Consider the following 143,478-nt stretch of genomic DNA (forward strand, 5'->3'; position numbering starts at 1 on the left):
AGGAACACCCATGGAGCCATAAGTAGGGGAGACAAACCAATATATTCTCGCTGGCGGCTGGGCTGGAGACACAGGAAGCAGGATCTACCTAGTCCGCCTAACAGCAGTCCGCGCTGGCCAGCCACCATCTTCTTGCTAGCCCCCATTCCCTCTGCTGGCGTAGCCACAGCCGTTATATTAGTGGCCAATGGCTTACGGGTTACAGCTGACGGCCAACTAGCCACAGCTGCTGGCCATCTGACCACAGTTGATGGCCATTTACTACCTGAGCCAGCACCTTTCTATGTGAGGCCGAGAGCCTGGAACCTGTTTTTTGGGGCTTTGTCCCCACAACCTGAGTTCCCGACCGGATCGTACTCTGCACCTTTCTAGCTTTTCTGGACCAGGGCAAGAGGAATCATTCACTCCCTCACCTGACACGTGCACATCCACCGCTCCCTTTCCATCACATCGCCCTGTCTCCTTTCCTGTAGAGAGCGCACACCATGCAGACTGTTTGCCTGTTGATTGCCTTCCCCACTGGTTGGAGCCCTGCCCTCTCACTGCCGAACCTCAGTCTAATGTAGGGCTGTATTCGCAGCACTTAGGACACTGGCACAGCGTCCAGTAAATCTTTCTTTGAATGGAAAGCCATCTAATGGTACAGCCGCCCCTGCGTGTTGGGCCACACTCTCCTGTTCCCATTCTTTGGATTGAAGCCCATCTCACCCCACAAGCCAATCTCTTTTCATTGCTGGCCTCTTGTGGCCGGGCTCTCTGTTAGGTGATGGCATTCAGCAGTGCAAAAGAATGGCCTTCTGCCTTTAGGGAGTGGCAGTATAACGCCAGGGATCCCTGTCACCATGCCAGGCCATACTTTATATACCACACAGTCACCAATTAACTCCACAGAGCAGCCGACCATGAGGTCTGGCTGCCTGAGAACAAAAACGGTGCCTCCTGCCACTGTGCTTCATGAAAGTTCAAGCCATTCTGGGTGTCTGTCCTAGATAAATCCTGTAATATTTTAGCTAAAGGCTTAAAGCCTGGGGTCACCTACCTGCCAAACAAGAAAGACTAGACAAACATCTGCGGTATATTCTTGAGGAAACTTTTCCTGATGTCCAGATGTGGCAATTTCAGGAAAAAAACTTCTTTTTTTTTTTTTTTTTTACGATTTTATTGGGGAAGGGGAACAGGACTTTATTGGGGAACAGTGTGTACTCCCAGGATTTTTTCCAAGTCAAGTTGTTGTCCTTTCAATCTTAGTTGTTGTCCTTTCAATCTTAATTGTAGGGGGCACTGCCCACCATCCCCTGCAGGAGTGGAGGAGTGGAACCAGCAACCTTGTGGTTGAGAGCCCACTGGCCCAGGTGGGAATTGAACCGGCAGCCTTCAGAGTTAGGAGCTCCTCCAAAACCTGAGCCACTGGGCTGGCTCCCTTCACAACATTTTTTGATGAACCATCTGCCTCATGCCATTACCAGGCATGAATTTGGGAAAAACCTAGTTGTATGTATGAGATGGTGGATGAAATAAAGTGATATTTAACATTTTGATTACATTCTGTTTACACACTGTATATAGTGAACAAACTGTGTAGATTTCTGCCTGTGTCCTCAGGTGCCACCATTTAAGGCCTCCACTTTAAAATGCTAATTCCCAAAGCTGCTTCAGTGAATGCTATGTTGTATAGATTCTAAATTCTGTGATATTGCTCCAAAGAGTGTTGATGTTTTGGTTTCAGCAGGTAATGAATTCTGTTACCCCCAAGTTGCAGATTTTCATGCCCGTGATCAGTAGTGACTCCTATTTTAATTCAGTTTTTTAAATCTTAGTTACAAGCTGCTTCTACTGTGCATAGCCCATGCACATTTCCAGAGTCGCCCAGAGACTTGGGTGAATTTACATGTGAAATCGGGAGTTCATCTTCTGAGACTCTTTTTTCTGAGTCTCCACCCCCCCCCCCCCCCCGCCCACTTTCTAGCAGCCTGGGTTCCTGTAAGGCTCATTACCTGGTCTCCAGAAACATGGTGGGTTTTACTATTAGAGTTTTAACTGTCAAATGCCTCAGGCTGCTTGCTCCAACTTTTGACTTCCCTCCCCAAACTGCCTGCTCATGTTCAGTCTCCAGAGCTCTCAGGTTGCTATTTTCTGTATTTTGTCCAAAGTGTATAATTGTCATTTGTGGGATGATCTGTTAGGCGCTTTCTCCTCCACAATAGAAGTTGATGCCGCCCCCGCCCCCATCTCAAATACTTAGGCTTTCATATCATTAACTAGAGTTCAATGTTTAAAGTTCTGTGGGGTTTTTTTTTGTAAAATTTACTTATAATGAAAAACGTGTGCTATTTCCTTTTCAATGCAATTTTTGGGACATAATGATATATATGTATGCTTTATTCTTTAAAGCAATACTTCTTTTAAAATTTGCCTATTTACAATGTGAAATCTCTTTTCTTTCTCTCAAAGCTTTCCCTTCCCGTCGGGTTAGGCTTTAAGCTCTCTAATGGCAGCCTATGATCAAGGTGTTTACACTACGCCAAGAGGCTTTATCTGCTGATGGATCAGTTAGAACAGTTCTACTTGGAAGTGGTTTCCGTGTCACACCTGACAGCAGTCAGTTCTCAGAATCTCCTTTTCCCTTCAAAGTGTTACTGAATCCGTTTCAGTGCTGCCCCTGTGAACACTTTGGGTCACTTTGACAGTTATGTTGATGGTGCGTCATTGAACAACATCTGTTTTGCCTCCACTTTGAAGATGCCTACCCTCGCCAGCCAAGCAGATGCCTCACATGGAGAAGCTCCTACTGAGTCAGAGGTCGAGGGGAATTCTTTCTGCAGTTGTTTCCTGTGTCTCTCACCCTGCCGGCTAAGTGACTACACCTAACCTTTTCAGGAACACTCAAATATCACCGTAATGTTTTCCCTTCCCTCACTACTGGCTCACTAATGCCCATCTTTGAGCTGGCTCTTCATCCTCCCTGAGTCCCAAGGAAAGTCTGCTTGTCTTGGGTCAGTTTCTGCTTAGAGACTTGTTCTTCAGTTAGGATCACTGATACATGTTTTCTTTCCTCTAAGTTGCAACTATAGCTGAGTGAAACAAATTGTAACGGAATAAAAGAAAGGATAATTGAATACTGTCTAGAAAGTAGCTGAACCTTTAGTTAGCAACTAGGAGACAGCTACTGATGGAGGGAAGTTCAAACCAACATTGGAATCCAGGTACAAACGGTTTTCCCCCTCTTCCTTTTCTCCACAGCAGAGTGATAGCAATAGGAAATTCTCCAGTGTTAGCCTCCAGCAGCCCTCTCCACAGCATTCTTTGCTGCTCAGAAGGAGTGATCCATGTACTCAAACCTAGAGTGCCCCACTAAGTCAGGCTCCTTCTGGAAGCAGTTGGCTTCAGTCACAGATGGAATATGCAGTAGAAATTAATGAGGGGCGTTGAGGAATGGAGATTTGAGGACTTGCTTTGAAGCTATTCACTATTTTGGGGGAAGATGTTGATGGAGATTATGGGCTTTCTAAGGCCCTCCCACCCCAGGGGTTGTCACCACTTGGGCTCTGGGAATTGGCCTGTTGCCCATATGAAACTATGAGTTAGTGGGCCTGGGAGAGGGGGTACGCAGGCAGTTGTCTGCACCACTGAAGGGACCTATCCAATCCTAAACACAGCTGTCAAAGAGGTGGGAACCCTGTGGAGCCAATGTGGGAGGGCTAGGAAGCTGGGACACCTTGCTGGAAGATTTCCAGAGGAGACCCATCTTCAGAAGTCTAAGGAGGATGGGGCATGGGCCAGCTGCTCACTGGGAAGCCAGTTTCAGGAAGCTACTCCCATCCATTATGCTGCCTGACCACCAAAGTGCTGCTTACCCAGAGACCAGACAGTGAGTTCTGGCAAAGGCCACAGTGTTACATTTAGACAGACCTGGGTTCTCATCCTGACTCCGGCTCTGGCCGGCTGCTTGATCCCAGGCAAGTTATTCCACTCCTTGAGATTTGGTTTCTTTGTTTATAAAATGGGGTAAAAATACTCATCAGGTATACAGTATAGTATATTGTATTTACATTTTTCCTGATAGTCATAATTTTTGAATTTATAAAAATTTATTAAAATTGGACTTAATTTTAAAAACAATATAGATAATACAAAAATTTAAAAAGCTCCAAAAAATATGCATTGAAAAGTCATCCCCCACTCTTGTTCTCCTTCCTGAGTAACCTAACCTGCTGCCTTTTGCCTTATGGGGTAAAAGCTACTATTAGTGTGAAGAGCTACTATTGATCAGGGGTTTATTTTGAGTCAGGATGGTTTCTTATAACATCACTACATTCACCCCCATTTGGTAGACAGTGTAACCCCTGTTCTGCCGGCCGGAAGCAGGCTCAGAGAGGTAGAACATTTTGCCTGGCAATACACAACCTGTAAAGGAGAGAAGCCAGAATTAAAAAACCCAAGTGATGACATGTTTGTGAATCTCCTAGAACAATTGATATTAACCCCTCCCACGCATAGACCTGATGCCTTTCCATCAGAGCTGGGCAAACCAGCTCCCCAGGAGAGAGCGAGGGAGGGTGTTTTTATACAACACTGTAGTACAACTAACAGTGGCAGGTGCCAGACTAACTCTGCTAAGTTCTTTACATGGACCCTCATGTAAGCCTCCTAACCATCCTCTGAGGTAGGTGCTACTGTTCCCATCTTATAGAAGATAAAATTGAAGCTCAGAGAGTTTAAAGAATTTGGTCAACTTCTTAGAACAGAAGTAGCAGAGATAAGATGCAGATCCAGGCAGGCCAGCAGGAGAGCCTAAGCTCTTTGATACTCGCCTCTGTCCCCTGGGGAAGTGGCTAAGAGAACGTGAAGGGTTGGAAACTGGGCAAGCAAGAGGGAGCTGATGTGATAGACCCAGAGAACGTGCTGGGACTGGGGAGGGAGGTGTCCACGTGGAAGGGGCAGGTGGTAAGACCCGGAAGGATAAGACATGAGAGCCACGAGCAAGGTTCTGGGGCTAGGACTCCAGAAATGAAAGAGATGACGTGTATCTCCTGAGCATTTGAGGACAAATAGAAACCACACTGACCAACAGAACTAGGTCAGTAGTTAATGACATCACAGCTACCAGACTCGCTGTTCCAGTTACCCACTGCTGCACAAAACCAACCCAGATGTAGTGGTTTAAAACACCAATCGTCTACTTTGCCTACGAATCTGCAGTTTGGGCAGGGCCTGGTGGGCTCAGCTTGTTTCTGTTCAATGTGGCATCAGCAGGGGAGGCTGGGAGGTTGGGGACTGGAATCGTCTGAAAGTCTGCTCACTCACATGTCTGGTGGTTGAAGCTGGTCGTCAACCGAACACTAGATGCTGGATCTTTCCGCAGCTGCTTGGCTTCTCTAGGACAGCGACTGGGTGGCATCGTTAATCATTAGGGATGCAAATTAAAACCACAATGAGGTACCACCACACTCCTAGTAGAATGTCTAAAATAAAAAAGACTGACCACATCCAGTGTTGTCGAGGATACTCATACAACCACTTTGGACAATGGCTTGGCAGTTTCTTAGGAAGTTAAACACACATTTACCATATGACTCAGCCATGCAACTCCCAGATACTTACCCAAGAGAAATGAAAGGACATGTCCGTTACAAAGACACGTGAATATTCATAGCAGCTTTATTTGAACTAGCCCCAAATGGAAAACAACCCAAATGTCCATCAACAGGTAAATGGTTTAGTCAATTATGGTAAAGCTATACAATGAAATACAATTCAGCAACAAAAGTGAATGAACTATTGCTACAACATGCAACAACATGAATGGCTCTCAAAATTATTATGCTGAGTGACGGAAGCCAAACAAACATGTATGTGCAGTATTATTCAATTTATGTATGTCTAGACAATGCAAACTAACCTACAGTGGCAGAAAGCACACCAGTGGTTGTCTAGAGATGCTAAGAATGGGGCTGAGGGAAGAATGACCAAGGAGCATGGGGACACTTTTGGGGTTGATGGATATGTTTAATCTCTTGAGAGCGGTGATGGTTTCACAGGCGTATACATGTCAAAATTTACCAAATTGTACACTTTCTTTTATCTTTTTTAAAATTTATTTATTGGGGTGACAATTGTTAATGAAATTACATAATTTCAGGTGTACAATTCTGTATTACATCATCTATAAATCCCACTGTGTGTTCACCACCCAGTCAGTTCTCCTTCCATCACCATATATTTGATCCCCCTTACCCTCATCTCCCTCCCCCCAAATTGTACACTTTCAATATGTGCAGTTTACTGTGCATTAATTATATTTCAATTTTAAAAATCACAATTACTAGGGTGGAAAAGAAAGGACATGTAGGATGGGACGTGTTGTGGCACCATCTTGGAAAATACAACCTATCTCATTCACCAAGTGTTTCCAACATGCCGGGCACTGTGTGTGCAGCTGCTTTTACAGGACTGCCACTGAGTCATCCAACAACCCCACCTGAGGGGGTGATGAGGAGGTGGCCAATTATTTATTATTATTACTATTATTGTTATTATTATTATTGATTGTTATCATTGAGCCATGAGGTTTTGGTCCTTGGGAGGGAAGAGTGTCTCGGCTCTGGTGACCAGGACCTCGGGGCTTTTCCACCTGAGCTGTAAGAGAAACTGCTACCCACTTCTTAGAATCCATAAGGAAACAGAGGTGCCCTTTAGGGAGCAGCACGGAGAGGCAGTGAGATGGAGACCTCCTCTTTGGTAGGTGGTCTCCTCTTCTGCTGCTCTATTAGTTCCTTCGGACAGGGAGACGCCTGCCATCATCCTTTGGTAATTGAATCCTTTCCTCTGGGAATCACCATGTTGCAACTTGAAGTTCTCAAAGATTAGCTGACATTGCCCTCCTTTTACCCTCCCTCTTAGCTTCTAGAGGGGCACAAGGGACCCAGGCCTGGGCAGTTTCCTGCTCACAGTGAGTGCGCCAGCGATTGGTTTGGGCAAACACATTATCCAGGTTAGGTCAACCAGCATCAGCCTTGGACCTGTGCTCTAGGGAACAGGAAGGACACTTTCCTTTTCCCCTGGGGTGGCTAACCTGGCAGACTCGAGTCTTGGGTACCTGATGGACATCTATCCACCACATGTAGACAGCATGCTTGAGGATCAAACTGAAACAGGGAGGCAGAGTAGAAAGAAGGAAAGAAATGTGTTTCTGACATCACAGTTAAAGTCCAAGGGTCCAGCCATGCCTGAAGATGGGACCTCCCCAGGACTTCTGTTTTATAGGCCAATAAACCTCCTCCTTTGCTTAAATCAATTGCAGTTGGGTTTCTGTTCCTTGCAAATGAAGTCATGCTCTGCGCTTCACCCCAGCACCAAGATGTCCCATGCCCTCCCCTCCAGAGCCCAGACGAGGGGCTTTGTGAGAGACCCGGATATTGGGTTGGCCCACAATTGTACTACACCTGTGTCTGCCCTCCCCATGCCTAGGGAGGAAGCACACACCAAGCCCCTGGTTCTGGGGCCACAAGGAGGGCTTAGTTTGAGAAGTGCCGCACCCTCTATCCCAGGGTTGATATGGAGATGGTAACCCAACCAAGGCTTCTGAGAGGAGCCCTGATGTCCGGGCCTGGCTGGGCTCTGCGGCTCTGGCTGCTGCTCTCCCTCAGGTGAGGTCCTCTCTTCTCCTTCCCCCAGGTCCTGAGCCTCTTCTCTCCCCTTTTTAATAGGGGTGGGGGCTGCCCAACAGATATATGTGGTTAGGAGCCCATGAAGGAGGGGCCTCTTAGGCTGGGGAGAGTATTGGAGGCCAGGGGCCAGAGCACCTGATGCACAGTCCTGTGGACCCTTCACCCCCACCCTGTGAAGAACACAGGCCTGAGTGATGGGAGGGCACCAAGAAGGGGAGAGGTCGCTGGGGAAAGCATCATCCGCCAGGCGCTTGGGCTAGACCTGGAATGATGGGGGAGTGAGGTAAGGGTGCGGAGTGGGAGGGTTGGGAAGGGCAGCTGAGGGATGGGAGGAAGGACACTGGGCAGAGAGGTAGTACTTTGGCAAGTGGGGTCACCCGTACAATGTTGTCCAACTAAGCTTAACCTAAGTAGTAGAAATAGGCAACACTGATTAAGCAGTTGCTGTATGCCAGACTTGATTTCTTTGAATCCTTATGACAATTCTGTGAGGTAAGTTTTATGACCTCCACTTGACAGGTGAAACTGGGGCTTCCACGATGTGTCCAGTCACACAGCTAGGGCCAGCAGGGTCGCCCTGCAAGGAGGAGGATGGGCGGGAGGACTCCTGCGCCAGAGGAAAGTGCAAGACTGGGAGATGGACAAACTGCTCTGCAGGCGGGTGAAGCCCCTCTGATGGGGAATGGGGTGGGGTCTTGCTCCTTGCTCCAAGTATGGAAATGAGACCCGAGAGACACTGAGGAATCTGCAGCATAGAGCTGCTAGGTGCACTTGTACCGGAGACAGGAGAGGGGTGAGGGAGACACATGCCCAGGACAAAGACCGAAGGGGCTAGAGAAGCTGATGGGACAAGAGGGGGGGGGAGAAGCCCAAGGTGGTGAGGACAGACGTGGCTTTGAGACGGATGTGGGCAGGGGTTAAGTGCTGCAGAGAGGTCAGGAGATGGAGATGAGGAGACACCATTAGCACCGGGGCTTGGTGTTCACGTGTGGGGTGGGAGAGAGGGGCTTTCTCCCTTTTCCCCTTAGGTTTCTCAAAACGTAAAACTTTTTGTCTGATTGTAATATTAAAACATGAAAAAATACAATTAAACAGGAGTAGGAATATTTAAAGGTATAAGAAGTCCCATAATCTTAAACCCACACACTGCTGCTATTAATGGTTTCAAGTATTTCCTTCTGATTTTGGAATATGAACAAAAACAGATCAATCCATGTGCATGAGAATTCCAATTGCTCCACGTCTTTGACAAATATTACCTGTCTTTTTCATTTTAGCCATTCACGTGCGTGGACAGCTGATCTCACTGTATTCTTAATTTCAGTTTCCCTGATGACTAGTGAGATTGAACACCTTTCATATATTCATTGACCTTTTGGATGTCCTGTTTAGTCAAGGGCCTGTTCAAGCCTTTTGCCCATTTTCTATTGGTTTGACTTTTTCTTTTCGTAGGAGGTCTTCACATAGACTAAATATAACTCCTCTGTTCATTGTATGTGTTGTGAATTATCTTCCATTCCATGGCTCTTTTCACTGTTGTTAACGGTGTCTTTTGATAAACAGAAGCTCTGATTTTAATGTTCAATTTATAGTTTTTCTATTATAACTGTTTTGTTTTTTTAAATTTTGGTGTTGTATTTAAAATCATTGCCTATTAAGATTTCTAAGATCCTTTCCTATGATTCTAAGATTTATGCTCGTAAAGATAGTCTCCTAGGTTTTCTTCTAAAAGTTTTATTGTTTTACCTCCTAAATTTCGATATATTATCCAGCTGAAACTGATTTTTGGTTGCAGTCTGCTCAGAGTAGACGTTAAAATTCATTTCCGGTGGACATCAAGTTGACCCAGCACCATTTATTGAAAGACCTGTCCATTCCCCATAGCCTTGAGTATCCTCGTGTCATAAAACTTGACACAACTTCTGGATTCTGACTTTTGTTCCACAGTCCGTTGTCTATCCTTGTGCCAGCACCACACTGTTTACATTACATCAGTCTTTTAATGTCTTGTTTCCTGATTGTATAAATCCTCCAGGTTTGCTGTTCTTCAAGATTGCCCTGAGCATTCTCGGTCCTTTACATTTCCATAAGCTTTTTAGAATCAGCTTATTATTTTCCACAATAAAAGACCTGCTGGGTGTGAGTGGGAGCGATTTGACACTGTGTACCAGTGTGGAGAGAACTGAGAGCTTTATAATACTGAGGTTCTAAGGCATGCATATAGTATAATCCTCTATTTATTTACATTTTCTTTCATTCATTTCATGAGGTTTTATTATGTTGTGTAGATTTCAGTATGGAGGATTTGCATTCATTTTGTGAGATTGAGTTCTAGAAATTTAACATTTTTTGCTACTATCATAAATGGTATTGTTTTGTTTTCATTGTATATTTGTAGCCATTATGTAGAAATACAATTTATTTACAATAGTCACCTTATATGCAGTGATCTTGCTAAGCTCATTTATTAATCCTAATAGTTGATACATTTAAAAATTTACTATGCATACCATAAGGTTGTCTACAAATAATGAAAGTTTTATTTCTTCCTTTCCCGTGTTATGTGTTTTTAAAAACAACTTTTTTGAAGTATGTCATAAAATTCATGAATTTTAAATGTACAATCTGTTTTTAGTAAATTTACCAAGTTGGGCAACTATAACCGTAATCTAGTTTTAGAACATTTTAGCACCTGAATAAGATCCCTCATGTCTGTCTATTGTCACTGCTTCAGCTGTGTCCCACACATTTTTTGACATGCTATGTTCTTATTTTCATTCAGGTAAAAATACTAATACACTTCCTGATTTATTCTTTGACCCATGATATTTAGAAGTATGTTATTTACTTTCCAAATATCTTATTTACCTTCCACATAGTTGTGTGACTTGAATCCTTTTCAATGTATTAAGACTTTTTTTTTTAAGGCCTGGATTATTGTCTAAGTTGATAACTGTTCCAAGGGTACTTGAAAAGCAAAGCGTATTTGACAGTTGTTGGGTGTTGTCTGCAGACCATTTAGTCCAGATTGGTTGATAGTATCATTAGTCATCTTCATCCTCAGTGATTTTCTACTTGTTCTATCAAATAGTGAAAGATGGATGTTGAGATCTCTGGCTGTTACTGTGGATTAGTCTTTTGTTTCCACGAGTTCTATTATTTTTTGCTTCTTTTATTTGAAAATTCTGTTATTATATGTGCATAAATGTTTAGGATTATTACATTTTCTCGATGAACTCTTTAACGTTATGGAATAAACCTTTCTACTGTCAGTAATGTTCTTTGCCCTGGAAACTTTATCTGATTTAGATACTGACACTTCAATTTTTAAAAAAATTCACAGTAGCATGGTATATAGATTTTCATCCATTTTCTCTTAAACTATTTTTGTTTTTAAGTGGATTTCTTGTGGGTGAAATACAGTTGGGTCCTTTTTTTTTTTAATTCAATCAGACTTTTGGGCTTTTAGACCACTCACCTTTAATGTGATTATTGATATGGTTGGGTTTATGTCTTCCTTGTAGATTGACACTTTTTTTGGCTAATTTTCTTTAATTTCTTTTCTTTCTTTCCTTTTTTTTTTTTTTTTTTTTTAATTTTATTGGGTAACAGTGTGATTTTTCCAGGACCCATCAGCTCCAAGTCAAGTCATCCTTCTTCAATCTAGCTGTGGCGGGCGCAGCTCAGCTCCAAGTCCAGTCACTGTTTTCAGCCTACTTGCAAGGGGCACAGCCCACCATCCCATGTGGAAATCAAACCGGCAACCTTGTTATTAAGAGCACATGCTCCAACCAACTGAGCCACCGGCTGCCCACAGGCAACTCAGCTCAAGTCGTTACCTTCAAACTAGTTGTGGAGGGCGCAGCTCACTGACCCACGTGGGAATCGAACCGGCGACCTTGTTGTTAAGAGCATGTGCTCTAACCAACTGAGCTAAACAGCCAGCCAAGATTGACACTTTTATATTATTAGGTGTACACCTTTATCTCTAATGTTTCTTGCCTTAAAGTCTACTTGGTCTGATATTAGTTATCTACACCAGTTATACTAATGTTTTTACTTTCAATCTTTTGATGTCCTAATATTTAAGGTGTATCTTTTGTTAGCAGTATGTAGTTGTTTTTAAATCCATTCTGGCTTTCTTAGTCTTTTAATTGCAGAATCTAGTCCACTGATATTTGGTATAATTACTAATATATTTAGGTTTATATCTACTATATTATTTGTTTATGTTTCTCTTCTTGTTTTTGTTATTCTCTCCTCTAATAACTTGCTATTTATACATTTTAAATTATCCTTTAGTGGTTACTCCTACAGATTAAAATGTGCATTTCTGATTTAGTAGTCTAATAGTGTTACTTCGATCCCTTCTCCAATTGTCTAGAACTTTAGAGCACTTTAACTTCACTTGCCTCCTCCCCACTTTTGAGTTGTTTTTACAGACATTTTACCCTGTTTTCCCGAAAATAAGACCTAGCTGGACAATCAGCTGTAATGCATCTTTTGGAGTAAAAATTAATATAAGACATGGTATATTATATCATATTATATTATATTGTTAGACTTGGTTCTTATATTATAATAAAATAAGACTGTGTCTTATATTAATGTTTGCTCCAAAAGGCGAATTAGAGCTGATTGTTCAGCTAGGTCTTATTTTCAGGGAAACAGGGTAAGTCCATAAATATTTTTAAAACATTTCTATTGCTTTGTACAGACAATATTTATTTATATTTAATTACATATTTACCCTTTTTAGTACTCTTCATTCCTTCATATTTCCACATAGGATCATTTATTTCTCTTTTGTCTGAAGATTTTAAGATTCCTTTTGTGCAAGTCTGGCGGTGAAAAATTCTCTCAGCTTTTCTTTATCTGAGAACATCTTTATTTTAAAGGCTATTTTCATTAGGTGAAAAATTTCTATGTTGGCAGTTTTTTTCACACTATAACTTTAAATATGTCTTTTCACTGTCTTCTGGCTCCCATCATTTCTGATGACAAACCAACAATCAGTCTTAGTACAACAGAGTTCAATGATCAAAATCAGGAAATTGACAATAAAATATTATTTAACTTACAAGTCTTATTCAAATTTCACCAATTCTCCCATCAATATTCTTTAGAGCAAAATAAAAAAAAATTATCTGATCCAGGATCCAATCCAGGATCACACACTGCATTTCGTTTTCATGTCTCTTTAGTCTCCTTTAATCTGTAACAGTTCCATACTCTTTTTCTCTTTCATGAGAGCAAGCTGACCAGTTATTAATATTTTGTAGGATGTCCCTCAGTTTGGGTTTGTCTGATGTTTTCTCATGACTAGATTCAGGCTATGCGTTTTTGACAGGAATTCCACAAAAAGGAGGTTGTGTCCTCAATGCATTACATCAGGAGGCACGTGATGTCTATTTGTCCCATTCCATGTGTTTAAGCTGTGTCTGCCAGGTTTCTCCTTGGCAAATTCCATTTTTTCTGTGTAGTTAACAAGTAATTTGCAGGGAGGTACTTTGAGAATATGTAATTACCTTGTTCTCAAAAACACACACACACACACACACACACACACACACACACACACACACACACACAAACCAAAATCCCAAAATGTTCAGATTAGTTTTATCACCTATTGATGTTCCTTTCCTGAGGAATTATTACCATGGCTGTTGTCAAATGATTTTTGAATTCCATAATTCCTTTTACAATTATTAGTTGGAAGTCCATCAAAGGCCGTTTTGACAGAATTCCATCTACTTTTCATTTGTCTCTGTTCTTAAGGCCTTGCCCTTTAGGGCTTTCCACTGACGTCCTGGTAGTTCACTGGGGTCTCTTCTTTTGAGAGATCTTGAACTCTCATCTTTATCTTCTCAGCACTGTGATTCTGCAGAACTTCTGCCCTGCTTTACAGAGGTTTGGGCTTAGCTTTTCAGGTTCCCATTTTGTAAAATTTCAGACTTCAGTAAATGGTGTGAAACCCTAACATATTTTTGAGGTCCCTCAAACCTTCAATTTTGTCACTCTAGGCTGTGAGACTATTTAAAAAAAACAAAAACAAAAACAAAACCCCTGCTAATTTCTCTTGAACCACCTGAAGTCTTCTGCCCGGGGAAATCCTGAATCCTCAGCCTCTTGCCAGAGTTGGCAAATGAAAATGGCTGCAGACTGTCAGTTTGGCTCTTCTTCGTTCTCCCTTCTTCACCATCTTAACTCCCCTGGTTACTGGTGCTTCTACAACTCTCTTAAACCACAAAAATCATCTGTTTCACTGGTTTTACTGGTTGTTCTCACTGGGAATATTAATCAGCTACAACCTACTCTATCCTACCCAGAAGTAGAAGTTCTACACTTTTCTTTTTGAGGACTGCAAAAGATTGCATCATATGGGTGTCTCATTTTAAAATTTAACCTCTGCTCTAATTATAGTTTAGTTTCTCATTACTATAAAGACTGTAATAATAATCATCCTTGTAGGTATACCAATATACATGAATTAAATTATTTTTATAGGATAAATTTATGGAAATAGATCAGAGGGTATGATGAACAATTTTCATAGGTATTGCCAAACAGCTCTCTAGAAAGACCTCACACTAGTCTGAGCTGAGAGTAAATGCCTAATAAATGGCCACAAAGTTATTTTGACTCTGTCCTCTCTGCCTTCTCAGGGGTTTTCTAGCCCTCTATATTCCAGCCTCACTCTTCTTTGGTGAGTGGACCAGGCAACCCACACATCTGGTGTGTGGTACGGGGCAACCCTGCAAGGGCCCTTGTCTTGTCTGGGTACCAGCAGATGATGGGGGATGGCCCCACCTTTCTATTGAGTCAGCAAGAAGGGGCTCCCCCAACCTATGGTTTGGGTGTGAACACCTGCTTCCTGGCAGAGATAGTCCCAGCCCAGAATTCCGCACGCCTTACCGTGGGCAATGCCAGCCCTGATGAGGGCACTTCCTATGGCACCATGTGGTTTTCAGGCCAGTATATCTTTGAGAAAATACCTGTCTGCTCTATCAGGGTGAGTCTGAGGGTGTAGGGTGCTGGGGCCCTTGGTGTGTAGGACTGCAATGAGGCGAGTGACAGTGGGCTTGGGAAGAAAGGTGTAGATGGTGAAGCCCCTTTGGAGGAACTTCGGGTTGATGGGGGAAGGAGAAAAGGAAGGCTCAAAAGAGTGGACGCTCAAGCTTCTTGATGCGGGAACTGACCAGGAATATTTGACGATGGACACAGACACCTTAAACCCAGATTTTTATGACCTGGAAGGAAAGCCTAATCAAGAACATGAAATTGATTCCCTTCCTTTGCTCTGTAGGAAAGTGCATGTGGTAAGCTCAGAGCTCATGTTCTGCGGAATAAGCTAAAAGGCTAGCTGTGGGGCAAAGTAGATTCTGGGAGAGGCAAGGGAAGGCCACAGAGGGAGGGAAGAAGTCTCCACAGGCCCTGGGAAGGAAAAGGATGCAGCAGGACTACGAGTGGGTCTGAAAGAGGCTGCTGGCGGTGGATGACATCCTGCTTCCCTTCACTGCCCACCGCTGAGATGCAATGTCCAGCTCTCTGGCCACCCCAGCTGAGCCTGCTCATCCCAGCCTCTGGCCCTCCCTTCCGTGAATTGTGTGGCCCCAGGACACGACCCTGACCCTCTGAGGGGCTCCTGGGTCATGAGAGGCCAACACAAGGAAGAGGCGTTCACTGGGGGAGCTGGGGATCTCATGGCCAGCTGGCTGCAGCTGCCTCGGGACAGGCAGGGATGTCTGTGACCTGCCAAGGCCTGCACCAGAGCGGGACCTCGGGTGTTGGCTGCCCCTGCCCGGGCCAAGGTGAGTACAGAGGACCCAGGGGCTATGCTGCAGTCTTCCTGATGCCACCATCCGGCACTTAGACATTCAGATCACCCCCTGGCTACCCGGAAGGTCAGAATAGGCACTGCTGTGTGTGGCCAAGCACTCTGGCTCTGCCCCTGCCTCCAGGTGAGGCCTAAAAAACATGGTGGGACCAGCTACTTGTGAGGTCCTAACACCCACTTGGTCACTCTTGGCTTCTGTGCTCTCTTATGCTGAATGCCTGTTTACTTCCTTTGGGGGATACAGCAGAGGGAAGTTACTGGAAGGGCATCTGCTCTTTGTAGAGTGCAGAAGGCTGGACTCGGAGAATCGGACAGAGACGCATAACACGGGAGGTATTCCCCTTGGTACAGACCCCCAGACATTGTCCTAGGTCTTAGGACCCCCTACGTGGTGAAGACATGATTTTTCCATGTCAAACTGACCCATTCAACAAATATTTATGGAGGACTAAGTATTTGCTAGGGCAGAGATGGCTGGAACATAGTCCAAACATGAGGGCATCTAGAAGGCTAGGTCAGACACTGAACCAAGGTTTAGAGCAAAAGGACGACTGTGCTAAGGCTCAAAGGACAGGAACACACACTTTGTGGAGCTCCGAGAGGAGAGGAGCCCTCCCACTGGCACGTCTGGGAAGTGAGCAGACCCAGTCGAGAGCACCTGGGGCTAGTCCTAGTCCTGGCTGTGCCCCCAACTCTCTGTGCTCCGCGGATGAGTCTTGGTCTTGGTCTCAGACCCACCCACCTACTAACCACACGCGTCCAATCCATCTTTGCCCTTATAGAACTTAAGTCTAACTTTTCCATCTGTGAATGGGGAATAACTCAACCTCTAGAAGGATAAAGTGAGCGAGAAAAAGCTCTTAGGAAGGAGGCAGAGTGGTGGGGATAAGCCCATGAAAATGCAGTGTCAGAGGGCTGGGTGGGCCCACCTTTCACCGTGCCTGTCTCTCATGGAGCTGGGACAGACCCTCGCTGAGTCACCTACTGTTACATGGGGCTGCTGTGTGCGCCTCTGCTCTATGGCCTGGCCCTGGCTGCTCTTTGAGGGAATTGCTGCCCACCCTACCGAGCCCCTCACGCTAGAGGTTCAGGGAGCAGCCCCCAGTTCCAGGATGCAGGCAGGTGGAAGGTGCCAGGGACCTGCAGTGCAAGGGGCGGAGCCCCAGCAGCTTTCACATCCTCCGAGGAACTGCCCCTGCCCTGGCCTCTCCCTCCTGCCTCCAGCCTCCCTCCTCCGAGTCTGTACCTTTTGTTCTCTCCCAGACTTTTGAGTTTCTCCACAAATACAGGGAATTTGAGAGGACACTGCTGTGCTGTAGGTTGTTTGGGGCAAGGAGGTGGGAAGCCAGGACCAAGGCCAACAGCTCCCACAGGAGGCTTGTCCAGTCTGCAGACTGGCGGTCAGGTAAGCCGTCTCCACCCGGAGCCTGGGCTGGGGTTTTAGTTTGGTCACACAATTGCCAAAATCAGAGGGGAAAGTGTACGACCTTTTGCTGCTAGTTAGCTGTCTGTGAAAGCAAGGTCTCTCCGCCTCTCTGCACCTCACTCTTCATCCAAGTGGGAGAGTTGGATGGCCTAAGGTTCTCCCCCTTTTGGCTAAACCCCTTTTATTCTTAGTCCCTTTTGAGAACTAATGCTAAATGCCTGAGGATTGAAGTTGGCCAAGGATCTTTTACCAGAAAAATCACAAACACAAATTTGGGGTGTGGCGATTCCTTCTGAGATTGCTGATGCTTCCGCAGGGCGGCGTGTTCCCCATTGCTGCTGAGCACCCCTTGAGGGGCTGAGTGCAGCTGGGCTAGGAAGTCACTTCTCCCTCGTGGGGTCCCGGGAAGGGAAACCTGAACCTTGAACCTCACTTTCCACACTTACACCAAAGAGGCAGCTTCTCCAGGACACTCAGAAACACCTGGTGCCAGACTCTTCCCATTAAGGGCTGATAGCTGCCCAGAGCTCCCTATGTAGAGGGGGGACCCTAGAGGCCCCCAAACACTCTTTCCCCTTCCTTCCACTCTTCCCCTTCTCCCGGCCTCCACTCTATACCCAGGCCCACCACCTCGTAAGCGACAGCTGATGAAATAGATTTGAGTGTGAGAAGAAACCCTGGGTCCCAGGTTACTCTTCTTTCCTCATTGAACATCCCCTTACTCAAATCCTAGTATGAACATTACGATTTTAAGAAATCTTTGCTACCGTGCAAATTCATTAAGCTATTACTTTTTAAACACCCAGATACAAATGAGCTTTGCTGAGAGGGGAGGAGGTAGAAGAAACGGCTCAGCAAGGGTGTCACAGCCGTCACTGACCCGAGGACTCGCCAGGCAAGGACGGACTAAAAGGGGACATGGCAGAAAATAAATGCTGTCTAGCCTTGGGCCTGAATGGGAAGGCGGCCACTAGACTAGGCACCATCCATGTATCGTGTCAATAGGAAGGTTCTGGGTGTGGGGGGGGGTTTCCCCAGGAAGGAGCCTCAGAACACGGCTTAAACACATTAGTAGGATACGTAATTCTGGACACACCAGCGTGAGAGTCGGAAAACCCCCGATCTGACTTCCATTTCTCCTCTAAAAGTTCTATGATCCTCCTCTGCTTGACCTACTTAGCCAAGAATACTAAAAACCTAACCGAAAGCTGCGAGCGCCAGTGAGAAGCTCAGCCAGTGCTCCCAGCTCGACATCTACTAGCAGAGCAGGTGGGTGGAGGATCCTCCCAGTCAGCACAGAGAAGATTTAACAAGTAAAAACCTGCAAACTCTTTATTAAATTCTCCCATTTCATCTGTACAGAAAAAAAAATGCACATTATGTTCAGAATCTCAGTAACATCTCAAAATTACACAGCATGAACATGTAAAAACAAGGAACTGCCGGGACTTTATACATAGAAAGGAAAACCATTTACAAAAGAGGTTTGTTAATTTTAATTTTTTTCTTTCTTAAAAAAAGGGAAAGGCCTAAGATCTCACACAGCGTCTGCTGCGCAGTCTGTTTTCCTTCTCGGACTGACCTGGGAACACTGTGCTGGGAGAAGCTGCTCCATCCGGCGCCCTGCCATCTGACCAGGGGACCTGTTCCAACCACCCTGGCCTAGCATGTCTGGCATAGGGCCTGCTGGGCTCTGGGTCCATATGTCCATTCCCCGTTAGTGGAAGGCAAAAACAGAACATAGAGGCACTCTCTGAGGTTTCTCCACTGCACGTATGCCAACGGCCCTGCCTGTGCACTGTGGTGGAACGTGGAAAGGGGGAAGGAGGGGAAAGCACTGTCAGGATCCCGTCACCACCAGCCCGAGCAGACTGTCCCACACCGGTGCTCTCAATGTAAACACTGGGTCTCCACAGTGAGCTCACCAGATGGCTTGGGGGAACCTTTCACTCTGAAGAGTGGGTCTGGGTTTGCTAATGACTTATCTGCTGTCTGAAATCTGGGCAGGAAGGGGGATTCGGCTTTATACCCGATGGCCCTAACATGGGACTCTGGTCCTAGTGGAGAGGAAGACCAAGAGGAGTGGAGAGAGGCGGCCAGCCAAAGACAAACGAGAGAGCGAAGCAGGCCAGAACAGCAGCTCTGGGCCAGGACCTTTGGGATCCAAGACCAGCGTGGAGGAGGTGCCCGGGGTGAGGCGTGTCCCTCAAGGCCCGGGAGAAACCCAGGGCACAGGAGTGCTGCATTTTACAGAGCCACTTAGGTGCTGTCCAAATGGTGAGAAACAAAAGGGATTTTTGAGGTTTGTCACATTCACAAAAATCTGAAATACAAGTAAACATACCAAAATGCACATCATTCAAAAAGCCATATACTTCTTTTTGTTCTATGGCCAAAATTTAGGTTGAATGTGTCAGGCTGGGCTGGCTGGCTACCAAGGGTCCCTATTCTAGCTTCCTTCTCCATATCTGATTACTTAGAATAAGTTATATGTAAAGAACATTTATTTTTTGGCGGGGGCGGGAAGAAATGGGAAGCAAAGCTCTTTTCTCAGAGCAGCTTGAGGCCAGCTAAGAAAGGAGGCCCCACGAAGCAATCTAACTATCCCCGATGACTCACTATAGAGGGGATCTTTGGGCTAGAAGTAGTATCACAGCCTGGGGTGGGGAAGATGGGAGACATTTCCAGAAGTCTTCTTTTGGGAAGGCAGAGGAAGTCAGCATATATCTCCCTTTTCATTTTGTCCAATAAAATGTAAATGGACGCTACAGGCCTCTTTACCACTGGATTCTTCTATTACATGATCTCAGGAAATGGGAAGAGATGAGACCTCATTGTAATTTTCTGTTGCATCTTCTAGGAAAGCAGAATATCCCTCTCCCCACTGGCAGAACAGCTCACTGTCCCCCAGAAGAGTAAGTGCAGGATGTGAGATCGCCAAAGGCCTGCAGTGAATTCAAGCCAACGCCTGCTCACTAAATACTAGAATTCCCCTAGTTTCTAAGGAAGCACTGGCTCAGAACAAACTGAGTGGATCCACAGAACTGGCAGAGGGCCTCCAGGGAATGCAGAGGACTCACGCCTTTGCTACGGCTCCCATCTTGGTGCCTCTTGCCAGCAGGCTTCTCTAGGGACAGCAGCGATAGTAGAGGAAGGCCAGGGACACACTAGGGTAGTCTCACTCCTAGAGCCTCCATCTACAGGAGATGCTCTGGGACAGGGAGCAGTCAGTCTCATCCCTTACATTTGGCCCAGATCTCTGATTTCTTGAACGCAGTGCCTCCAGCCCAGGAGACCGATCTCCTGGGGCCTCTGGAGTGTTGTGGAGCACTCTGAAGTGGGGTCCCTGAGACACTGGGGGCAGCTAAATGTCCAGGGGCGTCACCTGGCTACTGTGATTTCCAACAAGTGCCTGAACCTTGGCCCTGGCAAAAAACTCTACCTGCTGCTTAGAGAAAAGATAAATGCCAAAGTCTGTCATCAGCTCCTCCACTTGGGTCGTGGTTTCTTCTTCTTGACTAGTTCTTAATTACTGATTTACTCATGGCTGAACCATAAGGCCTATGAGCAGAGGTGCCCCTGTTTTGTTGTACCTAATGCAGTGCAGAATAGATACAGTGGGCTGCAGGTTCAGATGGTGCTGGAACTCTTGGACGTAGGAAACTGCTCAGGACACTGCTTGGCCTTCAAGAACCAGTCATATAAAACTATTCCAAGTAGGATGGGGAAATGCTTTCTGGCAACAAGCAATTGAAGATACTGGCAGTTATCTCTTCTATTCTGACCATTTCTAAAAGTGACAAATGTTTCAAGAATCAAACTCCTTTCCAAACTTTCAGATTTGCTGCAGACAATGAATGGGATTGTTTCTTAGTTCAGAAAGAACAGAAATATCGAGACAGATTAAACTATGAAGGTTTACCTATATTAGAGGGAGAATGCAGAGATGAGAATGGTACCTCCCCCCCCCCCCCCCCCCGTCGTCAAAGGGTGAAAATTAATCCTGTCCTGTGAACCACATCTGACACCTTAGTCCTGCATTTAGAGAACATCCCTGCTTCTCAACCCCAAGCCACAGTAGTTCACACCATCCAGGTGGGAACCCCTGGAGGTGGACTGCCGGGACCAGCTCAGTTCAGTTCCCACAGCGGTGGTGGTAGGGGGTGCTGCTCGGACTCCAAGTTTCAAGTTTTATGGGACTGAAGAATCCCAGGGCAGCTGCTGAGAATCAGGAAGACCCTAAGAGCAGGTCTGAGGGGACTAACAACTTAGTGGCTCCCCTTGTGGCTTGCAGTACTCTAGGCAGCGGGGATATACAGTTGGCTTCTGGAACCCACTGCCTCCAGGAAGGGCAGCAAAGAGAAAAGAAAAAAAAAGAAAACCACAGTATTCAAATATACATCAGTCAGGTTAGACAAGGAGTACTTTGGATCAAGTGATCCACAAACTGACGCACTTTGTATTGAACACATTTCAGGAAAGAAAAACGTTACGTAGGTCCGGCGGCACGCAAGGACGGTGGCAAAGGAGGGGCACGGCAAGGAGGGGCGCCATGGTCTATGCAGACAGTTTTAGGCACGCGATTTATAATACTTTGTGGACATCTAACAGGTTAATAAAATATATATTATATAAATATAACGGCTACTGTACACACCGCCCTCTTGTGCAGCCACTGACTCTGCCCCAAACTCAAGACCAGGTGTGCCAGGTAGAACCAGGATGCCTGCACTCCTCCCTCTTTATACTCCGCGCCCGTCACCTCCACACTGGAGGCCGAGGGAGGATTGCCAGGATTGTTGCTTCCATTAAGCTCAGACTCTGGAAAGACTGATAAATCACCAAAGTACAACATTTAGCCAATGCCTCCTACAGTGGGTGTATGAAGCAAATGGACAGAAAGGGGAAAAAAAAAACCAACGGAGAAAATCCTCCATATTTTAATGTAGTAACTTTCCATGCCCTCTCCACGTAGAGGCAGAAAAGAGTTTGTCTGGGAAGGTGGCCTTGGGCCTGCAGAAAGGTCAGGTGGGACTGCCAATCACACCGAGACCATGCTAAATCTTTATAAGCCATTATCTCTGACCTGCATTGTTGCCTGAAAAATAAAGCAAAGTGAATCAATCCCTTGCTCCTCCTTCCTGCCCTGAGTCCCCTCCCTGCCAGTCACTTCCTCCTGGTAGGACTTCTGGAGCTACTACTACCCCAGCAGGGTCATTCCCAGTGCCACTGAGCCCTGCACTAGCCTGGGATCCTGCTGTCCGGGGACTCAGGGGCCAGCCTCTCGATGCACATCGGTGCACTGACCAGCGTCACACACTTTTGGTTCTCCTCCCCAACCCACCTACCCTTGGTCTAAGGAGGCTCATGCTTTATTTCACTGAGGTCAGGAGATCACAGAAATACCCATGGCCTTGGGGTCTTGACCAGCAGTGGCTCTATTAGGGCGGGAACTAGAAGGCATCACGTTTCAGCAGAAGAAAAAAGGACCCAAAGCAGGCTGGTGAAGTCCATGGCACAGCATGACCCAAAGGTGCTTTTGAGAAATGAGTAAGACATCCCAGTTATAGCATATTGGGTGGTGTGTTTCCCCTCTAATGTCCTGCCTTCGTTTTACACAGTCACACAGAAGAAATAACCCCACTGCCCAAATCAAGCCTGGAGGAGATGTGTTACTATATACATTTTTTTCTTTCTTTAAAAATTTCTTTTTTTTGGTGGTTTTTTTGTTTTTGTTTTTTTTTAAAAATTCATTTGAGTTGCAGGTCAGGTGAGTTGCTTCTGGAAGTACTGGTTGTTCCATTGGTATGAGAGAGACTTTTCTACAGGCAGGTAAACCCAAGTTTGCCAACAAAGGTGATAACCCAAGTGGCCAGCTGCGGACGCTGCACAGATGAGCGAAGGGAGGGGGACACCACGGACACGGGCGAGTCTGAGATGGGACAACGCAGTGCATACCTGCTGCTGCTCTACCACGGGTGTTGGTGCCGCCTCTGAGAAGGACGAAGTGAGTGGGTATGCTATACAGGAGGGCTGTACAAACTGGGCACTGGACAGGTGGTTCCTTTGGTGGTCAAGGTGGCTCTACCTGTCCTTGAGCTCGCGTGTCACTCGTTTGGTGATACGTCCACACATCAGGCCGATCAGGAACAATATGCAGATGCTCCCACTGATCACAGAGAGAATGTAGTTCTTTGACGGGGACGTCATCACTTGCATGGCGAGGTCAGAGAAGCCATCCGCCGGCGCCACCTGCAATGACACACAGCGGTATCACCCTCTGAGAGAGCTGGGCTGGGGGCGGTGCTGGCTCAAACTCGTCTCCCCTCAATTCCTACTTTCATTGACACCATTTCTTTTGGAGAGAGAGGGCAAGGGACAAGAAAGTCAAACACAGAGTTACAAATCTTCTTCCTGATCGCAATATGATGTATATCTACTGCACAAGATTAGAAAACACAAATCCAAAGAGGAAGAGTCTCATCAGAGCCTCTGATCACCACCACCAACCAAGGAATAGCCCTCACATTGAGGACTGGACACTGGCAAAGGGCTCAACATGTTTGCAACCATTGAGTCCTCACACCAATCCTCGCAAGTAGATTTTATTACTCCCATATTATAGATGAAGACCCAGAAGCCCAAGCGGTGGAGGTGGTTCAGTGGATTGCACACGGTCACAGGTTCTTATGTATTCTGATTTATTTTCTTCATCATGTTTGCTCCCTTTTAAAAACAACTGAAATTGTGCTGTATGCTAATTCTGTGTCTTGACTTGTTTTCACTCACCATTGTATCATAAGCATTCCCTTACATCGAAACCAAAGAGCAAACACGACGGTACATGGACTGAACAGACTTCCCATGGTGGACATTACAATGTAACCAGTCTTCATCCTCAATTTCCCTCACTGCTTTCTCAAATGCACCTCTATGGTAGCCTGCTATGGCAGAATCAGGACTGAAAGGTTCCCCAGACACACGCGAGCCTGTTCTTTTGAGTCTCACCTTAGCCTGGGTGCCTGAGAGGGGCTGGCCCAGAGATGTCTGGATTGCTGCTATGCTCATCCCCGTGTACACAGAACAGAGCAGGAGGCTTCACATTAATTTGAATTCAATGTCAACATTTGCCAACACAAAACAAGCCGTGGAGTCACCCTGAAGCAATGCTCAGTAGCTCAAAAGTAGAAAGTGGTGAGGAAAAAAGACTAATTTAGTGTCTCTGCTGCCTCTTCTAACCAAGGGCCTCAAAGCTGACTTTGTCCCCTTGGGGGAAGGGGCGAGAGGCATGCTCGCTATTTTGACAGCTATGGTCCCTGCCCATCATGTCTGTCTAGGTATGAAGACTTTTTCCATGGTCTTTCCCATTTGCCAGTTACCTTTGACCTTTAAGCATCTGGGTGACATGAGGAACTGGTCAAGAAGGAGGGGAGTCCTTGTGCTCACTCTCTTCATTTAAGGAATGTCTATCCCAGAGCAGGTAGATACAAAGAGCGTGGATCTAGAGATTTGACTTTTTCACCTTGGGCAAGTCATAATTTCTAAAGTCACGATTCCCTTTACCATAAAGTGGGGAAATAATCATTCTACTTACCTTGTAGGGTTTCAAGGTATAATGAGAATAACATAGCCTTCAAAGTAATTTGTAAACTACAAAGCAATGCGAAGTTTTAATAAGAACTGTTATCATTCTTCTCACTGAGGCTGATTTTTGTAGAAGACTTTCCCCTAGCCCAAGTCTGCCTGGGTACCATACACTTTCACTAGTGTAGTTCTGATGTCTTTCTTCATCCCATTATTCTCTATGTTCCAGGCTAGCTGAGGACCAGTCTCACGTACATATTCTTCTCCTACAGACTGTGTAAAATTAGACAAACAAGCTATATGACAGGAGTGGCTGGATCTCTTCCTTTTCTCATGGAATGATGTAGTTTCTCTTTACATGGTTGGCTTAAGTCATCCTTCCTTTAGGTGACTCACTTTATAGTGGTGGACTATGGGCAACTGAGGGCCGAAAGCAGAGGTCCTGGCAAAGCCTTGCAGACACAGACCAATGCAAAGGGACTCCATATGCATAGTAGCTCCAGGCTCACGGACGGCCAAGGAGGCTTAAAGTACACGGACAGATTTTTCAATTGCACTGACAGCCAGTCTCACAACAACGACAAGAAGACCAGTGAAGTATCTTGGAGAGATTGGGAAACTGACAGAAGAGATGGCCACTTCAGGAGATTGTCTTGGTCATTACCTTTGCTGCATAACTCCACATTTCAATCCGGTCATTGAGGCGTTTTTTGCACTCAGGTTGTAGCCTCACCCGCTTATCCTCCAGGGCCTCCATGAGGCAGGACATTTCTGTGGAAGGGAAGTGATATAAAGAATCTGAAACCGTACAGAAGAATTTCTGTAAGGTTGGGGAGAAGGGTATCTAACCACCAGAGCATTCAGATCTGTAGGCTAAACAAAATTAAACCCATTCTAGGAAACTTGGTCCAGGATCTAACACGGAGAATAATGATACTTAACTTCCAAGGTCAGCTGTCCAGAGTCTCTCTTAAAATCTCTCTTACTTTTACGGGACATGCATGACTCAGAAACAACTTTACACCTGCCCAGGTTCTACCTCACATAGAGCCTGTGTATTGAGCCCAACGTGGCCGCAGGGGAAACTGATGAAGAGGGCCATCCGTGGCTTAACTTATGATTCCCTGACAGGTCACAGCTAGACCAGTTCACACTCGCGGGATTATTCCTAAGTTTATTTTGCCACAAAGGCCTGGTTCCAGCATCAAACAGGCTCCCAGAGTAGCTGCAATTGATGCCTCAGAGAAAGGCTTTGTCCTTCCAAGACAGTTCAGACAGGATCAGAGTGAACACAGTGACTTACGACGCCCTCGGCCGGGGGTTATGGCAGCACAGTGGTGTTTAATGTCCAGGGCACAAGCTGTATGAAGAACTGGGTCCACAAAGATGTCTGCTTTGCTTTCCTTCAGCATGTTTAACACTTCCTAGGAAGGGAAGATCATCACAGAGAGAGCTTTTACAGAGGAAATGCCTCAGGTCTGTTGTCTGCAAATACTTTAGATACAAACAAAACAGTCAAGGAGGGAACGCTGAGGGTTAACAAAAGAGCCAATTCCGAGATAGGCAGCAATGTGGTGATGATGCAAAGAATACAGATCTTTAGCGTTCAATTAGTTCAATGAATACACTTGGGGAGCTTTGCTAAGCAAAGCAGGTGATTGTAAGATCAGATTTGGGTTTTTGGCATTCTGGTATGCCGTACTATTAAATACTAAATATTAGTATTGCTGTGATAGTTATTCTGTTATTTTAAAAACTGTGAAAATGTGAAAATCAGAGTAATAGGCTATATGAAAATTCCCAAACAAAGGTAAATATCTGCAAAATGTTTCACTTTACCTTCCTTATCCTCAAAAGGAAAAATGAATTGACAGAGCATAATGCTCCTGCAAGAATAATTCTTATTTGAATTTAAAAAAGTTCTGAACGGAGACATATTAACATAATAGAACTGAAACTAACTCTGCAGACCCTCCAATTATACATGCTGAAACTACAGGAAGTAAAGACAGGCTGGAAATGCTTTCTTAAATAAAAATTAGTTTTCTCTCAATAGAAAGACTGTAGTCCCTGTAAGACAATAAAAAAAAAAAACTCCCCCAAAACAAAACTCAAATATTGTTCAAAAAGTCCTCCTCAAAGTTAGATGGGACCATTTGACGGTAAAGGAAAATAACTATATTTAGCTTTTAGTGAACTCAGATCATGAGAAATTAGAAACATTTCCAGCAGATGAAAATATTTGCATGCAGTATTCACATTAACTCAACAATGACATCACTGAACACTTTTCAAAAAAAGATAAAGCTTCTTAAAAAAAGATCAAATATATTATTTAATTTTCAATTTTGCAAAATAATGTAAGGTTAGCTGTCCTATTTTGATACATTTGTTTTTATTAATGTTTCTGAAATGAATTAAATTTTTAGTTTCATTGATTTTTATGAATGCAGTAGTACACTTAATGGTAATATTGGAATTGACATTTGGCGTTGGTAGTGCATTCAGAGTGCCCTTTAAACAATGGTTTAGTCATGGAAATGAGACATTCACCAATAATTAGTACATGTGAAGAATATTTAAGTTATAGGTGATTAATGGTCAAGAACCAAACTAAAGTTTGGTAAGAGGGAACACAGAATTCTAAGAAGGAAGGTTTATATTTTATTACTAAAAATGCAGACTATAGCATTAAAAGGAAAAAGGAGAGAAAAGCAAGTGGGGGGAAAATGGAGATTGATGGTGATTACCCTTTTACACATTTCCGTTTTGATTTTGAGCAGGTTAACTTTGAGACACTCCTCTACTTGACCTGTCTGCTCCTGGGCTGCTGCTTCCTCAGCACATAGATTGGAGATCTGTTCAGGAGACACACAAAAAACAAGGCCACCCTGCTCTCACCAGGAACCTTGGTGACTGTAACAGGCCAATACGGTGATCCTCCCACACATGTGCTTGGGGCTCTTCTCAAACAGATTTCTGGTGGATTTCACTACCCTCCCTCTAGAAGGAGAAGCCAAACTCCGTTTTCTTTCATAAGGAATGACACAGAATCAGTGCACGTATCTTTAGGTTGTCAACCCTGAGACTTGAGTCAGATTATCTCAGGACTGGTCACAAAGGCTACTTACTCCTCGATTCCACAGGAGGAAGGTTTTACAGCCAAGTAAAATACTAAAAGCAAATGCTTGACATTTAAGGAGGTTCAGGGTCAACCCAGACTCACAACGTAGAAATACACACACACACACACACACACACACACAGGTTCTGAAACACAGCCCGCAACACAGGCTAAAAATTTAACCTTCTTTGAACAGCTCTGAGCAAGCTTTTTTGAAATATTTTTAGCCATGATCCCCAAAAGCTCACCCATGTTGAACAAGGTTCTCAACATAGCCTTTTCTAGCTAGGAGGTCAAATAATTTCCAAGGACAGGCACTTCTTTAGAGCTATACTGGGAGATATTCTAGCTTTCTGACAAGTCTTGGGAGGGTTCTGGGTTGACAATCAGAATATGGAGAAGGGAAGAACAAACTATATGTAGATATAGTAAGAGAACACTCTTACTCAGTAGAGAAATATGGAACCAACATTGTATAGTGACAGGACTGGTGCCAAGTCTAATTCAGTGTTATAGAGAACCAGGAATTCACACAATGGAGCGCCTAGAAGATGGGCCTTCAATTAAGCCTGGATTCAGGGCTTAGGAAAAGAGTAAAGAACTTTTCTCCAATAAAAACTCCTCTGACCAGCTCAGTTCACAAGCAGTTTCATACCCAAATCCTACCTCATCTGAGCAGTGTAGCTGGAGCTGAGGATCGAGTCGGTAATCCAGAGCAGACTCCTGGATAATAATCTGGATCTGGTCTTCGCAGTCTGAAGAGAGGCGCTATATGTGACAAAAGTAAAATATGTCAGCCTATTAGACAACTTCAACTTTTTATTTGGCCCCTGGCTTGGGGAAAAGGCTTTGGGAAAGTAGGAGCAAGTTAAGGAACTTCCAAAATAAAAATTGCCAGAAATAGTGGTGGCTCCATAAACACACCTATCTGGAGAGCCCAGGCCAGTTTACCTGGTCAGCATATCTCAGCTTGAGGCAAGAGATGACTTGACCTTCTAGCTCCGAATCATCTTTGGCCTTAGTCAGGATACCGTGACAGAATTTAGGAATGTCAGCTTTACAGGCTTTCCTCAGCACAGGGTTTAAGCGGTAATCTAGGGCAGAAAATAAGTACATGATAAAATATTCCAACTGGATTCACAAATTTTCAGAGATCCACCTTCCAAAAAGGGGTATATTAAATCAATGACCACAAATAAAACACTGACTTGTTTATTCATTAAATGTTTACTGAGCCTTCACTATGTTGTTTCTAATCAAATTTGGTGCAAGTGTAGATGTGGTGACCCTCAGAAATCCTTCTAATCTGCAGCAGCTCTGCAGGGTCTTGGGAGACCGATATTCTAAGCAGTTTTCACAAAAATCAAGCAGACATCAGCAACCTTCCACATACCAGCTGTTCATGAAAATACTGACAACAAAACAGCCAACTCACCTTGTCCATTGAGTACCAGGTCTTGCAACTCAGAGATGAAATTTCTCTGTTCTAAAACAGATTACCCATGTAGTCTGCCACATGAAAGAAGTTTTATTAAATCTCTAGAATTTTCAAGAACTCTAGCCCTGATTTTTATTGTACGTCCTTCAAAAGTAGTTTTCTATTTTTTCAGCCTCTTCTTTCCTATGACTTTCATTCCGTTCTTCTGGATACTATTCAAGGAAGGAGTAAGTCATTTTGCTTACATCCAGGCTCTCCCTTAAAAGTCCCAAGCAACAAATCACCTATAGTTCAATTAAGTAAGTACATTCCCACTTAATTCTATTTAAGCATGGAACCAGGAAAACCACGCTGAGATGTTACCTGTGTTCTGGGTAATCTGGCGCTTGGTTATCATCTGTTTGCATTTGGGATCCATCAATTCACTGTTTTTATTTTGCTTCAGGCATTGCAGCATGGTTTTGGAATCTGCTTCTGGACAGAACCTCTGCAAAGAATCAAAATTTTATTTAAAAAAGCTATCCAAATATGGCAATTACCACCATCTGTATCACTCTTATTGAGGAGCTTATGACAGCAGCAGCCTGAGGGTATCACTTGGTACAAGAGAAAGGCTAAGCACTCGGCCTCAAGTTCCCGGTTCTTTACCTATTCTCTACTGTAGTTCTGACACTTCTTTCTCTCACCTCACTGTGTCCTACTTGGCATAGCATTGATCCCCTACCTTCATGCTATGTTACATTACAGGGCATCTCATGAGCTTAAATATTATTTAAGTATGAATATAACAATGGACCAGGTGGCCATGTAGCCGTCAAGCCCTATCTACCCCATCCCAATGGGAGACTTAGAAATTCCCCACTAACCAATGTGAACAGGAAGTGTGGAAAGGACCCGCCTGGTTCATCCCTTAACTACACGGCTAGCCCCTGTACACTTGTTAGTGTCCTTGAAGTCAGAGCTCCATTTTGGACTAGTAATAAACTCCATCTCCATCTGTTGATTATAGTCTACTGATATCTTAATATGTGGATGTGGATTGCTGATTGATTGTTTAATAAAGTGATCGAAATCTTACCTCCAAAAGTTCCCTCAAATCAGAGCCTGATGTTTCCACTTTTATAGAGGATCAATTCTACCAGACCCAGCTAAAGAGACTTCTAACTTCCACAGTACTCTTTGGGACTTACTTGATAGGGTGAAAAGTAGATTTTATTTTAAAGAGAAGCTGAAATAAGGGGTCAGAACCTTAAGTTTAATGTGTTTGTATATACAGATCAACCCAGTGCCTGACACCTCGGCTATCGTCAGCCCTGCTGCAGAGAGAATGTTCACTGCAGAAGTTAATGAAGTAAAAGAACTTACAGACAAGCCTTTCGATTGTGGGGAATGGATGACCAGGACATCTGATGGTGGCTTTCTCAGTCAGCAAGCACTCAATGCCCCCACAACCAATCATTTTCTCATTGGATACCTATTTACTGGTGGCCTAGGTCAAAGTGAGGTCAGTTATCTTAGCTCAGTGGCTCTCAAACTTGAGCATGCATCAGAATCAACTGGAAGGCTTGTTAAACTCCACTCCCAGAGTTTCTGATTCAGGAGATCTGGGGTGGAGCCCGAGAATTTGTAGGTTCCTACGTATGCTGATGCTGCTGGTTTGGGACCAGACTTTGAGAACATCTTAGCCATATAAAGAGGTTGAAATGGGAAGATTACATGAATTTGTTCTGACATTTAAAGAAGTTTATGCTAGTAATTTTACTTACCCTGTGCTCAGCCCTTGGTTTTGGACTCCTTACCTTTATCATCTGTTTGCAGACTCTCATGAGCGTATAATCTAGCTCTGGGTCCATCATTTCTGTCTCCTGCAGCTTAAAAACTTTCTGGTGGCAACGGGTACTTAGCTGCTTCTTGTTTTCTTTTAGACATTCAATAATCTAGGGTGTAATAGTTATGGTCAAGTTAAGAGGTATATCTGGGATTGATAATCCATGTATTTTCACCGAAGCATTCAGATTTTAGTGCATCTCCCATTTTTCTACCCAATACCTTCCATTGCTAATTTCTAGAGAATTACATTTATAGATTTACAACTTCAGAGCTAGTAGCAAACCAAACTGAATAAGAATAATGGATGAATAGCAGGCTGTACTAAACTCTAAAGGGAAGGAACCCATCTCAGGATTCCTGGTTTCTTTTGCCGTCTAGAGCCGTTCCTTGTCAAGATTCCTTCTGGAGCACACGCGGCTCTCTGCCCTTCCCTAGAGTGATAAGCCTGATTAGACAATAGGCACAAACTAGGACAATCAGTCCAACTCACCACTTACCACATGAGAATACAGCATTAGATGCCAGGTATGAATTAGACCCAGTCCTCACCCCTGCTGAATAGAGTCTCACAGGGCAAACTTATAGAAACACATAACTACAATAAAAAAGATGAGTGGAAACAAGCATAAAGTGCCATAGGGTAGATTTTAAGATAGTGAATTAAGTGTATCCCGAAATCTCCCCTTCCCTATATCATCTGTAAATGACGAAGGAAGCAGATGGGAAGCTGTAGTAGCTAGGGCTATAGCATGGTCACAAAATGTCTATGAAATCCTCAAAGGACAACCAAGAATCACCAAATATCTGAGGGCAAAAAGGTAATCGAGCAACTAAAACATATATTTAATACCCTCAGAACAATAAAGGAGGAAATGGTAAACAAAAATTAAGAATAGGTAGTTATGAAAGGAACCAAGTACAGGTCTTAGAAATGAAAACTGAAGAAAGATATGAATTCGGAGACTAAAAGAGACAACCAGAATAAAGCAATCAAAAATCCATACCTAATTACACCAAAGTGAAATTACAGATTATTAATGATAAGGAGAAAATGCAGAGAGAGTTTCACTGCACAGACAGGAGAATCAGATTGACACAGTAAGACTTTGCGTCAGCAGCAGTAGATACAAGAAGACAATGAAGCCATTATCTCACAGGAAAGCACTGTGAGAGTGCCTGAACTAGAAGAGGTAGCTGAATCACTGGGAGAACGTTAAAAAAATAAAAAAAATAAAAAATCGCTTGCACTTCATTCCTGATGATTCTGGGTAGGGCTCTGTTCCATGTATTTAAAAAAAACTTCCTAGGTGATCCTTGTGTGACCTTTAGTTAAGAACTTCTGTGCAAGTGGAACATAGTGAGGGAATAATTAATTTTGGAGGTGCAGACTGTTGGAAAAGCTATAGAGAGGAGGAGGCATTTGAAGGATCATTAAGAGGTTATTAGGTAAGGTTTCAAGGTAACCTGAAAGAAGGAAGAGAATAAATAGGAGACAAAGAGGAATGCAGGTGCAGAACTTTGGGAAAAGTCTGGTGTAGCTTAAGAGATGATTAAGCTAGATAGGATGTGATAAAGCCTATCCCACCAGCAAAGAATTAATTATTACAATGTTACCTTAACATTACTTTTCTAATTAAAAATAACAACAAGAAGTTACCTGAGCATTGCCATATTGCACTGTGGAACAATAGTTCTTGATGTCACTCTTACAGGCCTCATGCAGATCTGGTTCCAGACGGATGTCTTCTGTCTGCATGAGAGGGAACCAGCATGGAAAAGAGAGGTTATTCTAAGCTGGAGATGTCAAATGTCCTACACACTTATTTGTTGATTGGATCTTATCTGGTAACCACAACATCTGCACAGCAAAGTGGCAGGAGAGTGGCTGCTGCAGTGAAAGGAGAACTGGGATTTAGTTTCAGTTCTGCCACTAACTAGCTACATGGCCCTGGGCTTTCTTTGCACAATGAAATGGTACCATCTAAGCCAACACCTTCACGGGACGCTGTAAGATGAAATAATATGATGTGGAAACCACTATAAAAAGTTAAAACCATTATATAAATGTCGGCTTCTACTTTTATTATTATTATTTAACTGAAAGCTAGTTTCAAAGCTAGGGACCCCAAAATCTCAATTATAATAGGACATTTAGGCCAGCTCCATAATTATCACTAAATCACTACCACTACATGTGAAAATCTGGTAAGGCAACTTTTGTGATATTAATGGTGTTTGGTTTTCATTACTAATTTTTGCTTAGACTGAGATGAAATAAGTATGATTCACAATACAAACCATACTAAAAATATTTTTAGCTGTTTTTCTTAACATGGTTTGGGCTTAACCTCCAAGAAGTTTCCCCTTGTCGGGTACACTGTGGCTGATTTCCCAATATCCATTTCACCTCAATGATCAGTCAGCTCGTCAGTGTATGGCACGCCCCTGGACACTGCTGTTGACCAGGGAGTGGGCACAGATCTCCAACTGAGACAATCAAATCGAAGGGAGGATCTTTTTTGCACGCTGAAGATTTATTTTGGGGGAGGTAGCCCAGTTATTGCAGGCAGCAATCATGAGGGAAACTGGCTTTAGGATGAAGCTGGTGCAAGGATAGCAGGGTGAAAAAGGAGAGACCCTTGATCCTTGCAGACACTGCTGATGCAATGATTGTATCGCACGGTTACAGCTACTCTTACTCTGGACTTCCACTCATGTGCGGCAAAAAATATTTTTCTCGTTCAATTGGCCCTCGCCCCTGCCCCGCATTCTAGTCCCTGCCCCGGTGGGTTCTGGGCCGGGAGGCTCTGGCGCGAGGCATTACCATCTCCAACTCCTCCACACGCAGCTGCTTGCGGCACTTCAGGGACACCCTGTGTTCCTTGGCTTCCTGCAGAGTGTCGTTGCGCACGGTGGTGCTCAGGCAGATCACCACGTCCACTCTGCCAAAGAAAGGAGCAGACTGAGACTGGCTGGAGTCACATGAGATCAGACAGCCGAGAGCAGGGCTGCGGCTGCGGCAACACCACCTCCCAGAACGCATGACCCCCTTTACCATGCTTCTGAACGTCCTTCCTGTAAGGCTCACTGTGTTTTTGGAGCTCTAAAAGCAGTACTTTGACTGTATATGTCATAAAAGTCGGGTCACAGCCCTGAATGCTGACTATATTCCTGATTGGCAGGGAGGCCAGAGAGGCGACATGCATTCAAGGACAGTTCAATACTTGTTTTGTTAAAAACGTGACCAGAGAGGAATGCTGCTCTTAACTCTGGACTGTGTCTTTGATGTAGTGTGAAACTCATTTCTGAAAAGTACAGGAACCTGAGCAAAATAGGAACTTGTTATATATGAGAAGAATGTGTTCCAGAAACATGCCTTTGCAAAGAGTGACATGGAAAGATTTGGGCAGCTATGCTATGAGAGCTCATCACTCTCCTCATTTAAGATGTTATTTTAAATGAATAAAGTTTTTGTTTCATCACTAGATTTCTAACTCATTAAAAACCTCTGCTCCTTCCCTGAAGAGATGACATAAGGAGTTATGTTGGGAGCAATTCAGCTAACCTCTTGTATTCACATTGCAACTTGCTCCTCTAAGTACACAACCTGTGTCTGCTTCATCAGTTACATAGCCTGAACCTGGAAAAATTAAAAATGCTCCTTTAGCCTATAGGCTTTTCCATATCAGAACTACCAGTACCAGTTGTGGTTTTTTAGCAGCTATAAAGATGATGTCCAGACAATCTGAGCGTTTGGTCACATAACCAATGGAGTGGCAGCAGACCCCAGGGCTAATACTACCAGACAGCAGAAGGCCGCCTGACATCTTGGCTATTCATTCAGTAGCTAAGAGAGACTTCAGAGAAACAGAATGAAATCAACTGAAAGCTACATACTTCTTCTTTATGTTGGGGCAAAGTTTCAACACATCTTCCTTGCAGGCCATTTTAAACTTGTAAGAGAACCGAAAGTCCTTCATCTGCACCTAAAAATGATGGTGAGAAAGAAGGTCAGAAGCTCTGTGGTAAGTTCTAACCAGCAGTGCTGGGTGACACTGTGTTCACATGGTGTACAGAAGCCTGTTTTCTAGGCCCTGCTTGACTTGCCTTGTCTCTCGCAGGCTTCATGACCTGTCAACCTTCCCATTCCTCCCTCTTCTTCAGGCACACCAGTTCCATGCCATTCCAATTACACACGCATGCTATTCCCTCAGCCAAGTGGCCCCTTTTCTCCCGGATCTCCCCATGGTTTGCTCCGTCACTACCTTGCATTTCTATTCAAATACCTCCTTCTGAAGTCCCTTTTCTCCTTCACCTGTCAGCCCTTCCGTGGCTTTATTTTTCTTCATAGGCCCACCTGAAACTGTATTTACTTGTAAATGTGTTTTGTGTCTTTCTTTTACTAGAACGTAGTCGACAGGGCAGGGTTTGTCTGTTCCACCACTGTCTCCTGGAGCCTGCACTCTGGAGGTCCTCAATACCATTTGTTAAAGGCTATCTGTCCTGAGAAGAGGGCAATTTTACACAGATGCCTGGATTTTGTCCTGGAACGACGTGCTTGCTTTACCAGGAATATTTCTTCAGACTGGTGGTAATTATGAAGAGCATGGTTTAACCTTCTTATTCAAATGCCAGACTTCTGTAGTATGATTTAAAAGAAAAAAAGGCTGAGAGTCCAGTGTATTGATACATATTTGGGCCATTGCAATGAACAGTAACACAAAATAGCAGATCCCACTGTTACTGTACAAGGAAAGGCTAAAATACCTTATCAAAGCAAGTGATGTTCGTGAAGCAGGCAAGGCCCGTTTACCTGTCTCTATCCCCACTGGAGGGCACACTCCCTAAGGAATGCAACCAAGAATAACATAAAGTCTTATGTTATCACTGACTTTCCAGGAGCCTAACAAAGTGTCTGGCCATAGCAGATAAAAAACACATTTCTAAAGAATGCATCAAAATAAGACATATATTTGGGGAAAAAATGACTTTTCACAGGAGGTGCTCTGGTGTTCTGAAAGAGGAAGGGATTCAATAACCACCCAAGCAGCCAAGACAGGAAGAATTTGCCAGGTGTTACTGACCAGCTGGAAATGGGTGACTCCAATGGCACACTTTTCATTCATGTCCTTCTGGTGTTTGTTCTGTATCAGACACTCCATCAGGTCCCCAGAGTCTATCTGGTTATCTGCCACATCCTGGGGAAGACAAAGCACAGTTACCCTTCATCTGTAACAACTAATGAAAAAATCTTGCACCCCAGTCCATGAAAAATGCAACCAAGAATGATTCTAGAGCCTTCGCAAACAAGGTACAAAATATTAAATTATGTCAAAATAAGACTGAGAAACTACAAGGGATAAACATTTGGGGAATAAAATATACACACAAGTCGCCCTGCATGCAGCTCCAACAAGAACATGTACATGCTGTGCTTTTACTCCTTTCCACAGGTGATGCGGGCAGATAACATTGCTTCCTGGTTGTCAGAGCCTCATGATTCTATTACTTTATTCACTTATTGAACAATTTAGATAGTTCAATAAGTGAATAAAGTAATAGAATTCACTCAACACTCAATACTGAAGTACAAGGAGAGAGTTGGAAGGGGAAGACACTATTACTGCTAACAAATGCTGGGCTGATGTATCGGAAACAACTTAGCCATGCTAGTGAGGGCTTCCCACTTCCCTCTTTTCTTATAAAGGGCATCTGAACAATTGTTGCTCACCCTATATCTGGGTACCTACAAAGGATAATCAAATAGAGTTTCCCAGGATGGTGGCACCCCTCTTGATTCTGTTTACATCTTTAACTTCTCAAAGTTGACTATCGCTTAGGAGTAACGTATGCTTCAGACAAAGATGAGTCCAACACACTTGCGGGCCAGAGTCCCAGTAAATTTGGTTCTATTTCTAGTCCTTGTTTCTCCAGACATCACTTACGTGGCAAAAGTTCTGAATTATGGGCTCACAGGCTCTCATCAGCAAGGCTTCTATTTGAATATCCTGTAGAAGATTAAATATATTAATTCTGCCTTAGAAAGAACCAAGGGTAAGAGCATTTTCCTTCTCTGAATCAGTAGCACCTGATGGGCAAATAATCTAATATGTACATTTGGAAACTACTCTAATCTTTAAGTTAGATAACCCCAGCATAGACAGAACTGCACCTCCACTATACTTTGAAAGACAAGTTTTCTAGAAGCAGATGCAGAATTAAGATCAGTGGGGAGAAAAAAACATTTAACAATACTAGAGTATAAAAGCCTTTCAAGTTTTTCCAAAAATCTCAGCAGTTCAAAATGAACATAGGGGTAACTGATCTTTAGTTTCTAAGCTCCTAATCCAGACTGCTGTCCTCTAATCAAATGATGAACCACTGCCTCTGGGGAACAGACACTAAATGCTTTTCAGCAGAGAATAACCCCTGTATAGCACTAGTTGCTGAAGTAACATTTTCCTTTAAAGATTTGCACACCCCAGAATGTCCTCACAAGCCCACAGGGACAATGAGAATGGGAGAGGAGATGACAGAAGATGAAAGATGGGAATAAACTTTTGAAAAATAGAAAGCAAAAGACAAACAAAAAAAAACACAAAAAAACGACTGGCTGAGAAATGTGATTTTATGTACTGCCAATTTTGACAATTCAAATCGTTCTAAAAGACTTATGATAAAAATAAAAAAAGAAGCAATTCCCTGTTTCCCTAATTTCTGCCCCCACAAGCCAATTTTAACATTTTTAGCTGCCTCCTCCTCAGTAATAATGTCTGCATTTCTAAAAAGTATGCCTATGCTTATGAGGTTCTTTTACTTTCATTTTTTAATGTTTTAGTGGGTTTCAGAATGGAACAGGGATAAACACATGTATTCTATCTTCCATGTTTAACTGGATATCTCAGGCTTTTACTTTATTAAACACAAAAACATTACCAAATTACCTAATTGAAAGAGCTAAAGGTAAGAGAATAGGAATGCTTAGGTTATTCTTGAATGTGATTAAAAGATTTAAAGTATAGTTGCTATCTTTTCTTAAAGGAGGAAAAAAGGGGGGAAAAGTTCTAGTCATTGTGATAATTCTAATTTATGACGAAAACCAAAGGGCTAAATGTGTAGAGTGTTTTACTGGAGAAATGAGGAAAGGTGTTCAGGAAGCATCACAACATTCTTCTTTATAAAGCAAACAGATAAAATCTGACGAGGTTTCTTGTGTTTTACAGAGAATCGGTACTTTCAAAGGGTCTAGAAACAGTAGAACCAAGAAGAAAGGAAAGGCTGCTGACAGGACTCCCCTTCTGTGAGCTGCAAACTGCTTACCTCAGATTCTAACTCGGTGAGGTTGCTGACTATATCTCTGCACTCTACAGCCAAGTCATCAAGATGATCCTGAAGGCACTCAAGCTCCTGCAAACAAAAAAGCAATCCCTTGGCATTGGTCAAATTACACAAATGATCAAGGGAAGCTCAGATAACAGTGTCTACTTCCTTTTCAGTGGTCCTCCTCCCTTTTTATTTCTTTTTAAACCAATCTCACTGAACAGAACACTAAAGCTTTATTTGATTTCCCAAACTGGGATAGTTTAAAAGATAATTGATGTAACAAGGTGGTTAAGAGGGTCAAGATGGTACAACAGCCATAGAAATCCTCCAGAAGTCCAACAAGAATCAATGTTCAGGTGTCCTCATTGTCTAAAAATGTTATCTGGCTTTTCATTCCATCAACACCTTGCCATTCCATTTTTCCCGTGTTTTGATAGTCTTTGCCGTCCATTTTAAACCTGTATTTTGATAATGATCATTGGACAACAAATTAACAGTGAAAGACATGGAATATTTTAAGACTCTTTATGGGAAAAGTATGGTGGGACCCAGGATCTTAAACACAGCATAGAGCTGACACTTCCTGCAAGCAAATCTGGATTCCAATCCTACCCCACATACACGGATCCTCTGAGGAAACCTGCAAGACAAGTGAGTACACTAGGGTTTAGGTATCTAAAAACTATCTTGTCTGGGCTTTGGAAACAGCTGGATCTACCTTGTAGCATCAGTCTATTACGATTTCTCTTAGAGATTTCGAGGTTTTTAAGTGTAACATCAGCTCACTTTCCCAAAGCACATCAACAGCTATTTCTCATCAAAGGGCTCTGTTACCAGATCATTTTAACTTGCTGACTATTCTGCAAGAATTTGTTTTGAAATAGAATGGGAAGGGAGGAAAAGGGCTGCAGAAATCGTACAACCCTAAAGGAAAATGCATAAACCTTTCGGGAGTAAGATAAATGGCTAAGGGCAAAATCCCATTCACAGAATCTTTTCTTAACTTTAGCTTCCCAGCGATGGGCTGCACTGTAGTACAGCTTCCTCAGTGCTACTTTACAGGGGGCATGAAAGGAAACTGTTTCCTAGGATTTTGTATGACCATATCCCTTGTTTCATTCAGAGAGACAGCAGAAGGCAGCACAATAGGCATTTTCTAACAATAAACTCAACAGAACTGCAGCAGGTCCAGGAAGGGAACTGCTGAAAATGGTATTTTCAGGCCCAATAGATATGTGTAGGCAGCCATATTGTTTCTTAAAAATATCCAATTCTTGCACATGTCACTTTTTAATAGTTTAATCCCAGAGGGTGCTTTGGAATAGTACAAATGGAAGCTGGAAACCTGGGTTCATGCCTTGTTCTAGTACTAATGGGCCTTTAAAGAAGCAGGTTGGTTTCCTGCCTTAAAATAGAAGCCAAGCTACTCTCCTACTTAATTTGATAGAACGTCTTCTTCTTCTCCTCCTCCTTGTCCCCTCACCCCTCCTTTAAAAAAAAAAAACAAAAACAACAAAAATAGGCACAAAATCCTAAGGAACCATTCATGGCATGCATGTAATTCTTGGAGGCTGCCCCTTCTCTACACTCTCCTATATGGAGAGGTTATAATATAATGGAACAAATGCCTGGCTAGCATTAGACCTGAGTTTTAGGTAAGGAAGTCAATACACTTCACTTCTCTGAGCCTCAGTTTTGTCAATTATGAGAAGGAAAAAATCATTCCATTCCTGCATATCCTACAGGACTGTTGTAGGGCCTGCACACTGCCCACGCACACCAGTATTTATACATATATATACACGTATATATATATGTATATATATATGTGTATATGTATACCCTGCCTTCCCTCAGAAGGGCTTAATGTGGCTTATAAAAGTGAGAAAAGAAAAAGGCAAGATAAAATGAATTAAAAATGAGTAAAAAAGAGGAAAGAAAAGGAAAACATGTTAAAGAAAGTGGGATGGAGTCAGTAGTAGTAAGTTAGTACACAAAATGCCTACCATAAGATCTTACATACTTGCTACAGGCAGGCCATGCCTTTGGCTCTAGGCTTTCCAAGAGGTAACACAAAGAGGGAAAATGATCAATTACAAAATACAGTAACCATAATATAAAAACAAACTAACTGCTTAGGAAAAGCACAATTATTCCTGATATAGAGACCAAAGAGAAAAATTTCCTGAGGATTTCTTATGGAGAAAACATCAAATAATATAACAAATCATGTCTGTGAAGTAAACAGAGATGGATTTTATGGGGTTTGTACTTTATTATTATAATCACTATCAGATAAACAGGTAGTTATGCCACCTACCTGTCCAGACTCTGTTTTTTCACTGCACCACTTCCCCAGATCAATCAGGCACTTATCCTGGAGGGCAGGATCCAGCTTAACATCCATGGCACGTTGGTGGAGGATCCTTTGGACTTCAGCTCGGCACTCCCGTGACAGCTACATGAGAAAGAACAAGCAAAATACTTTCAAGGTACCAAAGCCCAAACAAAAGCCACTAAATAATGTCAGGAAACTAACAAATAACTCTATACCTTGAGTCTCTTCCAGAATAAGAATTAAATGTTCTAGGAAGGCTTCTAAAAACCCAAGACTCTTGGAATGAGATTATACACTTGGCATATTCTAATATATTATATGAAACAACATCCTTTTCTCAGGGTATCGTGAAAAAGTGAACTGCCTTTGTTCAGATTAGGTTAGAGGGTTTTTTGTTCAGCAAAATTAATTTGCTACTACTCCATGAATGTAGAGTACAATGCTGGGTCCAATTTTAGACCCAGAATACACACAAATCAGGAGAACTGAGTTCAAATTTACCTAAACTCAGAACAAGCAAGCAACAGTAGAAGCAACAGTTACCATAAGTTAGAACCAGACTCTTCTAGAGGGTTAGAGAGAATTATCAGAGGGTGAAACAGATGAAAACTAACATTTTTGGAATGGTTATGAGAAAGCTGTCATTGACAGGTACAGTTAATCTCTCTTCCTGAAAGGACCCACACACCTGAGGTAGGGGAAAGAGAATGGAGAGTAACTGCCTAATGGGCATGGGGTTTCCTTCTGGGGACATGGAAATGTTTTGAGAAGACAGAGGTGGTGGTTGCACAACTTTGTCAATGTACTAAATGCCACTGAATTTTTCTCTTTCAGATGGTTAATTTTATGTTATATGAATTTCACCTTAATTTTTAAAAGAAGTATATTTTTAAAAAAGACAGATTCTAACTCTTTCTTCATTTATAAGACAAGGAACTTCCTACTGTAGTGACTACCAAAATGCCAAGATTTAGGAGCTCCGTGATTAATGAGAGACTCAGCATATGAAGAAAAAAGTAAAATAAGTTCCTGTACTTTCTTACATAGTAGTATAAAAACTGGGTTAAGACTGCAGTAACTGAAGTATGACATTTCTTTATATCTGGGTCTCCTCATTCTGAATACTAAACTTAAACAGACTTTTGCATTAAGCTCGGAGGGCCATTTGTTAAGACACATGTGGAATAATACCATCTCTATTTTCTGTGGCAAATGCAGGACTGAAATGCAATCGAATGCCTTAAAAAGGCCATCCTGGAGAGCAAGCAGCATGTCGGCATGGCAGCAGAAGGCAGTAAAAGTTGCCTGAGAGCCAAGTGCACACAAATATCCCAGAAAGAGGTGGCAATCAGGGCAGACAAATACCAAGAGGTTTCTGCTCCAACTAGTGTACTGTGAGCGAGGCCTCATTAACGGAGGCATGATGTGTTCTGCTGCCAAGGGCAGAAGCCTAAAAACCATTTGTATCCTGGCTAAGAGCTTCTAATGGATTTTTAAAGCTAAATAAAGTTAGGGCAACAGAATTTAATTGTCTATTTGTGAGTTAGATTTCGGTAATTTAAAGAAAAAACGGGAAATGTCCTGACTCACTTTGTTAAAAACATAAAATCAGAAGGAAAGAAGCCGGTAGAACAACTCTATGTACACTCACTGAATGAAGAAGTTTCTAGTAGTGCAGCAACCCTTCCCCACCAGATATACTAAGTTTTCCTAGGATGACAGAAATTGGAACAGTATATAGCAAATTAATGAAAAAACCAATGATGGGAAGAAGAAATGAAGTCAACAGTGACACATACCCTCCTGCCCTGTTCCTCAGTGCGGTAGGCATGTCTATATAAGCAAGAGAACACAGCTCCGGGAGGTATAAGTTCACTGGTTTCATTCCAACCGTGGGTGTGGCAAAGACGAGATGCATCTCCCTGGCACTTGCGGTATAAGACAGGGTCCAGCCTGTAAGGTTAAGAGTTAAAGGATAACCATTCTTACTACACTTTTCCTTCTAATACACGCTAAGGGTTTTTACAAGGTTCTTGCTGGTGTAACAGACTGACAATCACCTCCAGGGCAGTGGAGACAGCAGGTAAGCAAAAATGTATTCCTGAATTTGTTCTTCATGAACACACAGTAGCCAATCTGTAGAAGTTTGTTAACCTTAATATGGAAGATTTAAGTTCTACCTCAAAGATGTTTTCTTGGCTATGTAAGGCACACATTACAGTAAGAGACCCAACACTAAATGTCCTGGCGAAAATGAGAAGACAAGGGTTGTAGCAATCAGAAGCAATCACTCAATATTTTTTACTCAATACTTTCTTCAAAGTATGAATGAAATTCAACCTTATCTGATATACTAGATTCAATAAGATCAGGAAATGTCAAGATAAACAGAATCTCCCATTCACTTCCTTTCTAGTAAAACCATTCCTCGTCTTTTTCCCATGCAAGGTAAGGCAATTATAATTTTAGTTTACCTGAATATGCTTGTTGAGTAAAAAAAAATTGACATTCAACTTTGACTCTGGAGACAGTGGATAAAGCAATGAACCTGTTGCTTCTTCAAATTAGACCAATGATGCTTAATTGTGTCCACGTCATAATGTCAGTTTGGGGGGAGGGCTACTTAATGGGAGAGAGAGGCTAATATTTAGAGCAGTTTTTAATCCTGTGAAGCATCTTTTGATCATGGCTGAGGAATTACAGAAGAGGAAAAATATGATTTTGTTAAGGTAATAAAGTCAGTAACCTCTTTGTTATTCTGTTTAGATGGCCTGAGTACGCATGGGGAAATTCCCACTCAGCTTTTTGTAGTCTTTTCCAGAGCAAATTTGAGGGGACAGAAACAGAAACACATTGACTCTTTAGGTAATCTTTCTGGTCAAGTACGAGGATAAAACCTGTATTAATCACCAGAAAAAGTTAATGACCGAAGAGTAGTGGCTTAAATAACCGAATGAGGGAGAAGCTCAACTTGGGAAGCAGGAGGAGCAGCCTAACCTGGTACTGGGTGCTTTGGAGGTGGGAAGGGAAAAATGACATGAAAGAAGAGGGGATTGCAGCCAATAATTATATTGATTCTACCGGTAACAGATCCTTGTCCTATTTTATCTCCCCCCACCCCCATGTTTTTGCTAACAGGATGAGAAGAGAATCACGTTGTCACTTACTGATAAGAGCCTCTTAAAATAGAATAAATTCAGTAATTTTGAATAGTTAAAGAAATAAAAGCAAATTTCTACACCCAGTGCCAATCAATAAAAATAAAAATGCACTATTATCTTCTTACAGACATATCTAAAAATGCTTATTCTGACCCAAAGGTGCAAAATTCTTTCTAGAAAGGTATTTGTGGTATCAGAAACATTTGACCCTGACTTCCAAAGTAGCAGTGCATGGGGACACTTGGGGACAGACCTGCAGGGGCTGCCTCTGCTTTTAGATACTGTTCTGAAAGCAAGAAAGAGGTTTCCCAGGGGATTGCAGTACGTCAGCTATTCTAGAACTTAACAAATTCCTGCTGGTTATTTCAAAAAATATAAGGGATACTGACTATACAGGAGAACAGGTGGAGGCTTACACTTACTCCGCCTTCAAAACACTCACTTCCAATCTCTGGAGATGAAATACTGTAGCTCTAACAGACGGTGTTCACAGTCTTCTACCATCTTCTCTGTGTATAAATGTTCCATCAGGCATGAGAGGATCCTGGGCATGAAACAGGGGAAATGGTAACAAGAGATAGAAGAGTTCTGACCACATGTTCAGAATTCGCACATCAGTATTTCTTTGGTCTGTAGAAAAAGTCATTTAGCTATTTTCCTAGGGCAGTCAGGGACTTATTTTTCTGAGAATCACTCAAATTAACTCACCCTGTCAATGATTAGGCCTTCTATCAACTTCAGAGCCACTTATCACTTAGGACTCAGCTTGCACAAGATCTGTGTGTAGCTGCTTTATTTTTAACTATTTATTATGAAAATTTTCCAAAACAAACAAAAGGAAAGAATCATGTGCCATCCACTTTCCCTTCCCATAGCTTTATCAGCCTATGGCCAAGGTTGTGTTAACTTTATACCCCCTTGTGATATTTTGAAGCAAATCCCAGATACCACATTATCATTTCGTTCTAAGTACTTAAGCATATTTCTCTATACTATGAGAATGTAGCACCATTATCTACCGAAATAAATTAATTTTTAAAAATCCATATTATGTAATATCCTGTCAATTTTCAAAATTTTCCAAGTATCTCATGCCTTTTTACATGTTTGTTCAAATCAGGACCCAGAAAAAGGTCCACACATTGCATTTAATTGATAGTATCTTAAATCTATTTTAATCTGCAGCAGTTCCCTTCGTCCTCCCTATCTGTTGCCCCCTTTACAGTTGATGCAGTTATTTTTATATTGGTAAATATACTTGATTAGTCTTAAGTGTGCTTGCCTATCTTCTCCACCCACACGAAAAACTTTTTAGGAAGAATACCTTTCTGTAATCTCCTACCATAGCATGAACAGCAGGAGTGTATGTATAGCAGAATGATGATAAACATGGACTGCATTCATTTTATAGTTGCATACTGCCAGCTGTAGGCTGTAAAGATTTTTGCAGAACAGGAAACCTGTTCTTTCCTGCAGTCTAGTTTTAAGAGCTGTTATCATATCATACGGAATAAAACTCATGCATGAGATTCAAATACTTCATTATAGCATCTTATAGCTTTCCCAGATCTTGGATGCAGCTTCAGAGTTCATTTTGTCCATGATTACCCCTTCCAACCACCACATTTTGTTTTGTATTTCAATTATAATTAATTACTCTCTAATGATTATCAAGTAGCCAATGTATATGAGTCAATATAGAAACAGGATGAGAAGTATGGAGCCACAGCATGTTGTCACTTTACCCTGAGAGTTTCTCTCTCTCAGTTTTATTTGCCCATTACATGGAATTACTCAGTGACCTAATGTACAGGCCCGTTATACGCTCAGTCCCTGTCAACAAACATCATCACAATGCTGGATGTAGGTATCTCTACATCACGGAGGAGGCAGAGCCAAAGTCTCAACTCCCATTCTAGTTTTAACAGAAGTTGGTACGTGTTACTTTAACGAGATTCCAGTAAAGACGTTGAGGGAATGTTCCCTATGCTGCACTGCCAAATAAAATACAATATGGATAAATACCACAAACAAGATAACCTACATTGGGTCTCCGGATCTTATGTGTTTGCAGGCTGTCTGTATTACAGATTCACAAGCTTCATTCAAAGCTCTATCAATGCGGTAATCTGCACCAGGGTCAGTCTCCTGAATCAGTGTTTGAAGCTGGATTAAAAAAACATTAAGAAGGAAGAAAGTCAATTGTATATCAGGGAAGAACAATGTCATCTCTTCATACAGTCACTCAGTCTGGTATATCACAGTGTACTCTTAACAAGGTACTACAAGTGCCACTGGCCAAGCTCAAGGTCTCTTGACAAATACTTTCCAACTGGTTTCTCTACCTCGATGGCAAGTTTTTCTGTTTAAGCCACTGTGGGGATTACTTGCCTACCAGTCTGAATCATCCCTGAACATTTGCAAAACAAAAGGTCTTTATAATATAAAGGCTGTCTCTTTCCTCATATCCGCCTACATATTAATCAGATTACTAAATCTGACACTGAAGGCCAAGCAAGAATTGAGTGGAGAAGCTTACATGGAACACATTTTCAGTTTAAAGATCTAATTTGGTTATAAGAATCTAGAATTTAAATTTCACTGTAGACACTGGCATTAAAACAAGCATACTCTGCTTTTTTAAAAACAGATGTGAGATTTCATTTAACTTGCAAGAAATATTAATTACAAAAAATAAGAATACTTATAATTTCCTATTTTCCCTCAACCATCTTTTATACAACCAAAAGGTAAATCAGACCTTACTCATTATAATCATACAGAAAAATACTTGTCATTGTGCAGTTGAAAATGAGAATATAGTCTGTTAACATTTACTTCTGCTTGATCCATCCTTTGTCAGGAAATAAAGCATGAGATGTGCCTGAGATTCTTTTTTCCTGTCTTTGAGGAAAAAGCAGTTGGGGCACAGAGAAAAAAGCTCTAAATTAAGGATCAGAAGATCTGAGTTCTATTAATAGTTCTGACTCTGCCAGATATTAGCTTTGAGAATATGGGCAAGTTGATTAAGCTCTAAGTTCCAGTTTCCTTAAATGCAGAGGATTATAAGAATACATAGGAGAAGGCTGTGTAAACTGAAAATCATTTTACAGATGTAAAAGATCATTATTACTACAGATCGGTAGCAGGCGGTGTTTTGGGGTGGGAATCTGAAACAACTGAAAGCAAATTTGAAAACTACAATCCTCTGGTTTGGATTCCTTTTTTTCCAAGTTGAAGAACTGGAGCACTTTTTGTGTCAAAGACACAGGTAGCCTCTGTAGGAGCTTTCTCTGATTCTCATACATTTGACCTACAATCCTTCAGGGGCTCATACTGGCCTCATCACATATTTCTCAGAGAACACAGATCAAAAGGAAATGAAGAAAGAAAACCCTATTCTGTCTATTCTAAAAGAAGTCAATATCAAGATGAGAGAAATATGAAAGATTTCCCAGTATTCTGGGATGGAAGTTATTTATATCAGTTCTTGGTGGCAATTTGGAGAAGCTACAAAATGCTGTGGTTAGTTGGTAGGAAGGTTACTGTCAAAGGATTATCGATTTTAGTAATGATGCTTGTTGACAAAGACCAAAATATTTACATCTTTTTCATGGGAATCTGAAAGTCTCTGCAAAAACTGTATCAGTTAAATATCCACGACTGACAGGCAAACGTTGAGAATTCATAATGAATGCACCAGATTGCAGCTAATAAAGACAGGCAATGAATGCCCTGTAGACTCTATTAGGCTAACGGCTCAAGGGGTCATTGCCACTCTGGAATCTGGTGATAACAGGAAATAAACACTACGAACGGAAACTGCTACATGATTATACATCTATTCTGGCCCCTGACTGCTTAGGAAAAACCTGGGGAAAGGCTTCTGAGAAATGATTAGTCCAGAGATTAGACTGGGCAGTCAGTAGTCATCTGGGAGAGATTGGGCCCAGACTCGTTCAGCTATACTCAAGGAAATTTATTAAGTTCACGGTTATGGTGCATTTGGAAAAGTATGTACTCACTAAGATAATATTTACTTTTACGCCTTACCGTTTACTATTTGTTGAGAGATCAGTAAATCAAAGCACGACAAACAGCGAATAGGAAAATTAATGGTCAACCACAGGCAGGTATGGAAACCTACCGTTATCAAGGAAGAAAACTTTGGAAAAGAAAGAAATAAACCCACTCAAATAATTTTAAAACATTCCTCCATTTGACTGAGGATGGATAATGTAGTAGAAGGCTAAGGACAATTTTTTTCCTTTGGATCATTTATTCCTTCAATTCCTAAAAACCATGGCTCCATAAAAACCCAAATAAAGTGTTTGTTTCCCACTTCCCTAAACTTAATGTGGTTAAAACTACATATGTCACTATTTGAGGTTTAGCATCTAGGTTTGGAAAGCATTTTTATTCTGGGCACAAAGGACGAGGTGGGCGGTACATATTTCTCTTTCAAGTTGAGTCACTAGTTCTTTTAACAAGCTAAATTTCAAAAAGCTCTGGAGGTTAACTAGAGCCTCATAATAAAGTCAAACCATTTTTTTTTCTTTTTTCTGTACCCCTTAGTACAAGTGTAGCGTAATTTAAAAAATATATGTATAATATGTAAATAAATAAATAAATATATATACTCCCTCCCCTTTCCATGAACATTAAGGATGAAATGCAAACATAGGATGTCTTGATTAATTCTTGGTCTGGGGCCCAGGCACATATATTGTCACAGAGGTTTCCCAGGATAATCATCAGCAAGGACTGCTCCGGAAGAACTACACCCAGAAGCCTTCTGTCTAGGTAGGCTTGGTATTTTGGAGAAGAAGCTACATTTTTCTATTTTTCCCACCATGGGTCAGAGTAATAGAACCTAAGATGAAACTTTACTCCACATCAAAATTCTATGTAAATTTTGTATTTCAGGCTGTAAGATTCTGATTTTCCATGATTAGCAGGAAAATAAAATTTTAGTAATATTCAATTTTTGATAAAAACACCAACAACATAATAAAAAGACTAATGAATTGCGGTTTGCTAGTTTCCCTGAGGAGAGAGCCTAAACTTTCTAATTTAGGTTATAAAGTTAAATTGTATCTTTTGTGCTTCCTAAAGGAAGGTATAGGAAAGTACAAGTACATTGTACAGGGTCCCACTGTTGCATTTGGTATTGTAAATTGTTCAGACTCTTATTCAGTAAAATATGGACAATGGTCATGAAAGAGAGGCATTATACCTTTAATATTTTGTTAACTTTATACTATGTACCTGCTCTGTAGTTATTCAACTGTTTATGAACCCTGGTCAAGAATAACTTTATCTTTTCAAGCAAAGTATGCTAATATTTTCCAACTATTTTTATAGAACTGACTGTAGAGTTTGGAGGTAGAGGAAGAAAGACCCTTCCATGCATAGTTGCCCTAGTCTAACAAGAAAAGATGGCGCGATTTTGAAAACGACATGCTTTCTTGATCCCTTCAGGCCTGGAATTCATGCCATGTTGCACATTAGTAATAAAAAAGAAACTAAGAAAATTTCTATTAATTTTAGCTCTCTTTCAGCCTCAACTCAATCAAACCTAATGGGCAAGTTCTCTTTTGGTGGAGGACCTTTTTTGATTCACGAGAACTTGGTTTGCCTTGATTCTGAGTTGAGTAAATCCAATCTATCGTTACCTTTAAAAAAAAATATTCCAGCAAACAATGCATTTTATCTATTTCTTTAAGTATATAGCTTTTTTTTATTGATTCTGAGCTCAAACTTCTGCTTTGCTGCAGAATCCATACTTTTACTGTTACGTGCCTGAAGAAACAATATTCCATGTCTGGTTTTTAGTACCTAATATTCACTGTGATGTCACAAATGTCCAGAAAAGGTAAGGTGGGACAGTGTCAGGAAGACGCTCCTTAGCTGATAAACTGTGATATTCAAAATGGCAGAACATTTTTCCTTACCGCCTGCTGGCAGTTCATTCCAAGGTTCCCTTTCTCTCCCCGAACTACTTTCATCAGACAATGCAGGGTTCGCCCTTTTCGATGTAATCCAGAACAGTGGTGTTCAATCTCCCCCCGACAGCTCAGGATGATCTCAGGGCTCAAAGAAAAATCTTCCATCAACATGCGTCGGTAATCTAACATCTCCCCCTGGCACTCACTGCTCACTTGTCGGCCTAAGGTAGGATTTAAATCATAACGTTATGGTGAGCATTAGGATCAGATACCACCACATATTAAAGGTACATGTTTTTTCCCTAGAATATAATATACCAGTTACACTATTATCTACACTGAAAAGCTTAGAATTTAGCAAAAGCTTCATCAGCATAAAATGAGTTTAAGACTCCAGAGACTAGGGTTTACCTTGTCAGTGTTTTGCATTATACAGATTTTACACTACTGAATAATGCAAATGTTTTGTCAATGAAAATCTCATCAATAGGATAACTATTTGGGTAAAAAAAAAAAAATCCCTACTGGCCTAGGAGGTTAAAGCTTATGGAAAAGATTACACTTCAGATATTCACGACAGAGCCCTACCTTCCTTGAGCTGTAAATGCCAAATGGGAAAGCTTAAGAAATGTTTTAAAAAACAGCTTTACTGACGTACAATTGACATATAATAAACGATACTTTTAAAACATATAATTGAATAAGTTTGACATATGTACACAATGGTAAAACCATCACCACAGTCAAGATACTGAACATATATCAACTAACTCCAAAAGTTTCCTTATGCTCCTTTAGAATCCCTCTTTCTTTCCTCTCCACCTCACCCACCCCATCCCCGGTCAACCATTAATCTGCTTTCTGTGACTATAGATTAGTTTACTAGTTTGCACTTTTTAGAAGTTTATGTAAATGGTATGGGCTCTTTTTTTGTCTGACTTCTTTCACTCGGCATAACTATTTTAAGATTCATCCATGTATTTACAGTTCATTCCTTTTTATTGCTAAGCAATATTATTCCATTATGTGAATATACTCTAATTTGTTTACCCCTTCAACTGTTGATGGACATTTGGGTTATTTCCAGTGTGGGGCTATTACAAATAAAGCTGTTATTAGCATTCATGTACAAGAGTTTCTGTGGACAGATGCTTTCATATCTCTTGGGTAAATACCTAGGAGTTACATGGCTGGGTCATATGGGAGATGCATGTTTAATTTTTTAAGAAACTGGTAAACTATTTTCCAAAGTGATTGTACCATTTTAAATTCCCATCAGCAATGTACGATAGTTCCAATTTTCCATATTCTCACCAACACGTAATATAAATCAGTCTCTTTAATATTAGCAATCTGTATCACTTTTATGAATTACTGTTCATATCCTTTGGCCATTTATTTACTGAGTCTTTTCGTGTTTCTTGTTAATTTTACTTTAAGGACATTAACACTCTATTTTTTAAATACCAAATTAGATGTTATACATATTGTTCTACAATATGCTTTTACTAGTCAATAATTTCTACCTTTCCATTTTAGGAAAATTTCATCTAACACCCAGACCATAATCAAAATTCTCCGATTGTCTCCAAAATGTCCTTTGTTTGATATTCAATCCAAGACCATGCACTGCCTCTGGTTGTTATTCCATTGCTTTCCAGGTTAGGAGTTCTTCAATATCGAGATACAAAAAAAAATTCACCAAGAAGTTTAGAGTTTTACCTAAGGATTGATTTTTTTCACTTATGTTACTAATTGTCCCAACACCATTTATTCAATAAGAGCTAGGAATTTAAGTTTTGCCGCTGAGAGCCAACATTAAGGAAGACAACCCTGACCTTCTGTATATCCTTCTTGGTTCCTTTGTCAGGTGTTCACTTTTGGACTAAACAGACATTGAGTCTGACTCTATGGGGGTAAACCTTTCATCTTCACTGTTTAATTCCTTAATATCATCAGTTATAATAATAATAGTATCTATTACTTATTATATGCTAAGTGCTATTACAAATAGCCTCACTCAGTCTTCATGCTGAGTGGCACTCCTCAACATAGGTAATATTATTTTTTATAGATAAGAAAAATGAGGTTTGGAGAGATTAAGAAATGTAAACAGTGGACACCCAGACAGTTAGTTTGGTGACAGAGCCATAATTTGAAGCCATGTCTCTCTGACACAAAGCTCATTGTGTTAAATCATTATGCTACTCTGATTCTCCTAAAAATGCTGTACAATATGTATTTAAAAAACTAAAATATTTGAATTTGAGAAATATACTTTACTTTGAAGGAAAAAAAAGCAAGCTGGGATATAAAGAAAAACAAAATCATGGATTGTTGAGCTAAGAGGAAGGGCCTTCAATAAGGCTTAAGGATATCAAGCCTTCATTCCTAGAGCTTTGCTTACAAAGATAGACTCCTGAGTCACAGGCACAAGGATCCTCAAAAGAACAACTAGAGGGAGAAACTGACGTTTACAAGTTGGTTTTAGAGGTTATAAGAGGTTATACAGGTTATAAGAGGTTTTAGAGTATGAATCTAAAATGGAATGAAAAGGATAAAAAGAGATGAACTCTTACCTCTATGCACAGCTGATTCCAGACACATCAGAAGGTAGGATAGCCTGGCTTCTCGGGACCTGGGAAGGTTTTCCACATTGCACCGGTATTTTTTCAAGTCACTCTTACAGGATTTGGCCAATGAATAACTGACCTTATAATCTTGGGCAATCAGCTTTTGGCGGGTTGTTAGTGCTTCTCGACACTGAATAAAGAGTGCAGCAAAAGAATTAAGACTGCTCAGGTGGTTCAGCTGCTCACATGTACCTCTAGGACAAGTAGAGGCTCATGGTCAAATACATGTCAACAACTGCAGCTGTTACAAAATGCCTATGTTTAAATTCAGTTAAAACTGAACACAAGCGTGCTAAACAAGTGTGGCAAGAGGCAGGGGTAAATGGGTAGGGAGCTGTGGAATTCTACAGTGAATTGTGGATTGTTGCTGCAATCAATAACAGCTGTCATAAACACATACAGATTTGGTACATTCTAATACATGAACTTGACAAAGTATTCTTTTCCACTGCAACAGTATCTCTAACGTCAATTTTACCAGAATCAAAGTGGCAACTGACACAATACTCTGGAAGTTTCATTCCATACTTTTTAAATATAATTATTCAATAGTAAAGGAACTGAAATAAAAAATATTTCTTCAGCTGCATAGGAAAGAAAATGACAGGATAGAAAAACCAAAAATAATTACTTTTAAAAGTCATAAAAGATTCTTGTATTCATGCAAAAACAGAGGACTAACAGTAATGATAATGCTTAATGAGATAGCCACTGAAAAATTAAATAGCTAATTACCTATGAAGTACATTGGTTTGGTTAAACTTCCTGAGTATGTAGGACTGGCTTCAGTGTGATTCTCACATAAAATTCCCCAAGTTTACTCTCCTCACCGATTCCCTATTGGCTTCCCTATGTCCAGATATCACACTTAAAGCTTCATTTTCTTGGCTTAAGCAAAATATGCTCTGGTTCCCTACTAAAAGCCAAGTATCTCACCTCTGAAAAGGGTAAGTTTTATCAGTCATTTTACATTTTGCTATCAATGTATAAAAATATTGTTTGAGAGGATTTGAGGAAACTTTTAAGAAATGAATAAAACTGACTTGTTTCAAAGTAAGACTTACCTTTTCACTCATGGATTCTTCAAATTTATGATTGAAGAGGCACTTATACACTCTGCCTTCCCCAGCCTGTGTCTATAAGATGGAACATACATAACAGCTATATATGATGTCAGAGAGGTAGTAGATTGGGGGGGTAGTAGATTGAGGGGTGTAAATGTCTAACTATTACATTGCTTTGTACACCTGAAACTATTAAAAAAAAAATGGAACATACACATTATGACGATGACGATGATTAGCTAACTAGTTATATTGAACATTATCCATAATCCTATATAGAACTTTCTGTTAAACTAATATAATAGTTAATACCTTTGAACAAATGGCTCAGCCATTTATAAAATCTAGTCGTTGCTGAAAGGAAATAATGCCTGTAGGAAAGATGGAATGAATTTTTCCCATAATGCCTATTATCATTTATTCCCAGATACACTGCTAATTAGGGAATCAAAAGAAGTGTCAGTGAGTCTCCCTATTTACAACATTATGCTAGAGGCAATAAAATTCTTATAATCAGTGGCTTTGACAGTTAAAGCTATTAATTCAAAACAGCAGGCAAAGTGGGAGTGTACACAAGCCCTGCTCAGTCCTTTGTTGTAAAGATAATAGATTATTTTATTTAAAGTGTTAGAAAGCTATTCTATAGAGTCTGTGGGTAGTAATCAAGGATCTGGTTTTAAAAGCTAACAGCCTGTTGTTTTTACACCTTAGCTAAAAACATACAAATAAATATGTAATATTAATGGCAAAGTTTTAGCCATGGAATAGATGTGAATAGGATTCTCTGGTAAAATAGAATACCAATAGGTATAATAGACTGAAATTGAGAAGTTAAAGTAGAAAAAATAATGTGTGGAGATTGTCAGAAGTCAAGGGTTAACCAGATGTTAAATCAAGGCTGCGCATTCAGTATAACATTTTCTGTTATCCTGAGACCAACTCCACCTTCCACTTTCAGTGGCTTTTCTACATGTGAGGTTTGTGTTAGTTTACTTTATTTTGGGATAGAGTATTTAAAAATTAAAAAGAAAAGGAAGAAAAGAAGACCAGTTTCACAGTTGACTCACATTTTCACAAAAACGCTCCCGATCATCTCGACAAGCAAAATATAAATGCCGGTCTAAATGAAAGTCATCTGAGGACAGCTCAGCCACCCGTAGAATGGCTTTCTTGCACAGTTCAGAGACTTGAATCTTGGGATCTCTTTCTTCTGCTTCCTTCACTAGGCCTTTTTCCAAGCATGATACCACCTCACCTTGTGAATGTGCATCCTAAAATAGTAAGGATACTAGTATTTTACAACTCTCAATGAGTTTCAAATAAACATCAGTTGATTAAAACCAAAAAAGAGGCTCAACATATAGTTAGTTTATTGATGTTCTATTTAGAAATCAGGTGGGAACCAACCACGCTATGGAAGTTACAGCAAATGTCTTCAATAATCTTCTATTAGAATGTAATACATGCATGCTGTAAACAAAAATAGAGATCCTGGGAAATTAAGTATAGTTTAGTTAGCACTAGAAATAGGAACCCGAGTTTTTAAAGTTTAAAATGTCAGAAAAAGTTAAAGGAATTATATCAACCTAATGCTCTGTTCATACCTCCTGCCAATGCTGAAATAATACTGTAGAAATCTGTTAATCTTTCTTGTACGGGCTAGGTACTTCCGAGATAACAGTGCTTTTAGTCAATTAAAAAAACAACAAAGTACAATATTCATTGAGAAAAGATACTATAGAGACCCTCTTTCTCCTTTTCTTTATTTCATACTGTCCACAAAGACCCCGATACATACAACCTATAGTGTAATATTCACGTCAATGTTTTGGATTTACCTTAATGTGATTTTAACAAGATTATCATTTATACAAACTGCTTTGGAGAGCTTTCCTAAAACCATCTAATTACCTTTAATTGTACATTGCATCATCCCCATAGCAACCATAAGCATTCATTCATTCAAAATATGAGAAACTTCACCTCCTAAATATTTTCTATTCAAGAGTCGTAATCTTCTATCTCAGAAAACATGCTTCAATAACTTGAGACGTATAACCATTAATAGAGCAAACCAAAGTAGCAGAAAATAAATGATATGTAAATATCATTTATTTATATACACATATAAAATCTTTTTTTTCTTTTTAATTAGATTTATTGGGGTGACAATTGTCAGTAAATTTACATAGATTTCAGGTGTACAATTCTGTATTATATCATCTATAAATCCCATTGTGTGTTCACCACCCAGAGTCAGTTCTCCTTCCATCACCATATATTTGACCCTATAAAATCTTTTTATAGTAAAATACCATGTCTATGAAATCATCTGTACATAATTAAAAGATTCCTAAAACAAGATAGAGAAACATTTACTTTAAGCAAAATTTCAATTCAACATATTGGACTTACTGGGGGGAATCACTACATAGATTATATAAATGCCTAACTACTGTGCTGTACACCTGAAACTAATATAAAATAGTATTGAATGTCAACTATAATTGAAAAATATGTGTGTGTGTGTGTGTGTGTGTGTGTGTGTGTGTGTGTGTGTGTGTGTGTTACTCACAGGATGTAAAGTACAGCATAGGGAATATAGTCAATGGCATTGTAATAGCTATGTATGGTGTCAGATGGGTAGATTTGTTGGAGTTATCACTTTGTGAGGGGTATAAATGTCTAATCATTATGTTGTTTTCTATACCTGAAACTAAAAATAAAAATTTTTTTTCAATTCAACATAAAAAAGTACATTTTAAAAATTTTGTTGTAATAGAATTTATTCTATAGTACACTACTTCCCAAGTATATTTTCATGTTCTTTCCTATTATACCTGTGGAGAGAATAAGAGCTGTGTACCCATTGTGCAGATGAGCAGAGGCTTAGAGGAGTGTTATCGACTTATCTGAGTTGCAGAATGTAAGATGCCTAGCTAAGAGTCCATCGTTTATTTTTCTAGACCTTGAGTTCTATGAAAGTCCTAAAATTATATGTGGGTTTTATACATTTTTCCTGAGGAAGGTTCATAGCTTTCATTAAATTTTCAAAAGGGTTTGCTGACCCCCAAAATGTTAAGAAGCACAGCATGCTAGCGGATTCTCGTGTCTTCCTATTCTCTATCTGTACCTTAACCTTTCTCACTAGTTGTATGATTCTATCCAATGCTTTGAAACCTGAGATGACTAAAAAGATTTTCTGGAGAGTAATTCTGAACAGATAAACAAAACTCTGAAAGACAAGTGACAAAAAAATAACAAGAGAAAAGTGTACAGAAACCACAGAGATCCGGAGTAAGGCTTATTTTTTCTTCCTGACTCATGAATCACACTCCAGTTTGTCTGACTATGACCCACTCAGGCAAGGCCTATCCATTTCCACTTCCCAAAGGAAAAACAAAACTATAAAAACAAAGGTTTGGACAGAAACCTGTCAGTCACTTATTATATACAGCACACAAGAGATTATAAACATGATTTTATGTTATAAAACAATGTTCTATACCAAATTTTAGTAGCCCATAGTAACTTACTTAGCTAGCAATCAGGTCTGAATCATCTAAGCGTTTGAAAATAATAGCATGATCATCAACTCTTGATTTAGATTTAGCTTTTAGTCCAAGCATCATAGGGTAAAGAAGTGATTTCCATGTAATGAGTCGAAGTATTTCCCTGTATACTTTGGGTTTATAACTGTTTTAAATGTGCTACCAGTAAGATTAACTAGGGCTGTTATATTTCTTAATGGTTCCATTTACTTCTTGTTGAATTTAAGGTAGCACAATCATGGTGTGAGACCCCCTAAGGAATCTGAGATTTAACTTTACTTAGAGCAATTGTAGCACCACATATTGGTCTCAGACCATAACATCACCTCCATTAGATGTTTTCATTCATTGCAACTTCAGATAATATTTTCAAATAAAGGTATTTCAGGAATTATTCTCAGTTCCCCAGTCTCTGAGCTTTTTATTTCAGCCCATTTGAGTTATATAACTGAAATGTATGCAAATATTTGACAAAGAAAACTGTTTGGCTAATAATTACTGAATATGAATGAAAGCAAGGGAGGTGAACTTATACACTGGCATATCATCTACAAGAAAATAAAATTACTTAGTTTAAGAGAAGTTAAGTTACTAATACATAGGCTTGACATATGAATAACAAATGATGTTGTAAATGGATTTACAATGAGTTTTAAAAATTCCATTGTGGTGAGACAAATGTTTATCTTAAAACTACTACCTGTATCCTCATCAGTTTTTAGCAGTTTGATAGATAATGTTTTTTTCTTCCCTATATACCTTGCCCTCCCCTCCACTCTTTTTTTAGGAACAGAGAAGGATAACACTAATCTCAAAAAAGGTAGGCAAGAACTCAGTTTTCATCTCTGCTATACATTTTCAATTTCAACGTTTTTGTTGTCTTCTGTGATCTACTTCACTAAATAAAGAGAGAAAAAGAATGCCTGAATTATTCAAAGAGTTGGTTAAAAGCATGGAATGATCAATGATATAACTACTGAGTGAACAGCCTAAAGTAGTAATAGTGTGGCACGAGTCCACATTAAGTTCCTGTAAGGAATGCCGCATTTGACTTTCTCGTCAGATGGTATGAATCATTTACACTTTCACTTTTGGAGATCTGTCCTATCATTTTAACAATATTTCCTTAGAAGATTCTAAAGATCTAATTAATATTTAGTCTTTGTTCTAAAATTTCTATATATTTACATTTTGGAAAAAATTATTATGGTTTTGAAATCATGACATTTATAAGTTCATAAAAGGAGGGTACAAACTGGTTAACCACTCCCCCTTCTCCTCTGACCTTTGGAGGAGGTCCGTGAAAACCCAGTAACAGAGGAGTTTGTAAGCTGCAGTGGCAACAAATTTGAATTGATGAGCTGTTCTCCTGTGTGGTCAGAAGCTGACTTATTAATTTTCAGGATAATTTTCATAACTAAATAACTGGCTTCAGAGAAGTAAACTATAATCAGAAAAGGCAAAGAAGGGCTGAGGACATGCCTCCTCATTTTTAAACTTGGTGGTAGTACCAGAGTGGATTATATAGGAAGGAACATGCTTTTCAGAAGTATAGGCATGAGTTACCTTACTGTCCCCAAAATACAACAAAGCCTTTGATGCAAGGATTTGGGGGGCCTGGTATACACAGAAATTCACCTAATTGGTTAAGTATAGCAAAAGACAAAAATGACCAAAATATGCATGTTTATCGTCCAAAGAAATATTTTTTTGTTATTTTAACAAAGCTGAAAACAACCTTCACTGCCATGCCTCTGGGCTCTAGCACTACTATTTTCTGGAATCATTTCAGTCACTGCAGACTTACAACTCATACATACCACTGAAGGCAAGTTTTATACTGACAATTCAGATTGCTAGTGGGAAGCTAACCAGCAATAATCTTGGTGGTCAACAGAGAACTACTACAAAGACAGGTGAGTTGTAATGGTCCACTCTAAAGCGTGGACCACTAATCAAAAATATGAACAAATGTCATCACTGATTCCTGAAAAATATGCCTGGAACACATGTGAAGATTTTACAAAGAGTGAGATTTGGAATTGGATATTATCTCCAAAACCGTAAATAAGTCAGAGGATTTTCCTGAATTATCAGGGTGACTTAAGTGTTTTTGTGCCATTTTTAGAGTCTGCTGAGAAGGAAAAAAAATCTGCCTTCTTTATTAAAACTGGCCTTTTTTTCAGCTGCCTGAAAGCTGTACGCCAAGTTCACGGTGCTCTCAAGATAGACTGAGAGGTGCCCTGTGAAAGAACCAGAGCCCTGAGCTGATATGAAGGAAAGGGTATTTGGTGACAGCAAGACAATAACCAGCACTAAAACCTTCATCTGAACTGTGTGCAGTTCCAGCAAACTACACCATGTTCCCTTTCTGAGTGACTGAAGCCTGCAGAGCAGGATACAACGAACAAATAGGGGCAGAGACAAATGGGTTTTACTTTTTGTCATATTTCCTAAACAGCAGATTAACGAGCAGTGGCAATTAATAGCTAATGCCATACAAGGGTCCCAGACTACCTCTCCCACTGGCATCTGTTACTTCTTAGGAGTTTCTTTCATTTTTGTTGAGCAAACAAATACAGAATAAACTTGGTCAAACCTCCATTTTGACCTGGACAACAGACTCATAAGGTAAAAAATAAAATCAGATATAAATAAGGGAGAAGGGACTAGCTAGGTAGTTATTTTCTTTCCTGTCTTTACTAAAACTAGTTCTTCTGAGATGAAGATAATGTCACATTTATAGAATACCTTTCTTCTGACAAGTTGAAGGACTTTCACATATCTTAAACTTTTCTAATATTTAAGTATCTTCTTTTGTCCTGGTGTGCTTACTTTTTTTTTTTTAGTTTATTGGGGTGACATTTTTTTAGTAAAATTACATAGATTTCAGGTGTACAATTCTGTACCACATCATCCATAAATCCCATTGTGTGTTCACCACCCAGAGTCAGTTCTCCTTCCATCACCATATATTTGATCCCCCTTACCCTCATCTCCCACCCCCCATACCCCTTACCCTATGGTAACCACTAAACTATTGTCTGTGTCTATGAGTTTTTGTTTCTCATTTGTTTGTCTTGTTCTTTTGTTGTTTTTGGTTTATATACCACATATCAGTGAAATTATATGGTTCTCTGCTTTTTCTGTCTGACTTATTTCACTTAGCAACTTTTTTTTTTAAATGGGAAGAGTGAGGTATGTGCAGAGAGAGTTTTGAGAACTCAAGTTTCTCCTAACCCAACTACTATTCCCACTAGACTACAAAACGTTTTGCCAGAGGAACACTACAGGTAAACAGTAAGTGGTTTAGTATTTTGAAGATAACACTACTCTTAGCAGATAATTAATTCATTCCTCTATTTCTCCATACTATATCAAAACATTTTGTCACAAACAGCTGATATGCATTCACAGGTCAACTAGCCTTTGATCTTGGGGCTGTCTGGACCTCAACTTAAAGGTCACCTCCAAACCTAAATTTTTCCCATGCCAGTCATGCAAAGCTTTTCATTTATTAATTTCTTAAGACCCCTTTGGTGAAGCCAGTGTAGTAAATACCTTTTCTCCAAGACGAATGCTGCCACATTTCAGAATGTTGATGTCGTTTTTGCAGTCATCCATGAAGCCACAGATTAGACGGTAATCACTGAATATGATGGCCGTCATCTTGGTGATGTATTGGTGACACTGGTACTCAGTGATGTTGCCTCGGTGATCCACCAGGCAGGAAACCAAGTAACCTTTTCCTACTGGTTCATCAGCACATTCTTTAATCTGCTCAAAAGAAAGGGGCTGTTTTACAAAAGTATTCTATTGTTACATCAAACAACATTTACGAAAGAGAATGTCTGATATTTTATTGTTGATAGTGTGTCATGCCTACTAAGATTGTTGTGCCCTCTAGGAAATACCTGATGTGTTTTGCAAGAAAATACATACATATACAAATGCTAGGTAGAACTCATGTCCAAACGGAGTAAAAAGAGCTGTTAAAAATTTCAGCTTTATTGATATATAATTAAAAAGAGTTTTTAACATCTACAGTTTTAGAATGGTTCTACCATTCTAAGTGGTTCTACTGAGAAGTCCTTTTATCTATGCAAAGGATGCAATGGACTGTGAGGAGATTAATCTAGGGAATAGGTCTGGAAAACAGGTGCAGAACTGAAGTCTAGTTGAATTTCCCTAGCCAAGCTACACAGCAAACTATTACTGTTAGATGAACTTAATGGCCAAGGGGAGGAAGGAGGAAAGGCATAATACTGCTTCTTGACATGACATTAATGTGGTCTGAATTAACTATGATTTTGCACATGTGTTTTTGAACTTAGTAGAATCCCAGCTTCACCACTGTGGTCTGGACCAGAATCATGTTTAAAATGATGTTCAGTGCAGTCTGGCAAGAAGTTTAGGAAGGGGAAGGACACTGAAAATCTAATTTGGGTGGTTTAGATACATGATCCAGTGGACTAAGAACAGAGTGATTCCACATAGTTAGTGTTCCTACAAAGTACATACCAAACCACAAGTGCTAATGAGGCCAACTAGCCAAAAAGTGCTGGGATTCAGGCATAAAAAAGTGCTATCTACTTATAGGGTTACAGGCTTGAATTATAAAGCACAGAAGGTTGTTTGGAAAAGGCCTACTGCATTTAGAGAAGTTAAAAAACCAACAAAAACGGCAGTTTTGACAAGAGGAAAGAGCCAAGTATAAATGTTTATTTTGAATATAAATGAGAAGGGAATGTTTTGGTTTTTTTTTAAACCAATAGAGACTATTCTCCACTATCACACCACCTATCATAAATATGTACGAAGGGCAAAACAAATATAATCTCCTTTTCCACAAGGTGCTGGGGGCAGGCCATACCACACACTTCTCCGACAGGCCACTGGGTCTCTCACGTCTAACTCCAGACCAAGTCAAAGACTGAGTTCAACACAGAAAATTGTGTTTACTTTTAAAGAAGCAAATTTTGGAATTTGAGTAAATAGTCTCACACTGGCTTTAAGAAGCAGCATGCATCTTCAACAGTCAAGATGAATGAAATTCTTTCAGCTTAACCTTGAGCTCTTTTTTTTGTGATGCCTAAAAAGAGGGCCATGAATATATTTCCAGGAAAAGTTCTGTGGTTTTTTCCTGAGCAAAACAGTTAAGTTTCCAAAGTGAAAGGAGGAATAGCTCCTTGGAAAAAATCTCAGCATTTGTAATTCAACCACTGAAAAAAACATGCATTAAAAAAAAAAACAAAAAAAAAACCAGGACTAGTGGCAGACACCTGGGTTTGAAAACTTAATGCAGTAGAAGTATTCCTAGGGGATCTAATACTGCGCAATCAACAGTTTAAATCTGAAGAAAAACCAAGAGCACAATTTGAATTGGAGCCCCAATAAGAAATTAAAGGTATATTTGCCTATAATCGCTTGAGATTTTACTGATACATAAATGTAGTACTATTTGTAATTTGTATTTCAGTTCACCACCAATTACAATAGGATGTATAGTGTTTGAATTAGAAGGCTATGCTTTTCTTCAACTATTCTATTGGACAGAAGTTTAATATGACAGAAGGAAAATTTCTAAGGTTAACAGCAAAAAGCAGCATTAAATCATCAACACATTTATGAATAGGCATAAACTTTGAAGTGGCTGGGGAGCAGATTCACTCTATTTTTGACATAAGGCAGGAGAAAAGCAGGCAGTATTTGGCTCAATCATGGAGAGTAAATAAAAAGTTTGGTTTACAGTTTGCAGGTATTCTTGTGATATTTTTCTCCTTGGAAATAGGATTCCAAAATTAAGAAAAAAGGAGGGAGATGTAGAATAAAATGTTTTCTTAACAACTATTCCTTCCTGATATTTAATTTCCCTGACTCCAGTATCTCTCTCTAGAAAGGGAGAAGTGCCCTTGTTACTTGAATCTGTTATAGAACCATAATACTCCAAAAGGTTACAAGCAGGCCATCATTATAGTATAAATCATAAGGAAGCCAGCTTTATAATGTATGTATAAGCTAGCGAAGAATAAAATTATTCTGATGAATCTGCATATACTCTGAGCTAAAATTCCATGTGGCAATCATACTGGTATGCATAGCTAGTCATACGCATATAGCTCGCTAAGGGAGTTTCAGGAAAATACTGAAGCTGGAAGCTAAAGATCAATGTTTCAAAGATATACTATTCTACATATTGTGAAGCTCCAAGGTAAATATGAAGAAGGGTCCCTGCTATAAAAGAATAAAACATATCTGATCCAGGATTATAAGGTTTGAGGACGAAAATAGATTCTATAAGCTCCCACAAGTACTTAAATGAGGAACCTGAGCTGGGGGCTCGTTTGGATTAGGGTCTTCCTGAAGAGCTCAGAAGAAAGTGGCCCTAACTTAAGTCATCAAACAGAGTAGTTTGAAGACAGACCTATATGTGGCAAGATCTATGATTATTAACTTTGAGACAGAAAAATAGCAACTGTTTGCTTTGTAATTCTTATACGTCAGTATGCAGAAATCTCTGGCTTTCTGGAATTTCTATCACTGATTACGGAAAATAAAATAAAATACCATAAAAAATGTAATACCACAATTTTCACTAATATTTGTTGCTTACATTAAGCCAAGAAAAATAATTGAAAAATTTCCCCAATTAGCATCCATACAATGCTACACATTTTCATTAATTATTTTTGTCTTTATACTCAATCTTCATTTATAACAATATACACAACAATCTTTTTACACACCTTTTTAATGCTAACTCCTATTATTTGAAGCCTACGCCTCTGTGGTTCAGTTGATCCAAATGCATAGCCAAAACACTTAGAAATGTTTATAAGCCTCCTGGGGAAACCATTTTGATATGCCTCAGACACAGGCAGATTGTAAAATGTGTGAGAGCAGCACTGAAGACAGGAACAGCTGTAGTTTTCTGTTTGGGGATCAACAGAGCCTGATTATCAACTTGTCTGAATCAACAGCATCCTACTGTAAGTGTAGGTGAATGTTAACAAAAAGAAGTCTAATTACACCCACACTGGCCTATCTCTTAAACAATACAGATGTGAATTCTAAGAAAAGTAAAGTAACTGAGTCATTCGTCTCTTAATGACTGGTCTGGTAAAGAGATGTAGTTGTCTATGCCATTAAAAACCCACAAAATTCTTTCACAACCTACCTCTGATATGGTAGATTTGCAAACCTCTCTTGCCACAGATTCAAATTTGGGATCTGTAGTTAGGTTGAGCTTATAATTCCACAACAACTATGTACAAGAGAAAAAAAACAAATAAAAAAAGCTCCAGTTAGAATAGCATGAAATTTACCATCAGTTATAATAAATATGATTAATGATAAATTATGATAAAAATAAAAGATAAAAGTTCATTGTACAGAGTCAGATAAAACATATTCACACTTCAGTTAACAGAAAAGTATGACAAAATGTCATTGCATTTAAAGACAAAAGGAAAAAGTGTGCAGACAAAATAAAACATGATCATTTATTTTTTTACTTAAGAACAATTTTTTTAAAGTAAACAAAATTTAAAACTAAACTCCCTGATAAAGTTTTCAGAGAAAATATACATAGGTAATATAAGCTAAATTCTGCTTAAACCAAAAAATCGAACCTAGAAGATCAGATTTGGTGGGTTTAGTCACAGATTTCACAATCAATAGTACCTTCATAGATCAGTTTTATGAAGGAGAGTTGCCCAGAGCCCAGTTTCCAGGCATATCTATCTTCATTCCTTTAAAACCCTTGACACCACCATAAGATCAAATTTACATTTGTTACATTTATTCCTAAGTATTTGATTCTTTTTGATGCTATTGTAAATAAAATTATTTGATTAATTCATTTTCAGTTGTTCATTGCTGGTCAATAGAAATACAACTGATTTTTGTAAGTTAACCTTCTATTCTGCAACCTTCAGTCTAATTATGAACGTTAGAAAATTTCCCATAATGAAAGTTCAAAAAACAAGGATTGAACTTAATCAAATGCGTTTTAATGTATCTATTGAGATAATAACATGATTTTTCTCCTTTATAATGATTCATTTTTCAAATGTTAAATTTAACCTCAATTCTGGAGTAAACCCAAATTAGTCTTGATGTAGTTCACTTCTTATATTTTACTGGATTCAGTTTCTAATTTGCTTAGCATTTTTTCATCTATGGTTCATGAGTGACAATGGCTATTTGTTTCCTTTCCTGTTATATCCTTGTCAGGTGATATTAAGGTTATGTTAGCCTCACTGAACAGGATGATGTTTCCACTTTTATCACACTCAAGACTAATATTACTTCTTCCTTAACAGTTTGTAAAAATTGACCAATAAATTCATTTGGTCCTGGAGTTTTCTTTATTGAGATTTTTATTTACAGATTCAATTTTTTAATTAAACATAGGGTTATTCAAATGTTTTTCTTCTTCTTCTTGTGTTAGTTTTGGTAAATTTGTTTTTCTAGGAATTTGTCCATTGCATCGACATTTTCAATTTCATTGGCCAAAAAATTGTTCATAACTATCTTATCTCTTGCTTAATGACATTAATTCATTCCTGAATTCCCTACTAGGTAGAAAGCTATTTAATTTTAAAAATTTGTTCCATTACCTATAATGGAAAAAAATGATAAATGCCGATGCATTATATTATTAGATTGTATTAGATTGCTAGGGTTGTCTTAACAAAATACCACAGACTGAGTGGTTTAAATAACAAATTTATTCTCTCACAATTCTCAAGGCTAAAAGTCTGAGATCCAGGTGTCAACAGTACTGATTTCTTCGGAAGCCTCTCTCCTTTGTAGGTAGCCGGCTATCTTCTTGTATGTTCATGTGTTCTTCCCTCTGTGCCTGCGTCCTAATCTTCTCTTTTTATGACATCAGTTCTCGCGTTTTCTGTATACTATTTGTCCTCATGTCCTTCCTATTCTTCAGCTCTTTGGGATTCTTAGACACAGATCAGCTTCTTTTGGGCTTTCCCTCTGCCAGATTTGGTTTATTGATGAATTTTGAGGGCTTTTTCCTAATCTTTTGCTTTATAAACAATGCCACAACAAATATTCTTTTATGGACACATTTTAATCCATTCTTTTAAGTATAACTACACATAAATTCCTAGAAGTAGGAATACTGGGCCAAAGCATATATGGATTTTAAGTCGACTGCTTTATAAAGAAGTTTTCCTTATTTATATTTCTATCCATAGGCAAAAGCAGTGTTTAGTAAACTTCTTCTGGAAAGGACTGTAAATATTTTAGGCTTTCAGGGTCCTACCCTCAAAATGAGCAGTGATGCCTCTAGTAGTCACTGCTATAGCTACTAGATGATTGTGTGGTGATGAAATGAAACAACTTTAAAATACAGAAATCTGAATTTGTAAACTTGATAAGCACAGAAACAATTATTTTCATACGGTAGCTGTAACAAAAGAAAAACTTAAGTACAAAGATATTATTTGACAGAATCTGCTGGTTTCTCCAGTGGAGGAGTATTTGTAGATTTACCGTGGCCCTTAAACAAAGCTTATCATCCTCTTTTTAAGATTAAGGGAATCTAAAAAAACATAATGCTTTCCAGAACAACAGGAAAAGCATCCCCAAAATTTGTCATCATATACATAAAACACACATGATAAATTATGGAAAATCCATACTTACATGATTACAGTCTGAAGAAATTTCATTTTCAGGCTAAAAGGAAAAAAAAGAAGAGAATATTTTTTAAAAATCTCAAGTTTTCAAACATCACGAAAATAAACTCAAAACAAGAAATCTGAATATCCAACTGAGTATGTTTCTTCAATATAAGGAGTAAAATGGGGCTTACATAGTTTTTAAATTGTTGGGGAAAAATATACCAGCAAAGTAGATGAGACATAATCCCTTGCCAATCAATCTGGAAATTGATTGGTACAATCTGGTACAATCTAGAAACGCGGAAAATGGAGAAGAATGTACTAGAGATAAAGCAATAGTGACATAAAGATCCTTACATGACTCTTCATAATTCTGAAAGCTAAAGAGGATCAGGTACAATAAGGTGTCTTTTCTTTAAATATTTACACACACACATAAATGTAAAACAGGCTTGTTAAAGATGGCAAAGAAGGTCCATCAATGATTTAAAAATTAGTCTCATGTTAACATTAGGGGAAGCTGGATCACATGATGGTAGGTACACAAGACCTCTAGGTACTATGTTTATAACTTTGTATGAGTCTGTAATCTTGCGAGTCTATAATTTAAAATATAAAGTTTTAAAAAACAGAAATTATACATATATGTGTGTATATATATATACAAATATGTACATATACATACACACACATATATTCATTAGAATACAGATGAATACATTTGTTTTATAATGACAGGTACGTGTACCAGAGAGAAATGAACTTTCAATTCCATGACAAAAAAGGTAGACTAGGTTACGCTGCTTCAGTATCGTTTAGCTTTGCTTTACACATCTCCTCGTTCACACCTTTCCTCATTCACACCTTTCAGGGAGACACAACTGTAACAGCACACCCCATCAGAAAGCACCATTTCCTTGAGTTTCTATAGCATTCCAACCTGTTCAAATGAAGCGTGCCTTCTAGGAAGTATCACCAATGTAGGTTGTAAAAGGTGTCATTTTCAAAACAAAAAGATTCCGTTCAAGGATAAATATACAGCAATAAAGAACATAATAAATATTAACAATTGAGCAGCCACAGCTACCATCACTTCAAGAAGAAAGGGGTTTCTAGGGAACTATTAATTCCACTGCAGGATTTAGTAGGCATTAATACTAATACACATTAGTATATGCACTATTTTTGCAACTAGTGATAAAATATTATATTAAAATTGACTTTAACGGATCGCTAAGTAATCACAAGATTATAACACACCATTTCTGAATTTTCTCCCTACTTCTCTATATAAGAATAGCTATTTTAATGCCTTTTATGAGCTGCCTTCTGCGTCTCAGAAATCAACCTCCGTACTACGAGTTAATAACCTAGCTTAACTCTGTTCCCTCCACTTCAATTCCAAGTGCTTAATTTATCTCATAGCAGTTTACTAGCAAGAATGCTTTTGGTTTAGGCAGTTTTCTACCTCATTCCCTTTGAATCCATCTCTTAACTTTTTTCAATCAATCAGCAATTCTAGTTCTTTCTCAAACAAAGCACGGAAAGCAATTAATGTCACTATTATTTCTACCCATATTCATTCATTTTTACTAAACAGTAACTTTGGATTAAAGGGGCAGTCTTGAAAGAAATTCAGAGCATTGCAGAATTTTCAAAATAACATAGTCAAAGAAGATATAAGTTACTCATGGAAAAAAGTCATGTTTGAAGTCCACAGGACGTATATTAGCGAATATATGACTGTTTTAATGGCTTGCTTCCCTACAGTGGGAGACTGAATTATTCCCCCCAGTTTGCCACCCCTCTGTAATACAGGTCCTTTGTCCTGTAACTGCACAGCGTCTCGCTGAGGACTGAGTACATATACACTGCTCTACTGATGTGCTGTTGGTATTAGGCTAGTTCACTGACTAGCTTTGGCTAATAGGTTTTAGCAGATATAATATGAGCACAGGCTTTAACTGTGCTTCGGTGGTTTGGCTTGCATTCTCACACTCCTGCCATCCCCCCTGAGAAGAACATATCCAGGATACTGCTAGTACAATGGGAAGGAGGTACGTGGAGCAGAGCCAACCCAACTGACATGCACAGCCATGAGCCAGAAAGAGAAATATCTGTCATTATAAGCCCTTGAAGTTTTGAAGAAAAAAATGACTAATATACTTATCAAGCAAATGAAATAATAAAAATTCCAAAACCTTTAAGTTGCAATTGGTAACAGCTATGATCTAATTTAGTGAATATCATAAGTACAGAGTACTGTACCTTTTATGAAGGAATGACATAATCCACAGAGACACAAACGAACTGAAAACTTGGCAACTAGTGTTTGGTTTTCATCTCTTTGGTTGCCTTGATTTGCAAGTGACAATAAACTGTTCTTATTTTTTTCTTTCCAGATTCAGTTTCTATACCCAGAAAGAGATGACAATGTAGGAATGCCATAAAAATAAGGTTATTCAGAAATAAAAGGGTCTTTAGAGTCAAAGGACCTAGTATTGGTCTAGAAGAACAGAACAGAGACCTGCAAACTATAAGGTACTATATCCAAACAGAGGAAACATGGACAATACCAGCACAAACTAACTATAGAGAAAGTGTAAAAATATAATGCTACGGTTTAGCACTTAGCCATTTGATAAGACACGAAAGGACAGAAATCTCAAGAAACAAAAAATGTGGGCGCTGACACAGGTTTGGTTCTCAGATTGTACCATTCCTGTGACGTCCCAATCAAATCATTTAATCAGACATAGTATATCTATTTCCACAAAATTGTAAATGAAGACAGGGTTGATTGTCTTTACTCTTACAAGATGAATAATATCCGGAATAACACCCAGAATTGCTAAGGTAGAATAGGGCTGAGGATTCCCCTGCTTTTGTTAACAATCAGTGAAATAATTCTCTGACATGTCCCAAGAAATGAATCAACAGTACAGCATTGAATAATTATGATGTACACAAAATTGTGCTAGGTATTTTTGTGGGGTATAGAAGAAACATAAAACATTGTCTCTAACCTCAGGTAGTTTACAATCCAGCTGTAGAGATAAAATGGCACAATCAAGAAATTAAGCAGGAGTAGGGACTTGAGCTGGGTCTCAAGGATTAGACAGAGGAATGATTTCCAAAGAGGATGCCAGTTAGATGATCTTCCCGGGGCTTAGGAAGAAAATAGTAGAACGTGTCTTTTTAAAAAGATTCATACTTTAATTTACATTTTAATTCTTTATAATGTGTATGTTAGAACAATTAATATTTTATGAATCACTATATATCTATTAAGGATATGCCTAATCATTTTTTCAAATGGTAAGAACATGTCAAGATAGAGGATTAAGAGCTGAACCTTTTTTTAAATTAATTTTTTATATTAGTTTCAGGTGTATAAAAACATCATAATGATTAGACATTTAAACCCCTCACAAAGTGATAACCCTCTCCCTCAAGTATACTACCCCTCTGACATCGTATATAGCTGTTACAATTACACTGACTATATTCCCTGTGCTATACTTTATATTCCGTGAATATCTATCTATCTATCTATCTATCTATCTATCTATCTATCTATCTATCATCTATCTATCTATCTATCTATCTATCTATCTATCTATCTATCTATCTATAGTTGACATTCAATATCATTCTAATCAGCTTCAGGTGTACAGCACAGTGGTCAGTTATGAAGCGATCCCCCTGATAAGTCCAGTACCCATCCAGCACCCTACATAATCTGTACAACATATTGGTTATATTCCCCATACTGTAGTTCACATCCCTGTGACTATGTTGTGACTACCAATTTGTACTTTCTAATCCCTTCGCCTTCCCCCACCCCCCAACCTCCCTCCCATTTAGCAACCATCACTTTTTTCTCTGTATCTCTGAGTCTATTTCTGTTTTAAGAGCTGAAACTTTTCTTCTTACCAGTTTGGGAGTCCTACCCCACCCCCACCCCCACCAACAAAAGGAAAAGTGAGGGCCCCCGGCCTGTGGAAGCATCAAATTAGAAGCTGAGCTCTGCCATATTATTAACTGCTCTGAATCACTCTGGAGATAGAAATCTGGACTTCAAAAAGAAGAGACTCTTATATCAAGTGTTTCCTCACTGGAAATAAAATAATTGTCCTCTGAACAATGGAAAACTGGGAGAACATTTTATGAAAAGCTTCATAAACAGCTTTCTGTTAATTTAATGATCAAATCTTATAGAACAGATTGCTGAAGTTGCATATATTCATAGCAATAAAAGAACTATGATGAATAGAGAAAAAAGAGAACACGATATATCCCCCCAATCCAACACAGCAGTGAAGAAAATAGAGAAGGAACTCAGTCAATGGTGAATAAATGATGCAACAACATCATGTACAGGATTACGCACTGAGCTCTTGGAGAAACCTGCCTGACTCCAACAGAGAATGGGATGGGTGTAGCAGGAAATAGTAAAAGCTGTCCCTTAACTGAGTAAGGTGCTACATTTATTTCTTACAACATGGTGGACTGAAATATAAATGGTATTGTGTTCAATTTTACAGATGATGATACTGAAATACAGAGAAACTGAGTAACACGATGAAAGGTACATTGCTAGGAGATAACAAAACGATTTAAATCATGATAGTAAGTGGCAACTAATGCTTACTGTGATGCTTTCAGCTGGAAACCTCCCCAAAAAGGCTTGGTAGGTCAGGCTGAACACAACCATGGGGGTGGGGGGGCCTTTGGGAGGTGCGAGAGAAAGAAAGGTAAACAGGATGAATAAACAGACCTATTGTTCTGGAGTGATTTGCTTGACAGATATATGAGGAATTTCGAGGTAGGCAGCCTAGTTAAGAAACTGATGGAGGAATTAGATCAACTCGGGATCTTGGATTAACCCTTGAATAACCACAGCAAGTTATAAAAAACTTGGCTTAGTTCTTTGGCTTTTCCAAATCAATAATTTAAATGTTTTGGGTATTACTGTATTTTAATCTCCTCATTAGGTAAGCTAAAGCCGAAATAGTTGATTTTAAGGCTTAAAACCCTAGCCTTCCTTTGTGTTTTGTAAATTCAGAATAAGTTTTAAAGAAAGGAACAGAATAGTGGAAGAACAATAGACTAACAGAAGTATTCAGCTATAGAAGCTGTGTGATTTGGGGTGAGTCACTTAACTTCTCCAGATCCTGAGAACAGGCTTTGGACTAGAATAGGGATTTCTTCACCTAGGATCCATAAACAGACTTCAGGAGTGAGACTGTCTTAAATCTGAATACAAACTTTTGTGTGCAAGTATATTTTTCTGAGAGGAGAATCTACAGCTGTCATCATTATTTCTAAAAGATCCATAAGACAAAAAAAAATTAAGAAACACCAATCTAAAATGCTTGAGATTCTTTCTAGCTTTATGAGTCTATAAAATCTGAGACGTAGAATATAAAAATAGAAATATTTATTGAACTCCATGTCTTTTAATGCTGGCAATTTGCGTATTATGATCATGGTTTCCTTCTTCATCTTAATCATTCTGTGCTGGTCAAATTAGATCAACCATCACATTCACTTAAGAGGATTGTTTTTACAGAAAGTACAAGTCTGAAACGATTTCCCGGAGGTGAACAGGCTGAGTTAATTCGTCTGGTGGGAGAAATTAAAGCATTCACAAAACTGACTTGGAAGTTGCTTCAGTTTCTGAAACAGAAATGCTTGGGAGTTGTATTGTATCTAAAACACGGAACATTCTACAGTTGCACTGACTGAAGCTGAACTACCCACCAGATCAGACCTGGTACTAAACTAAGTGACAACAGACTCTGTTTATTAATCACCTGGGAGAAAACAAACAAACAAAAAATGTCAACAGTATCTGTGCTTTCATGGCCTTGCAAAAATCTGAAGAGTGGTAAACAACCTGATGCCTCCTTCTGATTAGAGACATTCTGTTGTAGATGTGAGTAAATTCTTCTGGGAGTTTATTCATCAAGAACTCAGTAAACTCCCAACTATATGAGCAATCCACTTATTAACTTGGCTCAAACCACTCCCTTCATGCCCACCAAAAAAGCAAAGTCAATGTATTATAGTTAGTAATGACCAGATAAACCCAGTCTTAACTTAGACTTGATAAACTTTCCCCGAGCAAGTGTAAACTGAATCTTAACCCTCAATCAGACTCATAACTGAATTCCTCTTAGTGCCTTATTCTGGCTCAATAAGAATGAATTTTTCTTATTTGCACCAAGGAATAGCTGCTAAGTATTGTTTTTCCAAAACGATAGCGATCAACATAGGCTTCATGCCCTCCAACAATGTTCTGATTCACTAAAGAGTTGTTCTTTTGTATGATTCTTTAAAATTCCTCCATCTTTTCAAAAAGGATTTATTGTACATGTCCAATGGGAGATTTTAAAAAATATATATAAAATAGGGGTGGCCGGATGGCTCAGTTGGTTAGAGCACGAGCTCTTAACAAGGTTGCCGGTTCAATTCCCGCATGGGATGGTGGGCTGTGCCCCCTGCAACTAAGATTGAAAACGGCGAATGGACTTGGAGCTGAGCTGTGCCCTACACAACTAGATAGACGGACAACGATTTGGAGCTAATGGGCCCTGGAGAAATACACTGTTACTCAATATTCCCCAATAAAATTTTTTTAAAAAGGTATGAAATAAAGATTACAGATGCTGTGTGGTAGAGGAGATAAAACATGAGTCTATACCTAACCATCATGCAAAGCTGAATATGGAGTTGGTGTGTGTGTGCGCGTGTGTGGGGAGGGGTGCCGGTATTTAAAGAATGAAAAAAGTACCATCATCCTCCACAAGTAGGATGATAGAAAGGAAACCAGAGAGTCTAATGGAGGACAGTACATTTAAGTTGAACCTTAAAAGGTGGCTTTAATTTGGTGCTGTGATGCTGTGTGTATTGAGGAGGATAAGATGGGGGTGTGAGATGGAAAAGGCACATTCTGTGCAGACGGCAGAGAACTAAGTATAGCGAGGTGACCATTTTTAGGCTTATATACTCGGCATCTCTAATACATGATAGGATAATCAGAAAGTTGTAATAAAATCTGAATACTTGTCCAATAATGATCTCCTATAATCCAAATTAATACGTTATGTTAAACACAGTGTAGAGAATGGTGATTTAATTTACTGTTATTTATTTGTTTGCTTCCCCAGAGGGTGGTGGGGTAACAGCTGGGAAATATAATACTGTATAGTTACATCTTTTTTTTAATCTTTAAACATTTTTATTAACTTTGAAGAAGGAATAAGAACAGTTTCAGAAACTAGAGACACTCAAGCACTGATCTATACATAATTTCCACACAACTGAAGAAGTTTACAACAAATGGACAAAAAAATAGTACAGAAGATCTACATATAGAAAGATCTGGAAAAATCCATCTCTAGAAAGCCTGTCAGATAGACTCAAAGACCTCACAGAATGTAGGAGAATCAATGGGGAGCAGTATACGCCCTTGTACTGGGGCATAAAGGTAGGAACTAGTCCATGCAATCAAGAAAAAGTTCTTTTTCCTCCTGATCTAAATGTTCGCCTCTGGTCTGATCCTTTGAACTGGCTGTCAATCAAGGTCCCCTTCATTTTCACTTTCTTGGCTTCCAGTTCAGCGGCTCTTGCAGACTCCTTTTGCCCATGCCCTGTGGTTGTTTTCAATCACTTTGGCATTCTCTGCATACGGGCAGCAACCTCCCGAAACTCAGTCTGTTCTTCCTCTTCATTAAAAGCAGACACACTGACAGCGCTGAACTTGCCCATGTCTTTGGCCTGTTTGGTCATCATCGCCTTCTTGGGAGGCTCTTGTTTCCGAGTATATATATTCGTTTTTCCAAACCCCTGGCCAAACTAGACTACTCCTCCATTCATGATGAAAGCCACAGGAGCGTTCTTCTTCTGGAACTGCTAAGAAGAGTAGCAGTCCCCACCCCGCACACTTCTCCCTGTACGGTTCAGTGCCTTCAGGCCTCTGAAGATAGTCTCCTGCCTTCAGTGTTACAAACCATGCGGGCACGTTTGGCAGCACCAATTACACAGGACCCATCCCGGGGCCTCATGGGCAGTTTTTCTAACTGACAGCCCAGCACCAGGACCATCTGGCCACACAAATGGTAGGTGTGCAGGGGCTTCTCGCCCTTGTCATATTGTTCCCAGGTGTTGGAGCAGACTACCCACTGGGACACTCCTTCAGGCAAAGCTCAGAGAAGCAGCCTGAAAACTAAATGCCAAGAATAATGTATAGCTACTTCTATAGGAACATGCTGAGTTTCAAAACGGGTAAAAGATAGATAGGTAAGACCCCACAGACAAATTAGGGCCCACTTATCCCTGATTCTTGGACAGTCTCACATAAATGCAAGGCAGTGATGGGGCTATGGCGAGGTCAAGACTTGCCTCTTGAATCTTTAAAATGAAAATACCCTCACTATCCTTTAATTCTAATCAAGTCAAAAGGTGTGCATGTGTATGTACACATGTATGTATGTATGTGTGTATATATAACAGTGGGAATTAGCAAACAGTTCTGCTCTGGTTCAGGTAGCATACTTAATCATACATAAAAACACTGGCAAGATTTTCAGCTCTGTCAAGTACTAATTCATTCACACTCAGCGAGGTTACACCCCTATTCTGAAAATATGAAAACACACAGCAATCTGGCTAATTACTGGACCTAATGACTGACCAAAAAACAAAGACTGAGCAATTCTTGACTCATGACAGGTGATCGACATCCATGAAGATGCTACCACCCCAGAATTTCCTTTGAGAAATCACATCTTACTTTTGTTTAAGAAAACTCTAAAACTAGTTACACTGACCAAACAGAAATATCAAATATTAATACATTTTATCATTTTCTGTGCCCAGAGCAGGAAATGCCAAATAAGGATATAGTGCAGTAGTGTCCGTTACCCGTGGGGGATATGTCCCAAGATCCTCAGTGGATCCTGAAACCATGGATAATAGCAAACCCCACACATAGTGTTTTCTCCTATACATACATACATACATACATACATATATACATACCTATGATAAATTGAGCACAGTGAGAAACCAACAAAAGGTAATAATAAAATAGGTAGTGATAACAATATGCTGAAATACAAGTTATGTGAGCGTGGTCTCTCTCTCTCTGAAAATATCTTATTGTACTGCACTCACCTTTTCACTTAGAGGAAACACTTTGCCTTTAGCATTTCCAAATTGCCAGCAGCAGTACTCTTGCTGGGTCTATTATTAAGCAAAATAGGGGTTACCTGAACACAAGCACTGCAATGCTGCCACAGTCAATCAGATAACCAGGTGACTAACAGGCGATGACTACAAATCTTAAAGTTTATAAAAATGTAAACTACAAAAATAAGTAGTTTTCTCTCTTATAAGCAATACTGTGAACTCTTTCCCTATTTTCCTCCCTATTTGATTATTATAAATCAAAAACAGGTACCTATAAACTTAGGAAACAGGTCATCCTCAAAAGACTGTTTGGAGATTACCCCTTTTGACATATAGAGCTCAGTGACCCTTTTCATCAATTTCCCATTTGAGAGTGCCCAATAGTCAAGAAATGTAGAGCTGTTTGGTAATGACAAGTGTTTTAAAATCCAATCATGGCCTTGCCAAGACTGCCTCATTTCCCCACTCACAACGTGAATGAATGCGTTTCTCTGGGACTAAGTCATCCTCATGAGAGCCTACTATCAGCAGGAGGGAAAAGTCACCTCATTTTTTCTCCCTAGGAGATGACTTAGAAATCTGGAATCTAGTTTGGTGCTAGTGGGGAGCATTTTTACCTCATTTATGGGCGAAGGAAACGAGTCAAGCATTCTATCAAAAGCTTGGCCAGATTCCTCTTTAACCCCAAGGGAAAGAATCTTGGACAGGTCTATCCACTTGGTTCCCAACCACGGCGAGCACATAGCTATAAAGGGATAAAAGGCCTTGTTTTTCATTGCCCAGTTGCCTGGGTAGTCAGTTTTGGTGCCCAGGTTACAAGAGTGGCACCTAAAGCAATATTATTCAGTCCAAAGTGGCTAACATTTATAAACTGTTTTGTAAGAAATTCATCAAAAAGGCCACACAGCAGGTCCTCACATAACATCGTTTCATTCAATGTTATTACGGTGATTAGGTGCTGTAGGAACTTAACTCCTGTTTATGTCAATTATGTTCCTTATTTTTACCTCAAGATGCAGGAAGAAAAGCTTTGAGCATTTACATGAGACACATCTCTGTAATATGTACTAAATAAAATCCATAAAATGCAACATTCTAAGACATTTAATATACACATTTAGGTTGTAAACAGTACTGTACATATGTATATGTCTACTCTGAGTCATTTGTTTGGTTAAGAATCTTAACATTATGAATGTTGGAGGCCTGTTATGCCACTAAAATAAAGAATTCATAATTACCGTATTTGCCGGCGTATAAGACGACTGGGCGTATAAGACGACCCCCTAACATTTCCACTCAAAATACAGAGTTTGTTATATACTCGCCGTATAAGACTACCCCCTCTTCCGCACACCTTCCACACACCAAATAACTTTCAGTTTAAAATTTGCATCATACTTCTTTCTTTTGGCTGGTGCCATGATAGGGATGATAGGGGTTTGACTGGTCGACATTTTCTATGCTGTACTGTACAATGGTGCAGTATTGTGGTTGGCTGTTGGCTGTATACAAAGCCTGATTTGATTGGTCCCTGCTCCCTGTTTGCCCGCCCTGTCACTATAGCAGTCTGGTCCACCCTTGCATCAGCATCTCCCTGGGACCTCACTAGTGCGCAAGTGCGAGCTCTTCAACATTCTAACAGGCACCATGATAGCGCAAAATCGCGAATCTTCAATGCATATGTAAAGAAATATACGGTAACCCGAATTTACCACACTCGCAAAATCGCACACAGCCGACCATACACCCAGTATGGTATCGCGATTCGCGATTTTGCGCTATCATACTGGGTGTATGCTCGGCTGTGTGCGATTTTGCGAGTGTGGTAAAATTGCATAACAGCAAAATCGCATAACAGCCGAGCATACACCCAGCAGCGCTGCTGATGCCTGAACGGTATGTGGAATGAAGTGGGCGGGCATCGGGAGGCCACTATGGCACGGGGCAAGCACTATGGGCAGTCTATCTGAAGTGTACCTGGCGTATAAGACGACCCCCCCACTTGGAGGCATATTTTTCGGGGCCAAAAAATCGTCTTATACGCCGGCAAATACGGTATATACACAAATCAATTTATGTGATTCATGACATATTTTGTAAATAAAAATTTAGGACATAACTCACACTAAGATATCTTATAACATTTTATCTAATTAAGTGACTTCCTAAAAACCTTTAGCCAGAATTTTAAGTTTTAAACTTTACCTAAAACTTACCAAAAACACACTTTAAAACATAATGTGGGATAATTTCGGACTAAGAGCAAGTTAATGAAGCTTGAAAAGAAAGAGAACTGAATACTTCCTTTCCAAAAGGCTTGACACTGAACAAGTAATTTCAATATTCATGACTTAACAACATAATTTATTCAACTGGTTACTAAAATTGTCCCTGCTTTCAGAACAAAGGAACAGTGTATAAGAATAGAAAGTTGACTTCCCTCGTTTAAAACTGCCTCTTATTTCATTTTGGGGCCATTACAAATTTCTAAGTTTTTCTGGTTTTATTTCGTTCCCCTTCTTCCTTATAGGTGGTAGTACCCTCAATTAAAAACAAAAACAAATTCCTATAAATGTAAGTTATCTCTTCAACCTGTTCCCTGGTTCACCAATAGCTTATTTAATATAATTATACACCCTCTCTAAAAAATCAAAAAAACAAAAAAACAGATAAACAGCAGATTCTTTTCCCAAAGATGACTAATCACCTCGCCTTAACATTTAAGATTAAGTAGATCTAGTTACATAATTAATTGCCACCAAAATAGATCGGTTACAACACAAGAGTCTTGCCTCTGCGTATTGGCTTTGCATAATGAGGAGAGCAACGGACTGGGTAAGACTGTGCAACTGTTAATTCCAGTTCCTATTCTACCAGGTAACTCGTGCAAGATTTGGGAGAAGCCAATCATTAATCCATGCTCTGCCGTTAGAATGCTTTCAATTTGAACTATGGTGAAAAGAGAAAATGATATTTTTTCAAACCTTTCTCCCAGAAAAATTAGAGCCATACCTTTCTGAATCCCTCTGACAACTCCAATAATATAATTACCAGCTCACAACAGTTTACATCTGTGAAAAATATCCATTCCAAGTAGAGGAACCATTGAAATTGTCTTATACCAAAAGTTGTATTCTTGTGATACATATAATTTCATTTAATCCACTGATGACAGCTTAAACTTGTATTTTTAGAAAAGAAGAATTAAGCACGAAAAAGTCAAAGTTTTAAAGTCAATATTCAATGTCAGTTTCTGAATGAGAACCCAACTCACTAAAGCAAGCCCTTTAGCATCTCTTCCATTCTGAAAACATCTGCCAAGGGACACCTTCTTCAATTTGAAATTGAATAAAAATTTCAAATCTATGTTCTTAATTAATTCTTACTTGGGGCAACTATGACATCATAGAGCAGGCAAAGGCACAAATAATTTTGTTGACACAAATTTAGCTTCAAGTTATATCTACTTTGAAATTTCTCCTGAAAATATTAGAATTCTATTGAAGTAAATTCTTGGTTGATCCCAAGAAGCCCAGTCTCTGGTAGAATTCTTCTTCTTAAGTTACATTTCAGGAAGTTCCTAGAAGGCAGTAGTCACAGCCTTCCTGGGCTACCACAATACTAGGCACAGAGTGGCACTCTATATACATTTGTCACTTGGTTGACAGAAATTCTAACTGACCTCCAGGTTTCCAAAGGCAAACTGGCAGTCACTGGGGTCACAAGAAAATAAACAGCTTTTCTCAAATATTTCCTTTCTGATCTATTTTTCAGACCTTTAAATTTTAACATCAATTCTTTAACAAAAACTCAAATTAAGACCAAGACAACTGTGCAATGACTTCAAACCGACAGGACAATAAATTATTAAATAAGGATGTCTAGAAGGACTAGTCTCAGAAAATTAAGGCCACTATTTTGGTTTCTTGATGAAAAAGCACTAGGATGGGGAAGAAAAGGATTATCAAGAATTACATTTCTGGGGCGGCCGGATGGCTCAGTTGATTAAAGCGTGAGTTCTGAACAACAGGGTTGCCGGTTCGATTCCCGCATGGGACAGTGGCCTGCGCCCCCTGCAACTAAAGGTTGAAAACGGCAACTGGACGTGGAGCTGAGCTGCGCCCTCCACAACTAGACTGAAGGACAACGACTTGAGCTGATGGGCCCTGGAGAAACACACTGTTTCCCAACATTCCCCAATAAAAAAAAAAAGATAAATTTTGGGGAAAAAAATTACATTTCTGGAGTTCCTCTGCATACCTTTAAAGGAATTCACCTTTATATAAGTAATGAAAATAAATAAATTCATTATTTATTTAAATCCAAGTCCCCCAGGAGAAAATGTTCATCCTTCAAATGAAGTTTTAGAAATGACCAAGAAAAAAATCCCATACGAATAAACACCAATGGATTAGGTCTGAAGGGGAAAAAAAGACAACTTTTTATCTCTTTAAAATTCCTTTAACACATCCTTTGAAGAATTTCTAAAAATTAGATATAAACTGATTACAACATATGTATAAGGTAAAAACCAATCAATTTCATGTGAACTCTCAGTAAATTCTGCTTCATTTCTTTCTTTCAAACACCTATTTCAGAAAGTTAGAAGACTGAGGGCTCCTGGGTAGTGACGGTGAGGTACATGGCAATGGCTGTCGCTGAGTATCAGTCAATCTCATGTAAAGGACAGAAAGGACCTGCCTTTTCTTAGGCCTGTTGAGGAGGAAGAAATGTTGAAAGGGAGAGGGACTGAGAAGTGAGAGAGAAAAAGAAAACAGAACTAAAGAGCAAAAAGGTGATTATGTCTCTAAGATAACAAATGAAAACATAATTCAAAAGGGAAGGGGAAATGATGGGAAAGCCATCTCTTAGGAAGAAAAACTCCCTTCTTACTTTCTTAATAGTTGTTCAGAAAAGACATTCTTGCTAGCTTCTATTGAATCTAATAATGCATTTCTAATTTTATTCCCTGTTCCACTCTGTTCTTCACCAATTCCACTCGGTCTCCATGATCCCAGTACTCTATAAGTCTAAGTCAATGAAGATTGTGCATAAAACTTAAAATGCTCTCTATTCAACTAAAATTGCCGCTAAATGAAAGAATAAAAAGGAACTTTACTCTTTTGTAAAGGGAAAATGCAAATAGTGGTATTTACTTATTAAACAGGAAACTGCCTCTACTAATTGTGTCAAACCACTGCAAGTAGACATTGAATTTGTTGTCAGTAGCAATTTTGTTTGGTGAGAAAGAAAACTTTTATAAATTATGCTTCTGTTCTACAGAACAGAAAACTTTTCTTACAGTATAAGAAAGAGGGGAGGTGAAAGCCAGAAGAATCTGCTTTAGTCTTAATTAAAAAATAACTATAAGGGTAATACAAATTGCTGTGTCTTAAACTTTATAGGATCCACTGATTCTTTACGTGTAACTTTAATAAAAAAAAACTTTAAAAAACTGAATTATAATAAAATTAAATCTGAAACTTGTTAAAGATACTTATCTTGTTACTAAAACTGTGCTGAGTTTATTCTTGTGAATCTCAAAACCTAAAACTGCTGGTGGAATGAGAATTTACTACGTTTCCTATTAAGGCCTGATCTTGACTTAGCCCTCTACAGATTCTTTACTCAAACTACACAGCGTACTTATATCATTTAAATTCAGGCTGACAATGTTCAGTGTATGTGGTATTTAGGAGGTGACTTCCGAGTTGGCAATTTATTAGATGTGAAAGTGGGGGAAAGAAGAAAGAAGGATGATGGCTGTCCTGGTTTCCAGGTTGGAGGACAAAGTAGATGGTGGTACATTCACTGAGAAGTGAAATCCAGGCCCAGCGGGCGTGGGGTAGCAGGTACTAAACTCAGTTCCAGAGATGCTGAGATTGAGGTGCCCGTGAACATCCCCCACACATGCAGTTGGCAATTAAGTGTCTGGAGCTCCGAAAAAAGTTTTGGGCTGGTGATAGAGACGCGGGAATCATCCCATTTAGGAGTGAAATGACCGCGAGTGAGTGAGAATAGAAGCATGACATTTAAGCACTTGATAGAGGAGGTGACTAAGGACCGACTGATAGGGAAGTCACAGGAACTATTTTAAGAAGGGAGTGGCCACATAATGATGATTCCATTTATATAAAATGTCCAAAAATGCAAATTTAGAGACAGAAAGGAGATAGGTGGAGTCTAGGTGTGGGAACGAATGGGAATTAATTATAAATGGGAATAAGGGATCTTTCTGGAGGGATAAAAATGCTCTAAAACCGATTTATGGTGATGGTCGCACTGTTCAGTAAAGTCACTAAAAACCATTGTAAACCTGAAACTGGTGAATTCTATGATATACAAAATATACTACAATAAAACTTAAAATGAAAAGATTAGGTGGAGTATTGCATCTTCCACACTGTGATGTGGATATTGTCTCCAGTGTGAGAAAACGTTTGGTGAAATTTATAATAACCAAAATGATAAGTGCCTTCACCAGGCAAGCTGGAAACTCTTCCTTTAGATATCTAAGCACGTACTCACTTCTATTTTTCAAAAAGAAAAGAGAGATGTTTTACTTATTAAAGTTCAGGGCAACCCTCAAAGTTCAGCAAGTAAAATGTGGTACACATGTACAGAGAACAAAGGTGTTATATAATAAGCAGATGGTTAATTCCTAATCAGGTACATTTGGAAATGTGAGGGGACACTTTTATTTATCATATGGACTTGGGCGGCAACATGGCATTTATAGGTAATGTCTCCACTATAATTTACTGCTTTTAAAAATAGTAAATCAGGAATACATACTGGTATTCACTTATACGTAATAAAAACTTCCTCAATGTTATTGGGCCAAATAGTTGTAAGCAGGTCTTCAACTATTGATATGACTATAAAAAATATAAATGTCCTTTAATGCACAAGACAATAATGCACAATGAGAAATAGTCCCTTCATAATGCCAAAAACATACCTGCTGAAAAACACTGCTTTAAACTATGTTCCTATTAGCACCTCAAAAGGTAAAGTACCTGTAGATTATTATTCTAAAATATTTAAATATAAGGTATCTGTATTACTAACAAAATGTTTCACTATATTCAAATTAAAAATATAATTTCTCAAAATTTCAACTTTGAAACACCACACGACTATTAGATGTTCAAACTTTAGAAATAACAAAATATTTAAAGACATATTTAATTTTTCAGCTGTGTGTCACTTAGCTTGAACCAGCCTTATAAATTTCTGAGCTTGAAGCATTTTTTTAGCAGACCAGGCACTAACATTTATAAGTACTTCTCTGTAATGTTGAATTTAATATTTTCCTTTGAGTCTTTAGAAACTGTGATTTCATGAGCTGCCTCAAGATACAGCCGTAGTATACTGTATTCTCTCTAGTAAACCTGCTTATATATTCTTGGAAGATGGAATTTTGCCAATTTCATTTTTTTTTGTATACACAGTGCCTAGTACAGCTTGTACACAGTAGGTGCTCAGTATTTGTTTCAAAAATAACTGAATAAGGTTATTGAAAGTAAAGGGGTTCAAAACAGGCCTCCCGAAGATGTGCCAATTTGGCATGTGAATTATGTTGAGTTGAAGGCAATTGAGACAAGAAACTTTTACCTCTCTCTTAAAGAATTTAAATTAGAGGCCTTGCCCATAACAAGAGTTATCACCAGAAATAACTTTTAATGATCTGTATCTATAGGGCAGGGCAAATTTCTAATCGCTAAACATCTGTTTTTCTTATCATCCTGTGAATGACCTTCGTCCTCCCTGAAGTCCTAAGGTGCCTTAGCTCAGAATGTCATATACACCTCACTTTCCCTTTCTGTCTCTGAACCTCTCGTGTGTGGGGGGTTCCCATATGTACGTCTGCAATTCAGTTAGGTCATTTTCTCTTGTTAATCTGTCTCATGTCTATTTGATTATTAGACCAGCTGAAAGAACCTAGAATGGTAAAGTTTCATCCTTTCCCACAAAAGCTAACAAACATAATCTATATGATAAACAAAACCTACCTGTGTGCCTTTATTTTCAGGAGAATTAGCTATTATACTGGAAACCCTTAATAGTAATTGTATAAGGTTGAGAAACATTTGGATGAAGGTCACAATAAACTGAATGACTGCTCTAGCACAAAACAAAGAACAGGTAGAGGGGTTACTTGGAAAACGTAACTGGACACAAAGGACAAAACACATAGAAGTGAGAGAGGAACAGTGATTAGTCCCTTCTACTTGTCATGTTCTAAACTCTATCATATAGAACTATTAATACAAATTTCAGCCTATCTTCCAATACTCACACTACCACCTATGATCAGTATTTGCAAACTCTTTTCCTTCTGGATATTTGGTCAGGAGAGTGGGGTGAGTAAGAGAGGAAGGGATAATTACCGAGACAGGGCACAGTGGTGGAGGGGTGCCAGCATGTAAGGGGCACTGAAAGACTTACTGACTGTATTCTGAAAGGTACATACTTTCCTTTCTTGCAATAGTCATTTAGAAGCTTCTTTCTGAGGTTAGGTAAGATATTCCATGAAGTTCTGAGTATGTGTTTTCAAAATGTGGCCAAACGTTAAAGCTGGTGGGAAAAGAGTTGTGAGACTCAACTGATAAGATACCATAATGTCCTAAAATCTTAATATATCTTGGTCAATATTTTGGCTTAAAAGGTTAAACATATGGGGAGCAGTGTCTCTGCTTTATGCCAGGCAATTGTCTCCAAGGTGTGGGTTTCCTAGTTACACCATATGGTGCTGCTTTCATTGGCACAGGCAGGTCAGAAGCTGCCAAAAACCAAACATGCTATTTGGGGCCATAAAATGTAATAGATCCCAAATTTAAAACATAAGAATTTTCTAAATTAAAAAAGATCTTTTTTAATTTTAAGGTTTCAAAAATATTGGACTTTTATAATTCAAGGCTCAATTGGGTAACAGCTCTGTCTTTGAAATAAGACAAAGACAAGAGTCAAGAGATGGGAATAAGCTTGGCAGCAATTCTCTGGAAAAAAAAACATTTTAAGGATTTAAATGAGACCTCTTTATAGTTATACTATGAAGGTACAATGTAGAAAAACTTAGCTTTTGGAATGCTATGCTCTCATAACATCAAACAAGGACAGTAGATGTGAGAAGCTGAAAGACAGTTCATCTATGAGATGGATTCTATATTTCTCTCTAGCTACTTCTACAAGTTTCTGCACAATAATACACCTCCAACTACTCAAATAAGCTAATCTAATGTTTGAAGTTAGAGCAACCTTGGAAACATTCACGTTGAATCCAACAGACAATCTATTTAACTCTTACAAATTCAGCTCTAGCTTTGAGTAACTAGGTCCAGGATTCTAAAAACAATTCTAAATGCTGTATTGAAACTGGTAATATTAATCTCAAAGAAGCAATTTTTGAGCTTGCACACTGAGTGCTAGCCTTTCCCCTAAGCCTGCTCCTTTTTCCTGAATTAGGTTAATTATTATAGGTATTAAAAATAGTTTCTAGTTTGCTCTGAGCTGGCAAAATGCATTTTATGAACTGCTTTATATAAGGCAAGAAAATTTTAAAGATTAGGTTGAACCAAAAATTACACATGAAAATTCCATTTTCCTGCCCACCTAATACATTGCACAACAATAAACACAAATTATCTATGCTAAGATGAATTGTAAACTCAAATAATACTCAAGTAAGGAGGGCTTTGAGAAACATGTAAAAACATTCATACAAGTTCTCAAAGTGCATCAATATTATCGTTTACAAATTCTTGGGCCCTCACCCTCAACCTATTGAATCTGTCTGTGTTCTAACCAGGCTTCCAGGTGGATCCAAGTTTAAGAACCACTGAGGTAAGAGTACTTGGACATTTGATAAAAGAAAGACAAAATATGCCAAATATGAGTATAGATCATTATTGGAAGAGAAGGGACATCTATTCCTGCCTTGGCGAAGTTACTACTTGTAGGCAGTGGCGCAAGCCATGTAAAGGTCCCTCAGTAATAACCTTCGAAGCAGCTCCCCTTGCCGGCCAACACCAGTGCTGTAACCCGCTAGCTGTGTGCCCAAGAAGGGAGGGGCCTAAGCCAGCAGCTGATACTCACTCAGCTTTTAGCTGGAAAGACTGACTCTACTGAGAATCAACTTGTAGGAAGGTACACCTCAACTAAATTTGCACCTTATTTCTTTCATCTCCCCTTTGCCTGGAACAATGACATAATTAATTAATGGTTTGGAGCATGTTCTTTCTTTACTGGCTTATTAAGAGACATTATCCTGTATGCTATTGGCTTGTGAAATACGAGTATAAATTATAATTCCCACAGTGAAGCTATGTTAAATAAATTATTGGCAAAGACAATCTCATTTTCTGAGCATAATTTGCCCCAAATAAAACACTGTGACATCAACACTCGGATTCTCCTACACTAACTGTTAAACAATTTTTGGACGAAAAATGGGTGTTTTAATAAATCATAAATTCCTAACTGGGCAAGTCATGTGCATAGTCATGCCCCAGACCTATAGCTCCTTTAGTGAAAGGTTTTAAAGCAAGCCCTGTCCATTGTTCTTGTGCGTCTAGGTTAACAAACTTTTGAAACACCAGAAGTAATACCCCTTGAAAGCATAACCACCCTCAGAGCACAAAGTCTTGTTAACTATCCCACAATCCAATCCCTACCTTGCTTTCTCCCACCTTTGTGCAATCTTCCTTAAATTCCCTCCTTAATTCCAAATGCATAAAAGAAAATGCAAAACTGTTATTCTCCGGAGCATTCGAGATCTTGCTTCCCAGCATCATATATCATCAGTTTTGCTCAAATAAACTCATAAAAATTCTCTACTGGCTTGGAATTTCTTACATCAGCATAGCTTAACAGTATTAGTTAGGTAAATAGCAATTTTCTGCAACATTCTTTAAAACAGGTATAGACTCCTTAGCAGTTTCAACTCCAATTCTTAACACTTTGCCATTACTTGGTCTTCTTGTGGCTGCTAAAAGTTTCCACTATAAACCCAAATTCCATAATTTGGTAAAGAGCACTTTTGTAGAAGTAGCCATCTGACAGTAGTAGGACTCCCATAGACAAAGATACAAATTACCAATCTAGATTTATTTTTAAAGATCCTCAACCAAAGAATCTGTATCCGACATTCTCAACCATAGAAACACGGTTTACAACACTGGTAAATGTCAGTGACAGAAGTCGTGAAGAACCAGATACAACACAAAACAGTCATCTATAGGAGATACTTGGGAGTTACTATTCACATATTATCCTTGGAAAAAAACCACAATTTGTACAATTCCTCAGTATTTCTCATTTAAATCCTAGTTTGTTCCAAAATGATTTAAGGCAGAATTTCTTCTCTAAATGGGCTGAGACTCCTACCTTTTTGTCAATATATTACTACCAAATGTCAGATGGTCATTTAAAGTCAGATGGGACTTCATTAAATCATGATGACAATGAATAGTCAGGAAAAGAACTAAGTTATGGACGAGAACTTTGGTAACGTGCATGAATAAAATTATCTTTTGATGGATGTATCTTATTAATATTCATTTCCTCAACTTACAAGTTCAATGACATCATTATTTGGGACTTTAGCTCTCTTCTCAACAGTGGACCTACTGATAGATACTCAAAGATGAGATGCTAATATAAAAAGATGTAATTTCCTTCAGTTTATTTTATAGGATTTTTATGGTGAAATGGAAAAAATAAAAACCATCAATATAAAAACATCATTTAATCAGTTATAGCTTGCTGGGATACCAACTAGATGGAGTATTCTCACATATTGATCAAATGACCACTGTGGTAGTTTTACAAATATGCTTTAATTTTTGTGAAGATTGGTATCTCATGACCTTTATTTTTTAGAAATCTTTCAAAAAGCAAAGAGAAAATTGACTTTCTGTCTTGCAGTTACCATATGGATGCAGTGGCCCTTTTGTAATTCTAAGATACCATCTTTGTGGTTTAAGCTTTCATTGAACACTTTTGAAAATTCAGAATTTTTCATTTTCTGCCCATAATGGCAATGAGAAGAACATTGACAGAAGAAAATACTTCACAGTTATTTGGATTAGAAGACAAATGTAAAGGGACAAATAGCACTGTAGACTTATGCTTTCCAGTATGGTGGCTATCAGACATTGGTGGCGATTGCGCACTTAAAAAGTGTACTTGAGATGTGCTGTCAGTATCAAATATACACGGGTTTCAAAGACTTGGAAAGAGAAAGGAAATTTAAAACATACCAATTTTTTTGTGTTAATTACATTGTTGAAATAACATTGTGGATATATAATATTAAAATTAATTTCACCTGTTTGTTTTTTTTTAAATGTAGCTAGTGGGAAATGTAAAATTCCATATGTTGCTCAGATTATATTTCTTTTGGGCAATACTGGTCTATATTCTAATAGTATAAAAGCAACATTTCAAACTGAGTCTTCAGATGGGGTTGGTTGGCAGAGAGAAGTGGACAGCGGGTTGAGGATCGTGTGGCTCCTGCTTCCTGTGTCTCCCACCCAGCCACCAGCGCGAATATAGTGGTATCCCCTACCTATGGCTCTGTGGGTGTTCCTTTTTGGCCTCACCATGTCCTGCGTTCGTATGTGGAGAGCAGGACCAGAGACCCCGCATGACATCCTGCACGACAATTAGGTTGGTGCAAAAGTAACTGCGGTTATTTTTAACCTTTTAAACCGCAATTACTTTAGCACCAACCTAATAATAAAACACTTTTCTAACTGAAGATGATGCTAATTCAAATGGTTTGTAAAACATTTAAAAAGAGCTGCATGTACATTATATATACTAGTCTAAGATAAATACGTAAAGAAACATATAGTAATTATTTTAGGCTTTGCAGGCCACATATAAATCTCTGCAATCTTGTGGTATTTTCTTTTAACAACCTTTTTCTTTTTTTTTTTTTTAAGATTTTATTGGGGAAGGGGAACAGGACTTTATTGGGGAACAGTGTGTACTTCCAGGACTTTTTTTCCAAGTCAAGTTGCTGTCCTTTCAATCTTAGTTGTGGAGGGTGCCGTTCAGCTTCAAGTTGTTGTCCTTTCAGTCTTAGTTGTGGAGGGCGCAGCTCAGCTCCAGGTCCAGGTGCCGTGGCTAGTTGTAGGGGGCACAGCCCACCATCCCTTGTGAGATTAGAACCAGCAACCTTGTGGTTGAGAGGACGCGCTCCAACCCACTGAGCCATCCGGGAGCTCAGCGGCAGCTCAGCTCATGGTGCCGTGTTCAATCTTAGGTGCGGGGGGCAGAGCCCACCATCCCTTGCAGGACTCGAGGAGTTGAACTGGCAACCTTGTGGTTGAGAGCCCACTGATCCATGTGGGAATCGAACCGGCAGCCTTCGGAGTTAGGAGCATGGAGCTCTTACCACCTGAGCCACCAGGCCAGCCCTTAACAACCTTTTAAAACTTTAAAAGCCATTCTCACCTCCAGAGACACAAAAACAGTTTGTGGGCTGGATTTGGCCCATGAGCTACATATATAGTTTGCCAATCTCTAGTCTAAAATATAAATGGGCATAAATGGGTACTTCATAAAACAAGGTTGCTGAAGAAATCAGAGAACAGAGCTATCCTAGATTTTTCAAAAGGTATTCAATAATGCTTTAACAAGAACTGTTCAGCCCAAAAAACAATGAAGCTTATTGAAGAAAAGTTTTAAAAAGTTCTTTTCATTTAAAATACCTTTGTCAAGGCTCCGTTTACTCACAAATAAGATCCTGAATGAGTAGCTGAAGAAATATTTTTATGTTTACTTCTTGGAGGAATCATGTACCAATTCTAATTTAGAAAAACAGACAAGGTCAAATAATTTTTTCTAATGACTTATATCACACTTTATACATGGGACGCCCAAACTCTGATTCAACATAAATATACAAAAAGTAACTTTCAAAGGATTATTTTATTCACTTTTGCTAATAGCAAAGTCTATCCAGGCTCTGATAACCTTTAAGAAAAAGTAGTAAGTCTCTAAGACCAGTGAAAAGCCAAGGCTAAGGCAACAGCTTTTGTATCAGTGCTGCCCAATATGTACTTGTGTATAAAACGGAAAATAAGTTTATTGGTGTGTTTTATAGAAATGGTGCTTTCAGTAGTTACTAAGAGAAACTTAAAAACTGAATGCCAGTTCAGAAGAATCTCTGTCAAATTGCCCAGACATATATCTATGGCTGTTACTAGGAAGAAAAAGATTTTCCAAATTTAAAAGCCAGATTCACACAAGTTCTAAGTAAATCTATTCTGATAAATTATTTGAGTTACAGAGGAAATCATCAAAAAGTAGAAATGTTTTCAAACAAAGAACTCTGCAAAATTAAAATAGGCCATGACTATGGGTCCAGAAATGCAAAAGAAACATAGCTAAAGGACTGTAATCTATACCCAAAATCCCAAATATAATAATGAAAATTATAAAAGAGGAAGAGGGGGATCATCTGTTCTGCTCTAACTACTGTGTTTCCCCGAAAATAAGACCTAGCTGGACAATCAGCTCTAATGCATCTTTTGGAGCAAGAATTAATATAAGACCCAGTCTTATTTTACTATAACATAAGACTATAACATAACATTATGTTACATATAACATAAGATTGCATCCTACATTAATTTTTGCCCCAAAAGATGCATTAGAGCTGATTGTCCGGTTAGGTCTTCTTTTTGGGGAAACAGGGTATTCTAATGTCACACTAAAACATTCTAATAGCAACGACTTTGATTTGCCCCTTTTCTCTGTTAAAACTAAAAAAAGTAGTAAGATATAACTTTGGGGGTGTTGGTTTTTGTTTTTAACTAACCAAACCTAAGTAGCAATGAATTTGATCTTTTTAAAAAAACTGTTTACTGTATCAGTATGTTGATGACTCATGATTGATGAATGAGACTGAGACATGAAGGAAATGGACCCAAACTGATATCATTAAAGTAGGTGAAAGCTTTCTGTGCAACTCAGCCAATTAATGCCGTATTCTAAAGCTACCGACTTGTTTGAATACTGTGTGCTGCAGCGTAGTCTATTTTATCCTTTAGCTTTGCAGGATTTCTTGCTCTATGAAATTCAGTTTCAGAGGTAAACACTCTCAAATGAGTTTTATGAGGACTAATTATAAATCATTTGTAAGAAATCAGCAGATAATGTACAATATAAAAAACAAGAAAACAGCATACATATTCTATTTTAAAAATTAGGTAAATACAAGAATAAAGAACTAAAAAAGTTGAAAGTTGGGAAAGCTAAAAATGGGAGATTACAGTTTTCCATTACAAACCTGGTAGCTCTGTGACTTTTAAAACCATGTTAAAACTATGTATGTGGGGCTGGCCCAGTGGCTCAGGCGGTTGGAGTTCCATGCTCTTAACGCCGAAGGCTGCCGGTTCGATTCCCACATGGGCCAGTGGGCTCTCAACCACTAGGTTGCCGGTTCAACTCCTCGATTCCCGCAAGCTCGGCCCCCTGCAACTAAGATTGAAAGGACAACAACTTGACTTGGAAAAAGTCCTGGAAGTACACACTGTTCCCCAATAAAGTCATGTTCTCCTTCCCCAATAAAATCTTAAAAAAACAAAAACAAAGTGTTACTTGAATAAAAAAAGAAAGGGAAGAGGCTGAATCCATATGCCAGCCAGAATTTAACAGTATCTATGTGAATATACTAGGAACATTTTCTGAAGATGTACTCCTATTCAACCCTGCTGTTCTACCCTACCCACAAAAAAAGTTATGTGGTCTAAACATACTGTTTTTTTGTATGTTTTTTATTCCCCCTCAAATGCCACTAGCATAGATTATCTGGAGTCATCCTGCTAAAACAAAGTTTAAGAGGGCGGCCTGATGGCTCAGTGAACACTGAAGTATAGGGCTGCCGATTTGATTCCCTCATGGGCCAGTGAGCTGCGTCCTCCACAACTAGATTGAAGGACAACTACTTGGAGCTGTGGGCCCTGGAGAAACACACTGTCCCCCAATATTCCCCAATAAAATTAAAAACAGAAAAACACACACCAAAGTTTAAGAAAAGACCTTTGAAACAATATCCTTCTCCAAGATGACATGGTCTTACAAAGCATTCAGTAATCATTTAACTAGTTGAAAACAGGTAAATGTGTTCTGAAAGTTCTGCATTTATTAAGAGTTGGCTCTTAATAATCCACATAAATGGGTGGGAATCCTGAACCAGACGGTTCAGGGCTGCCCCAGGAATGTTGAGTAGTAATAACATACCAGGATTTGGGAAATTAAATGCATAAACTTTTAAAAACTCAAGAGATCTTCATTTAAAGATAGTAGCAAATTTTCCAGAATAGTTGAATCTCATGCTGCACCATTGTTTAAAACACAGGTCTAAATCCTAAAGGCTATTAGATATTAAAGATGCTAAATCAAAGAACTAAATTGAAAATGTTGCTCTTAACAGGGATTAGAACAAATCGCAGTGAGGCTTTGCTTTTTCGGGGCCTCTTAGGAAAATGGGAGATCAAAGAGAACAGCAACAGCTCATCACAGGAAGTCCTTGAGAATCAAAGCCACACTAACAATAAATGCAATGAGGTTTTGTTTTTTAATCAGGCACCAATTTAAAAAATTGAAAGTATTATTAATGTATGTCTAGATATTTCCCCTCAAGAGTAACAGGCTTGTACTTCACACATTATTTGCAGATGTACATGACATAATCTTTTCCTTAAAAATTCAACTAGAATTACTAATTAAGAAAAATAATTATGAAATAGTACAAATGTTTTGTGATCTTAAGAGTAGTTTACCACCTTGAATTAATTGACTGAATAAGGAGATGCTTCCTGTAATTACTTTAACATATTTACTTTTAAAACAATTTAGTTAGGTGGGATTTTTCTGTCACGTTATAATCACCCAGTAGCAGTACTGACGAAGTCACCTGTTAACAGGTTTTTGAAAAACCAACTAATGTTTGTGAACAATAAAATATACAAAACTTCAAAAGTTTTTGGTTAGCTTTTGAACTTATGTGCTGCTGGTGCAATAACAAAAGCCAATCAAAGGGAAGAAACCCCAATAACAAACCCAATCAAAGGGAAGATCGCCTCCAACAATATGAAACTACTTAAGTACACGGCTATTCAGGGCAGCATTGTTCATAACTGCAAAATATGGGGAATAAAGACTCATGCAGAGGAGAGTGGTTGAATAAACTAAGGAAGATCTCTATGAATTGATATAAAGTGATTGCCGCAATATAATGTTAAAAGAAAAAAAGCAAAGTGCAAACGAGTATCAAGTATGCTACCTTTTAGGTAAGAAAGATAAATAAGAAAATACATTACATATATATGTATCTGCTCACTTGTACATATAGAAACACAAAGTATAAACTAAAAACAGGCTGGCTCCTCTGAGAATAGGAAAGAAAAGACAGAAGGATGGAAATGGGGTAAAAGGTGTAGCAAGGAGGCAATTCTAGAACCATTTTATTTTTATTGACTCAAAAATTTAAAGTAAAGAATGGGGGAGGCAAAATGCAATTCAAAAAACCAAATAAATCTAACTGTATTTCAAATGAATAGCATAACCACAGGGGAGGGAAAGGAAGGAAGACAGAGAATAACCTGAGTGGCTCCTGAACACAGTATTTTGACTATATGCCCTCAGTCCAATGACAAAAATGAACTATAAACAAATACCTCTACTGTTTTCTCACAATGGCATTGTTTAGCAATTCTGAAACTATTTTAAGTGTATTATAGGGTTGAGCAATTAAGTAAACTGTGGACAACAGGCACCAAGCTTTACACTGTCAGAGAAGAGAAATATAAATATGTAAAGGTAGAAAGCTAGAATGAACTCTCTGGTATTGGTGGCATCAATACGAATACAAATCAGTTTTTAACATGTGTGTATGTATATGTGAATATATATGTGAACACACAGACCCTTTATACATTTCCTGGCTCTGTTTGCTAAAGCAATGATACCTGAGCAGCAATGAACATATTTAGCACCAAGACCTTGGCTTCTAAGTACCATGCTCCATTAAAAGGAAATAGGGCTCCTTGGAGAAGTGGTTGATTCCAGGGCTGGGACTGGAAAAGTACAAGATGAGCCTCAGAGACTTATGGTTTCCGGTCCTACATATAAAGAGCTTGGAAATCATCAATCCCATCCTCACAACAAGAAAAAAATGCTAAAGAAACTGAAAATCAACAACTCTTCTTAGATTCATCAGAGAACTAAAGTTATAAGCAAACCCATGCCCCACAATTGGAGAGACAAGCAAATACAGAAAATCACAGCTTTCTAGAAGCTGAGGCCCAGGAGCAAAAGCCCACTGCTGGAGCCAGTGCTATAGGAGCACTCAAACTATAACTGACAATTATTCCTTACTCAGTGTAGACAAACAAGAGTTAAAAACTCCAGGGGAATGAACAACCCAAAAAGGAAATTAAGTAAACAATTTCATGTATGCTAGCATAAAAATGAAATAAATACTAGGAATAAACTTAACCAAGGAGGAGAAAGATTTGTATACAGAAAACTACAAAACGTTGTTGAAAGAAATTAAAGAAGACACAAATAAATGAAAAGATATCATATATTCATGGATTGGAAGACTTAATACTGTTAATACAATCCCCTAAGAGATCTACAGATTGAATGCAATCTCTATCAAAGTCTCAATGGCATTTTTTGCAGAAATAAAAATCCATCCTAAAATTCAGATACAATTTCAAGGGGCTCTGAATAAACAAAACAATCTTAAAGTTTGAGGTAGCTTATTACGAAGCTACAGTAATCAAAATAATGTGCTACTGGCATAAAGACAGACATACAGGCAAATGAAAGACAATAAAGAGCCCAGAAATAAACTTTGGCATATGTGTGGTCAAATCATTTTTGACAAAAGTGCCAAATAAAGAAAGGACAGTCTTTTCAACAGTGTTGGAAAAATTGAATATCCATGTGTAAAAGAATGAAGTTGGACCCTTACTCTACAGCATGTCCAAAATTAACTCAAAATGAATCAAAGACCCAAATAGAAGAGCTAAGACTCTTAGAAGAAAGCATAGGGGAAAAACTTCATGGCATTGAATTTGGCAATGATTTCTTGGATATAACACCAGAAACACAGCCAAGGAAAGAAAAAATAGATAAACTGGACATCAAAATTAAAAACCAAGATGCATCAAAAAAAGAATACAATCAACAGAGTGAAAAGGCAACCCATATCCATGGAATGGGAGAAATTATTTGCAAATCATTTATCTGATAAGAGATTAATATACGGAATATGTAAAGAACTCCTACAGCTCAATAATAACAACAAAATCACCTGATTAAAAAATGGGCAAAGAACTTGATATACCTTCCATTTCTCCTTGGAAGGTATACAAATAGGTGATAAACATATGAAAAGATGTTCAACATCACTAATTAGGGAAATGTGAATCAAGACCACAAGGAGACACCACTTTACATCCATTAAAACGGTTATTTTTAAAAAACTAAAAACAAAACAAAATAACAAATGTTGGAGAGGATGTGGAGAAATTGACACTGTGCACTGTTGGTGAGAAAGTAAAATTGTGTAGCCACTGTGAAAAACAGTCAGGCAGTTCCTCAAAATATTAAAAACAGAATTACCATATGATCCAACAATCCCACTTCTGAGTATAGGCTAAAGAATTAAAGGCAGGGTCTCAGATATTTGTACATCTATGTTTATAGCAGCAGCATTATTCACAATAGCCAAAAGGTAAAAACAACACAAATGTCCATCAATGAATGAACAAAATGTAAGAAAAACTATACATTATATAATGGTATGTATTATTCAGTCTTAAAAAAGGAATGAAATTCTGATACAAGCTACAACATGGATGAACCTTGAAGACATTATGTTAAGTGAAATAAGCCAGACACAAAAGGACAAACATTGTATGATTCCGTTTATATGAAGTAGTAGTCAAATTTAGAGGCATAAATTAGAATGGCGGTTGTCACAGGCTGTGGAGAGGGAGAATGGGGAGTTAGGGTTTAATGTGCATGGGGTTTCAGTTTGCGCTGATGAAAAGTTCTGGCCATGGATGGTGATGAAGGCTTCACAACAATGTGAATGTACTTAATTCACTCTGAACTATACACCTAAAAATGGTTAAAATGGAAAATTCTATGTTATGTATGTCTTACCACAATTTGAAAAAAAAGAACTAAGAAAAAATGGATGGCATACGTTTTGGACTGTTTTTGAACTTGTATGCTGCTGGTAAAAAAAACAAAACAAAAACTGGGGTAGATGCCAAGTTTTAAAACAAGCTATACAAAACCAGATACTCCTTGTTTGTACTCGTGGCAGAGAAACTTAAAGTAATTAAGTTTCTAATTAATCACAGCCAGTAGAAAGTCACTTACGTTTTTTCATCAAGGATTTATTGAGCACATAAGAGACACTGGGCTAGGAACTGGGAATAATACAATGTTGTGTTGCTGTAAGCATGCTTATATACTCAGAGCCCAAGAGACCAGGGTTACACAGACACAATATTAGATAATGTTTAGGCATTATACAATTTATTGAAAAACTTCTAGCTGGAACCAGAGTGTTCACTCTTTGTGATCCTAACATTTTGCATTCTTAAAGCTATAATTCTTTATAGTAGCTACTTATGGTACTTTTTGCAACTGTTCTGGATCTGTTCCAGAATGGCATTTAAACCATTTTTGGTCTACTTTCCTTGAGGCCTCCCAGGCTCACTAAACATTATTTTTGGGGCATAAAGCCCCAAGAATTTGGCTCCACCCCAGACTACCCTGAGATCTTAATCAACATGGTGACAACTGAGAAAGTGGCTACACAATTATTGTGGACAATAAAGCTAAACATCTCTATTTACTTTTCCTGAAATTTGACTTCAGAGTGAAAAGGTTCCAAGGTGGGGAAAAAAAGAAAAGCAGAATACTTTTACTCTGTGGATCATAAATTGAACCTGAAAGAGCAACTCTCTTGGGAACTGATAAGGTTTATAAAATTCAAAAGGGCTATGGCCTTTAAGTTCTTAAAAAAAAAAATTATAAATCATGTTTTCTGACACCAAACTCATTTGAATCTCCTTCCCGTTTTTTCTGAGCATTTACATTCACCTTCTTCCTTTCCAGCATCTCCAATCTTTCATATTCTACTGGTTCCTTTCTCTTTCCCTTTAAACTAAAACAGATTTCCTCAATCTGGACAGATTTATTTAACTGGGATGTCCTCCCTTCCAAAAGTCTCACCTCTCGTCACTATCAAACTTCTGAAATACACTAAAATAGTTTCAAATATTCCAAATGTGGATTCTATAGAAACTGTTTTATCTCTATGCTACCAAAAACCATGCTCTTTTCTTAGTCATAAACTTTAAATGTGTTATTCTATTTACTCCAGTGATTACTACCACCTCCTTTCAAACTTCCCTTTCCTGGGATTCCACAACTAAAATTTACCTCCTTGGTTTCCACAACTAAACTCCTCTAATTTTTCTTTAACTCTCAACCACTCCTTCTGTTCCCTGTAATTTCCTCAACAAGCCTCTTTCCAACCCTTAATTTTGAACATTCCCCAGGGCTCACTCCTTGGAATCATACTCTTCTATTTACACATTCTTTAAGAGGGCTCAACCACGTTCATACCTCCAACTATAGCCTTTTAAGCTGGATGACTCTAAAATTTAGATTCAGTTCAAGATTTAGTTCCAAATTTACATCCTCTTACTGGAAATTGCTCGAAGTGCTTGGCTGTCATTTCAAATTCCACACAAGCTAAGAATTATGTATTTTTGGAGGTAGCCTAACGGTTCAACTTTGACCCCTCTTCACCTGGTTAAATTGAACCATTCCTTCAGCTTAGTAATCATTTTCTCAGGGAAACATTTCCTGACAATCCTACCAAACATCCATGTACCTCTCTTTCATAGCACTTATCAGAGCTATAATTTTCCATTTATTTGTGATTCTTTAATGGCTACCTCCTCCACTAGATGGCAAGCTCTGTGAGAGCAGGGGTCATGTCTTTTAGGTGTGGGACGTGGGAGATAACGATAATCACCAAATTCCCAGCACCTACCATTGTAGTAAATAATATGTATCCAAAATGTGACTGATGAATGAATAAAAGCACTCTAAATTTTCTCTAAGTAATGAGTTTCCCATCAATCCCATTTCCATCTCCACTGCTATTAGTCCACTGTAGTTCAGGTCTTTACTTCACAGTTTAATTCCCTAATGAACTCCTTCCGATTTTCCTCACTTCAATCCACATTGCCATAAGAATAATTTCCTTAACTATTTTACCGTGCTATTCTCTTACCCAATAATCTTCAATGACTTCATATTTCCCTCAAAAACAAATCTAAGCTAATGTAGACATTTCACTAAACAGCTCAATTTGCTAAGAACACTAATACCAGCTGCTCAGGGCAGTCTTTCCCACTGGCCATGGCTTTGTAAGAAAACAAAAAAACTGAGTTCTCTTTGACTTTCCTTTATTTTAAGTTCCTTGCAGACCACCACTAGTCACATTACCTTGGCAATGTTACTATTAATTGCATCACAAATGCTTAACATTAACGAAGTTTTGTTGGCAACACATTTATAAACCATTGCTTAAGATGTATTTCTTACAAGGTATGATTCATAACATTCTTATCAATTACAGTATCAAACAGTTTCATTTTATAAACTTATCCTTAAATTCTAATGATCACAAATTCAAAAATTCTAAGGAAATTATGACAAATTAAATTTAGCTATCTAAAATGACAGATGAACACTGGTTTAACATTTAAAAAATCTATTGCTATAATATACCCCATTAAGAAACTAGTTTCTTTTTCAAGGGATTGTTTCTGTATAAAATGACATTTACAAATAAAAATTAAAAAATTCAACAATGTGTTACTATGCTATGATACTAAAATCTTTATGAAATAATAATATGTAATACAACCGAGTGGTTTAGTTTCTCTTCATTACTAAAATCCAATAACAAACTTTCTAATAGTAAGTATAATCCTTTTCCCAGGTGGACGATTCACATAATTTTATAGTAAGACCACAGAGGAAGAAATACTAAAACATTTAAAAGATTTTTTATTTTCAAAACATTTATAATGCTTTTAAGTAACTTTGATTCCATACCTGCATAATTTTATGTATATTTCAACACAAAGAAATTCTTGAACTGAAAAACTGTATCATTAAAATTAGAATACCTCTGGATTAGAAAAAGATTAGACAGGTGGAGAAATAGGTAGGCAGGTACCACAGCACTAGAAGACCACTAGTAAATATATCCCAAAAATCTTGCACGGAGGGGAAGACTATCAAATAATCTTGCTAAATTTAGTGCTTACAGAGAATTAAATGGACCTCAATTCATGATTAAATACAAAAAAACCCCAACAACCTTAGCAGTTATACAACTTGAATTTTAGAAAATAATCTTGTCATCACACCACATATAAACAAACAAACAAACAAAGGGAATTTTACCGCCAAAATGTTTAAAAGGATTCCAATCTGGTTTTTCAAAAGGAGCTGAACAAGGACTCCAACTGTTCTGTGTTTTAATATAAAATGTTTAAATCCAACTGTCCTATGTGTAATATAACATCTCCAATGTTACATTAAATCCAGAGACATTAGATAATTTGCCCAAAACAGAAATGAAGGCGAAAGGGCAGAATGACATAGTGGTGTAATCACAGAACCTGTTTTGAAACGGTACTGAATAATTACCCTGGATAAAAGTTTAAAGTAAATTGAGAGGTCAAGGTGCTGAAGCGAAGCCAAATGGTGAAGGCACATCACAGCAAGAGGTCTCTATTATTATTAAAAAAAACAGCCTGTAAAGTCTAATCCAAAGTATTAATTTAAATTCAGGTTTACACATAAATATCAAGTTAGCTAATAATACAATAGGAATTATTCCTTCAAAAGGTCTAAAAATAACTTTAAAATACTTGTTTATAAACTGTCCCAAACATTGAATGAAAACACCCGTAATTCTTCCATGTAACACTACACTGACATCAGATATTCTGCCAACTCCCACGGGATATCCTGATTTGTAACAAAGTCCTTTATATCTAGTAGAAAGCTTCCCAGCTTACAAAATGCTTTCAGATCGATCATAGATACCTCACTTAATCTTTACTCCTTATAACTGCTCATTTTTATAGTTAAGGAAACTGAAGCTCCCCAAGTGGACTTAACACAAAATAATTTAGCATCTACGGTCGTCTAACTCAAAGTTTAAAAGAAATCATACATGATGCTCATCCTTAGTTAAAATAAATGCTTTCCTTTACTTTGTCAACAGACAAAGCACCACTAGCAGAACAGGCCTATCAGCCTGCACGAGCACTAACTTTCTAAACTAGGTTCTGTGACTCTTAGAATTGGATATTAAGAGTCCATTTCAATGAGTAACTTTAAGTGTTTGTTCAGCAATTATTCAATTTGCTAGGGAAATATAAAAAACACTAATACAAATAAATACTAGGTAATGTAGGTCATCACCATTTTTAATATGTGCAAAAAAGGTTTCTAGAATAATGTTTCTGTGCCAACAGTAAAAATTCACCTTGGTTGAATTTGTTTTCTTTTTCTCTGCTAAAAATTTGATGAGTTGTAAAGTATTACAAGGAAAAACATTAACCATTTGAGAGGAAATATTATATAAATGTTATATAAATACATAAATGAAATTTGTTAGCCTCTACAGTGGCATTATTTCACAAATATTCTATCTTGTAATCTTAACTACATAATAAAGAAAAAATAAACCAGGGTCCAATGTTTTAAATGCACTTTTGGCAAAAAGCAATTATTACCAATACCAACAGCATTTTAACATGTATCCAATCATATTAAAGTGACTCAGAAACCTCCAGCTGACAGTGATCTTCTGAATCCAAGAAATAATAACCTATGTCTAGATTTTAGCATGTTTATGGAATTAATTTATCATCACAAAGACTGATCTCCCAATCACCCAATGGAGAAACAAAAGAATTTTTAAAAAAGGAAACTAAACATAGACATTTCAAAAGGTTGATACCTGATACAGGCTATTATTATTATAATTAAATTATTAAACAATTATTTGGAGTAATGGAGGATACTGGCTCAGAGTAACAATTCTGAATTCTCCTTACTTCTACTTGCTATGTTCTAATTAATTTAAATAATAAATCTATTATTATCTCAATGAAATCAATAAATAACCATTACATGGCAGTGCTAAACTCTCATAAAAAATAGCCCAAGTTCCAATATGAATCAATTCGAATTGCCATGCCATGCTGCAGGGTCTACCATTCAGGAGAAAGTTCAACTTCCCAAGCTTGGTATATCTTGAATGATCTGGAATTCCTTTAGGTTACATAAACTGATACAATAAAGGCAAGGACAAATCCAGAAACAGACAGTTGTGGAAAAAAACAACCTCTTCAGAAACGGAGGAAAAAGGAAAGTCTAAGGACGTTGGCTCATCAGAATAGAATGAAGCAGACCTGCTTCAGAAAAGACACGTTTTCCCAACCTCTGTGAGGAAACAAAGACTAACACAAAAACAAATGCAGTTGTATTCTAGAATACAACATTTTTTTGTAAAGTTCTGGCAGTAGGAGGGTGTTTTGTTTTTAGTAAGCACAGAAAAGCTATGAATTAAAATTGACATGGAATACAATTTGTAATGTAGCGTACAATAAATGTTTAAAACTAACATCTTTATGTGACAAAGCAAGTACAGCTGACCCTTGCACAGTGCAGGGTTAGGAGTGCTGACACCCCTACCCAAAAATTTGAATATAACTTTGGACTGTCCAGAAATTTAACTACAGTCCTGAGATATCCATGGGGATTGGTTCCAGGACCCCCAAAATACCAAATACTGCAGATAGATGTTCAAGTCCATATAAAATGGTGTATAACAATGCATACAGTTGGCCCTCTGCGTCTGTGGATTCCCAACTGCAGATCGAAAATACTGTTTTTGATTCATGGTTGGTTAAATCTGAGGATACAAAAGCTGGAGATATGGAGGTGTTGATTTTTCTTTTTTGATATATTTATTGAAAAATACTTTTGTATATTTATTTTTAAAAATCCACATATAAGTGGACCTGCACAGTTCAAACCCATGTTATTCAAGGGTCAACTGTATAATAAAATGTTAATGATAGAATTTCAGTGGTTGGTATATTGGGTGTTCAATGTACAATTTTTTAAAAACTTTTCTGTATGTTTGAAATTTTTCATAATAAGATGGGGGCTAAAACTAAAGCTACCTCTTACAATAAGTGGTGATTAAACAAGATAATGTACACAAGCACATAGCAGTTGCCCAATAAATATTCATCTTATCTCCTTGTTCCTTTTGAATGATGTCAGCCAAAGAATAGGCTGCCTCAATGAAGAACTTTAGTTTCCAGCAATATACATATCTGTTCTCTAGCAAAGAACAGAACCTGAAAAGCCTTCAACAATAAACAGAAGTATAAATGAGGTCATTTTAAAGGCAAAGATGAACTCAGAAGAAAGGAATCCTCTAGGTGCCAGGAAAAGAAGGAAGGGAGGATTAAAAACTATGGCACCAAGCAGGGAGGAAGGAAGGGAAACTGTTTCATTAACCTAGGGCTTGGGGCTTAATGACCAAGGACAGGATACAAGATCTTGACCTTCATTTAGCAAGTATAAAAGTGGAACTGAGATCACTACTTAAGGCTGAAACTACTTCTATAGTTTAAATCAAAGAGATTACAACACTGAAAACTGATGACGACAAAGTGTCTCCCTTTCCATACATTTAGAGCAAAAAAAGAAAAACCTGATTGCTTAACACATTCACCTTCCTAGAGAATATGGGAAAGCACCATTACTTCTTGACATGACAAATCAAGTACTGCCACATGAACTTGCCCTGACTTGCCCAGACAACTGTTAGCATTTTGTGCTCCCCTTTTCACTGTGTGGAACTGTCACTGGGAGTGTGTTACCCAGTACCCCCTGTATCCAGGTGCTGCATGTGAAGATTTCTGGCCAATGCAATGACAACAAAAGCAGAATTGATCACCTCAGGGCCAGAGCTTTAAAGAACAGGTGGTTAAAAGGGGGAATTTTATGGTACATGAATTATATCTCAATAAGGACGGGAGGGAGGGAGGAAGGAAGGAAAATTGAAAGGAAGGAAGGAAAGGAGAAAGAGACTGAGGGAGGGAGGTGATAAGGATTAAAAAACAAACAAACAAAAAAAAGCAGCAGGCAGAATTGTGGACTCTCTTTTTCCTTCCTGAGAGCAGAAGCCTCGAAAGCCCTAGGAAATAGCACCACAAGATGGGAGGAACCAGGGTCTCCGGATCAGCAGATATTATAGCTGATAGTCTCCCACAACTTCTCAGTGTTAAACCACTGAGATTTTTGGGTTTGGTATTGCAGTTACTTTGCCCTAAACAATACATTAACTAAAAGGAAATCTTTTATCTTGTAAGCTGGCAAAAGGCTTGGCTTGGCTCAATCCAGTTGTTAAGACAAGCTGACTTTGTTGACACATAATGAAATTACACCTGTAACTAGGTTTGTCAATATAGAGCAATGGAAAAAAATCTTTCTTTATCTTAAAATTTTTAAAATGTTCAACCATATACCTATGGATCAAATATTTATTTCTTTTTGAATTTAAAAAAAATTATTTTCAATTACCATTGACATACAATATTAGTTTCTGCTGTACAAAACAGTGATTAGACATTTGTATACACCTCACAAAGTGACCTCTCCAGTAATTCTAGTACCCATCTGACATTGTACATAGTTATCACAATATTACTGACTATATTCCCTACGCTTTACATCCCCTTGACTTTTTTCACTTACAGATGATATTAAATATTATTTTATATTAGTTTCAGGTGTACAGCATAATGGTTAGACATTTATATAACTTATGAAGTGATCCCCCCATTAGTCTGGTACCCACCTGATGCTATCCATAATTCTTACAATATTACTGACTATATTCCTCATACTGCACTTTACATCTCCGTGACTATTTTGTAACTACCAATTTGTACTTAATCCCTTCACCTTTTTCACCAAGCCCCCAACACCCCTCCCATCTGGTAACCATCAGTTTGCTTCAAATATATATATATATTTTTTAATAAAATATATAAAGAACGCAATGGAAAGCTTCCTACTTGTCATCTTCCATTGGTCTAGTTTCTTCTGCATCCTTCCAGAGTATTCTAATGCAAATGCAAACAAATGTTAATAGTTTTATTCTACTTATTCTTCCTCCTTGATTACAAAAAGGACAGTATTCGACATTAAGTGGTAACTACTCTCTTCATTTAACAATAGATCTTGAAGATCTTTCCATTCCTGACACAAAGAGCTTCTTTCCCACAGCAATACAATAGTTCATTGTCTAGATGTACAATAATTTGTTTAATCATTCCCTTATTGAATGGTGATGCAGTGCTTCCAATTGTTTGCTATTACCAAAAAAAATGCTTCAATAAACATCTCCTACACTATTCATTATACTGTTATACATAAATTTTCAGATGTAGGACTGTTGGGTCAAAGGAGATATACATATATTTGCAATTTTAATAAATAATTCTCAATCTCCTTTTCTAACCATTTCTACCCATTCATTTCCATTTGATATGACAGAAGTTAAAATTCAAGGGATGGTGATTTCTATTTCCACTCACGAAGGATTAGTTACTATAGGAATTGCGCCCATAGTAATGAACAACTAGACAAAACACAAGAAATAATTTTCAGTCGTTGGACAAAGACTGTGACCCCTGAGAGAAAGGAAACAAACGTAAGCCTGATGATTCCCCCAGCTTACTGTATGGAGGTTGTTTCTCGGCTGCAGCAAAGGGAGAGGGAACCCAAACAGTAACTGGTGTTCTTGCTGAGGAGAAAATCAAAAGTTCAGGGGATCCAGGGTGGATAGAATTTGCAAGACAGAATCCTGGGAAGGAGAGCTGCATAGAGCCCAGGAGATCTGCAGAGGGATCCCTTTGAGTCACGTCCTGTCCTATATTATGTGTGGTGGAAAATGAAACACTGAAAAGCAAATAAGCCAAATAATTGCTGAAGCTCACACAAGGCAGGAAGTAGTTCACTCCCACCAAACACAATGGAGAGAACTCATATAACTTGGGCCACTGGGTAGAGTCCCAGAAGAGCCACATCTTAGCAGAATGAAATAAAGCAGACTGAAGGCTGCTCTGGACTTGCCCTTAAGAGCAAGCCCATATACGTGTGTATATACTATATTTTCCATTTCTCTCTTCATTATGTTCATGTTTTCTGTTACATCCTTGAGTGTACTTATAATAGCTGTTTTAAGGTCTTCCTCTGCTAATTCCATCATCTGTCATTTCTTGGTCTTTTCCTACTGTTAATTTCTCTCTCTCTCTCTCTCTCTCTCTCTCTCTCTCTCTCTCTCTATATATATATATATATATATATATATGTACACACATACATGTCTATCTATCTATCTCCCCCAATTCAAATTTCTAAAGATGAAAAACAAAGTATCTAAAATAAAAAACACACTGATGGCATTAATACCAGACTAAAAACTACCAATATTTGAAGAAAAGAAAAAAAAATCAGTGAACCTAAAGATATAGCCGTAGTTATCCAAAATGCAATGGGGGTAGGGTAGGGGGTTGGGGGTGGAACAACCATTGTTGGGGTGGAGGGTGAAGAACAGAGCCTCACGACTTGTGAGTCAATAGCAAGCAATTTAACCTATTTAAAATTAGAGCTCAGGAGAGAAGGAACAAAAAAACAATTTGGAGAAATAATGGGTACATAGTATGTGTTCAAATATTTGTTGACAAATTTAAATAAAAATGGGAAAGGGCTATAAAAATATGAAAAACAATAATGTGAAAACATATATGTAAATGTGAAAGTTATCAGAAAAGCAATGTGGTAACATGGAAAGACTGAGGCTTTGAATTTAAAAAGACTTGGGTTGGAGTCTACGCTCTGTTTCTTAATGCTATGTGACTTGGGCAAATCACAATCCATCCGATTCATTTTTTCTAATCAGTAAAATAAGGCTGATATCTGTCCTATCTACTACATACCATTATCAGGAGTTGCAAATGAGACATAAAAGGGTTCCATAAATTAAATGTTGGATAGCGACTTGACTTAGAATAATGAAGTATTTAGTGAGAAGGTTATTAGGCCTATAATCCGTTTTTGAAAGCAAGAATATTTGATGAGTTCCTCTCTGACATTTACACCAGGTTCCACATTTCCCCTATTGTAAAGGAGTTAGGAAAAGTTTTTCAAAACACACTCTTTTACATGAAACAAAACTCTTAAGTCACCTTTTTCAAGCCAAATAGTATTCTTGCTTATTAATTAACCCATAAAGTAAAATGCTCAGCAAATAATTTACAAATGAATGAGTAAAAAATATAAGGTAAAAGTTTAAGTATAAGATTAAAGTAACGGCTCCTCTGCTTTTGGTCCTGGGGACAGATAAGCCAAGTGAGAAACTGGAAAAAAGAAATTTCAGGAAGACCCCGAAGGTGAGAGAACCCCACACGAAACGACTAATTCCTTGTATCTCTCCTTCTTAACTATAGATTTTAAGATGATACCAAAGGTAACAATGAAATTGCTGGAAAGGAGATACTATTTACTCAAAATCTAAATTAGGTTTAACTATATGAAACTGCTGCTTTTGCAAGTCAAATATGATCAAATATTGGTAATTTCTTATTGTTCAATCTAATAAAAACAATGAAGCCTAAAAATAATACTTAAAAGATAGCAAGGAGAGGGGCAATGGACTGTACAAAGGCAAAAATATTGAGCAATATTTTGGTGCAGAAAATTCTCAAACCACTGAATTCAAAATCTTTACCAACAATTAATATTTACCTATAAACCCTGTGAAAATGAGAGCTGCAACTCGGTACTCTCTGGAAGCCCACACCACTACACTATGTATTTGTGGGTGTGGGACAGCAGGATGTTGTGTAAGGGGCTAATGGGAAGGAAGTACTGCAGAGCTGGAGAAGCTCACACCATCAGGCTCAAGAACGTGAATTTGTTTCCGGAAGAGGAAGGGAACCACACCGATCTCTTCTGACTTCAGCTTTTCACTGACCTGATTTCTTCTATTTCAGATATACTATAAAGCTGAAAAATCAGTATATGATAGTAAAATTCCTTGAAACTTCTTATAATGATAAAAAGCAACAACAACAGGAAACATTAAAAGCTTCTATCTATACACATAACAAATAGCCAGGTCCTAATAAATCTATCAAATTTAAGCTTTAATATGAAATTGTGAATTTTAACCATTTCAAAACTATTCAAAATGAGCTCTGCTTTCTAATTACCTCAGAAAGAAGGCTTACATACTGAAAATATTTTGCACTGTCCTTAATGTATGATTAATTTATGTATTTATACTTTAATATACTGTTTCATAGACCAGAAAATGTGCCAACCTTAGCAATATAAAAGTCCTTACATATTACTTTCCCCCTGAAAAGTTGCCAACTTTTGGGAAAATTTAGGTGATTTTTATATTTACCTAGTTTTACAAAGGGCAAAAAAGATATAATCAATGTCTTCAGCTTCTCAGCTAATAAAATAACTATGTTCTTAGTCATTCCATTCGACAGTGGACCTGTTTTAAGTAGTGCAGTCTCCAGAATATAAGAACTAATTTTTTTCCTATTATATGAGAGAATGGAGTTTTACTTTGATATGTGGTATATTCCATATTTAGGCATTATTTAGGACTAAAGAACTGAAGAACATTTGATAGAATTGAATTCTTTTACGCAGAGAATTCACCCTTTTGCACTCCATAATCTCAAAGTGTAAGATTTTAAATACTTGGTAAGACTACATAAATCTTCTTGACTTTCAAACAAGTTCAACCACAGTTTTCTTGAAGGAGCTTTGGGAAGATTATATAAAAGGTGTGCAGCGTTGCAATTCACATTTCTCTTAAGACCGTGAACATAAAGCCTTATCTTGAATTATTTCATCTGTAACAACAAAGAGAAAGGGAAGGGAAAGACCATTTGCAGGCAAATGCAATTTGATGGAGTCTGTATATTTAAAAATTTTTCATCCTCACTGTAACCCTGTTGAGAGCAGGTTTCATTTCTCAGTTGTACAGATAAGAAAATTGAAGGTTAAGAGATTGATTTGTCCAAGGTCACAGTAAGCGGTAAGTGAGCTAGGATTTTATCGAGACACACAACTATATCTACACATAGATTTTATCTATACACTTTGCAGTTCTCCAAAGTTCATTCTATTCTTCTACTCACCACAGTGCTTCTCCTACTACGGGCTCCACGTAACTATAGGAGCTTATCTCTTCTGATTTTTATTTCATATGTAATAGGTGTGCTCAGGAGATGGCACTAATTAACAGATGACAGATTTTGTTCATGATCAAAACTCTTCATCACATCCTTTTCCCCCTCGATGAAGCTTTTGTCCACTTCATGTTGTTCCTCATATTACAGAGCTGACTTGGCCAGTACAGGAACTTTGGGAATTCTGTTAAGTGACTTGCAGGCTGTCGTTCTAATTTAAACTTAAATTACAGATGAAACCTTCCTAGATACAGAACACTTTCTTTAAACATGATTTCTTTTTTTGTAACTTTGCATTTGAATTGGTTTATAACTTATATGCACTTTCTCCTGGTTAATTCATTTCACTTCACTGTTTACATTGCTTATTATTTTAAATATATATGACATTTGTTATTTTTAAAAGGACACTAAAACCGTTTTAAGAGTTTGTTCTGTTTTACAAGTGTACAGATACAGGAATTAAGTCAGCACCCATTTTCACTATGACTCCATCTACAGAAGTTATATATGTGATTCAAGACTTCAACAGGAGAATTTATAGGTATTGTAAATTCTATGCACTCAATCTAATTTTCTGATTTCAGTAAAGTTATTAAAGCTGAATGAAAACAGATGCCTGGTTCTCTTAATTCACTGTTTTTAGACTCCAGTCCACACACTGCTTGCTCCTCCGCGCTCTATTTTAATGCAGATACAGAGTTAGTACTGGTACAGTTCTGAGGACCATCACTTGAGATTCTTAAGTTTCAAACTTATCTAGCTCAATCAACTAAAGATGAGGCACTTATGACTTCCACTTTTATGAGACTATTGTTCTTCTCAAATTGAAGGAGCTACAGCATCCCTTACAACTCATGAATTAGGCATGCTCCTGCTGAGGATGAGATCCATCCATTAAGCAGATTAGGAGGCATTTTAAGGTACCTAAATTAAGAAAATCATGATATGAATCACCAGCTTAAGAAGAATGAAAAATACTGAAGAGCCTTTTTTTCCGATCCTCCCAACCATTTCCTCTTCTGCATGCCCATAGCATTTAATCTATTTTCTCTTATGTTACTTATTACTTTATAACTTATATTATGGTTTTTAGCAAAGGTTCCTTTTTCTTTTTCTAAATCAGTGCTGTCCAATAGAAATATAATGTGAGTCACATATATTATTTTATGTTTCTTAGTAGTCACATTTACAAATAAAAAATAAAATTGACTTTAATAATGTATTTAATTTAATATATTCAAAATAGTGTCATTTAAACATGTAATCAATATAAAAATGAGATACTTTATATTGTTTGTGGAGGGCACGAAGTCTTCAAAATCAAGTGTGTATGTTACACTTAGAGCAGGTCTCAATTCAAACTATACGTTTCGACTGTTGCTTTTTAAAATATTACATAAATATCTCAAAAAACAGGAGATTTTTTTGGATTGTTGACTAAATTTTTTTGACCATATTAGGAGAAATATACAAAAGAGAAATATACCATTTCATCTTTTGGAGTGTTCAAGTATTTTATTTTCGTTTAAAAAACAATGAATTATTAAGCAAGTATATGCTGTAAAGCACTCTTATCAAGAGACTTCTTAAAGTGTTTGCCATAAATGACAGTGCTATTTTATAGAAAACTCTCAATTATCTGCAGGAATATTTTTATCTCAGGTTGGAATAAAAACACATCCCATTTCTGGCCTTTACTTGGAGAAGCAGTGAGTGGTGCATGTAAGACCTTTTATAATCTAGACTGAAAAAATTCTCAAACTCTACTTCAGTCAGTACTGCCCCCTTAATTTCTCAAAGCATCTCCCCTTTCTCTTGTACTTATGATTCCCTTACAACGCTTTGTATTTTTACAGATCACAGAATCACAAAGTACCAGAGCTAGAAACATCTTAAGAGGTAATATTACAAGATAGTATTTTCCAAAGCATGTACCACTGGTGGTAAGCAAGGTGACTTCAAGTATGTGTTAGTATGGTATACTTCAATGGGCATATATTTCATTTAACATGTATTATAAAACTATAACTAGTACATCAATCTCAAGAATCGTGTATATTCTCACTTACAACAGGGCTAAAGTACACAGTCCCTACTTAATGGGGAAAAAAAGTGATAATGATTTTTAAGCAAGAGTGGCAGAGCTGGGTTCCACCCAAGTCTAATCCTAACTTTGTGCTCTTTTCATTGCTCTAAGAACTTCCGGTTTGTATGAGAGCAAGTGATTCACTCTTGATCACAGTCTCATTTATCAAACCAAACTATAAGCAACAGTGGTGTCTTAAAGTACTAGTGTTCTTCCACAGTGATAGATGCCTAATAGGAGATCAATAATGCCAATTATGTGGTTAGATTGCTTCCAACCGCTGAGAGTTAGCATAGGAGGACATTCGTATGGCTAAAACAAAACAATTGTAATATATCCTAAAGACAAATGGATTAATTGCTGTTTTCATTATTCATATCACTGTTTCCCTCCGTGAATGAATAAGGCATCAGAAGATGGTACACATATAAATCCTAGAAACTACAGGTATATCTCATTTTACCACATCTTACTTGACTGTGCTTCAGATGCTGTGTTTTTTACAAATTGAGGGCAAGATCCTCCACCAGCAAAAGGATTACGACTCGCTTTATTGTGGTAGTCAGGAACCAAACCCACAATATCTCTGAAGTATAACTGTATACAGTATATACATATAAAGAATACATGAGGTCTGCCAATTAAGTTCGAGAACTCATCCTAGAAAAAGTGCTCCATACCTCATTGCTGAATATCACTATGGTCACCTTTGAAACACTCCCCTTGGGAAGCTATGCACTGATGCCAGTGCCTAGTCCACCCTTCAAAGCAATTTTGGATCTCTTTTTCTGGAATGGCCATCAGAGCTGTCATGGTATCAACCTTGATGTCCTGAATGTCATCAAAATGTCTTCCTTTAAATATTTCCTTTATCTTTGGGTAAAGAAAGAAGTCCCTGGGGGCCAGATCAGGTGAATAAGGAGGGTGTTCCAATACAGTTATTTGTTTCCTGGCTAAAAACTCCCTCACAGACGGTGCCGTGTGAGCTGGTGCATTGTCGTGATGCAAGAGTCATGAATTGTTGGTGAAAAGTTCAGGTCATCTAACTTTTTCACACAGTCTTTTCAGCACTTCCAAATAATAAACTTGGTTAACTGTTTGTCCAGTTTGTACAAATTCATAATGAATAATCCCGCTGATATTAAAAAAAGGTTAGCAACATCGTTGCAAGAAGTTCGCGAATTTAATTGTCAGACCTCGTATACACATGCACACTTGTGTGTGGGTGTGTATTCAGGGAACAACTCATATAGGTTATGTAACAGGGATCTTAAAATTGTACTATTACCCAAACCTGTCATTTAACACATGGGAAACTGAGACTCCGAGTGGTAAAATGACTTGCCGACAGTCATACAGTTAGTTAATGAGAGTGCCAGCTCTAGTCCTCATACACTCTTTGTGCCGTTCCAGTACAAATAAATAGTAAGGGGATATATCTAAGTTCTTACATTATATTAGTAAAAATCCTGCTTCAGGTGAGCTAGAATTTAAGTCTTTTCATTAAGCAGAAATACTGCTCATGATAGACTCAGACTAGTAATTAAATTAGCTTTGTCTAATAATGCTGGCCCCACCTGCCTGAGAAATCTACAATACTCCAATGCACAGGAGCTGTTGCCACCCAACTGTTCTTGGTAGTGAAGAAAAAAGGATTCTAACTCCAGGTGACCATCCTCATTTTGTGCCCATTTATGAACCCCTGGCATTCTCAACAGTCATAATTTCCCTAGCTGCACCATCTATGGTAGATTGGAAAGAGTTAAGGTGTTTGAAGTCAAAGAGAACTGCCTGAATACTAGCTCTACCACTCAGGGTATAACATTGGACAAATTACTTCATCTCTCTGAGGCTCTTTCTCAACTAAGACAGTAAGATAACACTGTTCACCTCACAGGACTATCAAAAATATTAAATGAGATAATATCAATAGTGGGTATATACTATCTTAGGATACAGTTCAGTGAAAGGCTAAGAACAGAGGGAGAAAAATGTTCAACTATGAGTTTGAAAGTGTGTTTATGGTTTGTAATGTTGATTCCTGTTCAATACATAAAATAGTCCATCTTAAATAAATATTTACAAAGCATTCATTCTGTGCATAGCTTAGAAAAAGTGGTCCACAAATCTATAATCTGAAATTGATATATCAAGAGAAGATACCAAGAAATTCAGAAGAAATATTTCATAATGCTTTTTAATACTAAAAGTAACACTTAGGCTCTAGTTTTATTTTTTAAGTCCTTGCCAGACATATATCGAAGTGTTAAAGTGAAATGACATAGTGTCTGAGATTTGTTAAAATATTCCAGTTTTCCAACCCTTGTTCTTTAAAAAAAAAAAAAAAAAAACAAACAGAAAAAGATAGTTGAAGGTGGGTGGTGCCTATGGCACATACATGGGGAGTCATCATACCGTTCTCTCTACTTCTGTGTATGTTATGTTTGAAATTTTCCCAAATTAGAAAGTTTTTTTAAATCTAATAAAATACAAAACAAAACAAAAAAAGAAAACACCTGTAGAGCACTAATAAACTTCTCCTAAGGAACCAAGGTGTCCAACTAAAACTTCTAAGCACAAGACCAGTAAGTCATTTCAGCCAAAAATACATAAGGTATTTTAAAAATTACTCTCAATATAAGCAGATCTTACCTCTTTATCAAATACTAACTAGAGAGTAGTATCTTCTCTTGCTTTGGTGTTATTACTCTTCCACCTGGTAGAACAGCCCAGTGTGTATTTTTCCTTTTTCCTTTATACCTTGTTATTTTTTAATAACTAACACTACTAATAGTGTGTCCTCCCCCACCCCGCTCCCCCCCCCCCACTACCCCACCATTACTGCTATCACACCCACCATTTAATAGTGGGCCCATTGGGTACGTGACCTTTTAAAAAGCATGACTCATCTGAGAGTGTTTAAAAAAAAAAAAAAAATCCCACGTAACACATACTTTCAAAATAATGGCTAAAAAGACTGAGAAAAAGCTGTGAACTAATCTATAGTCTATATGCAGCTTTTCTATAGTTCACCCATATATTTTAAATTTGTTGGCATATGATGCATTAGACAAGCTGAAAGTGTCAGCTGAAATTATTTAAAGGTAACCATAAATACCTTCAAATACACTGTGTAAGTGAATTACTACATAATTTAGAATACACCACGCAGAACAATAAAATATTTGAATTTAAGACTTAACCTAACACTATGTACCCCCATGTTGTTTCAAAATAAAAATATAATTTACTATACAGCCATTTAAATACTCCCATGCTTTGCCTTTTCATAATTCAAACAGCAAATACATAGAGAAAAGTCTTCCCCAAATTTGTATCGAAAGGGATAAAGAAGCACATATGTCTACTTCCTGAACAGCAAATACAAAACATATTCCACAATTTCACTTCAAATGTGCCCAACTAGCTTACTTCTTTAATTAAGTTATGCTCTTTCAAACAAAAATATCAGATTTAACTAATTCCCAAACTAAGTGGAATTCAATTTCCTTCTGTGGTCTTTAAAGAAAAACAAGTAGTTTAAAAATAGCTCCACCTAGTAGTTACAAAATAGTCATGGGGATATAAAGTATAGCATAAGGAATATAGTTAATAATATTGTAATAACTATGTATGGTGTCATTTGGGTACTAGATTTATCAGGATGATCACTTCGTAAGTTATACAGATGTCTAATCACTATGTTGTACACCTAAATCTAATATAATATTGTATGTCAACTGACTCTCAGCACTGAATTTGGTATTCCAGAAAGTTACAAAGGAAATATAGGTCCCCGTAGCTAGCTACTCTCAAAGAGTTTATATATCATCCAATAAAGGAAGAAAAATGTATTTAGTGAAACAATATCCTTGCTGAGAATCTTACAGGCAAAGGTAAAGCAAGGACTACATTTCTAGGCCAGGTTCCTTCCCCTAAGTAAAGCCAGAAAGATAGTACCTACTAAATTAAACAGACTCCAAAAGTGGTCAAATCTATTTATGGATTATATATGCTGCTACACACTTCTACATGTATGACAAAGGAAGACTACTACTCCCGTTAAGTGGAGGTTTCCATATGTCCCCAATGCACACAAAGAAAGAGACATACTCCTTGAAAGGGCCACTTTTAGCCACCTTCCCTGATAACGTCCTGTTTCTGCCACAAATCAGTAACAATGTGTTGTCATCAATATCATATTGCATATCCTCTACTATATATCCTCAAAGACCAAACAGAAAACTCCAAAAAAGCTTGACAGATTTAAGTCTTAGCTGTATCTACTGGAGGAGTAGTTGAAGAATAAAGAATAACAAGGGATTCTCATCCTTCTAGTCTTCAAGTTGTAGATGAGAAGTTAGATTGAAAGCCCCACATTTCTGGCAGCTCTGTCTTTTCTCTGTCTCCTGGTTGTATGTCTTTTCTCGTGAATTACTCTGTACAGAATACAAAGGCAAATACCATCATGGGATGAGGGTGGTGGTGGAGGGTGCCCACTGCCAAGAGTAGCAATTTTCCACAAACCGGTGACTGGTCTTCCCATTATCATGATCACCTTAAACAACTCTGATGATACAATCTGCCAAACAAAACTGTACCAGCAGCAACTCCCATTCTACTTGTCAACCTGTGGGCCTAATCTATAGACCTAAACCCTTTTAAAAAAAAAAGTGTCTCTACCAGATTTGCTCCCAAACTTTGAGAATTGTCATACGTGCATGTATGTCTGCAGCATTAAATCTACAGAAGAAATTCTCTAGGTCACTTAACTGACTCACATCAAATAACATCATAATCTAGATTTCATTAAGAGGCACTGTTAAAATCTTACTTAGACATCAGAAAGACAACACCCCACAACTCAATCACTAATACTGTATATGTATTACTGCTTCAGATGCTGCTCCAACTTTTCAAGCGTCGGGACTCTAAATCACTTATAGAGTAACAGCTTAAACTTGAGATTCAGTACAAAAAAGACCATGAGAAGAGAAGGGGAGGGGGGAAAGCACACATTAGTTTCAGCACCCGGTAGATAACAGGAATTTGCGAATTACAAACGAATGGGGGTAAAGACAGTAAATTAGGCTGCAGACTACAATACATATCAGAACAGAACCCCAGTTACCTAAACAAACATTATCTTCTGCCAATAAACAGCAGTTCATTCTTTAAGTGCTTAAGTGCGCCAACCATTTTTCATGTTGCAAGACGGTTGCTACAAATTGTCCAAGTCGAAACGGATGGCAAAATCCTAAGCAGGTCTTTGGGGAGAAACCACTGTGCTCAGAGCATCACACAAAAGACCCGAGCAAACATAAACACGCTCTGGGCCTTCGCGGACTGCGGCCAGGGGCCAGGGTCTGCGTGCTAGACCCCCGCACTAGAGAGGGAGAGAGGGGTGGGGGTGGGGTCGTCTTCTCGGAATGCGCCGAGAGACGGGTGGGGAGGGAAGGAGAGAGTGCAGCACAGAGGAAGCGAGAGAAGCGGCAGCCCGGCGTCAGAGGCTTCCAAGGCCGGCGACAGCCTCAGGCCCGCACCAGGCCTGCCCCTCCCGGCCCGGTCCCGGCTCCTCACCTCCCTCACGTCCTGCAGGCACTCAAGCACCGCCAGGTTGTTGCTCCAGGTGTGCTTGGGACACACACGGGTCACGTCCTCCCTGCAGGACTCTTCCTCCGCCAGTTTCCAGCCCCCGCCGGGCCCCGCTCCGCCTCGCCGGGGTGGAGGCCCACCCGCCGGGAAAGGCTGCTGAGGCTGCTGAGGCGGTTGTTGCTGCTGCTGCTGCTGTTGCTGCTGCTGCTGCTGTTGCTGCTGCTGCTGCTGCTGGAGCTGAGATGACTGAGGCAGCTGGAGCAGCTGCTGAGCTACCGGCCCGCCGCCACCAGCCTGCCCTACGAAGGGCACGAAGTTGGCCCCCGGGCCCTGGCCCTGACTGTGGCCGCCCGCGCCCGGGAGTTTCTGGGCCCCGGCCGCCGCGAGCAGCAGCAGCTGCAGCGCCGCCGACAAGCGGAACATCCTCCGTACACGTCCACACGCCGCCATCTTGGGTCCGCGGCGAGCTCGACGCAGCTGCGGGCGCCGCGTATTTAAATGAGAGGGCGGGGCCCACTCCAGCCCCACCCGGGCCGGAGTCGACTGGCGAGCGGGGAGCAGAGCCGGACCGGAGGCCAGCCTCCGGAACAGCCCACGCCCTGGACTTCGGCGGGCGGGAAAGCCACGCTCCTTGTCCCGGGAGTTGCCGATGCTTCTTAAAAAGCCCGAGTAGGGCGGCTTTACCTCCTTCCCTTGATTGTCGTCACAGAAAAATAGAAAGGAATTGGGGTTGCCACAACCAAGATGGCCGGTTGAGTATATTGCCCGTTCAATATACAAGTGAACTTTACACGATCAGGTAGGTGTATTCCGGAATCTAAGAACCTCTCCTTAGATCTCTCCGTGCTTCCTTCCACCTGCTTCAAAAGTCTTTCTTACCCAGAGAAGGCAGCATTGAGTCAGGGTCAGGAGCACAGGTCCCGGGATAAGAAAAGACCCCTGCTCTTCGGCAGACCATGCGATTCCTTTAACTTCTCCAAACCTGACTCTTCTCATCTAAGAAGAGTAGCTCTAATGTATGGGGAGGAGCTGTAAAGTATAACTGAATATTAGAAATTACAATAAGTGCCTGGCCCACAATAGGGAAGAGTTACAGCCCGCATCACAAATAAACTGTGAAGAAGCCCTTTGCACGTGAGCCCTGATTGTAAGCCAGAACTTAAACTCGTGTTTAAAAGAGGAAAAGAAAATAAACACATCTTTGAGGGCTCTAGGTTAAGTCTGTGCCTGGGGAACTGTTCTTACTGACTTGTACGCAGCACTTTAGGCAGGGAGTGGTTGTTCTATCTCACATTAGTGTCCCCTCTATGTCCTTAGGAGAGGTAATATCTTCCCAAAGCGGTTTCACATCCACTGTGTCATTTGTGCCATGTGTCACGCCTGGGTTGCGTTCTAATTCAACCAAGGAATGGCACAGAGATGGTAACAGTTCTGCACCGTAGGGATAGATGATCTGCCCAGGCTGAACTCTGCCAGCCTGGGACCACAACGCCTCAGGCTTCCCACTGCCCTGGTGCTTTTTATCCCCTACTGCCAATCCAGCATGTTGGGTAATGACAGCAGCTTGGGGCATGTGATACCAACCGGTCCAACATGTTCAAAAATGCAGCTTTGGTTGTCCTGCCGCATAAAAGGGCAATCAAAACCAGATCAGACATAACTAGAGCCTGAGAGACTAAGAATATTCTGGGGGATACAAACTGCCCACTGTGGATGACACCAGGTCTATCTCAGGGAATGAGGGCATGTGGCATCTCCACCAAAACTCACCTCTGCTACTGCCGTAAAATGGTCTTGAGGATGCTGCCAACCTTGAGCAGCGACGAAGGCGGTCCCGAGTAGACCAGATAAGTGTACGTGTTCATTAACAGATACATGGCATAGGTGAGTCTCAGTCAGACAGGCTAGAGACACCACCAGAAGTTCTTTATAAGTCACTAGGGATCACTACTTTTCAGTGATGGGTCTGCATGTACTGAGACAAGTGGGAGATTATTTCCAGCCAGGTCAAGGCTAGAAATTGACAGATCTGCTGAGAGAAGCCAGCAGTTGACTATCTCAGCCTGCACTGAGGAAACCCTATGCCCAGACACAGATTGCCGATGGAGATAGGGAGGAGTATATGAGCCTATCTTGAAATCACAGTGACCAAGAAGCAAGAAACCATGAGAAATCTGGGAACCTGGCCAGCTCAGGCGGTGACAGGCAAGCCTAGCCTTACATAAGGCACAAACCCCCATGTCAGTGGAAAGAGGGTTGACCTAACCTGGGTCTCCTGGCCTCACTAACTCTTCAAAATAAAATACACTGTCTCCGTTACAAACTGGGAATTCATTTCACCCTTTATTGTACCCTTAATTTTTCGGTCTTCATTTCTCTAATTCATTCAACAAGTATCAGTTGAGCTTTTTTTTTTTTTTTTTTTTTTTTTTTTTTAACAGGCATTGCTCAAGAACTGGCTTATATGGGAAATAATAAGACAGTAAAAAAAAACCAGCATGGTAATTTCAGACAGGATAAGCACTATGAAGAAAATAAAAGCTATATAAGGTGACTGGAGTAGGGTGAGACTTTTATATAAAGGCAGCTAAGGAAAGGGTCTCTGACTGATAAATGAACCAATTAGCATAAAGATGATAACCATGTAAAGAACTGGATCTGAAATTGTCTTAGTCTGTTAGGGCTGCTGTAACAAAATACCACAGACTGGGTGGTTTTATTTCTCACAGTTCTAGAGGCTGAAAGTCTGAAATCAGGGTGCTAGCATGGTTGGATTGTGGCAAAGGCCCTCTTCCAGGTTGCAGACTGTTGACTTCTCACTGTGTCCTCATATGGTGGAGGAGGGTGGGGAGTTCTGTGGGGTCTCTTTTATAAGAACACTAATCCCGTTCATAAAAGCTCCACTCTCATGATGTTAAGCACCTTCAAAAAGCCCCATCTCCTAATACCATCAACAATGGGCATTAGGATTTCAACGTAAGAATCGGGGGGAGGGAAAGGGACAGAAAACATTTAGACCACAGCAAAAGTGTTCTAAAAGCAGGGGCTAACAAGTTCAAGACCCTGACATGGGAATAAGCATTCAACATGGCTGAATTGAAATAAGAGGGGAATAGGAGTCAGAGAACTGGTCAAGGGTCAGATCATGTAGGTCCTATATAGACATATAATTGAGGAGGATTCTGATTTTAACCATGACTAAGAGTTTGCATTTTCACTAAGATTAAACTATTAAAAGCTAGATAAGATACATAAAGCATATTTGCAAAGGATTAGAGAGTAACCAATGTAGTTAGAAAAGAAGGGGCTACAATCTTTGAGACAAGGGAAGTATTGGGGCGGCGGGGCTCCAGCCCAGATTTTTTTTTCTGTCCAAATTGTGGCTCAGAAGAATTGAGCCCATGCAGTAAGCACAATCTTATTGGGCTACGCAGGTAGTTCAGAACCCCAAAGTGGCAGGGACTTAAGGGTCAAAATACTGGAGGAGGAAACCAGAGAAAGCCAACAATCTGTGAACAAATTTCTCTCAAGTCACTGGTTGACTCCTAAGCTGTGCATATACAGGGTGAGATTCCAACAGATCCAGAAGAAAACAATAGCTGAGACAGAAATAGAGATTTCAATAGCCCCATAAGTGCTGGGGAAACAAGTTAGAGTTTAAACCCTGATGAGGTAGAGGTCTTGGAAGTGTTATACCCTAGGAATAAAGGCTAAACTCCAGGAAAAAGGACGACATCCTTTTTCCTGAAAATAAGGATTTCCTAAGAATAAGGAACTTGCCCTAGAAAAAGGGCAAAACTATGATAGGCTAACCCTAATAAAGCTTAAAATATGCCCCAGTGAGGTCAAAGTGGCACACTGATATTCTGTCTACAAGAAGAAAAACTTTTTGGAGAAAGATAGCATCATCCAGAGCCTCTACAATTTTTAATCTGTATGGTCCAGCATTGAATACAAAAGTATGAGGCATACTAAAAACAAAACACAAAACTGAACTAAATAACCAAAACCAAAAAGAAAAAGTCAACAAAATCAAACTGTATGATTCAGGTATTAGACATGTCAGATGGGGACTTTAAAATATTATAACTGTGGGGCTGGCCTGGTGGTTCAGGCGGTTTGAGCTCCATGCTCCTAACTCCAAAGGCTGCTGGTTCGATTCCCACATGGGCCAGTGGGCTCTCAACCACAAGGTTGCCAGTTCAACTCCTGGAGTCCCGCAAGGGATGGTGGGCTCTGCCCCCTGCAACTAACACTGAACACGGCACCTTGAGCTGAGCTACCACTGAGCTCCCAGATGGCTCAGTTGGTTGGAATGTGTCCTCTCAACCACAAGGTTGCCGGTTCAACTCCTGCAAGGGATGGTGGGCTGTGCCCCGTGCAACTAGAAAATGGCAACTGGACCTGGAGCTGAGCTGCGCCCTCCACAACTAAGACTGAAAGGACAACAACTTGACTTGGAAAAAAGGTCTGGAAGTACACACTGTTCCCCAATAAAGTCCTGTTCTCCTTCCCCAATTAAAAAAAAAATTATAACTGTGACTATTAATGTTATAGAAAATGGATAAAATAGAGTAAATGAAATTTCAACAGAGAATTGGATTCTATGCAAATAATCAAATAGACATTCTTGAACTGAATTAAAATTCATTAGATGACTTTTAACAGCAGATTGATGTTCAGGCTGCTATAACAATACTATGGACTGGGTGGCTTTAAAATAATAGAAATTTCTCACAGTTCTGGAGGCGGGGAAGTCCAAAATCAAGGTGCCAGCAGATTCAGTGTCTGGTACGAGCCCACTTCCTGATTTATAGGCAGCCCATCTTCTTGTAACCTGACACGGCGGAAGGGCTCCAGGGAACTCTATGGGGTCTTTTATAAGGGCACTAACGCCATTCATAAGGGCTCCATCCTTATGAATGATCACCTCCCAAAGGCCCCACCATCAAACACCATTACATTAGGGGTTAGGATTTTGGTGTATGGATTTTTGGCATACACAAACGTTCAGTCTATAGTGTTGGACAGAATTATTGAAGGAAAACAGTTCAAAAGAAAATATCCAAAAGGAAGCACAGAAAGAAGATTTTAAGAAAAGAACAGTATAAGAGATAAAGGGAACACAGTCAAAAGTTCTAACATAGAGTCCCAAAAGGAGAGGAGGAAGAGAATGGTGCAGTTGAAAATTTGAAGACACAATGCTTTGTATTTCTTAAAACTGATGGAAGATATCAACCTATAGGAAAGAAGTCCTTGAAGCCCAAGCAGGTAAATACGAAGAATACCATATTTTGGAATGTCATTGTGAAACTGCTGAAAATCAAGGAGAAAATCTTAAAAGCCAACAAATACATTATCTTTAAAGAAGCAATAACACTGATAACTGATTTTTCAGTAGAAACTATGGAAGCCAGAAAACAGTGGAATGACAATTTAAATACTGGAAGAAAAAAACATTGCTAACCTACAATTCTACATCCAGGAGAAATGGACTTCTGAAATGAAGGTAAATTAAATATATCAAAAGCACAAGCAACAAAAAAACAGACTTTTAAACATCAAAAGACAATATCAAGAAAGTGAAAAGACAACCCACAGAATGGGAGAAAATATTTGCAAAGCATATATCTGATGAATCTAGCATATCAAATATGTATAGAAGCTTTATAAATCAATAATAAAAAGACAGTCCAATTTTAAAATTGGCAAAAAAATTGAATAACCATTTCTCCAAAGATATACAGAGGGCAAATAAGCATATGAAAAGATAGATGCTCAATTAGAGAAGTCATAAGGGAAATGTGAATCAAAACTACAATGAGATGCCACTTCATACCCACTAGGATGGCTATAATAAAAGAGAAAAAAATGGACAATAACAATTATTGGCAAGGATAGGGAGAAATTAGAATCCTCATATTGATAGTGGGAATGTAAAATAGTACATCCACTGTGGAAAACTGGCAATTCCTCAAAAAGTTAAACTTTGACCCAGCAATTCCATTCCTAGGTTATACCCAAGAGAACTGAAAACATGTTCACACAAAAATGTGTACATAAACGTTCACAGAAGCATTTTTCTTAATAGCCCAAAAGAGAAAATAGCCCAAATGTCCATGAATTGATGAATGGATAATAAAATGTGATATATCCATACATCCATACAATGGGATATTACTCAGCCAAAAAGGAATGAGGTACTGATTCATACCACAACATGGATGGACCTTGAAAACATAATGCCAAGTGAAAGAAGCCAGAGACAAAAGGCCACCTATTCTATGATCGCATTTTATATGAAATATCCCAAAAAAGTAAATCCAAAGAGTAGATTCATAGTTTCCAGGAGATGTAGGGTAGGGCCGGGGAGGGGAGAATTGAGAAGTATGGGATTTCTTTTGGGGATGATGGAAATATTCTGAAATCAAACAGTGGTATGATTGCTTGACATTGTGAATATACTAAAAATCACTAAATTGTACAGTTAAAAATGATTAAAACTGAATTATATGTTATGTGAATTGTATCTCAAAAATTTTTGAAAAACAATTGCATCTATTTAAAAAAGGTGAACTAAAGACATTTGCAAAACATGGTGATGGAAGGAGAACTGATCTGGGTGGTGAACACACAATGTGATTTATAGATGATGTAATAACAGAATTGTACACCTGAAATCTATGTAACTTTACTAACAATTGTCACCCCAATAAACTTTAATTACAATTAATTAATTAAAAAAAGACATCTGCAGACAAACTAAAGCTGAGATAGATAATTCATTGCTAGTAGACCTGCATTACTCTAAGCTAAGGGAAAATAATCCTAGACGGAAGCATATAGGACTGCAGGAAAGAATGAAAAGCACTGAAAGGGTAAATATGTGTGCAATTGACATTGTTCTAAACAACAATGAGGGATTTATAACATATGTTAACAGTGAACTATATGACTCCCATAGCACTTAATCAAGGATGCAGATTGTAATCTCTAGGCCCTAGAGTCTAGGGTAAACACTAAAAGAATATTACAAAAATGTGTAAGTGTAAAGCCAATAGAAGAAAAAAACACTGGAATAAAAAGCACTTGATTATGGAAATACAGCAACAAAGAACACACAGGATAAATAGAAAACAATTGCATTAGGTTTAAGTCTATTTAAATAAGTGTGATAGGAAAGAAACCATTGGAGGCTTTTCAGCAGGCATGTGATTTAATCACCACGCCAAGAGCTGGAGTTTTAAAAAACTGCTTTCCAGCCACCCTCACAGTGCTCAGCACGATGCTGGGCACAGAGGACAGTCAGTGAAGACATACTGAATTGGCCAACCTACTCCTCCCACTGCTGAATGGCTGAAAGGGTTCTACTTCCCTGAAGCACTCTAGTTGCTTTCTTTCACCAAGGAAGGTGAAGAGGTGACGGGGCAGAGCACTCCCTGCCCCCCCTTACTTTTTATAATCTTTCCAATTTGAGGATTATAGCAGCTTCAAAGGTACAGGAATACTTTCCCAAACTTGACTGTGCAGCTGCTCACCTGAAACAATTTTCAAATTTTCTGATTATGGTATCCAGGAATATCCTTTCCCAACAACTAAGCCAGTACTGGTCCATGTCTTTGGTAACTACTGCTCTACTGGAGGACTGCATTGGTGGGCTCCTTTCCTCAGGCAACTTTCTGACCTCTGCTGTATCCAAGATTTCAAGATCAAATAGAAGTGACATTGACCCATTAAGTTCTAACACATCCTAAAATTATTTTTTATCCTTTAATGCACATCTCAAAAGTCTCAACTTTTTGAAGCCTCACTGGGAAAATGTACCCCTTGTCAACTTGTCATTTTTATATTTATTCATTCGTTCAGCAATTATTTTCTGAGCACCTTCTATGTATTTTCTGCTCTGTGGATAGCACTGTAGTTAGGAAAAGCAGCCTAGTCTGCCTGGGTTTCATCATGTACTCCAGTATTTGCCTGCTGGTGGGTTATTCTGGGTTCTATGAGAAGCAATCTCGACAGAATTAGCTATAGAAGAGACTATATAGAAGATGAAAGCCTCCCAGGAATGGGCCTGCTTTAGCATCTACCACGCTCAGTCACTGGTTGGGAGCAACATTTGAGGAGTATGGCCTCAGAGTGAACACAATGATGGATTTCATAAAACAACAGCTGGGATGTTGGTCAGTTACACTCGCCACAGTTGGAGATCTGAGAGGCCTATTTTCAGGACCACTATATGCCACCCCTTCTTCCCCACAGATTTATTTCTCCACACAAATTGGGCGAGCAGCTACTCCATAGTTTCCAAGAAACTCTTAGAACAAATCAGAGCAGCTCTACCAACTTCTTTCTTCCCCTCTTCAGTTGACCTCTGTGATAAGCTCTGATAAGGTGGTAAGTTCTAGTCCATGTGTCATGGACTCTCACTGGACAGTGGTGTTCCGTCTTAGCACCCAGAAACCCAAGACAAATGAGGGCATTTGGAAGAGTGGAAAGAGTCACAACAGTGTGCCTGACTGTCTACTTTGTTTTCATTTTAAATGCAAGAAATAATTTGTGGGGAATCCGCCCAGTCTGTTCTGGAGACAGATATCAAAGAGTGAAAGTGAGCTTTCACGTAGGTTTCCCAACACCTGCTTAGCTGTCAATAATGCAAAGTATAAAATGGTAAGACTAGAATATGTAACATTTAAATACCATCTAAATGTCACTTTCCTTTAGTACGGCCTTTAACCTTTTCCCCCTACAAATCAGAATAACTACTTATTCTACAATATTGTTTAAAAAGATATTGGGAAGGGGCTTTGTAAGCTATAAAGGGATAAACAGCAGAGATTGTTAATAGAAGTTGACTGATTAAAGGACAAAGACACAAACATCTATTTTCAGAATTTCACTTACCATTGCTGAGATGGGAAACAAAAAGTCCAGTGGAAGAGAAGACAATGGTGTTGGGTTTCTTAGTAATTTGGGGTTTCTACCCCAGGACTTAACGTCATTTTCTGTTGGAACACTAGGCTTTATGAAAACAGTAAGCTTTACCTATGGGTTCAGTGCTCCCGGAATCTAGTATATACTCCATTTGCTATTCAGCTGGAAAATACTTTCAGCCTTTCCAGTCTCATCCATGAACACCAGGATTTATGGCAAAAGAAATTCCTGAAGTAAACAGAAGAAACTGAGGCAAGTGCCAGACTGTGCTGAGCAGGAACCCAGGAACCCACGCAACACCGTTGTCACCATCATAAGTGCTGCCAAAGACTAAAAAAACAAAAGGTAAGTCATCTCCTCTCATCCTCCCATATTAGTCTCCCAGGTTCAAAGAAACTAACAGGAAGCTAACGGACAAAGAGAGTCTGGGAAATATAATTTGTAGGACTTTAGACCCATAGATCTGGTAGTAAATAGACAAATGACTGGTGAAGGGGAGTTCTTAAGAGGCAAACACACAGCTTCCTATTAGTAGCAGTAAAACAGAATTGCCATCTAAAGCCTCAACCACCTCATCAATTTAAATAAGATGGTTACTCCAGATCCAGGGACCACCCTGTGTCACTCAGACCTAGTACTGCATGAAATGGAGAAATCTACCAGGCTGGAATCATAGCCCTCTCCCAAGAGACAGTCAAAGAAACAAAAGACACCACAAACTGTTACACAAGGCAAATTCTTTATTTTCATATTAACATTAAAATATAAAACACAAATATTCAAACACAGAGATCCCACTTCCCAGTTTTCTAAGCAGGTACAAAGACATACACGACAACGAGATATTTTGAGTTTGCTTTGCTTAACTCCAAATCCTCAAATGGGAAAACAACCTTACAGACAGGAATAAGGAAACATGGTGGGGCAGAGCCTGCATCTACAGATGCAACCTCTTGTCAAGCAGAGGGTGGGGATGACTGGGGATAAAGTTTCTTCCTTTGGAGAAAACAGTCACACGAATTTGTTTCTAAAACATCCAGATTTAACTAGAGGAATGCAAGGACTGGCAAGAGGTGAGATTCACCCAGCTTCCCTGGTAATAAGTCCCTACGTTCCTACACTTAGGGGAATCAATCAGCATCCATTGTGTATACTTCAAAGCTAGTCAAATCCTAACCCTGCCCAAGACAAAAGGCAGCCAGAGTCTGACTACCTGCATCCCTCTCTCTAACAATCTGCTGAAACCAGGTGAATTCTGCTTTTTAATTCAAATCCCATTCTATCACTGAAGCTCTAGGCCTGGACAGTCGTATCTAAAGGAGTATCTCCTCTGAGAAAAGGGGGCTCTTTCCCAGGCCCTGGAAACTGGCTTTTTGAAAGGTATCCTTAAATAGAAGGAGACCACGCTTTAAAAGGCACAACTAGAACGTGGAACTCTGGGTAAATCTGCAATAACCCCTTGCTAGTGAGAAATGCTAGAAACAGCTCAGCAGCTGATAGCTCATAAGTGTTTTAAAATAAAAATAACATTTCTACAATAATTATTTAGGAAAATCACACTTTTAGCTTTCCGGATCCCAAGAACTGTACACTGACCATTCACACTTTGAGGCATGTGTTTCATTATGCACACCTACTTAGCAGAGTAGCCAAGTAGTAAAGTAGTAAAGCAAACATATGTAAACTGAGCCCTCTACTGGAGGAAAATTTAACACCCAAAGTTGGACAATCCAGGGTTAGAATGGAAATTGGTGGGCATCTCCCTGCAATCCACAGGTCTCCAACCACTATTATATTCCTGAGAATAACCACTTTATTAACAATAATTTTAGAAAAGGTTAGGAAGGGAGGCAAATAAAAATAACTTGGAATCAAACATCAGTTTCACACAGGAAGGTTTTATGTGTGAATTCTAAACATGCTCAAGAATGGCCCCTCACTCCGAAGGGTTGGCTTTACTCAGTTGGAACACTTTCAGAATGGAAGAGACAAGCCCTTCTTGTTTTCAGGAGCAATCTGAGTTGCTTCTCTTTTCTAAGTCTCTCTTAGTTAGCTCATGCTCCTGATATGATACTAGGAGACTCAAGTAAGAGCTTTAAACACATCGCTCTTTTCCCAGTGAGAGGGAAAAGAAGTGGTCTTCAAAGCGTTGGCCTATATAAAACCATTCCTGAGATCCTAGGCTAACTAGGAAAAAGATGAGTCTTCCCCACTGCTCAAACAACCAGTCTCTCCTGGGCTGCTCCAAATGTGACAAACATAATGCACTCAGCATTAGGAAAGTGTCTACAGCTCCTCCACCAGCTGCCTCCATCCCTAGGCTTGTCAATATCCCAGCACTGCACACCTGGAACATAACTGTGGGTGCCACAAAGCATACCAGGTATGCTTTACCGCATACTACTGTGGGAATAAGACCAAGTTACTAAAGGTTGTCAGCCCATACGGTCAGAAATAGATCAAATCTTATGTTAGGCTCTATAGTGCCCTCTTGTGTTCAACTGAAGACTTCTGCATCCTCGCTGTATCCAAGATGCATCAAGGTTAGTCCCTCCAGGGACATAAGTATTCCCAAACTAAACAGCCTAAGTGACAAGGCCACTCAAGCAGGGTGTCACATGTCCCAGAAAATGGCTGGTGCAAAATCATATCCTAAATGACTACTGGGAGGATACTCTGAAGTCCAGCAGACAGTCTGATTGAAAATACATATTCTCAACAAAGATTCATGAACGCTTTTAACTCAAGAAATGAATAATGTAGACAGAGTACCAGTCACTTACATGGTTCATGTGCACAGCAAATACACAAGCTGTACTGTTTCAATGACTTGGATTCTTGGAATCATACTAATCCAAAGGAACCATGTTCCCAAAAGTTCTAGGCAGGGATCTTGCTCAAAGCTGCTGGGTGCTAGCAAACAACATTTAACATTAACCAGCAGCATGCCTGATAAATTTCAAGACGAGGGTCACTCCCACCTATAGATGCGGACCATCTTCTCTGTTAAGGTCGCCAAGTAGTTGCTATGGTTCACCTCAAATGGGCAGATGTCCAAGACAGGCTGATCAGTGCGCAGATCCTGCAGCAACAAGCCAGTGCCAGCATCCCACACCTGAAGACGACAAAGATAAAAGGTAAGAAATCATTTCATTCAGCTGGGGGACTTGCCTTCTTTCTCATCAACTTTGAAAGAAATGTAGAGAGCACCGCCCGAGGAGCAAAGCAGACTACTACTCCTAACCCCCACAAGGTTGCACATCTGACATCATCCAGGTATGGCCTGACCTACTATAATCAGCAATTCATTTACCTGTGAGTAGATCTGCAAACCAAGCCTAGCATTCATCCTTTATGTGCTGGACAGTCTTCTAGGGCAGAAGCGCCAATATGATAAAGTCCTTGTCCCTGCCCTCATGGAACCTATGTCCTAACTGGTGCTTTCTTTTCTTTCTTAAAAACTTTTATTATGAAAAAAAAAATTAAAAAGTAGAATAGTACAATGAGTAACCCATTACCCAGATTATTAACCTTTTACTACACCTGCTTTGATTCTATTTTTCTGCTGACTTCATGTCATTTTACCCATACATACATATATATATATATATATATATATATACATATATATACACACACACTTAAGTATGCAACTCTAAAACAAGATATTTTCTTACACCTCAATCATGCCCACCAAATGAACAATTTCATAGTATTATCTAACACCTAGTACGCAATCAAAATTTTCTGATACTATTATTTTACATTTGGTTTGTTTGAATCAGGATCTGAATAAGATTCACATTACATTAGGCAGTCATAAATTGTATTAAGTCTTATTTAAGCTAGAGCAGATCCTCCAACCTCCCCTTTTTTTTCTTCTGCCACTGACTTGTTGCAGAAGCTGGGTTAGTTCTATAGGATGTCCACAACCTAGATTTATGTTTGCTTTCTGTGCTATTATTTAATTTGTTCCTCTAGCCACTGAATTCCAGTAAATGAAAGTTAGCACTAGACTCTAGGGTGGTGCTACCCAATATGGTGGCCACTAGTCACATAAGGCTCACACTAAACACATTACAAGTGCTCATGCGGCTAGTGTGACTATTTCGGACATCGTGCTCTAAGGCTTGGATTCTGGTTCAAGATCATCTCATCGAAGGTGCTGTGTGCTTCATATTGCCTTATATCAAGAGGCAAATTACAAGTGTAACTGAAAAATTTTAAAAATGGGGAAAAAAGGTGAAGGGGAATAAGAGGTTCACATTTCCAGGTATAAAACAAGTCATGGGGATGTATGGTACAGCATAGGGAATATAAACAATAACTATTATGATAGAGTTGCATACAATATCAGATGGTAGCTGCACTTATGGTGATTACTACTACACTTTTATTTTTTTAAGGAGGGCACAGCTCACAGAGGCCCATGTAGGGGATTGAACCAGCAACTTTGGTGTTATCAGCACCATGCTTTAACCAACTGAGCTAACCAGTCACCCCAGGTGATTACTTCATTAGGTATATATTAGGTTGGTGCAAAAGTTAATTGCAGTTTAAGAGGTTAAAAAAAAAATTGCAAAAACCATAACTAATTTTGAACCACCTAAAAGATTAAATGTTGAGTAACTATGGTGTACACCTGGAACTAACATAATATTGTATGCTAGCTGTATTTTAATAAAAATCTTTTTTAAAAAGAGGCAAATTATCTCTGGTTAGCCCACTTATAGTGATGCTAAGGTTGATTTACGTGTTCAAGCGGTGACAGGCTGACCCCTCCACTATGAAATTCCTCACTTTTCATCCGTTGTTTTTCCCTGAAGTGATGAAGCTGATGACTTAATCAATCATTTTACAGGGTTTTCAGCAGTGTCTTCTTTTTTTTTTCTTTATCCCCTACCCGCCTTAACTCCAAGTCAAGCCATTGTGCTCAGTCTAGTTGTGGAGGACACAGCCCACTGGTCCATGTGGGAATCAAACCGGCACAGCACTCCAACCACCTGAGCCACCTGGCCGTCCCGTCTTTTTTTTTTTTTAAGGTTTAAAGTATGGCCCAAGGAACACTTTAGCCTATGTAAAAAGAATGAGGTAAATCTACAGACACTGAAATGAAAATATATCCAAGATAGGAGATTAAATGGGAAAAGAGCAAACCACAAAGCGGAACATAAAGTGTGTCTCATATAAAAAATAAACTAAGCAGGGCGAACGGTTGGCTCAGTTGGTTAGATAGCAGTGCTCACAACACCAAGGTCGCCCGGTTCGATTTCCACATGGACCAGTGAGCTGCTCCCTCCATAACTAGACTGAAAACAATGGCTTGACTTGGATCTGATGGGTTCTAGAAAAACACCATTCCCCAATATTCCCCAATAGAAAAAAATTTTTAAAAAAATTATAAAAAAATAAACTAAGCAACTACCGTGTTTCCCTGGAAAATAAGACCTAACAGAAAAACAAGCCCTAGCATGCTTTTTCAGGAGGACATCCCCTAAACATAAGCCCTAATGTGTCTTTTGGAGCAAATGTTAATATAAGACCCGGTCTTACTTTTGGGGAAACACGGTATAAATACACACACATATGCAGATATGAGTAATCTGGGAGCAGAACTTTGGCTTTTTGCTTTATACACTTCTGTATAAAATATACTAAGCTCACCATGGCCGAATTTGATGCTTCATCCCCAGTGCACACCAGAATGCTGCCATCATTCTCTGGGTTTGGGAAAATGGCATTTTTGGTCAGTAGTTTGCAAGTGGGTCCCCCAAGGAATGTCTGTACAGGATGGCAGGAGCAGATGGGCTCTCCAGTGTCATCTAGTTTGTAGGACATCTCCATCAGCACACTTCGTAAGGTGTTGTGATTTTTATCTATGGGACAAAGAAATGTGTTGCTCCATGGGATGGTCCAAAGAAATTAACCAAGTATCTGAACCTCAGACACTTACAACCTAGTTGAGTGGAAAAGCCACAATTTATCAAACCATCAATAGCTACAAAGCAAACATAAAAAGAACAAAATAATATAGCACAAATGAAATTCAGAATCTTAGGCTAGGATAAAGTAAGTTATCTATAATAGGTTTTGCCTATGATGGAAACAATTCTGAGAATGTTCACCTTTTTAGTAAAATCACTGTATCCTGCTATACTTCTGCTTGGGTTTTTATCTTTCTGAAGAGTTCTGACCACCAATTTTTTTTTCTTTCTTTCCCCCAGCTGAGGACCCCATTAGCCCTTGGAATTGTACATTTTTATAAAGTGAAAGCATTCTATTACAGAAGGGAAATATGTACCTTCGGTTCTGCTAGGAGGCAAACAAGAGCTAGAGAACAAAATAGGACCCCCAAATTTTCTACACAAGTCACAGCAAAATCACAGCCTTGGAGAGAATGGACCTGTGAGATGACTAAGAACCAAAAGGTTCTCAGAAGAGTCTGCTGAGGCAAATTTTCAGCTCAAACAAAACTCAAAAGGATGACATCTACCCACTATTAGCACAAGTATGGGCACTTCAATGACTATCTCTGACGAAACATCTGCCTGACCATCAGTACAGCTCATCAGGGATTTAGATTCATACCTTTCAGGCTTGGAACAACCTGTGAATTTAAGCAGTTTATTGTCAGTCATCTTGTCTTCTCATCCTCCCATATTAGTCTCCTGGATTCAAAGAAACTAATAGGAAGCTGACAGACAAAGGAAGTCTAGGAAATATAGTTTGTAGGATTTAGACCCACAGATCTGATAGTAAATAGACAAATGACCATTGAAGGGGAGTTCTTAAGAGGCAAACACACAGCTTCCTATTAGCAACAGTAAAATGGTTCTGGAGGCAGTGAGAAGTTCAGCTGGCTAGGCCCACACAACCACGGTTGTACATCTGCTCTCCACTTACCTTCACTGGCCCTAAATAAGGAATAGCTAATACCCTAATGTGGGCCCTACATGGCTGCCTTCATCTGGGCCTTTCTCTTAAGTAAAGGGCAAGCAGAAGACATGAAACTAATCTGTTTCATGTCTCAATGGCCTCAAGGGTAACTCAATGGCCTCAAGAGCAGGCCTTCTCATTCCATTACTGCTTTGAGTCAGAGGGACTCCTAAAGTGGCTGATTTACTCTCAGGGAGTACCTGGCAGAACCTGTCCCAGTTCAGAGGAGCAGGGAGGCAGGCTCTGTGAAGAAACTTGGGGCCATCATCCTCACTGTAGTAATAAGAGCTGTTAGTCTGTGAGGGGTATACCAGCACCACTGAAAGGTAGGGAAAACTCTCCTTTCTTCTCAACCCATCTGCTCCCAAACAATTCATAGGAAGTCCCATGAAGAGAGTCAAACACTCACCAGGCCGGTAGGTCACAAGACAGTGTCGGGTGCTACTCTCTGTCTGAAAGTCTATGTAGCCCCCTGGCTCCATGGGAAGCACATGAGGGCAATGAGAAAAGCCCATTTTTAGCTCCCAGAAGGAAGCATTCTCCAAGGTTCCAGCCAACACTCCGCCATATGGAAATGCAGTCGAGGCAGCTCTGGGTATATATGAGAGGGACACCAGCGGGCATCTGAAGGGAAAGAAAGGAAACTATGCCTCCCATTCTAATACTTGACTGCTCCAGACCCCATTACCAGGAGGCCTCAAGCACATTCTTTCCGACCTCTATAGGAGAGGTGAAAAACCTTCTGTGAGTCTCTATCCTCTGACATCTGATAAAAACTACCAACCCCCACTGTAGAAATAGAAGAGCACACATATAACATTCTTCATCCAATTTCAGATGAAACACCAAATGCTCTAAAAGCAACGAAAAAAATGGACTAAGAAATTAAATAGTACAAGATCACAATGACAAGAAAGCTAGATTGGTGTGAGCTTCTGGAAATGGGGTTAGCTACATGCATAAGAAAAGTCAGGAAGGAAATGCAACTTACACATGTAGTAAAATAAAGCTTCCAAGCAGTAGTTGACAGACACCTCAATTAAAATATAGCTTAAAGCAACTACATTTTAATTCCGGAACAGGACTACTTCTTTATTTTCTGAATCTCTTTCTGCAAATATGTGACCAGGACTATCCAAGAACTGTCTTAGAGATATCAGCCTGTAGATTATGTTACTAGTTATTCGTTTCTACTGAAGTCACCAAAGCAATCACTGCCTGCTTTATTTCATTTCCCTGTCACAATAAATCTAACCAAAGCAAACCAAAACAAAAATGAACAGTATATACAAATATTCTTTCCTTGCTATTTGCTGTATTTTATTGTCTACTCTATGTAGGTCCCTCTACATCAATGGCAATTACCTTGTTTGCCTAAAGTTCACATTTATAGAAAGTTTACCTCAACCACCTTCAGGCCCAGGGAGCACATCACTGAAGCATGATTCTACCCCACCCAAATGAAAAGAAAATCCCAAAGTGTTGAACTGAGGTTTCAGTAAATAATGATTACGATAGTGATATCTTTATATTTACATCCTGCTGCCCCCCTTTTAATATATATTCAAATTAGAAATGGAAATTCTCTCTCAAGACACTTCTCATTTTGGCCCAGGTCACAGATCCCATCCTCCCCTTGAGAACTTTATGCCTCTAGAGAGTACTATGCCCAAATGGTACTCAATACATTCTGAAGAGCCACAGTAGTGCTGGTGGCCACTCACCCCCAGAACTTGGGCTGACGTCACAAACCTCCCAACTCTTTAACTAGATTATAAATGACAAGTCATAGTAATACAGTATCCTTAGAACAAACTGGTTTAGCTGTGGATTAGGTAAGTTTTTAAATACCTTTTTATAGGGCTATCCTTTACTCTTCTTTACCTGTGTGTTAGATATATGGCTATGCTAGTCTATGCTAACCATATTTGACAGGTGAAGCTCACAACAGGCCAAAAAAAAAAAAAAAAAAAAAAACCAGGACCAAGATCACACATCTCATACATAGTGGAGCTGGGTTCCGAACACAGATCTGACTTCATTTTGCTATGTTGGGTGATGAGTGACTCTGTGAACCAGGACTTTCTACCATGTGAATATCACGAACACCAAATCTAAGGATCTTACTGATTTTGAAGAGAGAATAGATCAGTGGACTCAGAGAACTGCCTTCGGTGAGGAATTCTGACCAACTGTGAAACACTCTTGAGAGGATTAATACAATGGTCCAAGAGAAGGACACTACCTACAGGAAAAAAGTGAGTGGCTCCCTACCTGGCTTTCTGAGGTACTAACTCCTGGACATGAGAACTTGTATTTCGAAGGTCATATACCAGAACTGAACCATTGACCAATCCAGCATACATGTAATTGTTTTCATCAAGACACCAGCAGCAGCTCCAGACAGGACGTCCAGCATTATAAGTCTGGACCACAGTATTTGTTTCCAGGCTGTAGAATTACAAGAGACTTTTACAATTATGCATTAAGAAAATCAAATATGTAACAAAGGTGTAAAGATTGTCATTTCAATGATGACCTTTAGGAATACACCCATATACCCAAACTATTTGGATTTCCAATTTCTTGTAGGGGCTGCCCAGATATTTCCTTTCAATTCCAAAATATTTTTTTTTTTGGGGGGGGGGGACATGGTTTTTTCTCTTGAGCTGTAAGGAAGTAAAAGAATAAGCTAAAGGGACATAGCCATAGTATTATACATTCCCACACCCTACTTCCATTACCTTCTCCATAGTTACCTATTACACAGGTAATCATGTTTACTGTTGCAAATATGAGGAAAATCAAAATAAATTACAAACCAAACATCCAAAGGCAGTCATTAATAACACTTTGGTATTTAACTTTCCCCCTCTATTTTTTCAAACACTATGAGTAAAAAAGTCATAGTATATACATACATATAAAACATAATGGTACATTTGAGTTTGGGGACAAAATTAAGCTGAAACATTCTTGAAAAGTCGAAAGACTTATAAGGCCTGATAGTACTATCATGATGTCCCTCAGATTTAGCTACAGAAATTAAACAGGAAGCCAACGATCAGATATCTCATCAGAACTACTTTCTAAAAGATAAGGCATAGAGCCCTTTCAGATTTGTTCACAGCGCTCAGAGCACATGAAAGATAAAATGTGGTAATCGAGGGTTACTGATGAGAGAAGTCATCATGGCACCCAAAAAGTGTGAGTTCCTGGTGAGCACTTTTGTTAGGCAGAATGATCCAGGTAACAGACCAGGAATAAGCAGTCCTAAGCTTATCAGTCACCATGGTGACTCCATGGGGTAACATATATAATTTTAAAGAAACGGGATACTAAACCTACTGTTTTTAATCTGCTGTGTCCACTTTTAAAAGCAATGCATTTTAAACTCAATGAACCTAGATCTCAAAAGACAATGCCTTAGACCAAAAAAAAAGGAAAAAAAGAGAAAAAAACAGAACAGGTAAGGCCACCATCACACAGATACTAATTTTTATGTTATTCAACACTATAAACAGCCCAGGTCCCCCATTTCTTCCCCAGAGCACTCACCTGGTCAGTTTAATAGTGTTGTCTAGGGAAGCAGAGAGAAGTAAGCCTTTGGACCTAAGGCTGAAAGCCAGTCCGCGGATCTGTTTGGTATGCATAGGAATGTACTGACTGCTTTTCATGTCGGCAGTACTCAACATCTTAACACCAAAGCCTGCCAGAGATAAGAGAGAGTGAGATCGGTCACTGAAAGTCAACTTAGGGCAAAGCAGACTACCTTTCCAACTAGCTCCTTTGTTCACCTATCTTGACATGTAAGTCCCTGGGAAAAAGCTAGTCAAATATACTTTTTATCATAAATGTAACCCCTGGGAATTTAACCCCAGGGGTTACATTTATGATAAAGAGTATATTCTACTTCAAATATCCATCAACAGGTAAATGACAAGCCATTGTATGTACATACAATGGAATATTACCCAGCAATAATACAGAATAAACTGATATACACAAGAATATGGATGAATCTCCAAAAAACTTATGCTGAATGAAGCCAGACAAAAAAGAGTAATACTGTTTATGATTCAAATTTACAGAATGAAGTCAACAGACAGTAAAGACATGTTTGCAACACCCTGAAGCATCTGCATGAACAGGAAACCGACTAGGAAAGGTGATTTGGTGGGCTGTGGACAGTGTTCACCCACTAGTGAGTACTGGACTTTCCAAAAGAGAGAAGGAAAATAAAAGGAGTCCAATAATAAACGTGAAAGCTGAGGCTCTGGACCATTTACCTGGCAGGAAAGAGGCCTGAGGAGAAGGCTGTGACACCACCAAGCAACTCAGAGCATCACAGTATGTCATGATTCGGCAGTTTCCACTCTGAGACACTGTGAAGGTCTTCTGGAAGTGATACTTGTGCTGGCTCTGGCTGGAGGGCAGGCCCTTCAGGAAACGTATGTGGGAGCCCCTGGGTTTCTGTAAAATCTGATCCCGATGCTGCAGAATAAGTTTTTGCAAGTCCTAAAACGAAAAAGATTTTGTAAAAGTAAAACTTTTTCATGTTTTATTCCTCTATGCACAACTCCTTGATCTAATATAAAGAGATTTGTTACCCATTATAAGAAAATGTTAACATGAATCCTAGAGAATTGCTGCAGCTTTCAGTGTTTCAACAAACAAACGAAATAAGGAGAGCAAAGAATCATACAACAGTAGGCTAGAAAAGTCATTAACGGTCATTTTGTTTAAAACCCTCATTTTATTGGTAGATTCAGGGAGATGAAATGACTTAAACAAGTTTTGAATTATCAGGTTTTTGTTTAAAAATTCAGATTGTGGTAGAATTCATCATAAAACATGCAAGCTTTGGACAAATGTCTTAGTCAGAAAAGGTCATGTTTACTTGCTGAAAAATTTGATAAATTCTGTCTGTATCTGAGATGAACCTAAGTAATATTTAGATTCCTTTTCAATTCCTATCCCAAGCTCTTTGGGCGAGAAAAGGCAAACTTACCTGGACACGACTATGAAGCTTAGTGCATTCATCAGTGAGGACTTGAAGTTGGAGCCGGCACTGTGCTGATTCGAACTCAGCCTGCTTCCTCAGCGTCTGCTCCTTTAGTAAGGAACTAGATGGGGAAAGCCAGCAACAGGTGGAGATTAGGAGGGCTACAGAAGGCTTTCCATCAAGATGACATAGTAAGTTCATAGTAAGTTCATAGTACGTTCATACACACTTTGCCGTAAATATGTCATGATAGTGAATAAAATATTTAACAAGAGAAAAATCTCTCAAGTCCAGAAACAATGCAGAAACGTTAACATGCAAGGCTGAACTCATAAGCCTATTAAGTTTTGTTGCTAAAAAAGGCAGTGAAAGCCAGGAGTTTAGCTCCTTAAGATATGGGAATTAAAAATGCAAAGTGAGGGATCAGAGCCAAGATCCGTGCTTGAGGTAGGGTCAAATTATAAAAGAGAAAAATGACATGTTAAAAGACTAGGGTTATCTGTTGGATTAAAAACTATCAGTTGATGGGCGGCCAGATGGCTTACTTTGGTAGAGCACATGCTCTTAACAACAAGGTTGTCGGTTTAATTCCCTCATGGGATGGTGGGCTGCGCCCCCTGCAACTAAGATTGAAAACGGCAACTGGACTTGGAGCTGAGCTGCGCCCTCCGCAACTAGACTGAAGGACAACAACTTGACTTGCACCTGATGGGTCCTGGAAAAAACACTCTTCCCCAATAAAGTTCTGGAAATACACACTGTTCCCCTTCCCCAATAAAATCTTAAAAAACAAACAAACAAAAAACACCCCACTATCAGTTGTTCATCAAATACTCAAACAATAGTACAAAAGAGGCTGAAGTTGAAAAGATAGAAAGTATATACCGAGAAAATATTAACAAAGACCAATTAGAATTAAAAAGTATGAATAAGCATAAAGAGGAACAATGCATACAGGATAAGGATTCACCAAAAATAAAAGTAATAGAAGTTGGCCCGGTGGCTCAGTAGGTTAGAGCTCCATGCTCCTAACTCCAAAGGCTGCCAGTTCTATTCCCACATGGGCCAGTGGACTCTCAACCACAAAGTTGCTGGTTCAACTCCTCGAGTCCCGCAAGGGATGGTGGGCTCTGCCCCCTGCAACTAAGATTGAACACAGCACCTTGAGCTGAGCTGCCGCTGAGCTCCCAGATGGCTCAGTTGGTTGGAGCGCGTCCTCTCAACCACAAGGTTGCTGGTGACCAAGGGATGGTGGGCTGTGCCCCTGCAACTAGCAACGGCAACTGGACCTGGAATTGAGCTGTGCCCTCCACAACTAAGACTGAAAGAACAACAACTTGACTTGGAAAAAAGTCCTGGAAGTACACACTGTTCCACAATAAAGTCCTGTTCCCCTTCCCCAATAAAATCTTCAAAAAATAAATAAATAAAATAAATTTGTATGTAACTAAAGACAATTTTAAAACATGAAATGCAAAAAAGGGAGGATTTCCACTCCAATGAGATAGGATTTAAAAAAAAGATGAAAATTGGGAAGGAAGGGATAGAACGGCCCTATTTATTGCGGGGAAAATTCAAGAGAACGCAAACTATTAGAGTTCAGCAAGGTGCTAGAATCAAGATCAAGAAAATCAGATGAATTACATTTCCCATACACCAGGTAATTGTTTAGTAAATGTAATAGAAAAAAATTCATTCACAACAGCAATTCTAACAATAGCAACCTAGGAATAAAATTACAAGGCATGTAGGAACTCTGTGAAATAAACTCACAAAAGACACAAGGAAACAGTGAGTAACTGGAAGGATATTAATAGTGTTCATCGCTGGAAAGACTCAAAGTCATGAAGATGGCATCTCAAGTTACTCTAAAAATTTAATGCAATTTCAGTCAAGATCTCAAAGGGTTTTTCATGGAACTTAGCAAACTAATTTTAAAATTAATATGGAAGAGCAAAGTACCAGGAAGAGCAAAGTCAATTTTAAGGAACAAGGTAGGAGGACATATTTTAAAGCTAAAATAAATTGTAACTTGGAGTACTGGAGCAAGAATGAACAACCAGATCATGGAACAAAAGAGTAGTCCATTCATATACAGAAGCTTTATTTAGAATAGAGGTAGCAATAAAAATTTATACAGAAAGAACATACTGTTTAATAATTATGCTGTCAGAAGTGGTTATCCATAAAACTAGATTTTAGATAGATTAAAACCCTGTGTAAAAAGCAAAACTTTTAAAGACCTTTAGAAGAAGATAATGTCTTTATGACCTTGAAACAGTGGGGACAAAAAAACACAAAACAAGAGATTGATAAATGACTGAGTTAAAATTAAAAACTTGCTTTCAACAAGATTCCATAAACAAGTTAGAGACAAGCTAGACTAGGGGAGGATTATTTGCAATGTACACAACCAACAAAGAATTAGTATAAAGAAAACAAAGAACTATAATCTGTGAGAAACAATGTTTTGCTCAACATAAATGAGCAAAAGATATGAACACAATTCATAGAAGAGTAGTATGTTCAACCTCACTACTAATTGAGGAAATGCAAATTAAGTAAATACTACTTCACCCCATAAGACTGGCAAAAATTAAGTCTAATAATATAAAAATATAATAATATATATTATGTATAAATATATATAAATATATATATTTTATGTATAAATATATGTATTTTATGTATATTTTTTATGTATAAATATTTTATGTATAAATATATATTATGTATAAATATATATTTATACATAATATATATTATATAATATATAATAAAAATATAATAATATAAAAATAATATTAAAAAAAGTGGGCGAGGGTATGAAAAAAATGAGAAAACTTTACACTGTTGCTGGTGGAAGTATAGACTGGGAATAGCTTCTTAAAAGGGCAATTTGACAAGATCTAGTAAAGTGGAAATTACATGTAACTTATGATAAAGCAATTCCATTTCGAGACCTAAACAAATCTCCCTGCAGCACGGCTTATATAGTATCAACAAAACCTGGAAACCACCTTACTACATTGTTCACCCATACAAAATACATATAGGTGAATTCTAATTAGAGAACTAGTATACAGAAATTGAATAAACTAGAGCTACATATATAAACTAGGACATATGCCCCAACATGTATTAAAGCAAAAAATCAAGCTACAGAAGGAAAATTATAATCAATAACATTTATATAGTGTAAAAACTTTCTAAATCATACTATGTAAAATTTACATATAGATCCTCTGAGTAGAGATGGCGTTAAGGAGAACTTAGTTCATAAGTAAGCTTCTATTGTATCGACGATGTCTTTTATAAGGCCAAAATGTATGGCAAAATGTTAAGATCTGATAAAATTAAGTACAGGGGCATTCATTTTATTAGTTTCTGTATTTATTGGCATTTTGAACAATTTCACCTTTTCTAAAGAGACTAGAGAGCACACTGATTATAGTAATCAGAAAATTTTTAAATATAATCATCCATTAAGAGCCCCACTTAGAGATTTTTCTTTTTCAATAAAATTTCCTCCTCCACACAACTGCCACTTTAAAATGCTACAAATAAACATTTATTGGAGCAAATGAGAAAAAGAACATTAAAATCATTGTAATCCCACGCCTCAGTGACTATCTGTAGTCTTTTTTTCCAGTTCACAAAAATATAATCCCTAATAATGTACTTTCCCACGACAACTTCATGTGCACTTCAACATCAGTTTTAACAAGTGTAGTTTCATCATATAGATATGCCAGAGTTTACTCAACCAATCAGCTCTCTTGGCTTGGATTATTACCAATGCTAGGTTCATTTGCACACGTCCTTCATTTTTTTTCAGAATCAATGCCTGAAGTAGAATTACGTTTAAAGGCTGTTGAAGCATACTGTCACGGCTTCTCTAAATGCTGCCTGTGTGTACTTTCTTACCAGAAGTGCACTAGAGAATCCACGTCCCTGCACTGTCTCAGTGGTGGGTATTTTTATTCTTTAATGTTCTTAAAACATATTTTAATTAATATTAGCAATTGTTCTTGGGCTCCCAAAATCCTGGTAATTTCTTACATTGCACTACACGTGCAAACCTTCATTTATGAGTCTTCTGTGTAGAGTGCTGCTGCAGAAGGGTTTAGGAATAGGAACACATAAGCAAAAATGGCAACACAGAAGTAATGTGCCAGAACCTTTTTTTTTAAGTATCACTAAGCCTAACCCAGCAAAGAGGGGACTAAGATTTGGAGAGTGTTTCAGATGGCCATGAATTGGCTACAAAGAGTTAAGACAGGAATCTCGGATTCAGCGTTCATGGTATTTAGCTGCAGAGGCAGGCAGTAAATGTAATCCCTAGGTAAGACTCGGACAGGCTACAAAAACACCAGGGTCTCTTTCTGCTTGGGTCTGCTGCCCAGGCCAGGTGGAAAGTATTACAGTAGGGATGTAGGTTTCGCTATGGCTTTTGGTTTCGGGAAAGCTTAAGACACCATGGTCTTGATCTCCCAGATCATGTTACCAAAGGCTTAACTCTTACAGCTGATTGCCACTCCATGGGAATGCCCAAGTGCTCCTGCAGAAGAAACAGCTGCTCCATTCCTTCTGAACCTACCTACCTGTTTCAATCAGCACACAACACACACTCCGGCTCTGAAAGAAGAGGCTTACAAGAGGTGCTGAGTAGACAGAAGAAACAAGTGGCAGAGTCTACCTCCTGTTGCCCTTTTTTTATGTCTCTTGGCAACACTGGTTAGTACTCCTTAGATGACAAGGGTAGAAACTTTAAACTGGCAAATTAAAATTGAAAACCAATGTACTGACTTTTGTAACTGAGAAATCTACTGGAGTCTAACTTCAGGCATAGCCGAATCAAAGTTCAGGAATCTGTCTTCCGCCACTTCCCAGCTGTTTTCCCATGCATTGACTTCATTTTCAGGCAGGCTCCCCCTATCCTATGGTTGAGAAGGCACTTGGGAGCTCAGGAATTATACTCTTTTGCAAGGGCTTGAGAAAGAATATAAAGAATATATAGTCCAGGGGCCTACATTCATTGAGCTAGCTGAAATCACAATTACTTTTTATCCTAGATCCTCATTTTCAATGCTGTGTGGAGACTAAACAATGCAAACCTCCTTCTGAAGATGAGCAGACGTTTATTATGTCACAATGTGAGACAGAGTGCCAGTGATCCCTAAGGAACCCCAGTCAAAGCCCAAGTAAAGCTTCAGAATCACACTAACAGTGACTCATACCTCCTTTTGCAGACATGCCTACAAGGAACCAAAAGGGAACATTCCAGCTAGGCAGACTCTTTCTACCTACCTTTTCATGTGCTCATGTTCACTAGTGTCCAAAGCTCTCAGGGTTCGGGCATAAAGGACAACAATGTCACTGTGCTTGGCTTTCTTGTTGCACTAAAGAGCCCAATAGGACACAATTAGTATGGTTCTAGGAAACCTCCTGATTTAACATGTTGACTGTGCATATGTAGTCCCCACCTATGGTTCTTACCTGAGGACATTTTCGTGCCTGTCCTTTGAGCCACTTAGAAATGCACTTATACCCAAAGAGGTGCCCGCAGCGTAATGCTGAGAGCCGGTGATCCCCAGCATTGGTCCACTGTTCTAAACATATTGTGCAAGTATCCCCTTCTTCCTCATCTGTAGAAGCTGAGGGTAGAAGAGGGCTAGACTTCTGCATGGAAACAAGAACACATTCAAATAAGAGAAAATGCAAATTAAGTCTTGAAGAGGATGTACAACTATCAAATTAACAAAACCACACAAAAATGATACAAACCCAATGAAAATACTATAGAAAAACTGCAACATGTATGAATCATTTGTCATTCTTCTTCTTTTTTTAAAATAATTTATTTGGCTTTTCTTTGTGGCCTGAGTAGAAAAAAGCTTCATAAATATTACATAGTTGTTTGGAGGGGAAATGGAACTTAAGTTTTACAATAAAAAATTGAGTTAATCTATAAAAAAAAGTGTTTTTAATTATATAACTGAATTTTGTTGCACATAATATAGTATTAAGACCACTGTGATAGAGTAAATAAATATCTCTTCCATCTGGCCAAGCACCTTCAAGAGCCTTTGTTTCATTTACTTGTCCCGTGTTCTTTATGTTTCCCATTTTCTTTTTTAATTTATTGGGGTGACAATTGTTAGTGAAATTACATAGATTTCAGGTGTACAATTCTGTATTACATCATCTATAAATCCCATTGTGTGCTCACCACCCAGAGTCAGTTCTCCTTCCATCACCATATATTTGATGCCCCTTACCCTCATCACCCACCCCCCACCTCCCTTACCCTCTGGTAACCACTAAACTATTGTCTGTGTCTATGAGTTTTTGTTTCTCATTTGTTTGTCTTGTTTTTTTGCTGTTTTTGGTTTATATATCACATATCAGTGAAATCATATGGTTCTCTGCTTTTTCTGTCTGACTTATTTCGCTTAGAATTATACTCTCAAGATCCATCCATGTTGTCACAAATGTTCCTATATCATCTCTTCTTACCGCCGAATAGTATTCCATGTCATTCTTCATAGAATGCAATCCGGTCAAATGTAATATGAGCTATAAAAATATTACTACCCTTTGACCTTAAGAAACTCTTGGGGGGCCGGCCCGGTGGCTCAGGCGGTTAGAGCTCCATCTCCTAACTCCTAAGGCTGCCGGTTCGATTCCCACACGGGCC

General features: G+C 39.0%; 2 protein-coding genes and 1 pseudogene across 5 annotated transcripts in view; all 3 read right to left on the reverse strand.

The window, feature by feature from the left end:
- Positions 1-18,247: 18,247 nt before the first annotated feature.
- On the reverse strand, positions 18,248-116,373 carry GLG1 (golgi glycoprotein 1). The gene is made up of 26 exons (XM_081030717.1): positions 115,892-116,373; positions 66,597-66,629; positions 64,105-64,191; positions 60,489-60,704; positions 54,444-54,647; positions 53,377-53,448; positions 52,259-52,442; positions 49,686-49,900; positions 45,776-45,897; positions 44,174-44,275; positions 42,370-42,523; positions 40,553-40,690; positions 38,230-38,316; positions 36,855-36,917; positions 35,994-36,107; positions 34,807-34,895; positions 33,734-33,851; positions 32,567-32,659; positions 30,879-31,016; positions 29,443-29,566; positions 28,593-28,735; positions 28,308-28,409; positions 27,268-27,375; positions 25,821-25,941; positions 25,182-25,288; positions 18,248-23,185 (listed from the first exon to the last, which is right to left on the reverse strand). The coding sequence occupies exons 1-26, from the start codon at positions 116,354-116,356 to the stop codon at positions 23,018-23,020; spliced, it is 3,567 nt and encodes a 1,188-aa protein (XP_080886843.1). The 5' UTR covers positions 116,357-116,373; the 3' UTR covers positions 18,248-23,017.
- LOC308489572 (STING ER exit protein-like) lies at positions 74,090-74,766 on the reverse strand (annotated as a pseudogene). The gene has a single exon. The product of its transcript is annotated as an STING ER exit protein-like (transcript).
- A 9,181-nt stretch (positions 116,374-125,554) lies between the features above and the next one.
- The window catches only part of RFWD3 (ring finger and WD repeat domain 3), a 39,359-nt gene continuing 21,435 nt past the window's right edge, over positions 125,555-143,478 (reverse strand). For all 3 annotated transcript variants that reach the window (XM_081030549.1, XM_081030550.1, XM_081030548.1), the window contains 9 exons: positions 142,278-142,460; positions 142,089-142,180; positions 136,785-136,899; positions 136,063-136,291; positions 135,332-135,482; positions 134,048-134,224; positions 132,183-132,397; positions 130,502-130,713; positions 125,555-127,952 (listed from right to left, as the gene is read on the reverse strand). In XM_081030549.1, the coding sequence (XP_080886675.1) occupies positions 127,809-127,952; positions 130,502-130,713; positions 132,183-132,397; positions 134,048-134,224; positions 135,332-135,482; positions 136,063-136,291; positions 136,785-136,899; positions 142,089-142,180; positions 142,278-142,460 (1,518 nt within the window). In that variant the 3' untranslated portion in view covers positions 125,555-127,808. The remainder of the gene's footprint in view (positions 127,953-130,501; positions 130,714-132,182; positions 132,398-134,047; positions 134,225-135,331; positions 135,483-136,062; positions 136,292-136,784; positions 136,900-142,088; positions 142,181-142,277; positions 142,461-143,478) is intronic.

The sequence above is a fragment of the Rhinolophus hipposideros genome, assembly GCF_964194185.1.
Source record: "Rhinolophus hipposideros genome assembly, chromosome: 21".
Taxonomy (NCBI): domain Eukaryota; kingdom Metazoa; phylum Chordata; class Mammalia; order Chiroptera; family Rhinolophidae; genus Rhinolophus; species Rhinolophus hipposideros.

Excerpts from the sequence above, each read along its gene's own strand:
- GLG1 (XM_081030717.1), bottom strand. The coding sequence starts at position 116,356 with ATGGCGGCGTGTGGACGTGTACGGAGGATGTTCCGCTTGTCGGCGGCG. Across the intron at positions 49,901-52,258 it reads GGAATCAGCTGTGCATAGAG|GCCGACAAGTGAGCAGTGAG; the intron begins GTAAGAGTTCAT and ends ATCCTACCTTAG. Across the intron at positions 32,660-33,733 it reads GTGTGGAGGAGTTGGAGATG|ACAGAAGACATCCGTCTGGA; the intron begins GTAATGCCTCGC and ends CCTCTCATGCAG.